The sequence below is a fragment of the Globicephala melas genome, chromosome 17 (assembly GCF_963455315.2).
Source record: "Globicephala melas chromosome 17, mGloMel1.2, whole genome shotgun sequence".
In the NCBI taxonomy this organism is placed as follows: Eukaryota; Metazoa; Chordata; class Mammalia; order Artiodactyla; family Delphinidae; genus Globicephala; species Globicephala melas.
Window position 1 is genome coordinate 17,655,599 of NC_083330.1, and position 144,179 is coordinate 17,799,777.

A 144,179-nucleotide genomic window follows, 5' to 3' on the forward strand; every position below is an offset into this window, starting at 1 on the left:
GAGCCATGATGGCATTTCAGGCTTCTTCTGTCCAGCAGTCCAAGAAATGTCTGGGCATCCTCCTTTCCTCACTGTATAATCACCTGACTAACTAACTGTAGGTAACTTCAGTGAAGAACTGGGAGCATCGTTATAGGGGCTACTTGACATGGTGCTGCAGGTTTCTTCCTCTGGGGGCTGGAACCAGCCTTACGGTCCATGGGTCCTGGGTCTAAATAGTGTTTCTTGTCTGAAAACATGGCAAGTCATGTAATTTTATCGAGCTGACCACATTTTATCAAGCTCAGCCTCCTGTTCACCCATTCTTGCATTTATTTATGACAAATAAAATGTTATATATTTAAGGTGTACAATGTGATGTTCTGATACATTGATATGTATACACTGTGAAATGATTACCACAACCAAACTAATTAACATATCTATAACCTCCCATAGTTACCATTTGTATGTGTGTGTGTGTGTGTGTCTGTGTGTGTGTGTGTGTGAGAGACACTTGAGATTTACACTTAGCAAATTTCAAGTACATAATACATTATTTTTAACTATAGTCACTATGCTGTACATTATTAGGTTTACTCTCGCTTTCATTTAATGATATATAATGAGCAATATTCTCATTGGTTGCTTCTGTTTTACTCCTTTGGGGCTCTATGTTCTAAACATCTCCAGAATTCTCTGAAGTTCAAGCCCCTTCAGCTGCAAATCTAGACCGTTATTACAATAATTAAGACTCCTTAGGATGTAGACAGAAGGGAGTCCATGTACACTGGTGGTGGAAATGTCAATTGGGGCAGCTACTGTGGAAAACAGTATGGAGCTTCCTCAAAAAGCTTAAAATAGAACTACCATATGACCCAGAAATTCCACTCCTGGGTATATATCTCTAATTAGAAAAGATACATGCACCCCAATGTTCACAGCAGCATTATTTACAATAGCCAAGATATGGAAGCAGACTAAGTGTCCATATACAGATGGATGGATAAAGAAGATGTCACACACACACACACACACAAAATGGAATACTACTCAATCATAAAAAAAGAATGAAATTTTGCCATTTGCAACAACATGGATGAATTTGGAGGGTATTATGCTTAGTGAGATAAGTCAGAGAAAGGCAAATACTGTATGCTATCACTTATGAGGAATCTAAATAATAAACTAGTGAATATAACAAAATAAGCAGCAGACTTACAGATAAAGAGAACAAACTAAAGGAGAGAAGGAGGGGGAGGGGCAAGATATGGGTAGGGTATTATTAAGAATAATATGCCAACAAATTGAATAAACTAGGAGAAATGGTTAAATTCCTAGAAACATATAACCTGCCAAGACTTGAATCATGAAGGAATAGAAAATCTGAGCAGATCAATAATGAGTAAGGAGATTGGTTCAGTAACCAAAGTCTCCCAACCAAAAAAAAAAACCTGGGACCAAATGGTTTCTTTGGTGAATTCTACTAAATATTTAAAGAAGAATTAATGCTGATCCTCTCAAACTCTTCCAAAAATTGAAGAGGGAATACTCCCAAACTCAATTTTACGGGGCCGGCATTACCCTGATACTAAAGCCAGATAAGGACACTACAAGATATAAAGCTACAGGCCAACATCACTGATGAATACAGATATAAAAATCCTCAAGAAGGGGCTTCCCTGGTGGCACAGTGGTTAAGAACCTGCCTGCCAATGCAGGGGACACAGGTTCGAGCCCTGGTCCAGGAAGATCCCACATGCCGCGGAGCAACTAAACCTGTGTGCCACAACTACTAAGGCTGTGTGCCACAACTACTGAAGCCTGCACGCCTAGAACCTATGCTCTGCAACGAAAAGCCACTGCAATGAGAAGCCCGCGCACTGCAACGGAGAGTAGCCCCCACTCACCGCAACTAGAGAAAGACCGCGTGCAGCAACAAAGACCCAGCGCAGCAAAAAATAAATAAATAAAAAATAAATAAATTTATTTAAAAAATAAGATAAAAAATAGAACTACCACATGATCCAACAATTCCACTTCTGGGTATATATCCAAAGGAAATTAAATCAGGATCTCAAGGAGATATCTGCACTCCCATGATCACTGTAGCATTATTCACAATCACCAAGACGTGGAAACAACATAAATGTCCCTCTATAGATGAATGGACAAAGAAATTGTGATATATATATATATATATATATATATATATATATATATATATATATATAATGGAATCTTTTCCACCCAAAACAAAAAAGGAAATCTTGCCATTTGCTTCAACAGGGATGGACCTTGAGGGCATTATGCTAAATGAAATAAGTCAGACAGAAAAAAACAAATACTGTATGATATGATATCACTCAAATGTAGAATATAAAAAAGCTGAACTCATAGAAACAGAGAGCAGAATGTTGGTGGTTACTAGGGGCTGGAGGTAGGGGAAATGGGGAGATTTTAGTCAAAGAGTGCAAACTTCCAGTAAGATGAATAAGTTCTGGGGGTCTAATGTACAGCATGATTACTGTTAATAATACCATATTATAGGGAGTTCCCTGGTGGCCTAGTGATTAGGATTCTGGGTTTTCACTGCCGTGGCCCAGGTTCAATCCCTGGTCGGGGAACTGAGATCCCGCAGGCTGTGTGGCTCAGCCAAAAAAAAAAAAAAATATATATATATATATAATATTGAATATATTATATATATTCAATAATTATATATAATATATATTAAAATATATAGAATGTTGCTAAGAGAGTAGAGAGCTCTCTCTCTCTCTGTCTCTCTGTGAGCTCATGAAGACGAGATCATGTGAGCAGAGGACGGCAGCTGCCAACCAGAAGAGGCTTCACAATGAAATCCACTTTGCCAACGCCTTGATCTTAGAGTTCCCAGCCTCCAACACTGTGAGAGACTAATTTCTGTTGTTTCATCCACTCATCTACGGGATTTTGTTATGGCAGCCCAAACTGACCAAGACAGAGGTCAACACAATCTAGTAACAACCAGCCAATTCCATCGTCCTTATATTCATTGTTCTCTCATATTTTCCAAAGGCTTGAACCATTGTACTGTCAAGGCAGTCTCCTCCAATGGAATGAGGTGGAAGTCACCACCTCATTGTCAGGGCGAGTGAGTGACTGGGTCGCAAAACTCCATCTGATCATCTTCTTGACAACACCCAGTGCCAACTCTGTTGATTCGGGTTGTGCAGGAAGCAGACACTGAGTTAGGGGTGTGAGAGGTTTGTTGAGGGGAGGGGGTTGTGTAGTGCTTGAAAGATAAAGACGGATGGGGTTGGGAAAACCAAGCCATGATGCAGATCTGAAACCTGGGAAGGGAAAGGGAGCAGGAAGCAGATTTGGGTAGGGAGAGCACGAGATGCAGAGAGGCAGACCTGACAAAGTCTCACCACCCTAATGGGACGAGCTAGAGCAAGGATTACTTGTTAGAGAAGTCCCACTTTGAGCTGAAGGGGCCAGGCTTCCACATGCTCAGTTACTGGCTGGGGAATGCTTGGGAAAAGGGTGACTTCGGCTCTAAAAACAGAGGCAGATTATCCCTGAAAGGCTACAGTTGGTGGATACCAGCTAACTGCACTGCTTGCACCTGACCAGCAAGTTATTTCACAAAGGGAGATGGGAGCAGTGCACCCCCGTGGTGACACACTCACCTTTTGGTTACTCGAGATACATTTTTTAGAGTGGAATGTGTACATTTCAATAGATCAGAAATTGCCTGGCAATATGTAGAATTTAGTAATTCAAATAGAAACCAAAGGACTGATCATTTTGAACCAGCATAAACTCACCAAAAACAAGTTGCCCCAGAAAACCGGCATCTCCTTCCTTTGATAAAGCTAGACAGAAATATGGCCTGAGTGGTGACAGTTTAATGTGTGACAGAAATGTATTAGATAGTAGTTTAAAGAATACACTGAGCTACAGATACTAAATAGGATTCTGTAAGCTGCTGTCCTTTGCTTGTTTTAAACATCGAAAGAGGTAGAACAAATGCTTCAAGGTGATACTGAAAAGGAGGCAGAGAGTATGTTGCAAGATGGAAAAAGAAAACAAAAAACACAAGGCTCAATAGAATGGCAGGACTAAACAAGATGAAGCCTTACACAAATAAGTAACATACTTTACTTGGGACCAAACAATAATAATAATTAAAAAAAAAAACCTATACAGATATAAGCAAAATGAAAAACATAGCTTTACCAATCAAAATCATGCGTGATGTGGCTGCCCAAAAAAGTGAATTCAGTCACAGGTGTTACTAAAAGCAGTGTCTAAACCAGTGTTTTTCAAATTTGTTCTAAACAGCAAACCCTTTCTCCTAAAGCAAACATATGCAGAACATCAATATGAAATATATTCAAGTGTGTCCCTGAGGTACCTCCAAGGAATTCCTAGAGCTGTGAGAAACAGCTTAAAATTCTCTGACCTAAACCAGAGAGTAAATTCCATTCTCTTTGTCTATCAGAGTATTTGAAGGAGTAAGATCAATTCTGGTTACCACACTTCAAAGCATCCTTGAAAATCTTGACCCTACAAAAGAATGACGAAAGGATATGAAAATGTGTCATGTAAAATACCAGTGTGGGAGATGTTTTCCTGAAAGAGAAATATGTTCTCAAGACATTTGGAAACATCTGGAGAAGGGACTAGGATTAAGTCTATGTGTCTCCAGATGGCAGAACTAGAAAAAAGAGATGAGCAGTGTGTATTAGTTCCTTAGGGCTGCTGTAACAAATGACCACAAACTGGATGGTGTTTATTCTGTCACAGTTTTGGAGCTACAAGTCCAACGTCAGCTGTCAGCAGGATCGTGCTCTCTCCACAGGCCCTAGGGAAGACTCCTTCCCTGCCTCTTCCACCTTCTGGTGGTTCCCGGCAATCCTTGGTGTTCTCCCCGTGTGTGTCTCTGGGTCTTCTCCAATCGTAGAACACCACCACTCATATTGGATTAAGGTCCACCCTACGCCAGTAGGATCTCACCGACTAATTGTATGTGCAACCACTCTATTTCCAAATACAGTCACATGCTGAAGTACTGGGAGTAAAGATTTCAACACAAATCAGTCCAACATGGAGACAGATTTCAGTTCGGAAGAAATAACTTGTTAATAATAAGGTTTATTCAAAAGTGCAATAATTGTCTGAGTTAGGTTAATTCCCATCAGTGAAGGTAGTCAGGAGTGATCGCTTCAAAGACGTTGAGAAATAATTCATTTGGTTAGCTTACTGGACTAGAAAATATTAAATTCCTTTCCAGCTTTTTGACAATAGGCAATAGCTCATGAACTAAGAAAATACCACACTAAATATTTCATTATCATTGTCACCTAAAAACTTCAGCTTGCATCTCCTCTCAGTAATTGACTATATAAGCTACCATACTTGGTGCTATGGGGAATATAAACATATCTCCTCTCCCAAATCTGCTTCTCCTCCTTGTGTTTCGGTGAAGGTCACAGCTCTCTACTCAGTTGTCCAACCCAAGAATATGGGGGGGGGGTTCGTTCGAAGTATAAGCATATTGACTGAGGGCATGAAATTTTGGAGTCAGTCACTCCGGTTTAAATTCAAGCTCTATCACTTTTCAGCTGTGATTCTGAGCAAGTTGATTACAGTTAAATGTGTCTACGTTCTCATACTCTGTTTTAGGCCATCATCATCCTTTATCTTTTACTTGAAAGCCTCATAATTCTGTTTAATTGAGGTAAGATGTTAAATGAACTAAAATTATTTAAAGTGTGCAATGTAGAACAAAAGAAAAAAGTGTGTAATGAGTTTATATACACATACACACATATATATACATACATATGTGTGTATATATATAATTATATACATGCACATCTGTGAAATCAAGATAATCAAGATAAAGAACATATCCATCACCTCCGAAAGTTTATTCATGCCTGTTCCCACTGCTCCATACCCTCTGGCAAACCCTTATCTGATTTATTTTTTTATTGAGGTTTAGCTGATTTACAACAGTATGTAAGTTTCTGGTGTACAACATATTAATTCACAATTTTTAAAGACTATACTCCATTTGTAGGTATTAAAAAATATTGGCCATATTCCCTGTGCCATACAATTTGTAGCTTATTTTATACATAGTAGTATCTTTTAATCCCTTATCCACATCTTGCCCCTTTCCCCTTCCCTCTCCCCACTGGTAACCAATAGTTTGTTCTCTGTATCTGTAAGTCTGTTCTCTTTTGTTATATTCACTAGTCTTATTTTTTAGATTCCACATATAAGTGATAACATACAGTATTTGTGTTACTCTGTCTGACTTATTCCACTTATAAAACCCTCCAAGTCTGTTCATGTTGTTGCAAATGGCAAAATTTCATTCCTTTTTAGGGTGGAGTAGTATCCCATTGTGTATATATATACACCACATCTTCTGCATCCATCCATCCCTCCCCCCACCCTCTCCCCTTTGGTAACCATAAGTTTGTTTTCTATGTCTGTCTATGGGTCTGTTTCTGTTTTGTAAATTTCATTTGTATATTTTAGATTCCATGTAAATGCTATCATATATTTGTCTTCCTCTGTCTTACTTCACTTAGCATGATAACCTCCAGGTCCATCCATGTTGCTGCAAATGGTGTTATTTCATTCTTTTTGATGGCTGAGTAATATTCCATTGTGGTATATGTGTGTGTGTGTGTGTGTGTGTGTGTGTGTGTGTGTGTGTGTGTAAACACTACATATTCTTTATCCAGTCCTCGGTCGATGAACATTTAGGTTGTTTTCATTTCTTGGCTATTGTAAACAGTGGGGTTATGAACACTGGGGTGCACGTATCTTTTTGAATTAGAGTTTTCTCTGGATATATGCCCAGGAGTGGGATTGCTGAATCATATGGTAACTCTATTTTTACTTTTTTAAGGAACCTCCATACTGTTTTCCATAGTGACTGTATCAATTTACATTCCCACCAACGGTGTAGGAGGATTCCCTTTTCTCCACACCCTCTCCAGCATTTTTACTGTTTGTGGACTTTTTAATGATGGCATTCTGACTGGTGTGGGGTGATACCTCATTGTAGTTTTGATTTGCATTTCTCTGGTAATTAGCGATGTTGAGCATCTTCTTTTATCAATTGTTTTCAATAATTTGTGTCATAGTTAAGAAATCTTTGCCAAATTCAAGATGTCAGATTTTCTCGTTTTCTTAAAGCAGTTTCACAGTTTTTACTCTTAATTTAGGTCTATGATTCATCTGGAGTTAATGTTTGTATATGGTATGAGGTGGGATTTTTCTTTTTTGCAAGTGGCTCTTCAAATGTTCTAGTACGACGTGTTGAATATTCTTTTCTTCTAAAAGTGCCCTGGAATCTCTGTTGAAAATCAACTGACCCTACCTTTGGACTCTTCCTTCTGTTCCATTGATGTGTATGTCTATATTTATGCCAATACTTTGCAATCAATTCACGTCAGCATCACCTGTTGTCTGGATTAAGCCTCTTGTTTTCTCTGCCAGTTTTGTGACCTTTCCAAACACACTCCAACCTGTGGCCAAGGTAATTTTTCTGAAGTGCAATCTGTCAGTCACTAATGCCCATAAGATAAAATCAAAACTCTATAACCTGGTCTCTCATGTTCTAGCTCTAGTTTTATCTCTTATTTCTACCATTCCCTCATCCCAATTGAATGCTACAAACACTGTTCTCTCTCACCCTGGGTTTTTGCATTTGCTGTGTGCTTTATCTCATACGCCTGGCAAATACTCTCCACTTCCGCTGGAATTCTCTCCAGACTCCCTTAGTCAGCTTTGATTGCTCCTGGTTTTGTTTTTTTTTTTAGTTAATTTTTATTGGAATATAGTTGATTTACAATGTAAATCATTTGTTTCTGCTGTACATATGTGTATATATATACATATATATTCTTTTAATAGATTCTTTTCCTGTATAGGTCGTTACAAAGTATTGAGTAGAGTTCCTGTGCTATACAGTAGGTTTTTTTTTTTTTTTTTTTTTTTTTTGCGGTACGCAGGCCTCTCACTGCTGTGGCCTCTCCCGTTGCGGAGCACAGACTCCGGACGCGCAGGCTCAGCGGCCATGGCTCACGGACCCAGCTGCTCTGCGGCATGTGGGATCTTCCCGGACCGGGGCACGAACCCGTGTCCCCTGCATCGGCAGGTGGACTCTCAACCACTGCGCCACCAGGGAAGCCCCCAGTAGGTTCTTATTAGTTATCTACTTTGTGATTGGTCCTGCTGTGATGCTCACTCAGCATTCTCTTATTACCCTATGACACCACTGTCCTTCCCTGCCAGATCATAAGCTCCTTGGGACCCAGGAGGCACTCAATATTTGAATGAGTATAAAGTTGAACAAGACAGGTTCTTGTTCTTGAGAAACTCCCAACACAGTGTGGCATGCAGAGCAGTCACTCCCTACCGCATACCTCCAATGCTTTCTAAGTCTGCTGTTTCTGTTTTTTTATCACGATGTCCTGTTTCCCAGATAGTCCTTGTGTACTGATCACTGTATTGAAATAAATCCCTTGGAGGAATAATTTGAGGTCTACGAAGAGAATAGCTTTCTCCAGAGAGGAGTTTCAGTTGCTTCTGATCACCTCCTGAGGACACGGCCGGTCACGGACCTCTTCTTAATCTAGGTCCACAGCCTGACATTCCCCAAACCACTCCAGGGTGCAAGTCTGAATCAGGGCTGTTTCCTCAAGTGACCTTTACTCTGGGAGTGGAATTCTACCGGGTTGTGGCTTTTAGGTTTTTTTTTTTGCTGGAGGACTAGCCCAGCCAGCTGGGCTCCCAGGAAACCGGGCCCGCCCTCTTTAAGTCAGTTTTGATGGGTAGGATGTTGGTATAGTGACTCAGACTCATTTGGGGCATACCCTGGGCTTTGTTTTCTGGGCAAACTTCCCTGTGATATCGCCCACACAATGGCTCAGTTTCCTAATTCTCTCCCAACTGACAAATGCCCTGAGAACAGAGGCATCTCTGAGTGCTAGGCTCATCTCTTTGTTTAGTGGAAACTTTGAAAAATCCATTTCAATCTTACCCTGACTCGTAAAGCCCTCTATCATTTGGCCTTTGGCTTCTGCTCCCCCAGTCTCTGAACCAGACACCTCATCCTCTGGGCTGACCTTCATACAAGTCTTGTCCTAGAGCTTTGAAAGTACTTTGTCACCTTTGTGCTTGCCTAGAACCCATCCACAAAGTTTGTATTTTTCAAGTCATGACAACAGTTTTTGCAAACAACGTGTTCCTCTAATTATCAGAAACTGCCACTTATCTGTACCCCTTCAGGATCGTCACTGTTGTATTATCTATTTCTTATCGCCCTTATCATAGGCCTTTGGAAGATATATGCTTTCTCTCATCTGCCATCCTTCTTGGTATAGGAGAGGTCATCACTAAGTATTTGCTTAATGTCCATTTTTAACCTTAGTGTCAGGTTTACCTTTATTGATCTCAGAGTTCCTTAGATATATTTAGTTTAAAACAATTATATTCTTAATTTGTGAATACATTCAAGCAATTTCCCTCAGAGATAAAGCATTTTATAAAAGAAAGCAAAACCTATTAAGGATGACAAATGACTTACTTTAAAGCAATTTTTTTCAAATTCTCTGGGACAGGAAGGGTAGGGTGTCTTGCTATAACATTTCACACAGATGGTGGTTTGGTTTAGATGTTATGTTTCAAAATTGCTAGTGCCTAAGTTTCTTGAAAAAGCTAGGATAGAAATACAAGCACAATCAGGTTAATTCAACTAACATTTATTAAAAGCTTATGTGGCAACTAAGACCCAACACACCCAAATAAATAAATAAATATTAAAAAAAAAAAGCTTATGTACTGTGTGCCACATGCTGGATACACAAACACAACTGAGACATTATCCCAGTGTAAAGAGTTCCAGATAGAAGACTGGTAGGGGGTAAAGAGGGAAGGACAAAGACGGTAACTTTATAACTACAGCTGAACTGGACCTTGCAGGTAGAAAAGCAGAAAATGAACATTCTAGGAACAGCGGAGAACATCAGCAAAGTACAGGTGGTCTTGTGGCACTGTTGCTTACGGAACAAGGTATGTGGAGGGCTGAAGAGCAGCCACGGAACATCGGGACCAGGCAGTGATGTCATAATGACAAGGGGACTGGAGAAAAGGGGAAGAAATTCCAGAGATGGTTTGAACGTAGGCTCAACAGGACGGAAAAATGTCTGAGAGGACTAGTAAATAGTGTTAGATTCTTCATTTTGATAACTAAGTTGGACAGGAATGCAATTAACTATAACAGAAAAAGACATATGAATGGCCAAGAAGCACATGAAAAGATGCTCAACATCACTATCAGAGAAAGGCAGATCAGAACTACAACGAGGTATCACCTCACACCAGTCAGAATGGCCATCATCAAAAAAATCTATAAATAATAAACGCTGGAGAGGGTGTGGAGAAAAGGGAACCCTCTTGCACTGTTGGTGGGAATGTAAATTGATACAGCCACTATGGAGAACAGTATGGAGGTTCCTTAAAAATCTAAAAACTGAACTACCATATAACCCAGCAATCCCACTACTGGGCATATACCCTGAGAAAACCATAATTCAGAAAGATACATGCACCCCAATGTTCACTGCAGCACTATTTACAATAGCCAGGTCATGGAAGCAACCCAAATGTCCATCAACAGAGGAATGGATAAAGAAGATGTGGCATACACACACACACACACACATATACATACATACATACACACAATGGAATATTACTCAGCCATAAAAGGGAACGAAATTGGGTCATTTGTACAGACGTGGATGGACCTAGAGACTGTCATACAGAGTGAAGTAAGCCAGAAAGAGAAAAACAAATATCGTACATTAACGCATATATGTGGAATCTAGAAAAATGGTACGGATAAACCTATTTGCAAAGCAGAAATAGACACAGATGTAGAGAACAAACGTGTGGACACCAGCGGGGGAAGAGGGGGTGGGATGAATTGCGAGATTGGGATTGACATATATGCGCCGCTGGGTATGAAACAGATAACTAGTGGACCTGCTGTAATGGCATGGGGAACTCTACTCGGTGCTCTGTGGTGACCTGGGTGGGACGGGATATGTGTATACATATGGCTGGTTTACTTCGCTGTACAGCAGGAGCTAGCACAACACTGTAAAGCAACTATACCCCAATAAAAAAAAGTTAAAAAAAACCCACCATATGAAAGATAAAAGAGGGCTTCCCTGGTGGCGCAGTGGTTGAGAGTCCGCCTGCAGATGCAGGGGACACGGGTTCGTGCCCCGGTCCGGGAAGATCCCACATGCCGCGGAGCGGCTGGGCCCGTGAGCCATGGCCGCTGAACCTGTGCGTCTGGAGCCTGTGCTCCGCATCGCGAGAGGCCACAACAGTGAGAGGCCCGCGTACCGCAAAAAAAAAAAAAAAGATAAAAGAAAGAGGCATTTGGGGGGCTGAGAGTGGAGATAAGAAATTTTTCACGTTAAGTTGCCTTTTCTGCAGGATATAGCCAACCACATTAGGGTCTTGCCTGATGATATATATCTACCCACATTAGGTCCTTGATCAACTACACGTATGAGAAGATATTCTCCACCTTACTTCCTTATTTCAGCTTTCCTTATTTGACCCTTTTATTCAGTTCATGTTTAATTTTGCCATGTGTTATGTTAGTATGTAAAGTACTGTGGAATATAGGGAGGGTTTCAACAAAACCACTTACCCACAGTAGCTTAAACCAGTGAAGAAAAGTTATACCTTCTGTCGGAGGTAGAAATTATTTTAAGGATTATAATGAAAGGAGAGAGTGCCATCAAAGTACAAAGAAAGATGAACCCCGCATCTATCTAACCAGCTACTAATCTAGTTGTTTAGGGCTTGCAGAAACAGCTTGTTGGGCTAAGAGAGCTTTACGGTAGTACAGCTGCCCCAGTGAGGAGTACAGCGCTCCTGGGTAAGTAGATCCCCTGTGAAAAGAAAACTTAGAATAGCAGCAGGACATACTGAATCTCTTCCTGCCAGGAATAACTGAGATGTGGAGATATGCCCTTCTGCTTACCTCCTTCTCTCTTCTCATAGCTTCAGGAGTCAGTCATTTATGTAAGCTAGTTGATCTGTTTGTATACTTGGGAAAAGCATGTCCTCATGAATCGTACAACTTGAAGCTCAGGAGCATCAGAGTCATGGTAACTCTGAGCAAGTGCTCCAGTCTCAATTCCATCTTTTCTGAAAATGCCCAGTCTTTTATCAGGACTCAGTTAAAGCATGAAGAACCACTAAAATACACTAGGTTACACTACTAAGCAAAGATCATCTTTAAATAAAAAACCAAGTGGCTTCAGTGACTATCTTCATTCTGTTGTATTCATTTTGGAAATGAACATGTTACTATTTCCATAATCCTTTCAAGATCACAGTCTTTTATAAAGAGGAACTATTATATAAATTTTCACATTATCATAAACTACAAAAAGGTTTAATATCTATCCAATTTAGCATTGAAGTCTACAGAAAAAGAAATCAATGACAACTGCTTTATTATTAAAAGTTACTGAATTCCATAAAGCACACAATGTAGTTTGTATTCAACTAACAAAAGTTCGATACATGTATTTAAAAATATATAATATATTTATCTGTCAACATTTATATTCTATTTAAAAAGCAGTAGCTTTACATATTGTACAACTTGATTTTATAAAATACATACATCCGCCCTATGCAAATCTTCAAGCATGAGCTTCCATTCCTATTAATAAAATGCACAATCTATATTTCTGAATATTCAGAGAAAAATGGTACCAACCAAAAATAACATATCCATTATGACTTGAACATGCACCTAATTCTTGGCTACTAGATAACTGACCTAATAATCTATTCAAATAACTATGTTCCTGGAGCCTGACAATCAGTTTGCATTACGTAAACAATCTGTGATTAACTATGAAGAGACCTGCATTTCCAGGGTTATCTGACACAATCTACCAAGTTCTTTATTCGTCCTGTTTCAGGTTTTTAATTAGAGAGGCAAGATTATTCAGTAATTTGATGCGTCAGGAAATCTGACAAGTGAAGTCACACCTAACAAGCCACAGCCCAGTGAGTTTTGAAACCGTGCTTTTGCCTTTGAGAAAACAGCTGAGAATTACTGTGGGAGCAAACTTTTCTCAAAACCCTGATGGTGTACGTGCCAAGAAATAGAACAAGAACTATTTCTCCTTTCCCAATCAACTGCGCTCAACTTGCAAAACTCGAGTTCTTTAGGTTTGTGAAGACGTACTGTACTGGCTTCTATTCAGACATTCCTTCCACATATTCAAAATGGCTTCAGATATCACAGTTTTATTAACAACAAACTTTTCATAAGAAAGATATTCATGTAATAATTTTGGAGATTCATCCCCAACCATAGGTCCCAATGCTAACATTTGAGAATTAAAGTCACAATAAACACCTCAATTATCAGGACCATAGTCAGAACCAGAATTTCAACTTGAAGGACAGAGATCTGAGTTTGAAGTACATGTTTAGATTCCACGGGCCTCTAATGATAATGATGTATATAAACCTGTCTTTAATTTATGCTGAGAAAGTAAAAGTCTCCCACAAATTATTATTTTTAAAACATAGCTCCAAGTCTCAAAATGGTTTAGAAACTTAAATGGAAAAACACTTTCACCAAAATAAGTAATTGAATTCATTTGGGCAATAATTAGGCTTTGAGAGAGTCACATCCAAAAAGTAAATGAAATTCCCTCAATATCACTATTTAAGAACTAAGTTACAGCTAACAACAGCTTATTTATCAAGTAGTCAATTATTCAACAAATTTAGCCATCTACTGATGGACTAAGATTAGGTATCAGAAATTATTTTATTTGTAGGATAGAATCTTTTTATTAAAATTTTTTTCTGATATAATTTTAATAATCCTCCTTCTCTAGATTTCCTAACCTCAAGAAAGGGAAAGGGAGAGGAAAGGGAAGGAAGGAAAGAAGGGAGGGAAGAGGGGAGAAAATCTGAGAGGTCAGAGGGACACTGAAGACTGATCACTGGTATCTGTGAGGAGGCAGGAAGGAAGAAGAATAAAGGCGGAATAAAAATAAAGACTGTAAAGAGGATTAGGGCCAGGAGGTGCAGATGAAAAGATACCTTGTTCACAGATCTTAATCATGCAAAGGCATTAGCATAACAGAATAGTGCAGTAGCTGATTTTGATAACAATGAATCCTCAGAAAAGACTCATATGGTCAAGCCTCAGCTCTTTTTGAAAATAAACTTATGTACACAATCACAAATCTTAAGCATTCAGCTAAAATATGTACAAAAAACGAAATAAAAGTGAGATTGAGAAATGTAGGCAGCAGTAACCATAAAGGCTTAGAACTAGTGACACTGAATTCTTTATTTAAAAAAATTTTTTCTTAAACACACAGTACCTGCTCTTCTCTTCTATTTTTAGGAAGAAGCTTTAACAAGTTTTTAAATACCTCAATTCTCAAAAACAATAGGCTTTTTAAAAAATAAGAGTTGATTACCAGAAACAAGTAATATGTGGTTACATACCATTTTCATATCATTACTCATTTCAATTCATCTTTGATGCAATCTGGGAACAATTAAGCAGTCGCTAGATACCTGTTTTAGAATCTGAAGAAATGATTATCCACCACAGGAATCTAATGATATATATTTTTGCATATAGTTAAAATTTCTGAAGGGAAAAAGTAGTAAACTATTCTAGTTACTTTATACGAAATATTTATATACCTAGTCAAAACAATAAGTATTAAGATCTTTCTCCAGATGAACTCTATATAAAAGCTATTTTTAGCATTTTCTTCTGGGTTTTTAAAAAAAGCCTTATTTCCCTGCTAGCTAAAAAGGAGGAATTTGTACATTACAAGTAAGTCCTTTAGAGATGAATATTAAATTCCTTAAGAGAACAGCCATAAAATTTATTTTTAAAAATTTATCTTAAAAAACTGAAAACCGTTTCTCTCTTTAAAATCTATGGCATTAATTACCTACTTGACATAATTTTTTTCTTTTTCTTTTTTTTTTTTTGGAAAGGGCACCAAGTTCATGATCTAAACATGCAAAATAAGGAACTGAATGTACTACTGCCGTAACAGAATTTGGCAAACCAGAATGGCCTTAAAATAAATAAATAAATAAATAAAAAAGAAGAGAGTACGTATTGTCCTAAATCTGAAGGTATAATTCTGTAGACCTATGCAGCAGATAGTGCCTCATAGAGGGAATGCAGGGAAGAGGGAAGTATCATGTTCCTATGTACATTTTCTTAGTTATTCTGGCTGACATTCAACAACGCAATACAGAGAAATATTCTTTTTATTATTACAAAGCCGTTAATTGCCCTCTCTTGAGCAATGACTCAGGTAAACATCTTATGCTTTTAATAATGTAACTTATATTTAAAATTAACTTAATTAAATCTAAGTGCACAGGAGTTTTCAATGATTCCTAAATTCAAGGAAGTAACGCATAAGGTGTTACCAGATTGCAAATTTTGAATGGTCTATATTTCAGGATATTTCATCCTATCTTCTTCTCCTTAAACCATAAAATGTACCAAAATTATTTGGTTTTCCTTTGCTTTCCTCTGTGTCATTTTAATTTATTGTACGGTATCTCTATGTAGAGAGAGAGGTATGTTAAAATACTATTATTTGTATTAAAAAACTCAATTGAGGCTATATATGACCTATTAATCTATACGATAGCATTGTTAACCTTTGACCTGGTATATTAATTCCTTTGGTGAATAAATGTCACAGGTCATTTCTTTATAAAAGGATTTTAGTAAGAGGACCAGCAGTATGGAGAGAGACCCTCACCCCACCCCAGAGAATGATCAAGTGAATCAGTAGTTTAGAGCAGTTACGTAAAATATGAAAAATACATAATTTACAGCTGCAATTTTCATATTAAAAAGCAGTTAAAAACTAAGAGTAGTTCAAAGCATTCCAAAAAACATTTTTTTGTCTTGGTTAAATCGGCCAACTAATAAGACTGATAGAGACTACTGTGAGAATTTGTGTACATCTCTAGTCAAGAACAAAAATGCTTTTTAAGTTTAAACACTGGTAGTTGCTAACCAGCAGTATAAACGGTGTCCACAATTTGGTGGCTGACCATAGTTTAAACTTTTTTTTCAAGTTATTTCTACAGCAGACATATTTTAGAAGTCTACCCACCCCTGAGTTCAACAATTATACTTTTAGAGTGTAAAATTATATGCCCTTAATTAACAACATGTACAAAGCTACAAAATGTCATCTATACAGAGATTAAAAACAATTTTTAAAATATTCTTTGCCAATTATTGATTGGATGGTTTTGCTGGGGTACATATTTCAAACCTTTTAGCCAACTGGCTTTCACTTTTAAGCCCAGATTGATCCATTATATTCATTGCAGGATATGTCAAAAAGAGTGCAACAATAGGCATTAGTAAAAATAACATTGTAGTAGAAACAGATTTTGCATATGTGAAAAGGTAATTTATAAAATACATTAATTGCTTTTTAAAAAGAGAACCTAGTTGCAGTATCTTTAACTTACATGGTACTGAGAGTTGGACCTTTCAAACAATTTTTTTTTTCTATAGAAAAATGTTATCTAGCTGTAAGCAGTCTTAAATAACAACAAAACAAAGCAAAACAAAACAAATCCCTCCAGAACAAAACTGTATGGTTGTGTGAAACAAATAAGCAAACATACCATTCTATAGTGTACTTCTGCCTAAATTTTAAAATAAAAATGTCCACACTCTTTTGTTAAAACATTAAGCCTCTGTCAAAAATGTATTTCTTATTTTAGGGTACAGGATTGAAGGACAAGATGATACTTACAAGTAAAGAAAATTTACAAGAAAAAACTTGACAAAAGTTTTTCAATTAAAGTACTGTAACATTCAAACTTGACTTAACATAACAAAAGAAACAAAACTGCAAACAAAAATGTTTATGGATTTTCCAAACACAAATAAATGAAATAGTGTCGAGGCAGCAGGGCTCATGCTGACGGCTAGCGGGAAGTAGCAGAGTGTCATCTGCTGGGGAAAACTGTTAACGTACAAACGACAAGCCCAACTCATGGACTGCAGCAGTTTACTCGTCACTGCCATTTTTCTTACTTCCAAAATAAAGCCCTGATTAAACCATTCATACCCTATATTACTCACACCTTTACTTCAGAGACTGAGGAACTATATACAACAAATGAATTCATTTTCACCATAGGGATAACATATTGTACCTCTCTGCCAATGTCACTTGAAAACTATCCATGTCAAAACAATTTGACAGCAGATATAAACAATTCAATAAATACGCAATGATCTTTCATTACAGTCCTTTAAAGACGCATGTTAATTCATGCTGTTAACCTTAGGTTCACAGTGCATAGAATCCAAATATAAGCAGTTGGGGTGACTTTCAAAGTAATGTTGGATCCCTCACTTTATTTATAATCCCACTCTAACTGATAATGATAAGTTCATTTCATAGGCCCTATCATGCATTAATCATTGGGTGGCAGGAGTTAATGAAAATTTTTCCTGTTACAACGTCCATTGCCGGCAATGAACGTCCCAAAACCGCCAAGGAAGTCATTGTTATTGCACAATACATGAGGACCTGGAACTTTTCCAAAAGCTTAAAAAAATAAAAATAAAAAATGGAATTATATTTGACATTTCCTGACACCTGCATTAATACTGTATGACTAATAAAAGCATGTCAGTTGCCTGGACTGAACCAGCGATCAACATGCGCCCAGAATGCACACGAGTAAAAATGCAGTAAAAGGAAGTAGTCTTCATTGCCTATAGGTCACTTCCAGTCAAAGGTTAAAGTTCAAAGACTGAATGATCAAAGTGCTCATTTTCTCAGTAGGACTATCTTCTGCTAGGAGGATGATAACAGTGGCATCAACAAGTATCATCTTTAAGAAAAGGAGAAAAAAGATAATTAAAATAGTCAAGCATGCATAAGTAAAATCTGCAAGTTAGTCTAATACAGAAATAATTTCAAGTAGCAAGAAGAACATGGTTTACATTTCTGACTTGTCTCCCCCAATCCCTGCAAATAAAAAAGTCCATTTTGTGTTCGAGTATAGAGTATATAGTGACAAGCAAATCAAGCTGTATTCTTTCAGGGAAATGGTAGTTTACACAAATCTTAAAATGATATTATCATCAGTATGTTAGTTCTATCTCAAATAATAAACTGATATATGTTAGCACATATTCACGATTTACCAATCATAAGAGAATTCTTTTACGGGCAACAATTTAAAACTGTAATGAGACAGGAAGTAAACTCCTGACCAACACTGTTATGCTACTTAACACAGAATAATACAAGTTACGTCACTGAAAGAAGGAACTTCACATATGAGCTACAATCTCTAAATCAATCAGTCGTAAATGTTATTAATTTCTCTTCAGAAAATAAATTTTTCAGCAAGTATACATATACACGCAAAGGAGGTCATTTTAAAAAAAACAATCCCACAGGTATAGTAACACCTTCTGATAGCCTCAACACATTTATGTAACACATATAAATTCCGGGGAGTTGATGACTTATTTTACAAAATTTACTCCACAAAACCTATTTGAAGGATTTTGAGGACTGGTTATTCTTCAGAAAGAATCTCTAGAAAGAAGTAAGACTAGTGGCAACTACCCAAAAGTTGTGAAAACTCTCAAGGAGAAAATTCTAAACAACTGGCCAAAATATTTTACACAAACCATCCCATGTTAGGATTGATATATTGCTAATAAAATTCTCATTCATAAAGACTCAATGAGAGCTAAAAAGCAGTAAATCTGATTTCTATGCTGGGCAAATTAGTGAAACATTCTATGATCCTATACGTTAAGGGTAATCTAAAGGGTGAAACAGACTAAATTTTAAAAATAAACTGTATCTAAATCATTAGAATCCTTTAAATAAATAAATAAATAAGAACATCTTTAAGAAGAGAACAAGTAGATAGTTTACAGCCTCTAACTGTCACATTAAAGTATCTCTTTCTTAAATGACTGTGGATCTTGGAATAAAGAGGATATATTTGTCATGGATCAGAGTATGATTAAGAGTATGAGGAGGTTCCTTAAAACATCACTTCTCCAATAGAGTATTTTGTAACACTAGGGTCTCTTGAAATTAATACTAAAACATTTAAATCTCTAAGCTAAAAGATGGCACTAAACTCTACCTAGTATAGTATGTCAAACTACTGGGGATGAAGTTTAGTAACGTACCACATAACAATGTTTACAATAAGAAAAGTGACAGATAAAATCCAACTTAAACATAAAGTTATCTAGCTAACTAGATAGCTTTTATCTCCAAAGACATATCGTCTATGATAGGTGGAACCATAAATGTATCTTTATCAGATTGTTAACTCTGAAAGTTTTTCAGTATAGTAGGCTGTTGTATGAATGTGCTACCAGACACCAAAATGATTAGGAGATCTATGAGAAGCCATTCTCCCAATCCCAACCCCCATCCCCATCTTGGGTCAGATGTTAAAAGAAGTTTAGGACTAACACGATACTACTTGCTTTGCTCTATCTTTGGAGAAATAAGCTTATTAAATAAGTTCTGAAGATGGATTTCAATTATTTCTGACAGCTGGACCCAAAGGGACTACAACATTACATATCCATGATGCCTATATGTAATAAGGAATCTATCAGTAAAAGTTCAGTATGAAGACAGGTTATGAGCCAAACCCATGTCTACCTTTTCCCTAAATAAGATGGGAATCACTAAGAAGCAAAACACTCGTTTGTTAACAGGAGGAACATAGTTTCCCAGCAATATGAAAAGGATTATTGGATACTAGGACTGGCTTCCAAAAAAAAAAGTTGGTAGAGTAAATCTATCTTGGATCAAGACAAATACAGGTCTATAAAAGGTGGTGAAAGAACACAATATGTTTAACCTCTTGGCTAAAGTATTTGTGGCAAAATTATGGCCTGAAAAAAAAAATCTCATAATAAACCACTTAAATTTTTTCTGGAACTACAGAAGAACCTACTAAAATTATACCCTCAAATATAATACATAAAATACCAGTTCCAAAGAGGTGACACCTACCATGGCTAACTTCACTGGGCTTCTGGGAAATGTGAATGAGAGAACTATATTAGAAGGTGGTCATTCAATTTTCCCCAAAGTATAAAAACCATCACATTCTATTGGAAACCATCTCCCTGGATATTCCCAGGGAAAGAAGACTAGAAGAAAAGGAACATAGTAAGAGGTCAGTAGATAGGGATGCTACCTCCAAGAAACACAAAAATAAATCTTTACAGTTAAGTTTGTGTCTCAACAGTTTGGGAATTAAAAGTTTTCTTTCGATAAACTGATTCAAGAAAGATTACACAGTAGACAATAGAGTTGTTATCCCGCAGGAAACAAAGGGCAAAGACTTAGACTAGAGTGAAAGTCTGGACTCAGGAATTTAGAAAGTGGTTTTGTAACCCTAAAAGGTAGTACAAATAAAAAGGTTCAAAACTAACATAGGTAAACCTATGGACAGTTATTAGGCAGGGAGAAAAGGAGTTGGTTAATACTAGTCTGAGACAATTTTGGGTTCCTATCTCCTCATTTTCCTACAAGGAAATGTTCCAGCTGAATGGAACCAGAATGCAGTGTATAGTTTTATAAAAAATATTGCTCTACTCCTCCCCAAATTACCATCTCATCAGTCTACTGGACATAGTATTGAAACATTATGCCAATTTAGTTCTTATAAGCCTAGTTTTTCTGCAGCCCATACTCAGCAGCCGTCTTAAACTATATTGTTCAATTATCTATCACCTTAAGGAAACTGCTTCAGGAACCACAGATCTGTACTCCCAACTGTGAAAAGCAACCATTTATGAAACTAAGTCATATACGTTTAATATTGATCCCAGGAAACTGATGGGTATCATGAATGGACTCTAGCTGGCTATCTCACTGAAGTATTCTTGTGATCTCATAAAAAGATACTTTTCACCTTTTTAAAGAACAATTATGTGTTTTACGATACAGAACTCTGAAGTTCAAGCATTAATTTGTGCACTGAACTGGGTACAGATCTGTTTTCTAAGGAAGATTCTATACCTGGATCATTGGTGAATTCTTCAGCCTTTTGTATGCTGAGATGAGCTGTCTTATTCAAATACCTATTTTGGTTAGGCCTCTTGACTTTAACCCTATTCTCAGCTCAACTGATTTTCAAAGCATATGTACCCCCACCTTAATCAGCAACACAGAATATCTGCATTCCAGTGCAGGAATGACCTTAATTCCTTAGTGAACAGAAACTATAAGAGAGCTCTGGACAACAGGTTGATAGTCAACTTCAAGTAATTAACAACAAGGACTATGTATTCACATACCAATGACTTTTTACACTTTAACAAGTTATTGCGTTCTAGAGAAGAATCTCAAAAGAAATGCAATATACGGTGTGATGTGTACAAAGACAGTAACAGTGGGGTAGCACGGCTGGCCTAATTTTCAAGGTATACTAATAATGTGGAAGATCACAAATTTATGCTCAGAGAGGCTTTCTTTCAAGAATCCAGCAGTGGTATCTGGCAGCTCAATTTTGGTGTGTCAGCTGAGTCCTTCTCTTCTAAAACCAGATCAACTCAACTTCAGATTTGTTGTTCTTCATTAATAATGCCTCCATCCTACATCCTGGAAGCCCCCTCTGAGGTACACAGATGTCACTCACTATCTGAACCAAAACCTCTCTTGCCTCTTTGATTACACCTGACAAACACTCTGACCCATGCTGACCCAAGTATGTCCGTCAGCACCACACAGAGGGGCTGTGGAGCTTGACATGAGGCCTACAATTCTGCTTGGTTTCTAGAAACTGAAATGTTAAGTGTTTCAGTGAGTTCTTCCAACTCCAAGCAAGTCTTTGTTCAGTCTCTGATCTTTTTGTTTAGCATTGCAGGTCACATCAGGACGCTACTCTGATCTTGTAATCCTTTCAGAATTAGATGATGGTAAGAAAATAACCAGAGTCTGTATTTCTTGGTAACTGGCATTAGTTATAAGGAGAACATAATCAATGAAGATCTTCTGGAACTAAAGGAGCTAAGCAGAAAAACATAAGCTGGAACTTCAAAAGTTCCAAAACAAAGCTAATGTGCTTCTGCTTAAATGAGTATGATTACCTTTTTTGGTAAGATTTTCCAAATTCAACTATAACACCAAGGTGGGCTATTTTTGATATTGTTTATAACTGTTATTGTGAAATGTATAAAGGAGAAGACAATATACACTACACAGCTGCAATGCTTTAGCTTTGTAAAGGTAAAGGAAGAGTCCCTGTACCCAGCCATCTGTATGACAGAGCGGGTGCTCCATCATCTCAAAGTATAACGAACACTAACTACCCTTCTTTGATTTCGTATGACACTCACTCATGGAGCAAAACCTTCCATTTAAGGGAGAATGCAGGAGAGGAATGATTCGGGCATATAGGATTCAACCAGGAGCCAAAAACACAGTGAGATAAGAGTAAGGCAATGAACTGAGGAGGTTTTAAACAGGATTATCTGTAAACAAAAAAAATTTATCTGTACCTGGGACAGGAAACTAGAAAAGGATAGTCATGATTCAGTTGAATTACAATCAGGTGCCTTTTTAAAACGGCTAATTTGTATTGAGGGGGATACTTTTAATCTGTTTACTGGGAAAATGAATTCCTATACAAACCCTGTACTATTTTACATTATGTAAGAGGTTAATTTAGTTTGAAAAGCCTCTTTTCTTAGTACTTCTTGGCTAACTTGGGAGATGATCCACCTTTAAACTGTTAAAAGACTTCTACTTTAGTTATAAAAGTATGGCTTTCACAAGCAATAGATAAAAGCCATTAACTATGAAAAATAACTTCTACTATGAAGTATATTTTATTTTAAAGAATTTTTATATTTCCAGTTTTACTATGCAAGTTTTCTTATTCAAAAGCAGGCAATAAGGGACTTCCTTGGTGGTCTAGTGGTTAAAAATCCACCTTCCAATGCAGGGGACGCAGGTTTGATCTCTGGTTGGGGAACTAAGATCCCACATGCTGTGGGGCAACTAAGCCCACACACCACAAATGGAGAGAAGCCCACGTGATGCAATGAAGATCCCGCGCGCCGAAACTAAGACCCGACATAGCCAAAAATAAAAATAAATAAGTAAATAAATATTTTTTAAAAAAAGCAAGCAGTAAGAAATTCTGGAAGTATTCTTAAGTAAAGGCCTTCTGGTAAGTCTTTTTGACTACACAAGGCAGCATTAGAGGGCTTAAGAGATGATTATCTTTTCGAAATTTCCCTACGGAAATTTCCCTAAGAAAGGGAAAAATGGGAATATACTAACAATGGGGTGGGATAGAGTGGCAAAGAGAACTGTACTTTCAAAATATACATATTTTAGGGGCTTCCCTGGTGGCGCAGTGGTTGAGGGTCTGCCTGCCAATGCAGCGGACGTGGGTTCGAGCCCTGGTCTGGGAGGATCCCACATGCCGCAGAGCAACTAGGCCCGTGAGCCACAACTACTGAGCCTGTGCGTCTGGAGCCTGTGCTCCACAACAAGAGAGGCTGCGATAGTGAGAGGCCCGTGCACCATGACGAAGGGTGGCCCCCGCTTGCCACAACTAGAGAAAGCCCTTGCACAGAAACGAAGACCCAACACAGCCATAAATAAATAAATTTAAAAAGAATAACAAGCCAAGCCAAGCTGTAGGATGTTATTAAAAAAAAATACATATTTAAAAAATTCCATCACTCTAAGACAATTTCTTCTCAAGTTTAACAAAAAGACTTAAAAGTGGTTTAAAAACACTGTGGAAAAGACAATTGGGGAATTTTTCTATTATTAGTGAGGTTGGGTCTGAAATAGAATGACTACTATCTTGGCAACTTTGACATTTTAAAAAATGTTTGATTTAGTTGTATCTGTCAACATTCTTGCTTGACTAATCTTAATTTTTGATGAATTTAAGAACTTATTATGCAAAGGTAAAGGGGACTGTGACACTCAAGGCATGTTTTTTCTTTTTGAAAAGGTTCTTTGTAAAGGCACAGAGCGAAGAGACAGCTTAGTATTTAGTCCTAAAAGGCAAGACGATGTGCAAGAATGAGAAGCCAGAAATGTAAACTGAAGGAAATGGCCAATTAATTCAAGTAGGATCTTGTTTAGTTTTAGTGGACCTTCAGTATTCAGAAAGAATTCCCATGGGAAACCTGTCCTTTTATATTTAAGAATCCCTGAAACAGTAGTTATCAAGTGACGAGCTATATCAGAATTATTGGGGATATCTTAAAAAGTGAAACAAAACCAGCATTCTGGTACAGTAATAAAGTTGATCAGATTCCTTAAAGGAGGGAGTAATCAACAAGGCTTTGGTGAAAGAGTTCCCAAGAAGAGTGGAAGGAGTCCTTCCAGGCAAATAGCACACATGGAAACAACAGAGGATAAGGAATAGAGTGCCTATCATAAATAACGTTCCGTGGAACATTTCATGCATCAAACAATTTTGTATTAAAGATGATTTTCCAAGGATGGATTCTCAGAAGTTTAGTAACTGAGACAAAAGGTTCAGTCTTGAACTTCAAGCTTGTTAAATATCGCTGAACTGCTAAATACTGCTGAACTGCTGTTTCCTTAAAGGATTACACTAACTTGCTATACCACCAGCAAATATGAAAACAGTTTTTTGTCTTTTGTTTTGTTTTGTTTTTTGCCATGGGGCATGCAGAGATCTTAGTTCCCTGACCAGAGGTCGAACCCGTGTCCCCTGCAGTAGAAGCACGGAACCTTAACCACTGGACCACGGGGGATGTCCCCTGAAAACACTATTTTAGTCTACCCTTTATTCTCCTCCTCCAACACTGCATTCATTTTATAAAACTCTGCCAATTCAATAAGTTTCAGAATATTAAATCTGTCATTATTTTACTGTGTTGAACTTTTTTGCCCACGTTTGTAATTAATTTATTCTTAAGCAACTATTATAAATGGTCTTTATTTTTAATCAAGCTACGTCTTTCACAATTTTATTTTTTTAACTTTATATCGACTGTGATTTGAGGTTTTTCCGTGCTTTTTTTCTTTTAATTTATTTATTTTATTTATTTAGTTTTGGCTGCGTTGGGTCTTTGTTGCTGCACGCAGGCTTTCTCTAGTTGCAGCGAGCAGGGACTACTCTTTGTTGCGGTGCGCGGGCTTCTCACTGTGGTGGCTTCTCTTGTTCCAGAACACGGGGTCTAGCCGTGCGGGCTTCAGTAGTTTTGGCACACAGGCTCTAGAGCACAGGCTCAGTAGTTGTGGTGCACGGGCTTAGCTGCTCCACGGCATGTGGGATCTTCCAGACCAGGGCTTGAACCCATATCCCCTGCAATGGCAGGCGGATTCTTAACCACTGTGCCACCAGGGAAGCCCTCCATGCTTTTATATGAGATTTAAATTTTCATATATCTAAATGTTTAATTTGTGATTCCTTTTAAGTTCAGAAATTCTTTCTTCCTTCCTCCAGAGTTGATACCTAACTTTTTAAAACATACTTTTTCTATTGTTGTATTTTTTAAATGCTTATTAATTCAATCCAAAGAAATATTTTCTATATGAGGTTAAAAGGATTACTTACTACTAAATAATTTTTCCCCTTCTCATTTATTTGTGACACACTATTTATCACATATTCAAATCTAACATACAGAAAGGCCTAGAAAAGAGTAATTCTAATTAATTAATTTATTCATTTATTTTTGGCTGCATTGGGTCTTTGTTGCTGCGCATAGGCTTCCTCTACTTGTGGCGAGCAAGGGCTACTCTTTGAGGCGGTGCGCGGGCTTCTCACTGAGGTGGCTTCTCTTGTTGCGGACCATGGGCTCTAGGCACGCTGGCTTCAGTAGTTGTGGCATGTGGGCTCAGTAGTTGTGGCTCGCGGGCTCTAGAGCGCAGGCTCAGTAGTTGTGGCATATGGGCTTCACTGCTCTGCGGCATGTGGGATCTTCCCGGACCAGGGCCTGAACCCATGTCTCCTGCGTTGGCAAGTGGATTCTTAACCACTGCGCCACCAGGGAAGCCCGAAAATAGTAATTCTATTTCAATGTCTATTCTTGCATTATTATCTTTTGGTGTTTGGTAGACATATCCTCCTTCATTATCCTTTAATTCAAAATTCAAACTGCTCTTCTCATCTTTCTTCCAAACCTTAAAAGCACCCACTCTATCATTCTACTGAATTACATTGAACCAATAATTTGTAAAGAATATACATTTTTATAATACTTTAAAAATAATTTTTATAAATAATTTTATGGTTTCTCATGAATGTAAACCTTCTGTTCCTAATTTCAAATACCTCTTTGAGGAAGCAGTAGTCAGCTTAGAAAAGATGCTAGCAGCCTTCAATTATTAAGCTACCATTACCCAACAGAAACAATAGAAATTAAATTATTAAACATAATGCATTCATAAAGCTACAATCAGTAGAACCTCAAATGTTTTCAGGAATAACTATTAGAATAGGAAGAGCTTTCTTTAAGTTAACGGGCCATCTCTAACAATGTGATCCTCCACCCTAACAACAGTACCATAACTAAATGAGTACACAAGGCGTCATAACTTCTATATCAAGTAACAGGTTTCCCAATAGGCTAGTTCTGATTTGACTTAATATTATTAAGGACTTCTGTTCTGCAATACAATAGTAGAGCAGAATGTTAAAGCGATTTTAGATTTTACTTGTATGATGGCCATGATTTTATGTGCCCCATTAAAAATCTAGTCTAACTTATCCATAAAATATCTTAAACTATTTTAAAGATTCATCTCCATATTACAAAAGTACAACATCAGTTATATAATCTCTCTTTTTCCCAAGCAAGCATATATATAATCTTTCAAATCAAAATACTGAGAAGTTATCATTCTAAAATAAAACTGCTTACCATGATACCACCATTTTGTTTTCTTTGGATTCTTGTTACATGTTCGAACATAAAAAGAATTATCTGGTGGTCGTCTCTGAAACCAAAAAGAATTTAAATAGATAAGAAGTTGTAAAACAGGAAAACATGAGGGGGAGATAGTTTTAATAAAAGCTCTAGCAAAAATATTACAGAATGCATAAGAAACAAAATAAATGCAGATGTCATAACTGAAAAAATAATATATTCCAGGCAATGTAACCTCTTGACACTGAACTTGTTAAAAAAAAAAAAAAAAGGTGTGCATATGTGGTTTGGGTTAGGTTCCAATGGGATTACTAGACAATGACTATCAACCTAAAGTGGCAGCATTATGTTGTAAAGAATTTTGGTTTCATTTATCTTATCTCCCTAGAAATAATTTAATAATTATTTTGTGAGCTAATCAAAACTCTACCTAACTAGGTTTGTCTGAGAAACCCTAGCAACTTACAATCCTCCACAAGGGATTATTGTTTTCCTGTAAACAAGTATCATCAAGGAGAGACCAAAAGATTCGGTTTCCAAAATGTATGTAAGAGGCAAAGGGGGGAAAAGACACATTAGCATTTCTGCAATACATACGCCCTGACTAGAACAATATTAGAAGCATACGGCAGCTCTGCAAGGAGTTACATCAGAAATAGCTGTAACTACAACTAACAACACTGAAGACAGGTTATGAAAGAATTTTCTTGAAAACTGTTGGATGTTGATCAGACACAAGAAATATGTGCCTCTCTACAAAGATTTGGAAACATGTCAAATTTGTATTAACGCCACTGAGGGCAGGTTAGTAGATAATATGATAGGTCCAACCAAATAGCAATGGTGAACAGGACTACCTAGGTAGCAGGAAGGAAAACTGACAGTCCACTTGGCACTTCCTAAAATTCATGTACATAACTATGATCTAACTCTTATGAGATAATAATAACAGTCATTTAACAGAAAGGAAGAGAAGAACATAAGACACTAAACAACTATACCAAGATTACCCTGTTTATACAGTTAGAGAAAATTCCTGAAAAATTATCATGAAATTATATGTCTACTTTAAAGAATAGATGATCTGCTATTGTTTGTCCTGTAAAGTCATAACCTGTGTTCATGTGGAATAAACTGCTACTACTGTAACAAACAATAAACTCATCTATTTATCAGAACCCAATCTTCAAAAAACAAGTTTCTTTTTGTGAAAAAAGAAACTGGAACGAAAGAGTTATGACTAAAAAATGTCTACAGTTAAATTAAAATTTGTATTCAGGGAGTTGACTACTCTCTGAATACAACGGAAAGTGAAACTCACGGAACCATGTCCACCACAGAATAAAATTCACCTGTTTTAATAGAACAGCTTTCGGCGAATATTTAAAAGACTTTTTAAAACATATTTGGTGCTAGATTCCCCTCAGTGCCAAAACACGTTTCCTCTTCTTCTTAGTAATCTAGTACTTAGCACAGTAACAACAGCACATAGCAGGTACTTAATAATGTCTGAATTTTATCATTTTCCACAAAACTAATGCTGCCAGAATTCTGACTTCTAGATTATCGTTTTGGTTGAATAAATTATAATTACATTTATATTATATAATATAGTTTATCAATAATTTAAATGGAATGATTAGTCTTATACCAACTACGCAAGAAACACTAACAGCAGACAACTAGAATGTGAGGGGAAAGATGAGGGTTAGAAAAGGATGAAGGAGTTAGAGAACGTAATAATTTTCTAGCTTTTAACAGGAAATCATTACCCTTTAAATGTAAACAAAGCTAGTAATCAAAAGGCACATGTAAGGGCTATGCGCAGACACCACTCGTGTTAATCTTAACTTCTCTTATTAAACCCTAGAGTTACTGCCTCATCTTTCTATAGACATTAAGAGAAGCCCCTTGATTGGAAACTGCTCTGTGCCACACCTGCAGGTTCAGAGCCTGTATGTGCGGTGGAGGTGGAGATAGGGAGAGGAGAAAACATGGAAGCAATAAATGAATGAAACTTGTTTCCAAGCCTTTGGGATTAACAAAAGCACAAGTGTGGCCTAAAATGCAGCTCAGAAAAGCTAACAGGGAGGAAACTCAAGTTAACAGGTGATACTAACGTTAGATAACATGTACTCTATTTCATCTATTCTAAGATGTACATTTTTTTCTTAATATTCCTAAATGGGGATACATGTCTTTCAACTAATGGTGTATCACAGTTTAACTGCCAGAAGTTTCATTCTTCCTCTTGTACATAACATTGCATATTAAGGGCTCTTATGCTACAGTTAAAAAATACATATACAATTTAACCCATTATTTCCCATTCTTATTTGAACAAAAAAATTTTCTTTTAAACCTAACACCAGGAAACCTCTTATGGAACTAACACTCCAAGAAACTTACTTTGCAAACAAGTGGCTTAGAGTGTTTCAAAATCTAGATAACCTACCATTTAAAAATGAAATACTATCTAAATGTTTTCTAAATATTAATTTAATAAAAATGACAGTTGAATTTGGAGAAGAAAAAAAACCTGCTAAAATAAATGAATAACCCCACAGCTCCCTAATCTCTAAGGTAAATTCGGTTTTTCCTTTAAAGAGAATACAAAAGGAAACCCCCATGGAGAAGAGATGCTTTAAAACCTCTCAAGCAGGAATGACAAGACACTAACCCTCAAGCAGGAATGACAAGAGGGCCAGAAACACAGAGAGGATTTAGATACTTTAAAAGGCTATTCTAAATTTAACTCACATGGTTTTTCTTTCTGGTCTTTTCCTCCCTTTCTCCATCAGACACAGAATCTGTAGATTAGTAAAGGAGAATAAGAGGAAAAGTCCTGAAAATTCTACTGGTAATCTAGTCCTCCTTCAACCTAGGCTTTATGATAGGAGAGCTCTGGTTCCTGGGAAATCCCCTAAAAGAGACTGATAGGGTGGAAGCCAGCAGAGGGGAGAAGGGAGCCATAATGCTTATTCCTGGGTCTTTCCACTGTGAAATCTAGAAACAATAATTTCTTGTACACTTTTGCCCTGTGCATGCTTACAGAAATAAAATTCAGATTATTTAAGAACATCTGCAGAAATTTCCTGTTTAAGAAATATGAAACAATGTCTGACTTCTATTATCAAATTATTTGCCAATCTATTACTAAAACGTTCCCTATAACTTCATAATAGAAAGCATTAAGTCTCTTCTTCAAATAAATTATATATTAAAATAGCTTCTCTACCCAAACTAAAAGAAGAACTATACCTGGAATAATTCTGAAAAGTCCTACCTTTTCTTTGCAGCTGGAAAGCATGCTAATAATGCTAAGACAAACTGATTGGACTGAGAGCGCTGGGGACCAGTCTTCTGTTAGAATGGATAAACAGATATGACCATTGCTATAAACATGAGGATGAACAGGAATATTTTCACCAGTAAACATGACCTAAGAAAGAACAAAATTCCATTAATACTCAAATATTCTATGTTACCGAAAAATAAAATATTCTCCAGGTAAGTTAATATTTTAAAAACCAAATTAAAAACAAATAAAATCAATGCCAGGAACAAGATAAACAACTGCTTTATTCTTATCAATTCAATAAGTACTGGTTTCACTACTATGAATGACCATGTAGTAGGAAAAGAATCCAGATTACCTATTTTATATTTCAGATATTTTTCACAAATTCCTTTTAAAATTTTCTAAATTACCATGTATTTTTAGACTAGTGAAAGACAACTATATTTACAAGAATGGTTTTTCAAACTACTCATTGTTCTCTGCATACACAAATCAAATACACTAAAATTTCAAACGAAAGTATTCAACTTTAGGACAATATGAATTACATGCCATAGGAACACCACTTCCACCTATAACAATGTTATTACCCAAGGTGTTATATGCAAAAGGAAATGACTGCTACATCTTCCACCTCCTCTAAATTCACACTTGCATTATGATGGGCACAAACTGCCACTTACTAATCAGCAAATATCTATGTGCTTATAGATGAAAAAACAAAGCTTGAATGAATCTCCCAATTACTTGCTGTTTTGTCTCTGCCTTTTCTTTTACTCAGTTCTTCTACGTTTTCCCCTTTCTCCATGTTGCCTCAGCACTGATTTGAAAGGTAGTATTTCCTTCCTTTGCCCTAATAATTCAATGTCTCAATAATACTGTTTCTTAAACATATCTACCTAAGCATCTGAATAGGCAGGAGAGTAAATTCATACATCCTGAGGAATCTGTACGCATAGCCCATAATAGGTCAAAGTAAAAGTCTCATATTTAAGAATGCTTAGATATATGTTAGTTCATAATAAATTATTTATTTTGATATAAAAATTAATCTGTCAATCTTTTAAGTGAATTTTATACTGCAGTATAATATATAATTTTTATTGTTGCTTAGGAGTAATTCCTATTTCCTGATCTGGCCCTTAAAAAAAAAGAAAATCACCTGGAGAGCTGGTTAAAAATACAAATTCAAGAGCCCCACTTTCCCAGATTCTGATTCACTAGGTATGATGGCATTTTTATAAAACTCATCAAATATAAACCAATAGTTCCCAAACTAGGCTTACAGTAAGTATATCTCAGCCCTGCAAATTACCTCATACTCAGATATAGCGGAACCTTAGTAAGGAGAAACCCTACCTTAAGTGATGACAAACTGATGAAATATATTGCTCTAGGACTAAGCCCTCTTTTTTCCTTTATAGAGCAGAAGACAGCCAGTGAAATAAGGGTGGCCAGAATAAGGTATGCCATATTTTAATATGTGATATGCTATGGGAAATTACCATAAGCTAGGTTTTGCTTTTATTTTTAAATTTCTACCTACATATCTGGTTTTATTACAATTTTACAAATATTTACATTAACAAAGCACTCTTTCATAGAAGTAGGAGTTCTCAAATATACTGCTAACATATGGGCCTCATTTCCTTGGCTGAAGCTAATATAAGACAGGAAGAGCAATTTTTTCTCAAAGGAATGACTTCATATACTTGTGTTTCTTTCTTTTTTTTTTCTTTAAATTTTGGTGATCCACCCTCCATTCCCATGAAAAGAGAGCTAAAGTAAAGTTGAAAATTAAAAGTAAAGTCTTAAAACAAGAGATATCAAGTGATTTGTCCTGCCCAATTGTAGAAGACCCCCTGAAAGACTTGGGCACAGCTCTGTTTGAAGTACCATTTATCTCAATTATATCTATCAGAATTAGTGCCTTTTTCAAAAAGTGCTGCTCTGCAAAGGGAAATGACTGCTTAAAGCTCTTGCAGCTCCATGAGTCCATCCACAATTATTTTAAAATTAATTTTTTAATAAATGTGAACTACAGTTTATTATATTATATGCAGTTGATATTCCCACAATGTGTTGTGGATGTCTAGAGTGGGAGTTTACAAATCTCACAGGATATGCATCTGCTTTGGGGTGTTCTTTTTTTTTTTTTTTTTTTTTTTTTTTTTGCGGTACGCGGGCCTCTCACTGTTGTGGCCTCTCCTGTTGCGGAGCACAGGCTCCAGAAGCGCAGGCTCAGCGGCCATGGCTGCCGCTCCACGGCACGTGGGATCCTCCCGGACCGGGGCACGAACCCGTATCCCCTGCATCGGCAGGCGGACTCTCAACCACTGCGCCACCAGGGAAGCCCTGGGGTGTTCATTCTGCCACAAAATGCCATTTGACTAATAGGATATTTTCATGAAGAACACAGCAGTGCCCATTACTCCCTGGCCACAATTATTTTTAAAGGCTATTTCTTTTCCAGTAACGTCTTTTTGAAAACAAGTCATGTAGAACAGTGCTCTGGTACCAAAAAAGTAAGAACTGCCAAGTTATTTCCTTTGGCACAAATGAAGCAATGTATCAACAACCATCAAGGAAAATACACAGACAGCCAACCAAAAGGTTATCACGAGATGCTTTGACTAGCCAATTCACAAAGCAGAAGGAAAGCAGTATTCTTTTTGGAGAGAAATGATTATAAACTAAATCACTCGGTCTGAGAGCCAAGAAGTATGCATGAATCAAAAGTAAAGGAGGAAAAAAAAAAAAAAAAAAGTAAAGGAGGAGAGAAGAGAAAGAAAGGGGATGGGGAGCAGTGGAAGACACCTACGGCACAAGCAGCAGACATCCTATAAGCAGAGAAGAGAGCCAGAAATCAAGGAGAAAGAAACAGTTTTGAAGTTTGAGGGGACTGAAATAAAAATAAATTAGACCTTACTAATACTTAAAATAAATTAGATCTTAATAATGCTTAAAAAAAAAAAAAAAAAGCAGGGGCTTTTAAACCTGCTGCATTCAGGGCAAATTCAACAAGCCTAAAACTTCTAGCAACCAAAAACAGGGGAACTAACTTGTTGTACATGGTACAAGTAACCCCTAGAACCCAACCTGGCAGATAGAGAATTTTAGAAGTTTGTCTAAACATGGACAGGCTCCATCCAGGATTTCCTGAATTCCATTCAGGAATTCAGATGAATTCCTGAAATATAAGAAAAAACTTTTTTCAACAGTTTATTCACGTAAAAGACTGGTAAGTAGTCTGCACAGACAGTTTTGATGCAAACTTTGCTATTCTGGTTCTCTGCATGTGACAGAAGAGTAACCAACGCTGAATTTCTTCAAGACTACACTCTTTTTAAAAAAATAATAAATTTATTTATTTCTTTTTGGCTGTGTTGGGTCTTTGTTGCCGCACGCAGGCTTTCTCTAGTTGCAGCAAGCCAGGGCTATTCTTTGTTGTGGTGTGTGGGCTTCTCATTGAGGTGGCTTCTCTTGTTGCGGAGCACGGGGCTTCAGTAGTTGTGGCACGCGGGCTCAGTAGCTGTGTCTCGTGGGTTCTAGAATGCAGGCTCAGTAGTTGTGGCGCACGGGCTTAGTTGCTCCACGGCATGTGGGGTCTTCCTAGACCAGGGCTCGAACCCGTGTCCCCTGCATCGGCAGGCAGATTCTTAACCACTGCGCCACCAGGGGAGTCCCAAGACCACACTCTTAACTATCCTTGTTTATTTAATATGCAGTACAAGCCAGAGGAGGGAATGCACATTTCACGTTTTTTAATACAGCCAAGTAGGCTCTGAAAACTTAAAAGACTTTAAGCTGTTTCCAGAGTTCAAAAACCTTTCTGGGGGGAATCGCAAATAGCTGATAAACTATCTAAAACAGATATGACAATATAACTGAGTACGATGAATTTGAAACCAAAGGGAATAATTTTGCTAATTAATTTTTTAAACAATTTATTCAGATTCAAAGTAGTCACATAGATTGAACAGCGACCGGAGACTGCACACATTCCCCACTGCATAAACCATACTGAGTAAAATGGAATTACAGGTTTTTAATAACAAGCTATTAAATGGAAAAAAAGTCACAATTTTAGAAAGGATGTTAAATCTAATGCATGTGAACCACATCTGAAGTTCTGAGTCTGCATTAGAAGAAGTCCTCATGTGTCTGTGAATTTCCAAATATCCCCCACCAGTGTGGCTCAAATTCAGGAGCAGGTGAGATGGGAGAAAGAACTCTGCTCAGGATCCCTATGATTTTGGAGGTAAGTTCGCACATCCCACATCCAACCTAAAATTTTAAGCAAGCCAACCTCTGGGTAACCTTTGGGTACTAAAAAATCTAAACTGAAAGCCACCAACAGTAACAATATAAAGGATGGATATTAGCTAACTGTTTCTAACGTGAAATTCATGGTAATCACACCTGAGGGCTTCCAAAGCCTTCAGGCTCAATACTGTATGACCTCACAGTATTGAGATCTTACCACAATGAAGGCATACTAATGTGTTCAGACTAGTGCTCTGGAAGTGATGAGAAAGTCAGACACCTAATATGGTGTATCAAGCTAGGTGAAAATACAATATACACAGAATGAGCAATACAAAACAGGCTATAATTATAAAGCCAATCTACAATATAGATACCAAGGTTTCTACAGGGACAATATGAGGGGATGTTTTCTCTGATTAAAATTGTCAGTAGATGACAATATTTAAAGGGCAACTATAAAAACTGAACATACAAGCAGAGAGTTTAATAAACTAAATCAAATATCTAATTATGAACAATATATATGACATAGGTAGTCTAGCATAAATGAATGATAAATATTTGACAAAAGTGACTGGGGATAAGAATTTTAGCACAGTTTTCAATTCAGTTCTCCCCTTTTAGTCATCTAATATGTATCAGCAGCATGAATATTGATAGCTTTCCCAAATCAGGGAGAATCAGACCACGAGCAAAAGGATGAGGACACTATGAATATAAGTTCTGGATCTCTGCAACGAGGGAATTTGAAGCAACACAACAAAAGGGTTCGTGTTCAAGGGGCATGAATAGGAGGGGGAATAGGAGTGAGGGGAAAGTGATTACTCTTTTGCCCCAGTGTTTCTAAAGCTTTATGATCAAGGCAAGTATATTTTTAGCATCTTTAAAGTAAGTCCAACATATTGCCACCTTCCACAACCTCCACTGCTACCCTTCTGGTACAAATCACCATCACCTCTCAGCCGGATCACTGCAATAGGGGTACCCTTGTGCCTCCAGAAGTCAATGTGCCACATAACAGCCAAGTTTCTCCTTTTAACTTTAAGCAGGAGCATGTCGTTCCTCTGCTCAGCATCTTCAAGGGCTTCCTACCTCATTGAGAGTAAAAGTCAAAATTCTTACGATGGGCTATAAATGTCCTATCCAATTTCTGATGGACCTTCCAGCCCCAATTCTCTCTCTGACCTAGGCCCTACTCTCCTCTTCTTGATTATACAACACTCCAGGGACCCACCTGGCATGCTCCAGATTCAGGACCATTGCATTTTGTCTTCACCTGCCCTTTCTCTCACCCCTTTGATGTGGCTTATGCACTCACCTCTTTCAGATCTCTGCCCCAATGTCACCTTCTCATGAAATCTTTCCTGATCACTCTACCCAATGCTGCAACACCCTGACTCCTCTTTTCTACGTTTTTTCACCATCTTCCATACTTTATATATTTTGCTTTTTGTTTACTGTCCTTCTCTTTCTACAAGAATGCAAATTCCACATAAGGAGGGTTTTTGGAGGGCCACTTTGTTCACCACAGAATTGCCAGCACCTAGGAAAGTGTTTGTCTTATGATACATGCTCAGTAAATACTTACAGAATGAATGAATAAATGTCTATCTCTCCAAATACTAAACAGATTATCGGCTTTTTAAAGTCAGGCCCAATTCCTTTTTAATTTCTGTGCTCTCTGCCATCTCTAAAGTACACAGTTCATGCTCAATACATGTTAAATTAACCAACCATTTACCTGTATCCTAGCATAAGGAAACAGAATACACTATATAGAAAGAATTTTATTTTCTGTATGGCTGTTGGTAAGTGCACATTACTAGAAAACAGTGATGAAAAGGTACTTCATCTCTGCTCCCATTTTAACTGAGGAAGTTTTTTGTTCCTGCTATTGTTTCTTTTAAAGCAAATGATTGGGCCAAACACCGTGTTTTACATAGGTAGCCTTTTCACTGTAAAGTGAGATACATGTGAAATTAATTATAACTAGTAGAAGAAAATAACACAGCCTATAAATTTTATGTATAGTCTTACAGATCTCATTTACAGGCAAAGATCTCACTGACACAAAAGTAATAATTTCACAATGAGATGTTTATTCTACGGATATGTCCTCAAATTCTACTCTTGTAAGTAGTGGTAAATTTAGTACTGCTTATTGCATAGGAAAATGAAAGACTAATTACCTAACAAGAGCCAATGCTTCCACATCTGAACAAATAAAATCTTTGGGGAATGGGGAATTTTACTGCCCTTATCCAGAGCAATGCAATGGACCTTTGGAAAGTTTTAGTTATCAGAAAAATCTTGAAATCTATATGTACATCAAGCTTTGATTACTGGACATGTTATAATTATTTTATAATCATACAGATGATGTGATTAATAGAATTTTAAAATAATTTAAAAGTATTACTGGACTCAGAGTGGTCTGTTATTTTCTCAATCATGGATATTAGAATATTTTATATATATATAAATATAAATTAACTGATGTTAAAAGGGAATCTTCATATTCCAAAAGATTGGGAACAACCGCCCTAGGGTTTCCACATCATTCTACGTGTAATCTTTTACTTTCAGAGATAACATTACTTAATGGTTACATTAACAAAGTATGACGCAAGTATTACTACACAGTAGAAGGCATGGAGGTAATGTGTGGCTAAAATGCTTCAGGTCAGACTCAACCATAAAGGGACTGGACTGCTAAGCTTGATTTGACTCCACAGGAAATAAGAACCATCACAGGATTTACCAAGAAGGGTGGGGATGGTGGTGATGGATGTATGTGTGAAAACCAATGAGGTAACTGCACCTTCAAATAAACCTAACAGCACTGTGAAAGGACGGCTAGGAGTGGAAACAACTAGAGGCTATTTTGTAATAGTCCAGATAAAAGCTGAACACTTGGACCACACAGCGCTGACGATAAGGTAAGAAAAATGGTGGACTGCCTTAAGTCTGTGAAAGGATCTGAAAAACTGCATTTAAGAGTGAGGGAAAGGAAATAAATTTAACATGAGAAGATAGGTAAAAGAAACCCAAGAAAAAATTCTTTTTTATTTTATTTTGTTATTAGAAAAAACTGAGTTTAGCTGTGTTAAATTTGGACATCTGGAGGTGTTCAAGTAGAGATGTCCAACAAGGGTGTGAAATTAAACCTCAGAAAGAGATTGTACACAGAGTTGGAGATCTGGGAGTCAGTGGCTTAAGATGGTTAAAGACTTTAAAAAGTGAGAAGAAAAAGGGAGCGCTGAATAAAGAACCTGGAGGACGGGACTTCCCTGGTGGTCCGGTGGTTAAGAATCCGCCTTCCAACGCAGGGGACACGGGTTCGATCCCTGGTTGGGAACTAAGATCCCACATGCTGTGGGGCAACTAAGTCCACGTGCCGCAGCTACTGAGTCCACACTCGTCACAACTAGAGAGAAGGCCACATGCTGCAACGAAGAGCCCACATGCCACAACTAAGACCCGACGTAGCCAAAGATAAATAATTAATTAATTTTTAAAATAATAATAATGTCAAAAAAAAAAGAACCTGGAGGACACCAAAATCAGACCAGCAAGCAGGAGTAAAACCAGGGAAGGAGGATAAAAGGAATATGAGATAAGATGATAGAATTTATTACAATGGTTCTTACGGAAAAATTAAAGATGGAATTCAACTGATGGTTAAGTTTGATATTTGATTTAGAATTAAAAACTGAGAGTTTAGAGAACACTTTTCACTTGGTTTCATGTTTACAGAAATATTATTTCCCTCTGATGAAAAATTTGTGAGTTCCCAGAGTAAGCCTTCTCCAATAGTCCCCTAGGCAAAGTTTCTGAGCTGGTGAGTGTATTCTTCCCTCACATACCTTCAACGAACTTAGGTTGAAGGTGACAAGTGGATACCTCACTGGTTCAAGCAATAACAGTAAGATGATGCTGATAAGCTGAAAGCCAACAACAGAAAATGAAGATCATTTTCTGGAAAGAAGGAATACATCTGCTTTGGTTTTTGATTACAGTCTACACATGGTTATTATAGAAGCCTAGAGGTCATGACAATACATACGTCTTTGCCTTATTTTTATGATAAAGATAAAAAGGAGCCCCCAACCTCTTAATTTTCTGCTCACATGGAAACTTTAGAACTCAAGGAGTCCGTTTCCATTTAATTCTATGCCTTAAAACAATCATCTCTTTATTTATAGCACAATACAATAACTGACTTCCATCTATACTCTTACATGGCTAAGAGAATTGATTAAGCTGTTTGGTATATTCTATTTAAAGTAGCAATGAAATATGATTTTCCTCAAAAATAGAGTATTTTAGCACCTCACATGTTGAATTTCAAGTTATTTGGGAAATTTCACTATCCACAACACCTCATTACCTAGCAATGCTACACAGAGTTGGGCACCTGTCTTATCATTTTGCTACTAGTAATTCATTACCCATCTTACCAAGCCAGAAATCTGGAATTCATCCTAGAGTCTCCTTTTCTCTAACCTCCAAGGATTAATCATTCACCACAGTTAAGCAGCTCTCAAAATTTTTTCTCTACCCCCATTATCCCTTGTCCAAGTTTTAAGACATTAACTGAATTGACTCTGCCTCAAATTATAATGATCAGATTTGGGGCTGAGGTCTAGATATTTAACATCTTGTAATAATATATTCTGCCCGTGCAATACTAAAAGGCTGCAAAGACAGCATGCCAATGCGAAATCAAAGACGTGCTCCTTCCCAAAAAGCACCTGCCTCTTAACGATGTCATTCTATCATCATCTTATCTAGGAAGACGTGCCTCCAGTTATTCCAAATGCTAAGTTCTCCCACAACCCATGGGCCTGTGTTAGATTTCCATCCCTTTTTTCTGCTTAACATGAATGGATAAGAAACAGTCTTAAGTTTTCAGAAGCACAAAAGCAGCAAAGCCCTAATCTCAATAAGGTAGAATGTTCATAAGATCTTGATTATATTATAAATAAGATAAAGGAACAAATCTATTCACATAATTATAATGAATTTCTTTTATAAGTTTTTACTTAGTCAAAAATCGCTTATTTAGCATTTTGCTATAATCCAAAAATACAATAAAAATTTAAAAAGCAAAACATTTTGTTACCTGAGGAGAGTCAAAAGGATATCGACTACTAAACTTAAATAGAAGTTGAAATTTTTCCCCTTCATATAAGGTACCTGGTGCACCTTCCATATCTACAATCCACCTAGAATAGAAAAAAAAAAAAATTAAACTTCAGTTATAAAGGATTGGGGTGAGAAGGAGAAAAGAGAACACCGAGTATTCCTCTATGCCAGGCACTGGGACGAGAGTCATTCGTGTATAACAACACACTTCGTCCTCCCAACAATTCCAGGAGTAGGTATTTATACCCCTGGCCCTGTTTCCTTCTCTGACACTCCAGTTAAAGAGCCAGATCACGGTGAGACAGCTAACAAAGGACAGAGCCAAATTTTAACCCAGGTCCGGAAAAAACAACAAAATAAAACCCAGCTTGGGTGTGCTGACACCAAAGCCTGCACTCTTCCTACTCAATTTATGCTACCTTATTTTTTCAGACTATCTTTACAATTACGGAAAAGATTTTATACATAACATCAAACTAATCAATTGCCTTTCTGATATCAATTATTTTAGAAGCTAAGAGAGAAATCAGTATCAGCAATGACTACAGAGGAGTGTAGCTATCAGACCGATTTTCTCATCGGCATTCTAGAGAAGGCTAAACAGGAAAAAGGGAGCTAACTTGACATCGGTACACTTACTCTGATAGCTAGTTAAGGCTCTAGAAGGCCTTCCTTTGTCTCTCATTATGTTTCAATTGTTTAATAAAACCCCAAATAGATTTCTATGGCATCTATGTAAGCTTACTTTGTTTTCATATATAACAATCATGAATATAAATCTGTTTATAATTATATTCTTATAACAAGAACTATCTTTTGTTCTTTAAAAAAAAAAAAGTGCGGGTAGAGGAATAGAGATTATTACGACAAAGATGACGGGGCAGAATTCAGAAGCAAAATGAGTTCCTAATTATATCCATGCCACTTATAATTATTGTATACCTGGTCAATTCCTGTAATCTTATACTTTTCAGGCATAAAAACTTATTATTTTAAATACAGGGAAACAAAAGGAAGATTGAGGATATACTGTTGGGGTTCTGTTGAGCACCTCACATATTATGGACTTAGAAATATGTAAAATAATAAATGTGCCTACTCTCTGAAAGCAATCAGGCTGGAACACATATAAACCCTTAAGAACATGGCCATTCATTTTCACAATGCACGCTAAATACCTTATATGGTAATAAAAGATGCAACCACAGACCCAAGAGGCAATATTTTACAGTAAAATTAGACAGATCTGTCCCTTAATTAGCTGTGGGGCCCTGAGTAAGCTGTTTTACCTCTCCTGTTTTAACTACTGCAACTGTAAAATAGGTATTTTTAAAAATTAACTGCTAGAGTTAAAAAAAAAGTCACCTCGAAGTGTTGTTGGAAAGATACATCACGTTACATATGCAAAAAACCTAGTACATTCCTGACATCAGAACCAGTACACAGTAAATAAAATATAATGCAAAAGCTGCATTAAAAAAACAAAAACAAAAAACCTTTTCTCTTTAAAACTAGGTCCGTCCTCCTAATCAAACGTACAAGCTTTTGCACAGCACAGGAAACCATCAACAAAATGAAAAGACAACCTACAAACTGGGAGAAAATATTTGCAAACAATGCGATGGACGAGGACTTAATTTCCAAAATATACAAACAGCTTATACAACTAAATATCAAAAAAACAAACAACCCAATCAAAAAATAAGCAGAAGACCTAAACAGACATTTCTCCAAAGAAGACATACAGATGGCCAACAGGCACATGAAAAGATGCTCCAAATCGCCAATTATTAGAGGAATACAAATCAAAATTACAATGAGGTATCACCTCACACAAGTCAGAATGGCCATCATCAAAAAGTCTACAAATAATAAATGCTGGAGAGGGTGTGGAGAAAAGGGAACTCTGCTACACTGTTGGTGGGAATGTAAATTGGTGCAGCCGCTAAGGAAAACAGTATGGAGGTTCCTTAAAAAACTAAAAATAGAATTACCATATGATCCAGAAATCTCACTCCTGGGCATATACCCAGACCAAACTATAATTCAAACTATAGTTCATATTTATGAACTATATATGTTCATAGCACTGTTCACAACAGCCAAACATGGAAACAACCTAAATGTCCATTGACAGATGAATGGATAAAGATGTGGTACATATACACAATGGAATACTACTGAGCCATAAAAAACAACGAAATAAGGCCATTTGCAGCAACATGGATGCAACTAGAGATTATCATACTAAGTAAGTCAGAAAGAGAAAGACAAATACCATATGGTATCACTTACATGTGGAATGTAAACTATGGCACAAATGAACCTATCTACAAAACAGAAACAGACTCATAGAGAACAGACTTGTGGTTGCCAAGGGGGAAGGGGGAGAGAGAGGGATGGACTGGGAGTTTGGGGTTGGTAGATGCAAACTATTACATTTAGAATGGATAAACAACAAGGTCCTAATGTATAGCACAGGGAACTACATTCAATATCTTGTGATAAACCATAATGGAAAAGAATATAAAAAAAAGAATGTATATCTGTGTATAACTGAGTCACTCTGCTGTACAGCAGAGATAGGTACAAAATTGTAAATCTACTATACTTCAAAATATATATATATATAAAAAACCAAAACAAAAAGATGTACATATATACAATGGAATATTACTCAGCTACGAAGAAGAATGAAATATTGCCATTTGCAGCAACATGGATGGACCTAAAAATTATCATAGTAAGTGAAGTAAGTCAGACAGAGAAAGACAAATATTATATGATACTTCTCATATGTGGAATCTAAAAAAATAATACAAATCAACTTACTTACGAAACAGAAACAGACTCACAGACATAAGAAACAAACTTATGGTTACCTAAGGGGAAAGGGGAGGGGAAGGGATAAATTAGGAGTATGGGATTAATAGATACACACCACTATATATCAAATAGATAAACAACAAGGATTTACTGTGTACAATAGCACAGGGACCTATATTCAGTATCTTATAACCTATAATGGAAAAGAATCTGAAGCTGTACACCTGAAACTAACACAACATTGTAAATCAACTAAAGTTAAATTTAAAACAAACAAACAGGGACTTCCCTGGTGGTCCAGTGGTTAGGACTCCATGCTTCCACTGCAGGGGGCACAGGTTCGATCCCTGGTCAGGGAAGTAAGATCCCGCATGCCACATGGTGCAGCCAAAAAACAAACCAACAACAACAAAAAAACCTCACCACCAACCAAAAAAAAACCCCACCAAACTAGGTCCTTCCTAGCCATGAACATTCCTTTTTAGCCCCACCGCCCACTCCCACCTACTATGCTGGGACAGTCCAAGAAAAAAATCACAGGACTTCTCGGTGCCCTTTCGTTCTGTTTATAAGGCAATTCTTAGGACACATAATATACCATAAATTGACATGTGACCTATCCAAGCATAGCTCTTAAGGTCTTAAAGACACCTTGCAATATATGGGAGAGATAGGTCAAAGAAGGCATACGTCTCAACATCATGCAGGATAATTTAAAACAACATTTTCCTAATTTAAAAAGTAACATATGTTCACTACAGAAAATTTACATAAGCATAAATAAAACAAAAATCACCCAAAGATAATCACTGTTAAAGTTTTTAGGGTACATTTCATTCTAGTCATTTTGCAGTTTCTATATCAATGGACTCCAAGTCCAGTAGAGCTGCATTAGGTGTACACTTACATTACATTACATTCAAATCATCAATGTTCACAATTCCAGTCACAAGCACACACGCCCCAGAGTAAGGATGATGAGAGAAGTCTCACTTCTTAACCTCCTGTGAATACCCATTGTTCTGTGATTCTAATGTTTAAAACAGGTATTTTTCACATTCATGGCTCCTAATCAAAGAAACAGCCATCTATGCCTCTCTGAAGGAAGAACTAGCTTTGTTGGATATATTAATACAGGATATATACCAATACAGCCTCTCTCAAGGGATGTTCAAGGCAATTATGACTACACAAAATTTCTGCCTTACACGATATGATGGCTGTGGACTGTAACTCAAGGGGTGCCATTTTACTCTACTACACTGAGAAACCATTTCCCAACTTAATTAGTTCTAAGCCAATCTTTCTGTATCTCTGTTCCTTCCTTAGGACAGCGTATAGGTTATTAGGTCAAAGGATATGATACGCATTATTTTTTAAGGTCTACATGCTACCAAACTGTCTTCCAAAAAGCTTAACGTGCTTTCATCATCTTCGTTTACCCATATACCCCATCCCATATAATCCCACTTAAACAACAATTTTTTTTTTCTTTATTTTGGCCACACTGCACGGCTTGCAGGAGTTTAGTTCCCAGACCAGGGACTGAACCTGGGATGTGGTGGTGAGAGTGCCGAGTCCTAACCACTGGACTGTCAGGGAATTCCCCAAGTAATAAATAATTTTTTCAAAATAGGTCAGTAGTTACATCAAAACATTGCTTTTTTGCCCTATCTCTGATTGCTCTGATGTCTATCTTTTGCTTCAGCTTCTGCTGTGGCCTGATTAAAGAAACTAAAGAACTGAATAGGAAAAAGTATATATACAATAGTATTTTAAAATCAGTGTTTATTTCCTGTTAACTATATGCATCTCTTTCAACTAGATTAATATTTGGTTTGGATTTTCCTGGTGGTGCAGTGGTTAAGAATCCACCTGCTAATGCAGGAGACACGGGTTCAAGCCCTGGTCCAGGAAGATCCCACATGCCACGGAGCAACTAAGCCCCGTGCATCACAACTACTCAGCCCACAAGCCACAAGTACTGAAGCCCGCATGTCTGGAGCCCATGCTCTGCAACAAAGATAAGCCACCGCAATGAGAAGCCCGCGCACCGCAACGTAGAGTAGCCCCCACTCACCACAACTAGAGAAAGCCCGCGTGCAGCAACGGAGACCCAATGCAGCCAAAAATAAAATAAATAAACTTATTAAAAAAAAATTTTTGATTTGTAGTTCATCCACTTTGGAGATAATGCTTCAGTGGAAGGGGAGTCCTAAACACTAGACTGCCAGGGAATTCCCAAGATCTAATTTTTATAAGTCTATTTTCATATCCTGGAAGATAGTCCAAAGATAATAAAACTTTTCTGGTTCATTTACAGTAAATTATTTTTAAAAAAAATTCTTGCCTGACAAACATCTCTAAGTGACAGGTTTATTCTGTAGCAAAGATGCTGTTTATTTTGGTAGTTACACTTTCGGCTGCATTGGGTCTTCACTGCTGCGTGAGCAGGGCTACTCTTTGTTGTGGAGCACAGGCTCTAGGCACTCGGGCTTCAGTAGTTGTGGCACGTGGTTTCAGTAGTTGTGGCGCATGGGCTTACTTGCTCCTCGGTATGTGAGATCTTCCCGGACCAGGGCTCGAACCCGTGTCCCCTGCACTGGCAGGCAGATTCTTAACCACGGCACCACCAGGGAAGTCCCAGTAGTTATAATTTGTGGTAGAAATATCTATACAAATATTTCAATTTTAAAAACGTAAGATGGTCCTTTAACTTTTTATAAATCATTGTGTTGTGTAGTTCCTCCCCACCCCCCAAAAAATAAAGGTTGAAAGTGGAAACGATTGGTACCTACTTCCTTGAAAACTATAGGGCTAGCTCTTATAGGATATTCTGAGGCAGGTTAACAAAGGTAAAGAGGAAAAAGATGAAAATGGAGTATAATCCACCTGTTTAATGATATAGAACAAAAAACAGTCACTTGTTTAATCATATAGAACAAATGCTTTACACTCTACATGTGTGCTCCATTTTAAATCCTGTTTGAGATAAATGAAAAGTCAATTGAGAGCCATGAAAAGACATGGAAGAACCTTAAATGAATATTACTAAGTGAAAGAAGCCAGTCTGAAAAGGTTACACACTGTGTGATTCTAACTATATGACACTCTGGAAAAGGGAAAACTATGGAGACAGTAAAAAGATCAGTGGTTGCCAGGCGTTGCTGGGAGGGGACAGAAGGATGAATAGATGAACCACAGAGGATTTTTAGGGCAGTGAAAGTGCTGTGTGACACCATGATGATGATACATGTCGCTATACATTTGTCCAAATCCATAGAATGTATCAAGAGTGAACTGTAATGTAAACTACAGACTTTGAGTGATTATGACATGTCAGTGTAGGATCATCAGTTCTAACAAATGTGCCACTCTGGTGGGGGATGCTGATAAATTAGAGAGGCTATGGCATGTGTGGGAGCAGAGGGTCCATGGGAAATCTCTGTACCTTCCACTCATTTGGCAGTGAATCTAAAACTGCTCAGTCAACTGAGAACCCAGCAACGTCTCAAAGAGATCGTTATAGAGCTAGATACTCTATAGTATCTATAATATGTAGTAATACACACTACATTTTCTTTTTTTTCTTTTTTCTTTTTTTGGCTGTGCTGTACAGCATGGGGGATCTTAGTTCCCAGACCAGGGATCGAACCCATGCCCCCTGCAGTGGAAGCATGGAATTCTAACCACTGGACCACCAGGGAAGTCCCCCATACTACATTTTCAAACATCAGTATATCCATTCAAACATCAACATACCCTTTCTTCATATTCCTGTTCTTAAAGCTTGGCTCCTGTCTTAAGTACTGACTCAAATGTCAAAGTCAAAGGTAACCAAAATCGTTTCTTCTGAAAATAAATATGTCCCTGTTGTGAGAGCTTTGGTCACTTTTGCTCTTTGGACCCAGAATATCAATAAATATTTGAATTGTTCAGTTTGTCCTACAAGTTGGTCTATAGTAAACTTTTTCTTGTTGGCTTCTACTCCTTTTACATTTTTGGAGTTTTTTTTTAAGGAGAGAGTCAATTGCTTAAAAATTTCCCATTTTAGAACATTTACCCTTGTCTAACAGAACTGTTAGATCAAAGGAGTGGTAAGGACAGACCACACTGAGTTGTGAAATCTTAGGATGATACTCTTGAAAACACTTTAAACTAATTCAAATGCTCATTTTTAACAGAGGGGACCCATATTTCTACTCTTCTTGGCACATACCTGGGAAGAGACTTCTGCTCCACTCCCACGGAAGGAGCTAAATTAGAGAATACTTCTATGTCCTCCTTCTACCCTTCATTTTTTCATCCTCATGGAAAAGTTTCTTATTATTAAATGAGAATGCTAAGAGTCTGACATTCATTTAGCTACCCTTCTGTAAAGAAAGCAACTATGTAGTATGTTCAGGGGACAGGGATAGAGATACCTCTTGACTGTCATTGTCTTCAGAGCCTTAAATGTTTTTGAAAAGTCTGATAAATAACCTCATATCAAACTGCTCTATTACAGGTGAAGAACATTTCATAACAAAGTCAGACCAAAGTTTTTAAACGCTGCCTCATTAGCAGGAAACTTTTATAAAATGAAATTGTATATATAAATGCACAGAATAAGATCTGTTTACTGTACTTACCTCTTGGTGGAAGAGAATGGGATGAAATAAGAAAATAATTCTGTATTTTTAAAATGAGTACATATTCATATATTACATTGATAACAAAAGAAAAACGAACAAGTACTTTAAAACTTAAACACTTACTGTGTAATTGAATTCTGAACACTCTTTTCATTTAAAGTCATTCCGGGAGGTGGGTCATTTTGCAAAGCCAACAGTTCTTTCTGTAGTCGTTTCTAGAAAAGAGTATCAATAATAACTTGTACATTTTTTCCTTACAACATAATATACTTGTATTCACACAGTCTGAAATCCTTGATTAAACTTCGTCCAAATGCTCACGCCTTTTCCTTTACAAGCCCCTTACATCTTCTATATATTTTACATGCCTAATTCTCAAATTTTTAATTGCCTGTCCTATAACTCACAATCTATTGTCAAATATTTCTAAATATATTTGTAAACTTAGATGTTGTAAAGTGGTTATGAAGAGCAGCCAGCTACCTATAAAACTTCAAAACTACTCCATTAAAGTTATATGGTTATAAATGCTTAAAAGTTTTAGCAGGGTTTCCTTTACTGCTTTTCAATTATAAAAACCACAGTTCTCCATAACCCTTAAAGAATGCATCATTTCAGACAGACAGGCTTTCGAGAAGAACTATATTAAGTTAAAAAGTCTTTTGAAAAAGTTTAAAATAATTTTAATTTACAATTTACAGCCCCTGTTTATTTTCTTAAAATAGGATCATTCACATATAATTTAATCTTTCAACACCAGAATATAACATACCAGGGCCTGAGATACATAAAGTTATTTTTTCACATACTAGATGCCCCAAAATGGCTATGTATTTGCATTCTTTTTTGTACAGCTTTTATTGTTCAGTTCTTCCCTTGTTATCATCAGTGGACATTCTTTTTCAGTATACAATAATGCAAAACAAAAACCACAGCAGCCCATAATTTACAGGTTTAAAAACAAAATAACCAATGTTATTAGAAGTGCACGTAACATTATAAAAATTCTTAATGAACATCTTTTCTTGGATTAAAGCACACAAGCATGGATTTCTGTTCAGAACTCCAAACAACTCTCTACTTAAAAGTTAGTTTCTGATTTTTCTAGACAATGAAATATTACTATCAATACAGCAATGTTTCTAGATCTTTTCAATTCATAATGCCTTTAAATAAGCCTACCACCATCTAACAACACTACAGAATAGAAAACTCCTCCCTTCTTTGCTGAGAATCAATGGCTCTTTAAATTGCCAAAAGTGAAAACTTTTCCTCAGATGGTGCAATATCATAACTGCTAGTAACATGGAAAATAAGATACCAACTAATTGCAACTTCTGACCTCAGCTGCCTTCTAAAATGCAAAATTACAAATTGAAAATTAGTTTAGAAAAATTTTAATTATCCAAAATATAGAAATAAAGCTGCATAAACAATTTGTTTTGAATAAAGGAGGATTATATTTGTGATAAGTGTCTATGTTAGAAGAGGGTTTTTGATTTATTCTACTTCTGTCAACAAATATGGGTTCTGTGATCAAGTAAATTTTCAGAAACACTGGGCTCAACAACAAAAAGAAAAAAGGATTTTTTTTAAAGCAGGAATTCTCAGAGACTTCTGATATACGAACTTGCACAATGATTCTCTAAGGGGAGGAAGACAACATACAGGCTTCCAAAAGTACTGGAATCCTCTCAGTGTAGGGCATCTTGGAAAAGTCTCCTTTCAATGACTACATTTTGGGAAACACTGCTGTGGAAATTCTCCAGATCTTGAAAACTTTACTAAGACAAGGAAGACAGCCCTTGTTATTGAATTAAGATATAAAGGAAGGTCGATTTGCATAGCTACCAACTGAAACAGGATATAAAGGCAAGTTAAGAAGAATCGTGTTGGTGTAATTATTCCTTGGTCTCCTGAAGATAACGGTGAAGAGCACTGTGGAAAAAGAAAAGTTTTCCCCACCCTGACACTACTTATTATAGGTCCACAAAGAAAGGGGTCTGTGGTATAGCCAAACTCCAAGACAATCTCCAAGTAACTGCCTCCTGGTATTCACATCCTAGTGTAGTTCCCTCCCACACTGTACCAGAGTTGGTGTGTGTAACCGATAGAATACAGCAGAAATGATGGTATATCACTCCCAAGATGAGGTTATGAAAGATTATGATTTACATCTGGGTCATTCTCTCTAGAATCACTTGCCATATTGTGAACAGTCCAATTCAGAGGCCTACGCGGTAAGGTTAGGGCCGCCTGCCAATAACCATGGATGATTTGGAAGAATCTCCAATCTGGAATCTCCAATTCCAGCCAAGATTTCAGATGACCACAGCTGGGGCCAGTATACTGCCTGCAAACTCAAGCCAGAATCCAGCTCTCTGCTTCAAGACCCTTCGAATTACATGGGATTATAAATGCTTGTTCTTTCAAATCACTAAATTTGGGGGTAATGTGTCACACAGCGAAAGATGATTAATACAGAACCTCTGCTCCAACCTCTCCCCATTAGAAGGGGCTATCATCCACTTCGTCATTTCAATTTCAGTATCACAGGTCAGAATCCAAGACATTCACTGGAGCACGTTTTTTAATTGAGGGGTGGAGTCACTACATTAAAAAGACAATTCATGCCAGTCCCTTACTGTCTCTGCTATCAGGCAATAAACTACCTTGCACATCCACATCCTCTGCAATAAAGAGACAGAGCAGGACGAACATTTGGGGGGTTAACGAGTACTTACTAAGCACACTAATAAAACTAATGATTTACCAGTGTACTAATAAAACTTACCGGGAAAAAAAAAAATAAGAGTAGAAGGTCAAACAGTGTGTCTGGCAGGCTCATAGAAACAGGGAATTCACTCTTAGGGATCCTTCCCGGAACAATAATCATTAAAGAGGGCAGGAAGTGTCTTTAAGTAAGCAAACAGGTCCCTCAAGGGTCCTCTGGCTCTTCTAAGAAACTGGTTCTAAGAACCCTGAATATGAACACAGAAGCTAAAAAAGGAGGACTTAAAGAGTTCAATGTAAAAATAAAGGAAAATTCATACTCACTTGAGAATGTGAAAAACTAGCGTAACTGTTTAGAGATAACACCATGTGTTTAGAGATCATACCTTGTAGCATCTATCAACAGAAAGCTATCATCACATGAGGAAGCATTCACCTCCTAACTTTGAAGACAAAGCGTTAGCAAAAGTAGATGAGAAACACGTGCATTAGAACACTAGCAAAAGCAGTGATACCACCAGATTATTAGACCATCAGGGCAACACTGGCTGCTTTCCTAGACAGTGGTGAAAATGAGAGCCTAGAATTGAGATAACTGGAAAATAACGTGCAGAAGGTAACTAAGTAAAGAAGCAGAACTACTTACAAACTACTGGGAGCTAAGGGGGCTGAAAAATTAACAGTTCCAAAGGTTCATAGCCAAATACTACCCTGTCTGTCCCTAAATCGGAGAGGTATGGGAAAATTAATTACATATATTACAAACGTACCATGGTTCTCTGAATCTTAGACAATCAATCATAAGATGCACTATTATTTTATGTAATACTAGGAAAGGAAAGCTGCTACCAATTAAACAATTACACACCACTGATTAGACATAGCTTGATTTCAGATATGTTAAAGTAGGGGAAAAATTGTGCATTAAAAAATGTATGATATATGTTATTAATAAAAGTGTGATTTTCCTGGGGACTTCCCTGGTGGCACAGTGGTTAAGACTCCGCGCTCCCAATGCAGGGGGCCCAGGTTCGATCCCTGGTCAGGGAACTAGATCCCACATGCATGCCACAACTAAGAGTTCGCATGCCACAACTAAGGAGCTGGCGAGCTGCAACTAAGGAGCCTGCCTGTTGCAACTAAGACCTGATGCAACCAAATAAACAAATAAAATAAATATTTTTTTTAAAAAGTGGCTAGAGTAGATAACCCACTTAAAAAAAAAAAGCTTGATTTTCCTAACTCTTTAAGTACTAGAACCACCTGAAAAATAAAAATTAATTTTCTGAGTAAATTTAATATGCCTAAAATGATTGTTCTCTCAATATTTAACACGTACCCGGCGATACATGATCTCAATCAATAAATATGCACTTTATTCCCAGACTGTGTACAGCAGTACATCTGTCTTCCAAGACAAAAAGGCCAGGCCCAGAATCTAAATGTTTTAAAGCATCCCAAATCTAGAGTAAACCTAAAAATTCTATCTAGCCCTCATCTTGCATTGGCTCAAGTCTGGAAAACGCACAGGAATTTGAGCTCTTCTAAGAGATCCAAGTGCGTTTATATACTCAGTAAAAAAGATCCTGATATACCTAAATACCATGAAAAAAAAAGATTTAACACTTTCAGAACTGGCTTGGCTTTTCAGTGGCTCTATAGTCCAGCCAGACCTCCCTTTCTCCTTCCTCATGAATGCAAATGAATCTAAGTGATATGAATCCACTGAAATTTACTACTTTTGGGGGTAAGAAAACCACTGACAAATTTTGCAGTTAACTATTATCAACAAGATGTTGAATGGCATTCCTGTACGTCATCATACGATGGCTGAGAATCTCTAGACTACAACAACATCCTAGGATGTGTGACCCTGCACTTAAGAGTGACACAAGTTCAGTGCCTAAAACTTCTTCCCACTTCAGTACACATGAGGGATTATTCTTGAGATTTCCTCTTCCCTATGACTGGTGCTTACTATAGGGGTTGAGGAGAGTATTTATGTAACATGAAAAGGCTGCCCAGGAGCTTAACGTTTCCTCTTCTCCACTACCACTTCTCCAAGAATCACTAGAGTAGCTGCTTCACAGCAGAGGTCGAGTGTGGGGACACAAAAAGGCCAACAGAATAAAACAGACACATATATTATTACTCTTAGCCTTCTGAGATTTAAAGTCCTCGGAAAGCTCAAGATACAGTTTGGTTTTTTTTGTGGTACGCGGGCCTCTCACTGTTGTGGCCTCTCCCTTTGCGGAGCACAGGCTCCGGATGCGCAGGTTCAGTGGCCACGGCTCACGGGCCCAGCCGCTCCGCGGCATGTGGGATCTTCCCGGACCGGGACACGAACCCGTGTCCCCTGCATCAGCAGGCGGACTCTTAACCACTGCGCCACCAGGGAAGCCCAAGATACAGTTTTTATACAAAAGAGTAAAAGCAATTTAAAGATCACTTTAAAAACTGTAACCACTATGGGAATTCCCTGGCGGTCCAGTGGTTGCACTCCACACTTCCACTGCAGGGGACACAGGTCTGATCCCTGGTCAGGGGACCAAGATCCCGCATGCCGTGTGGGACAGCCAAAAAAGAAAAAAAACAAAAACAAAAACACGTAATCACTATGTTCTAATCAGTCCTGTTCCATTTCCCCCAACTGATAAAATCAATGCCTGTCCCAACATAGACCCATAATGTTAAACCAAGTTTGAACGTGTTGGCATGATCAGGAAATGAGATAAAATGAAGACTAACACTTTTAAATATCCAAAAAATTTTAAATCAACATGGTAAAACTCTGAACTCTAATACAGATCCCTGACATTATGTGTATTGTACATAATTTAGTCTGTTAATAATGATTACTCGCAATTATACTCCAATAAAGATGCAAAAAAAAGGTTTTTTTTAAAAATAATGATTACTCTATTGTGACATCCTCAGACAACAGTGAGGTCTACAAGCCCACATGATCCTTCAGTATATAGTTCTGATAGCTTGATAGCCCCAGTTTTCACTTTTTTAACTGTCATCTGCTCTTTGACTATCAATAACTTGTCATAATATCTAACCTCTAGTCACTGACATTCTCTTTCTTTCTCCTCTTTTCTTTCTCTTTTATTTGCTGTTTCCCCCTCCTTAGCCCCACCATACATTACCAAGCAAAAGGGTTTACTTATTCTGGTGAATATATCACATTATTTTCGTGTAACAAATCCTAACCAATCTTCAGTGCTGGCATTTAACACTGGCTAACACTTATTGATTCATTTGCTCTTAAACCATACTATACTCCCCCACTGAAATTAACCGGAGAAATTAGGTACAATTTTTCCAAGTCCTCATAAAATGAAAAGCACAGCCCAGTAACAGGTCCACAGACCACACTATGTGCAGCACAGTGCTAAAACATGGTGTGTCATCCCAGTGATGCCATCTTTACCTCTTCAGCTTCCGATCATTTTCATCAATGCTCATGCTTATATATTAGTTCAAGTTTTGCTTTTTCAGACAGCTGAGGATGATGGGTATGACTGTATAAAAAAATACTACTACAGTTGTATGACAGAGAACATTAGTGTTTAATGAAGAATACCACGCTCAATGAAATGCTCTTAATAAAAAAAAGAAAAATAGACTAAATATTTTTAAAAAAAATTTTTTTAATTTATTTTAATTTTTGGCTGCATTGGGTCTTCGCTGCTGCACGTGGGCTTTCTCTAGTTGCAGTGAGCGGGGCACAGGCTTCTTTGTTGCGGGGTGCAGGCTTCTCATTGTGGTGGCTTCTCTTGTTGCAGAGCACAGGCTCTAGGCGCACGGGCTTCAGTAGTTGTGGCACACGGGCTTCAGTAGTTGTGGCTCGCAGGCTCTAGAGCGCAGGCTCAGTAGTTGTGGCACATGGGCTTAGTTGCTCCGGGGCACGTGGGATCTTCCCGGACCAGGGCTCAAACCCATGTCCCCTGCATTGGCAGGCGGATTCTTAACCATTGTGCCACCAGGGAAGCCCCTAGACTAAGTATTTTAAATAGCATCCTAGAAAGCTCATTCATATATAAAACAGTTCAGCTTCTAAATAATGTATCTGTGTAAGTATCATCCCACACTAATATATGTTGAAACCAAGCCACAAAATATTTAAATGATACTCTTATGGTTATGAATCAAAACCAGGAGAGAATATATCCCTCTTAGATACTAATAATGGCAGTACATCAATGGACAAACTGACAAGATTCCTGGCCCTGTAAAGCTTAAACTCTAGTGAGGGAAGGGAGTTAATAAATAATAACAAAAACAAGTAAGTGTATGGTATATTAAAATGTGATGAAAAATGGAGCAAGTTAAGGAGTTGGAGAGTTAGGCCTCACATCTTGCAAAATTTTATTTAAAACTGACACTTTGAGAAACTATTCTAAAGGGTAGAAATCCTTATTTAGGGTAGGAAGAAATATAAACAAGAGTGGGGAAAACATTAAAAATGTAGAGCTATACAACAATGATTGCTAATGCAACTGTACATAAAATGTCCAACATGTTTTCTCTAATTTCATCTAACAATCAACTAAAGGTGGAAGGTTAACAATAGGAGGACGTGATAGAAAAAATAATAAGAATACCATATACATTAACATCATTTCACTAATAAATTACTACTTTCCCCCCAACAACATTAAACAATTACAACATTTTTCTTCTTTCAGGGTGAGATGACACGGCACTGAAATGATTTTACCTTATTTTAAAATAAGGTAGAATTTGATTCATGCAAATTAAGAAAAAAATACTTTTTTCCTAAGTATACTTCTATAGCCCTTAATTCTAACATTTATTTATTGAAACTTTTCCCCCTTTTAGGAAATGGAAAGCCTTCAACAAATCAAGGCGTTCATTCTTATTTTAAGCTAACATTTTGGGGAATTCCCCGGTGTCCCAGTGGTTAGGACTCGGCACTTTCACTGCCGGGGGCCTGGCAGTGACCTGGATCAGTGGTTAGGGAACTAAGATCCTACAACCTGCTCAGCATGGCCAAAAGAATAAAAAATTTAAAATTAAACTAACATTTTCAAAAATCAGACTGGGATGCAAAAAAATGACAAGACTAAATGAGTCCTGTCTGTGAAGAGCCCACAGTCTAAAAAGAGAGACAAATATGTAAATAATCTCTACATGCTTTCAGGGTACAGCAGTGTTCAAAAAGAGAGTGATCAAAGGGGAGAAAAACCAGGACCGTGGTATACTGAAAGCTAAAGGAAGAATGCCTTTAAAGACTAAGCAAAATTTTATTTCCAGCACAATGTAGATACTCTGAATAATTCCACAGAAAACAAAAACAAAGCGAACACACGAACTTTGAAATATTCAAAGGATCAGGGTTGGATTTCACTTTGGGGTTTTCTGCGAAACCCAAGGGGGGTACCAAACCCAAGGGGGACAAGACCAAAAATGAGGAATCTCTCGGAAGACCTGCATAAAACTATGACCCCTCAGTGTAATAGTGAATAAGATAAACGGCACAGAAAGAGATAACAATGAAATTTACCTGCTTAGAACTTAGCAATGGGTATAGGAAGGAAAAAACGTCTCCCATGAAATGTCAAAATCTCAAGCAGACACCCACATGGGTCTGAGTCTGAATTCCTGCTGAGAACCTTAGGCAAGAATTTAATCAAGTGGTTAAGGAAGAAATGCCCCAGGCAACTCACAGAAGCAAAAAAAAAAAAAAATCCTGGGGAATATAATTTCTATCCACTGAGGCAACAATTTGTCTTTTCAGAATCTAGAAAAATACTTAAAAAAGTAGTAAGAACCAAATGAGAAATTATTCAGAAGACAATAGCATAAAATACCTGATGCAATAAAAATCTATCTTCCTAGCTGGAAAAGCACCAGATCCCCAATTAATTTACTTAATGTTCTTGTAGCATTTATATAACTGTGAGCAACCTAAGGCAGAGATTATGGTCTACTTATTTTGTAATCCTAGCATTCAAAACTGTGCCTGACAAATGTTTTTCCTCGGTAAATGCTTTTTTAAAAAATTAATAAGGGTCTTCCCTGGTGGCACAGTGGTTGAGAGTCCGCCTGCCGATGCAGGGGACATGGGTTCGTGCCCCGGTCCGGGAAGATCCCACATGCCGCGGAGCGGCTGGGCCCGTGAGCCATGGCCGCTGAGCCTGCGCGTCCGGAGCCTGTGCTCCGCAACGGGAGAGGCCACAACAGTGAGAGGCCCGTGTACCACAAAAAAAAAAAAAAAAAAAAAAAATTAATAAGGATGTTGACTGCTTCACTGTATGCAAAATCCAGAAACAATATATGTGTCTAACAATAATTATACAAATTATGGCATATGGAAATGAGGCTACACAGCCATTAAGAATGATGTGGATCTCTATGTACTAACAACAACAGAAGAATCCCAAAACATACTGAAATGGAAAAAAAAAAAAGCCTCAAAAATACATATAATTCCTTTATATTAAAACAAAAGCAAGAGATTTATAGAAACGTCATATAAACGCACATGGGAGAGACGGAAGCACATCCACCTATTTTATAGTAGTTCCCTCCTAGCAGCATAAATGGAGGAGAAAGAGGACACCCCTGTTTACACTATATACTGTCATATTATGACTCTTTTACAACAAGAATGTAGAAGTATATTCCTTATATAATTAGATTTAAAGGCTCAATGGATGAAGAAAACATATCCACATAAAAACATGAACACAAATGTTCAAAACAGCATTAATCATAACAGAAAAAAATAGAGGCTACCCAAATGTCTATTAACTGATTAACAGGTAAACAAAATCTGTTGTATTCATACAATGGAATGTTATTTGGCCATAAAAAAAAAAAGAATGAAGTACTGATACATGCTGCAACATGGAGTAACCTCAGAAACATTATGGTAAGTAAAAGTGGTGAGTCACAGAAGACCACATATAGGTTGATACCATTTACATGAAATGCCCAGAAGAGGCAAATCTATAGACATAAAAATCAGACTGGTGTCTGCCAGCAGATGGGAAGAAAATGGAGAGTGAATGTTTATGGGTACAAGGTTTTCTTCTGGGGATGATGAAAATTTTCTATTAGATAATGGGGACAGTTGTACAACTGGGTAAATATACTAAAAAAAAAATCACTGATTGTACACTTTAAGTGGATGAATTCTATGGCATGTGAAATGTATCTAAATAAAAAAAAAAAAAAACCTTTTTAAACTCAGTGGATAGGTTAAACACAGGTGAAGAGAGAATTAACACCTAGGAAGATGTCTGAAGAATTTTTCCAGGATATAACAGAGAAACAGAGGTGAAAACATGAGACAAAGAGAATACAAGAGAATAGGAGGCAACATTTGAAGAGATAATGCATGAGAATTCCCCAGAATTGTTCAAGACATCAATCCTCAAGTCCAAGTCCAGGATGAATTCCAAACAGCATAAATAAAAAGAATCCCAAACTCACACATATCACTGTGAAAGTACAGAACACCAACTGAAAAAGAGCTAATTTTAAAACTAGAGATAGAAGATTACCTACAAAGATACGTAAAATTAGAATGATGGTTATCATTTTAAGAGCAATAATTGAAGTCAGATAATACTATGATTTAGAAAACAAGTGGAATTTTATCTTTCATCTAAGTGAAAATAATTGACAATTTTAACTCCTACACCTAGCAAAACTAAATACAGTTTCAAGAACACAGGTGAAAAGAAGGTATTTTCAGATAGAACAGAGTTTACCACCAACAGTGAGCAGCTAAACAATAAATCTTAATTTCCTTCTGGAAAATAATCCTAAATGACAGGTGAAAGATGCAAGAAGACATAGGAAGCAAAAATACGTAAATATGTAAGTAAATCTAAACAATGACTGTATAAAACAACACAGGCTCACAATTCCTTATATAAAAATTCCTGGGGCCAGATGTTTCAAAATTAAGAATTTTCTGGATTTTATAAAAATAATAACAACGCACCCCACCAAACTAAATAGTATTTAGCACTGAAATATGTGAATGTTTATAGCATATGAAATTTTAAAAAACACTACGCAATCTCATACCCACTCATTTCAGGTTTCACAAGAAAAATTTGTAATCAACTTCCAAAAAGTTTTGATTTCTAAGCCATTTTAAATTTATTTATTTTTTCCACTTTATTTTTTTTTAAAGTACTTTTTGTTTTTTTAATTCGGGTATAGTTGTTTTACAAAGTTGTGTTAGTTTCTGCTGTACAGTGGAATTCCCTGTGCTATAGCAGGTTCTCATTAGTTATCTATTTTATACATATTAGTGTATATATGTCAATCCCAATCTCCAATTTCATCCCACCTCCCTCTTCCCCCCTTGGTGTCCGTATGTTTGTTCTCTACCTCTGTCTCTACTTCTGTCTTGCAAACTGGTTCATCTGTACCATTTTTCTAGATTCCACATATATGTGTTAATATATATTTGTTTTTCTCTTTCTGACTTACTTCACTCTGTATGACAGTTTCTAGGTCCATCCACGTCTCTACAAATGACCTGATTTCATTCCTTTTTATGGCTGAGTAATATCCCATTGTATATATGTACCACATCTTCTTTATCCATTCATCTGTCGATTGGCATTTAGCTTGCTTCCATGTCCTGGCTATTGTAAATAGTGCTGCAATGAACACTGGGGTGCATGTGCCTTTTTTTTTTTTTTTTTTTGCGGTACACGGGCCTCTCACTGCTGTGGCCTCTCCTGTTGCGGAGCACAGGCTCCGAATGCGCAGGCTCAGTGGCCATGGCTCACGGGCCCAGCCGCTCTGCGGCATGTGGGATCTTCCCGGAGCGGGGTACGAACCCGTGTCCCCTGCGTCGGCAGGCAGACTTGCAACCACTGCGCCACCAGGGAAGCCCTGCATGTGTCTTTTTGAATTAAGGTTTTCTCTGGGTATATGCCCAGTAGTGGGATTGCTGGGTCATATGCTAAGTCTATTTTTAGTTTTTTGTTTTTTGCAGTACGCAGGCCTCTCACTATCGTGGCCTCTCCCGTTGTGAAGCTCAGGCTCCAGATGCGCAGGCTCAGCGGCCACGGTTCATGGGCCTAGCCGTTCTGCGGCATGTGGGATCTTCCCAGACCGGGTCATGAACCCGTGTCCCCTGCATTGGCAGGCAGACTCCCAACCACTGCGCCACCAGGGAAGCCCCCTATTTTTAGTTTTTTTTAAGGAACCTCCATACTGTTCTCCATAGTGGCTGTATCAATTTACATTCCCACCAACAGTGCAAGAGGGTTCCCTTTTCTCCACACCCTCTCCAGCATTTATTGTTTGTAGATTTTCTGATGATGTTCATTCTAACTGGTGTGAAGTGATACCTCACTGTAGTTTTGATTTGCATTTCTCTAATAATTAGTGATGTTGAGCATCTTTTCATGTGCTTCTTGGCCATCTGTATGTCTTTGGAGAAACGTCTATTTAGGTCTTCCGCCCATTTTTTAATTGGGTTGTTTGGTTTTTTGATATTGAGCTGCATGAGCTGGTATATATTTTGGAGATTAATCCTTTGTCCGTTGATTCATTTGTGAATATTTTCTTCCATTTTGAAGGTTGTCTTTTCATCTTATGGTCTCCTTTGCTGTGCAAAAGCTTTATTATTTATTTATTTGGCTGTGTTGGGTCTTCATTTCTGTGCGAGGGCTTTCTCTAGTTGTGGCAAGTGGGGGCCACTCTTCATCGCAGTGTGCAGGCCTCTCACCATTGCGGCCTCTCTTGTTGCGGAGCACAGGCTCCAGACGCGCAGGCTCAGTAGTTGTGGCTCACGGGTCTAGTTGTTCTGCGGCATGTGGGATCTTCCCAGACCAGGGCTCGAACCCGTGTCCCCTGCATTAGCAGGCAGATTCTCAACCACTGCGCCACCAGGGAAGCCCTGCAAAAGCTTTTTAAATTTTATTAGGTCCCATTTGTTTATTTTTGTTTTTATTTTCATTACTCTAGGAGGTGGGTCAAAAAAGATCTTGCTGTGATTTATGTCAGTGTTCTTCCTATGCTTTTTTTAAAAAAAATATTTATGTACTTATTTATTTGGCTGCGCCAGGTCTTAGTTGCCACGTGCAGGATCTTTAGTTGCAGTATGCGGGCTCTTAGTTGTGGTATGCAGGATCTAGTTCTCCGACCAGGGTTTGAATCTGGGCCCCCTGCACTGGGATCATGGAGTCTTAACCACAGAACCACCAGGGAAGTCCTCTTTCTTTTTTTAAATTGAAGTATAGTTGATGTAAAATATTATATAAGTTACAGGTGCACAATATAGTGATTCACAATTTTTAAAGGTTATACTCCATTTATAGTTATTATAAAATATTGGCTATATTCCCTATGTTGTACAATATAACTTTGTAGCTTTTTTTATACGTAATAGTTTGTGCCTCTTATCTCACCCCTGCCCCCTTTCCTCTCCCCACTGGTAACCACTGATTTGTTCTCTATATCTGTGAGTCTAAGCCTTTTTTTAGATTTTGGATTTGCAATGAAGTATATTAGCCAGAAATGCCTAATGTGTAAGATTAGGGCAATCAACATATAAACTGGTAGGCACGTGATGGGAGTTAAACCCTTCCAAGGTCATTTTATATTTTGAAAAGAGTGCAAACATACTGATAAAACTTTAGATTTTGATAACTATGTATTTAAATTAGCTATCACAATTCCTGCAAATTAATTTTTAAAAAAAGACAAACTGAACAGAAAAATTGGTGAGAAACTAGAACACATGATTGACAGAAAGCATCTTAATGACCAATAAATATAGGAAAAAAGGGTCAGCCTCAGTGGGGAACAGAAAAATGCAAATTAAAGCCATATTACAATAATGACATATATCTACCAAAATGGCTAACATTAAAAACTGACAAGACCAAGTTGACAAGTATATATGTTCAAGAAATGGAAATCTCATACACGGCTGAAGTGTAAATTGGCAAACGATTTGGTGCTACTTTGTAAACCTGAATATAATAAACATATGCTCTGACCCACCAGTTTCATTCTAAGGTATATACCCAACATACATATGTTCGACAAAACACACGTAGAAGAATATTTATAGGAGCATTATTCATGACAGGCCCAAACCAGAAATAACTCAAATGCCTGTCAACAGTAAATTGGGTAGATAATCTGTGATATATTCATACACTGCAATAAAGATGAATTTGTTCTACACAGAACATGGATCCCATAAACTAATGTTGAGCAAAAGAAATCAAACAAAAAACAAAACATTTAAAAAAACCTGTATCATATAATTTCATTTACATAAAGCTCACAAACAGGCAAAAGCAACCTATGGCATTAGCAGTCAAGACAGTGGTTACCTTTGGGAAAAGGAAGCAGTCATCAGGAGTGGTCATAAGACAGGCTCCTGGGGTATTATGAGTATTATTCTATTTCATGTGGTGGTTATAAGGATGCATTCACTTTGTGAATATGTGAACTCTATATTTAGATTTGCGTACTTTTCTGTATATTACACATACTTTAGTAAAAACGTTTATTAAACTGTCCTAAACTTGACTGTGGTGACAGTTGCCCAACTCTGAATAATAAAAGCCATTAGCCTGTATACTTTGAATGATCATGGTATGTGCATTATTTCTTAATAAGACTTAACAAAAACAAAAAATGTTTATTAAACAAAAAAATAAATGAAATTAAAACTAAATACAGAAAATGTTAATTGTTGAATCTTAATAAAGACTAGAGATGTTGTACTTTTTTCTACTTTTCCTCATGATTAAAATTTTCGTAACTAAAAGTATGAAATAAAAACTAGAATGATAACAGCAAAATAAATGCAAAAATAACTACGGTAACCTGTAAAAGAATAGGAGTGTATAAGTTCCAGATGTGGAGAGGTGGAAAAAGCAAAATGAGAAAAAGGAAGAAGAAATCAATCCATACTAAGACACAGATACAAAAAAAGGATAAATGAAAATCATACAAAATGAAAAAAATTCCATTATATCAGTTAGTCAGCAAAAAAATGAAAGTTCTTTAATTAAAAGATAAATGGATGGTGACAATATACAGTTTATGTGATTTTTAAAAGATAAGGGCACCGAAAGGTTCAAAATCAAAGGACAGAAAAGATACCAGGCCAAATAAAGTTGACAAAGTTACACTAATATCAAGTAAAACCGACTTTAAGACCAAAAATACAGAGATTTTAAAAAAACAAACTATATAATGATAAAAGGTTCAGTTCATCAAAAGCATAAAACTTGTATACACCCCGCTAATATGTATAAAATAGATAGCTAATAAGAACCTGCTATGTAAAAAAATAAATTTAAACGATAAAAAAAAACTTGTATATACCCAACTTACCTTTGAAAATAGACAAGCAAAGGAAAATTAACAAATCTACCTTCATAGTAGGAAATTTTATTAAGATTTCTCAAAGTAATGGATAGATCAAGCAGACAAAAAAGCCCGTAAACTATTTGTCAGACTCCCCTGTCTTCCATTCTGCCAACAGAAGGTACTGCGGGGAAAAAAAGTAGAAGAAAAATGCCATTCCCCCTCCCATTTTATTCCTGGTTCTGAAACACCTCCAACAGAAGGTGTCTCCTACTGAAGTCAAGAGCTGGCAGCTGTAGATTCCAGAAAAATCAGCAAAAGTTGAGCTCCTGGGTTCTTGCTGAGTTGCAGGAGTGTGTATGGTTCTACCAAGTAGCAGTAACTTGCACCAGTGCTCCAGCAGCTTAGTAGCAAGTGCAGGCTCTTTGGTTCCAGCCATAGGTAGTAACAACTCCCAGATCCTTAGACAACCTCCCTCTTCCTCTCAAACCCTCTCTACCCTTTTTGCTGCTCTAGTCCTAACCATACCCTTGTAACCTATTACCTGTATGAAATCTCTCTCTGCCTAAAAGTATCTAGAGTATTTACTATTTTCCTACCTGCTCACTGATGAATAGAGCATTTTAAAAATACTGCCACTAACTAGAGAAAAAAATCTTTTCAAGCACTTACAAAGCATTTATAAAAACTGGTGTGAAGCCATAGAGTCTACCTCAACAAATTTCAAAGAACTGTGATACAAATCGCATCCTCTGACCACAATGCAGTAAATTAGAAATCAACAGCAAAAAGAACTGGAAAAAACCCACATACATTTGGAAATTTTAAAACACACCTTCGAACAACTCAATGATCAAAGAAGAAGGAAACTAGAACATATTCAGAAATGAATTATCATGGGAATTCTCTGGCGGTCCAGTGGTTTGAACTCCGTGCTCTCACTGGCAAGGGCCCAGGTTCAATCCCTGGTGGAGGAACTAAGATCCCACAGCCCCACAGCACAGCCAAAAAAAAAAAAAAAAAAAAAAAAAAAAAGGAATTATCACAAAAATATTACCTATCAAAAGGTGTGGAATATAGCTAAAAGTGTACTTAACAAAGTATATATTAAGAATTTTAAATGTTTACTTTAGAGCAATAGCTCTTAAACTTTTTGGTCTCAGGAGCCTTTTACACTTACAAATTTTTGAGTAACCCAAAAAGCTTTTGCTTATAGGGGGAAAATATAGATATACTGCTATTTACTGCGATAGAAATTACAACTGTGAAAATTTAAATGTTGTTAATTTATTTAAAAATAAATTCATCATTTATTAACAGACACTGTTTTATGAAAATAACTGTTTCCAATACAAAATGTATTATATATGAAGACTGGCATTATCACAGCAATCAGATAAGAAAAAGAAACAAAAGAAATCCAAATTGGAAAGGAAGAAGTAAAACCATTACTGTTTAGAGATGACATGATACTAAACATAGAAAACCCTATAGAGAGGCCACCAAAAAAACTATTCAAATTAGTAAGTTAATTTAGTAAAGTTGAAGGATACAAAAGTAATATACAGAAATCTGCTGTTTCTATACATGAACAAGAAACTATCAGAAAGTAAAATTAAGAAAACATTCCCATTTACAATTGTATCAAAAATTAAATACCTAGAAAGAAATCTAACTGAGGAGGTTAAAGACCTTTACTTGGAAAACTATACTGATGAAAGAAAGTGAAGACGACACAAACAAATGTAAAAATACACCATTCTCATGGATTGGAAGCATTAATATTTCTAAAATGACCATACTCCCTAAAGAGATCTACAGATTCAATGCAACCCCTATCAAAATACCAATGTATTTTTCACAGAACTAGAACAAATCTAAAATCTGTATGGAAACACTAAACTCCAAATAGCCAAAACAAACTTGAGAAAGAAAAATAAAGCTGGAGGCAACACACTTGCTGATTTCAACTTATACTACTAGGATACAGGAATCAAAACAATATGGTACTGACACAAAAAAAGACACATAAGTCAACAGAACAGAAAAGAGAGCCCAGAAAGAAACTCACAGTTACATGGTCAATTAATCTGCAACGAAGGATGTAAGAATACACAATGGGGAAAAGACAACCTCTTCAATAAACGGTGTTGGGAAAATTGGACAGCTACATGCAAAAGAATCAAAATGGACTACTATCTCATGCCAGGCACAAAAATAAACTATAAATGGATTAAAGACTTAAATGTAAGACCTGAAACCAAAAGACTTGTAGAATAAAACTTAACGAGTACACTCTTTGACATCAGTCTTAGTAATATTTTGGGGGATGTTGCTGCAGTCAAGGGAAACAAAAGCAAAAAAAAAAAAAATAAGAAATGGGTCTACATCAAACTAAATATGAAGCTTTTGCACAGCAAAGGAAACTGACAACAAAGCAAAAAGGCTGCCTACTGAATGGGAGAAGATATTTGCAAACAATGTTATCTGATAAGGGATTAATATCCAAAATATACAAAGAACTCATACAACTCAACATCAAAAAAACAAACAGCCTGATTTAAAAATGGGCAGAGGGGGACTTCCCTGGTGGCACAGTGGTTAAGAATCCACCTGCCAATGCAGGGGACACAGGTTCGAGCCCTGGTCTAGGAAGATCCCACATGCCGTGGAGCAACTAAGCCCATGCTCCACAACTAACAAGCCTGTGCTCTACAGCCCGTGCTCCACAACAAGAGAAGCCACCGCAATGAGAAGCCCGCACACCACAACAAGAGTAGCTCCCGCTCGCCACAACTAGAGAAAGCCTGCACGCAGCAACAAAGACCCAACACAACCAAAAACTAAATTAATTAATTTTTAAAAAATGAGTAGAGGACCTAAACAGATATTTTTCCAAAAAAGACATACAGATGTCCAACAGACACATTAAAAGATGATCAACATCACTAATCATCAGGGAAATGCAAATCAAAATCACAATGAGATATCACCTCACACCTGTCAGAATGGCTATTATCAAAAAGACAAGAAATAACAAATGTTGGGGAGGGTTTGAAGAAAAGGGAACCCTCATGCAGTGTTGGTGGGAATGTAAATTGGTGCAGCCACTATGGAAAACGGCATGGTGACTCCTCAAAAAACTAAAAATAGAACTATCATATGATCCAGCAACTCCACTTATGGGTATTTTCCCGAAGAAAACAAAAAGAGTAATTTGAAAAGATATATGTATCCTTATGTTCACTGCAGCATTATTTACAATAGCCAAGACATGGAAGCAACCTATGTGTCCATCGAAAAGTGAAAAGATAAAGACGTGGTATATATACACAACAGAATACTACTCAGCCATAAAAAAGAATGAAATCTTGCCATCTGTGACAACATGGATGGACTTCGAGGGTATTATGTAAAGTGAAACAAGTCAGACAGAGGAAGACAAATACTATATGACTTCACTTATATGTGGAATTTAAAAAGCAAAACAAATGAACAGGCAAAAAGAAACAGAAACAGATTCATAGATATAGAGAACAAATAGGTGGCTGCCAGACAGGAGGTGGGTGGGGGAACGAGAAATAGGTGAAGGAGATTAAGAGGTACAAACTTCCAGTTACAAAATAAATGAGTCAGAGCAATGAAATGTACAACATTGGGAATATAGTCAATAATACTGTAATAACTGTATGGTGACAAATGGTAATTAGACTCACCATTATCATTCTGTAGTGTATAGAAATATTAAATGTTGTGCTAACATAGTATTGTAGGTCAATTATACTTCAATAAAAAATAAAATGAGAAGCATAAGCTCTTAAAAATAAAGGTAAACATATGATATACAAACATATGTAAACATACTCTGATCAGGAAAGGCAAAGTTAAGTGAAATATAAAACTCCTTTCAATTATTCATTTTTTTAAAGTAGCTTTATCTTACATTTTTGCTAATTTCTTTTAACATCTGGATTTTTTCAAAAATGACATCTAGATTTGAAAGGCAGAAGGATTAGCCCTGGTAGGCATCAAGATTTCATCATACACACACCATTGTAAAGCAATTATACCCCAATAAAGATGTTAAAAAAAAAAAAAAGATTTCATCATAAACTCAAATATGGACACATACAGGCCAAATGGGACAGACGAGATAACCCAGATGATGCAGACCCACACACACTTGGAAACTTGACTGTTGACCAAATAGGAAAGCTTCTTAGTAAATGGGGCTAAGACAAATTGTGTATTCATTAAAAGAAAAAAAAAGAAGAAATTGGATGCCTAACTCAACCCATAAGGAATTAAAGATTTAAATGTGAAAGACTAAACTGCAAGACTTTTAGAAGACAACAGTTTAGGACAAAATTTTAGAAAAATTTCATGAGCTCACAGTAGAAAAGGATTTCTTAAAACAGAGAAAGTACAAACCAAAAAGGAAAAAGACTGATAAATTCTCTTTGCAGTTCATCAAGACACTGAAAGTGAAAAATCAACTCTTAAACTGAGAAAAGAATTTAGTCATACAAAAGAACTCCTGGGCTTCCCCGGTGGCCCAGTGGTTGAGAGTCCGCCTGCCAATGCAGGGGGCACGAGTTCGTGCCCCGGTCCGGGAAGATCCCACATGCCGCGGAGCGGCTAGGCCCGTGAGCCATGGCCGCTGAGCCTGTGCGTCCAGAGCCTGTGCTCCGCAACGGGAGAGGCCATGACAGTGAGAGGCCCGCGTACTGCCAAAAACAAAACAAAACAAGACAAAAAAACACAAAAAAAGAACTCCTATAAAAATCAATAAAGGATAACCAAACTGAAAAACAGTCAATAGGCATTCCATAGAAGAAACACAAATGGCCCATAAACAAATAAAAACGATATCTGACCTCTTTATCAATCAAGGAAATGTGAAATAGAAATGCAATGAGATGTCTTTCACAAAAATTAAGTCAGACAATACTAAGTAATGGGGAGTATGTGGTATCCCTGGAACTCCGGTACTACCAGCATGAACATAAACTTATTTAACCGCTTTTGACGTTAGCTGGTAAAACTGAACAAAGACATAGTACAACCCCGCAAGTCCATTCCTAGATACATATACATACCCCAGAGAAAATCATGCACATGTGCATCAGGAAAGATGTGTTACAATATTTAAAGCAGCTATGTTCACAATAAATTAGGAGTAAAATAAACCATTATAAAAGACTTTGTAGGGCTTCCCTGGTGGCGCAGTGGTTGAGAGTCTGCCTGCCAACGCAGGGGACACGGGTTCGTGCCCCGGTCCGGGAAGATCCCACATGCTGCGGAGCGGCTGGGCCCGTGAGCCATGGCCGCTGAGCCTGTGCGTCCGGAGCCTGTGCGTCCGGAGCCTGTGCTCCGCAACAGGAGAGGCCACAACAGTGAGAGGCCTGCGTACCGCAAAAAAAAAAAAAAAGACTTTGTAACATGGAATAGTACTTAGTCTAAAAAATGTACTGTTACATCCATCAAGATGGATTAATCTTAAAAGGTTAAACAAGTCAGAAAAAAGTAAAGAAAAATAGGGGATGATAAACAAAATCCAGGAAAGCAATTTACTCTGAGAAGGAATGAGGTACAATTAAAAGAGGTACATAGAGGTGGCTTCAAAAGGAATGGTAACTTTTATCTCTTAAGCTAGATGAATATTAATATTCTTTATTATTTTATTAATATTCCTTAAAATAGTCACTTATGATTTTTAAATTCTTTTTTATGCATCATACCCTTTTTTTTTTAAGGTCACTTCAAAAAGCTTGGTTGTGAAAGGACGGAGAAGAAACTTTAGCATAAGTAAATATTTATGAGACGAATCAAAAAAAAAGAGGAAAGGGGAGTGATAACTGATATGTGAAATATCTGTGAGGAGATGTTTAGGATTAGGGACTGACTTTACAAGGGAATTGTTTTTTCAATGTTAAACGCCATGTTTATAAGGAAAAGATAGAAACCAAACTATTTAAAAATTAACCCCTTAATCTCATCATCCATTGATCTTCTCAGGGTAGTGATTTTTCTTTTTACTAATCTGTAGTTTTCCAACATTTCAACAATGAACATACATAAAAATTTAATAAAATGAATGATAACTGACAACAGTGTGGCAGATGTACTGGAGGAGTTAAGACAGAATGAAGGCCAGGAAGCCATACTGAAAACTACTTAGAAAAATAAAGAGGTGAGACATTACTAGTGAACAATCAAGATACAAAAGACTGGATTCAATAGTAAATGATGGGGGGAGTAAGAAAGAAAAAAATGAGAATGACTCCAGGATGTTAGCTTGAGTAATGGTGGTACTATTAATCTGAAACAAATACAGGAGGAGGACTAGGTAGAGTCAGCCAGTCTCTGTCTATGTGGCGTTGGAGGCAGCTGAGATTTGGACCTGTGGATTCAAGCTTCTCGTGAATATTCAGATAGACAAAAATAACTGAATCAACCAGAGGTGAAGCCTGACCTTCTATTTTATTTTTATTTGTTTATTTATTTATTTGGTTGCGCCAGGTCTTAGCTGCAGCAGGCAGGCTCCTTAGTTGCAGTGTGCATGTAGATCTAGTTCCCTGACCAGGATCGAACCCGGGGGCCCCTGTACTGGGAGCACGGAGTCTTATCTGCTGCGCCACCAGGGAAGTCCCCTGGCCTTTTAAAACTCTAGGCTGGGTATGCTCTCTACCATGAACCTAATGGATCCATCATGTGTACTTTTTAAACTACCTCAGCTCCAGGAGGCAATGAGTTCACAACCTGAACTTCTCAAGCTAGTTCAGAAGTTATCTGTCCAGTGTTTTGGAAATTAACATTCCAAATACAATATCAAACCCAAACTTCTCAAGCTAGTTCAGAAGTTATCTGTCCAGTGTTTTGGAAATTAATGCTCCAAATAAAATATCAAACCCGAATTTCTCAAGCTAGTTCAGAAGTTATCTGTCCGGTGTTTTGGAAATTAATGCTCCAAATAAATTATTTAAGTTACCCAGAAACCTTGACTCTGAATGAAATAAAATACAGTTCTGAGTCTACTGTTCTGCCCTTGTGATCACTACATTTCATGCTATAGGTAAAAAGCAGTAATTAGCACTAAGCCTGATAAGAGTTGAGGTCTCATTTTAGCTAACCTTTTCTGACACTGGAAGAATATTTAAATGCGGTGGGTTTTTTCCTTGTAAAGGTACAATTACAAATTTTTTATTATACCTTCCAGATTTGGTTACGCTGGGCTACATTGAGAGGCTTTAATAAGTATTAATAAAGTTGCTGAAACAACAATGTCATAAAGCATAAAACATGCTATGTAGTGGAAAATGTAGACTACAGCCAGGGTTTGGCACACATCAGGCCTTAAATAAATATGCTGAGTGCAAAGTTTGGTTTGACCTACAAATCAAACTGCAGATCTATCACAAAAGACAAGAATTAGGATTTAGGATAATAGGATCTGTCACTTATTTGTTAAAAATGTAAGTAAAATTCAAGCCTTAGGAATATAAGCGCATGGGAATTCCCAAGCAATCCAACGGTTAGGACTCCACGCTTCCACTGTCAGGGGCCCAGGTTCAATCCCTGGTGGGGGAACTAAGACCCTGCAAGCCACGTGGTGCAGCGCCCCAAAAAAGAAAGAATACAAGTGCTATAAAGGATATATTCAATTGGCAAACTCAACACCTGCTTTCCAGGAGTGTATAATATGTGTGACTTTGGATAAATAATAATCTGTAGCTTAATTTCTACATAATTAAATATCTATCTCAGATTGTTAGAATGAGATGGGTCAGCAAATTTAACAATATTTTGAAATTTTTAAAAATATTTTGAAGCTCATGAAAATATGTATCAACTTCATTTGTTTAGAGGAATTTTTTTTTTTTTAAACCTGGGACCTTGGCAGTGAAAGCAAAGGGTCCTAACCATTGGACTACCAAGGAATTCCCTGGGGTAATATTTTAAATAATAAACTTTGGCTTTCTTTCAGCTCAAATCTATAAACTGTGTCACAAATATTCTCCAAAATTCATTAATGAAAAGCTTCCTTCTAAGTAAAAATGCTAAATATGCAAACTGCCAACTTGTTTCCCTATTTTTAGCCAATAACTAAAAGAAAAATAAATAAAAATCACACCACCCCTAAAGTCAATCTCTGGTCCTTCACTTAACTCCCAGAGAAAGAAAATTCTCTCCCCTTCTTGAAACCCTCCCACCTCTCTCTCTGGATCTCATGCCTTATCAACTCATCCAGGATATTGTTCTCAGGGTTAATAATCTGGTTTCTAATAACTTCATTCTTTCCCAGTCCATAACCCCTTCCCCTCAGTCATCATTTGGGTTTCTCCTAGCTTTAAAACAGTCATCATTTATCTTCTCTGTCCATTCCTTCCTTTCCTTTCACTGTCCAACTCCATGAATTCGGTCAACACCCATTGCCTCTACTTCCCCTCTAATACATTCACTTAAACTTCAATCCCTGCAAGCTTCTCAGAGTTCAAGCCACTTGCTCATTAAACCTACTGGAGGTCTAATTTCACAGACTTATCACTTACAATCTTCCATGTGAAGACCTTTCCCCCTTTGATTCTATTGTACCAAACTTGGCTCTCTTCCTATTTCTGCGATACTAATCACATTTTACTCCCAAGGCCCTCTTTTTGTAGGCACCCCCAGAGCAAAGTTTTCTGGCATTTTTGGTGTGCTCCTTCACAACTTTCAATTCACTATCAAGTATTTTGAGAGCCAGAAAATACCAATTCTATGACTTAGTAACAGCATTCTTGAAAACTTACCCTAAAGAATAACACAAAACTGGGTGTGGGGGGAGAGGGAGCAGCACACATGCAGCTTACAATGGTAAAAAAGTGGAAACAGGAATACTGCTAATTAGATCATGACATACTGTTAGAACAAGTACTGATGCTCAACACTCTATACCAAAAGGCAGCTTCCACAACTTTTATCTTTAAAGTTTTGTGACTTAAAAAGATTTTATAAGGTTCTTCTTAAGCTGTAAAAATAGATGGATCTTAGTTACATAGATTTATCCTTCCTCTAGATTTAGTCTCAAAGGAACACACATCTGGTTACTGTTAGAATACTCTTCTAACAAATATGTATTCTTAAAGATGTACTGCATTTGTACTGCAAATTTTACTATTCCACGTTCAACATTTTTCAGTGAACATAAAACCTGGTTTTGCAATGGCACTCATCTTGGATAAATAAAATTGATACTATAAATAATTTGAGAACATTTTTATTCTGTCAGGCAGATTTATCTGAAAAGTACAAATTACAAATACTTTAAATTAGGGAGGCCACTTCTTGAATTGCAGGTACACCTTAAGTATCATAAACCTACGCAAGTTACCTAACTTCTGGGCCCATTTTTTCATTAAAAAAAAAAAAAGATTAACTTAAATTATCTAAAGTTCTTTTTTTAAAATAAATTTATTTATTTATTTTTGGCTGCATTGGGTCTTTGTCGCTGCGCACGGGCTTTTCTCTAGGTGCGGCGAGCGGGGGCTACTGTCTTCCTTGCAGTGCACGGGCTTCTCATTGCAGTGACTTCTCTTGTTGCAGAGCACAGGCTCTAGGCACGCAGGCCTCAGTAGTTGTGGCACGCAGGCTCAGTAGTTGTGGCTCGCAGGCTTAGTTTCTCCATGGCATGCGGGACCTTCCCGGACCAGGGCTTGAACCCGTGTCCCCTGCATTGGCAGGCGGATTCTTAACCACTGCACCACCAGGGAAGTCCCTCTCTAGAGTTCTTTTAGTTCAAAAATTCCACAACCCAGGTTCTACTTAATTTTCACAAGTTAAAGCTTCCTCCACATACTGTCAGCCTAATTCAGTCATATATACCTATAATTACTTTTCTGTAATTTTACAAGTGATATACATATTCTCATTATGGTTCTAAGCACTTCTCAATATTATCTCATAAATCTTGTATGATATTATAATAACCTCATCTAATGTGAGTAGTGTTTTTTATATATATTCATATCCCTACATAACTATAATGGTTTAAAAATGTTCCAAAAAACTATAAAGCTGTTTTTAGCACAAACTTTTTGTTAACCAAATGAACAAATTACCACTATAAAACCAAATATGTTCATAACTCATGTTATCATTACCTTGTATCTAATCTAAGGCAAATAAATTTCCAGTTTTAATTAAAAATAGTATTGGGGAAAAGCTAGTCAGTATAAAATATTTTCCAGGGCTTCCCTGGTGGCGCAGTGGTTGAGAGTCCGCCTGCCGATGCAGGGGACACAGGTTCGTGCCCCGGTCCGGGAAGATCCCATATGCCGTGGAGCAGCTAAGCCCGTGCGTGCGCTACAACTACTGAGCCTGCACTCTAGAGCCCAGGAGCCACAACTACTGAGCCCACATGCCACAATTACAGAAGCCCATGCGCCTAGAGCCCGTGCTCCACAATAAGAGAAACCACCGCAATGAGAAGCCTACGCATCACAACGAAGAGTAGCCCCCACTCACCACAACTAGAGAAAGCCCGTGTGCAGTAACGAAGACCCAACGTAGCCAAAAATAAATAAATAAAATAATTTATAAAATGAACTACTAACCTTAACATTCCAGGTTAGTTACCTCACAAAACCCAAATATCCATCTAATGAAAAGACAGCTTCGGCAACTTTTTTTGTTACATTCAACTTATATAGCCATTTGTTTTTCCTCAGTATGTGTATGCTCGGTCATGCTATGCTGTGATTTTAGGGATTTCCTCCACCAACATTTTCTCTTGATAATGTAGATGGAAACTTTTATAATACTAGTTAGACTCATTAACTTTAGAAAGTAAGAAAAAAGAATCACATTTAATGCTGACGGGAAGATTTTTTAACATAAGGAATACAGCAATACGCTTAAGAACTGGTGTTTAAGGTAGACAGCAGAATATCTCATGTGTATGTAAGTGACCAAAATAAAACTGATTTTCTTCAGAAGTTTCAATTTGTGTTTTATAAAAGACAATAACAATGTGTTATTAAAAAGCTACACAGGGGCTTCCCTGGTGGCGCAATGGTTAAGAATCTGCCTGCCAATGCAGGGGACATGGGTTCGAGCCCTGGTCCAGGAAGATCCCACATGCCGCAGAGCAACTAAGCCCGTGCGCCACAACTACTGAGCCTGCGCTCTAGAGCCCTCGAGCCACAACTACTGAAGCCCACACGCTTAGAGCCTGTGCTCCGCAACAAGAGTAGCCACCGCAGTGAGAAGCCCACGCACCGCAACGAAGAGTAGCCCCCACTCACCGCAACTAGAGAAAGCTCGCACACGGCAACGAAGACCCAATGCAGCCAAAAATAAATAAATAAATTTATTTAAAATAAATAAGTTTATTTTTTAAAAAAAGCTACACAGTATAAACACCACTATTTTAAATAAAGATCAATTCAAATCTCTAAGTCTTCTTTAAAACAATTTTTGCTTACAAATTACACATTGTCAAAAATAGCAACAGTATGATTCTGAGATTCTCAGAAAGAATACCTTTAGTATGTTTCTTTCACTCTATGCAAACTCAGAAGTCAACAACTTCTTTAACATTAATATGTAAAATCTCTAGAAATACAAGGCCATTAGGATTTAATTTTTTTTTTAAAAACCAACAACTCGTTTTTTTCAGACAGCAACGTAAAACTCAGTTTATTAAAACAATAAAGAGAACATAAAATGTATTTATACCAAGTTTCATTCTAATAAAGAATGAAGAAATATGAAAGTATAAATGATTGACTTATAAAATCACGAGCTTCCCTGGTGGCGCAGTGGTTGGGAGTCCGCCTGCCAATGCAGGGGACACGGGTTCATGCCCAGGTCTGGGAGGATCCCACACGCCATGGAGCGGCTGGGCCCATGAGCCATGGCCGCTGAGCCTGCGTGTCCGGAGCCTGTGCTCCGCAATGGAAGAGGCCACAACAGTGAGAGGCCTGCGTACCGCAAAAAAAAAAAAAAAAAAAAATCAATTTTGGCATCCTACATTGTCAGTTTAAGAAATTATCAATTTACCTTTCAATTGTTTTTTTCAATTACAAAAACAAGGGCTGCTGAATTTTTAAAAATTTAGTCTTAATTTTTGCCAGTTTATGAGGATCTAAAATAAAATAATAAAAAACATTAATGGGGGAGCTCCCTGGTGGCCTAGTGGTTAGGATTCCGGGCTTTCACTGTGGTGGTCCGGGTTCAATCCCACAAGCCAGAAAAAAAAAAAAATTCAATGTATCTTAAATAGAAAAATCTGGTTTCAGTCACAATCAGATACAACAGTCAATTTTAGAATAGGTGCTGAGAAAAAAAGGAAGAAGTAACACCTATTCACACCACTTTTGCTATTCAGGATCACAGATAATCCTTTCCAAGCCATCACCATTAACTTGTCTTAGTTTCCTCTGGTACTTCAATCACTGTCATCAAATTTATGAAAACTAGAGGCTTGCAAGGATTAAGCCAGACATCTATATCCTTGTAAGGGTTGTTTTTTATGCTTTTTGGTAGAAGTATTCCAAATTGACCAATTTCTTCCATTATAATTTAAATTGAAAAAATCTGAAGTAAAGCTCTGTCACTTTGAAAAAACTGTCACTACCACAGATAAAGAACAAAGAGTGCTTGTTGCTCACCACCCAGTTCTACAAGAGTTAAGTAGTAACCCACTGCAGTTGCCCACCAACAGTACAACCTGAGAGGAACTCAGAGTGAAAAACAGGATAAGGAACTCTGAGCTTTGGATAAACAGGCCCTTAAATATAGATGCATATCTCAGGAAGAATTTCAATGATCCCAGATGCTTGTATCTTCCCCATACACAGAAAAGCACTAAAATCATTCACTTGAGATATCTGTTCTCGGTGATTAACAGTAATCTTTTACCAAGATGTATGCTTGACTGCATGTATTTCCTAGCCAAAAATCATATATAAATTGGCTTCTCCCCTGCCTCTTTCAAGCAGTTTCCTCAGAGCTAACTGAGTGGCTATGTCCTGGGCTATAGTCCTCAGTGAGACCCTGAATAAAATTTAAACTCATAACTCTTATGTTTTATGGCTTTAAGTCAATACTATGTTTATGGGTAATAACGCTTATCAGTAAGCCCAGTCTACACTTCACAGACCATCAACAGATGTTCTGTCCTCTGCTACATCTGAAAGAATCAATCACAAACTCCCTATACCAAAACCCCTCCACCCAATAAAACCTCATACCTCCTCCTCCCACATGCACAAACAGATCCACACCCAGACACACCCTAGGAATAAAACATTTAGAAAAGGAATACAATTTCAGGAATGAGAAGTATCCTGAGACACAACATATTTGGACTTAGGGAGAGAGCAATCACATAATTTTAGTCTCAATGAAGCAAGACCTAAAATTATTTGCTGTCAAAATAAGCGTTGTAGACTCGAAGCTTAAGGAAAAAACCTACCATAAGGAAAAAAAAAAAAGAAGACTTCCATTGAAGCATTATGTCCAAAGTGAAAGAATTACAAACCAAATATTAATCTAGTTGAAAGAGATGTATATAATTAACAGGAAATGAACATTAATTTTAAAATACTATATACTTTTTCCTATTCGATTCAATTCTTTAGTTTCTTTAATCGGGCCAGGGCAGAAGCTGAAACAAAAGACAGACATCAAAGGAATCAGAGATAGGGCAAAAAAAGCAATGTTTTGATATCACTTCTGACCTATTTTGAAAAAAGTATTTACTTGAGTTGCTGTTCTATTTATTTACTCAGAAAACACCTGAGTGCTTACTACTAGTAGCACACTGCCCTTAGTGACTTAAAAATCTAATAAAGTACCTTTATAGTAAGTACAGGCAGAAGTGAAAAATCCTATGAAAGAGGTAAAAGGTGCTGTGAGGGCACACAAGGTAAGAAAAAGTGTATACAGCTGTGAGACTGAGGCTAAGTTTGGTGGATTCATGATGCCAGATATAAAGACTTAAAGAACTAATGGGGATTTCGAGTAAAATCTGAATTCAAAAAGTACAGGGACTTCCCTGGTGGCACAGTGGTTGGGAGTCCGCCTGCCAATGCAGGGGACACGGGTTCGACCCCTGGACCGGGAAGATCCCACATGCCGTGGAGCAACTAAGCCCGTGCACCACAACTACTGGGCCTGCGCTCTAGAGCCTGCGTGCCACACCTACTGAGACTTCATGCCACAACCACTAAAGCCCGAGCACCTGGAGCCCATGCTCCGCAACAAGAGAAGCCACCACCATGAGAAGCCCGCACACCCCAACGAAGAGTAGACCCCGCTTGCGGCAACTAGAGAAAGCCTGCGCGCAGCAACGAAGACCCAACACAGCCAAAAGTTTTAAAAAATAAATAAACAAGAAGACAGACAAAGAGTAGAAGGACTAACTAGGTAAGTTAGCTAGATAAGTTTAAAAAAAAATCTCAGAAACAATGAAAAGACAAGACTGAGAACTGTGAAAATACCCAGAATTCAAAGTGGAAGCTCACTATTAAAAAGTGAGTAAAAAGATTAAGTATTCATAACAGGAAAAGGCTACTGACAGAATCTACAAATTTGCAGCAATGTCCAGTTCAGCCTAAAGACAGGAAAGATAGACCCAGGACCCAGAATCATAAACAGCCTGATTCTCAGTGATTTTAACAGACTGACAAAAAGCTCTCAGCATAGGCCTAAAATGGGAGCTGCATGGGGTAACAACAATAACAGCCAAAAGACTAAAAGCAAGACTAACATTCCAAGGGCTATTCACATTTTAATACAGGCCTCCTAAGATTATTTAAAACAATCAAAAACAACCAAACCAAACTAAAACAAAAAAACTCTTAAGACTGAAATTATTCATATTCAACTCCAAAGATTTCTGATATAAAATTTGTAAGTTTGTCTAGGTAGACAACTGGCACAGAAGAATCACTAAGCTCATAACTAAGCCTAGAAGACCACCCAGCAGCAGCATATTAATGTACTTTGTTTACTAATCCTCCTCCACAAAGAACTCTCAGGGCAGATACGTTCTTTGTATAAAGTGGCCACCAAACAAGAGATTTCACAAAAATTGAAAAGGCAGTCAACATTTGCTCTGATATGTACAGAAAATGGATGTTCTTTGATAGAACTGTGATCATGTAAACAGCCAGAAACATAAACATTTTAATAGTCTCAAATTTGGTTTTTAAAAAGATCTCTCCAGAAGTATCAACTTTGAAATGTCTACCATCTCCTGAAACCTAAATCTGGAGATTTATTATATCTTATCCAATTTACATAATTTGCACAGCTAAATTCTCCCATTGTAGCTGAGTTCTCAACTTTGGTTGCAGATCAGACTTAGCAAGGAGCTGAGAAAAATTCCAATACCCAAGATGCTGCCAGACCAATTAATCAATCTCGGGGGATAGCTGTTGTTTTTAAAGCTCACCAGGTGTCTTCAATATAATGCCAACATTGAAAACCACTAACTTGGATTGTGTGGGTAACTCAAGAAAAAAACTGGGGGACGGTACTTATCTACAGTAGAAAATGGAAAAAGGCAAACAAGGAACCTGAATGTAGTAACATTACATTTTGCCAGTTTTAACCTGGCTTCAGTACATTTCAAATCAAAGGTGGACTGAAATTTAAATCAAAATACAGTCAATTCTCATTATTCACAGTAGTTACATTCTGTAAAGTCACAGCAAATACTTAATTAGCAAACAGTGAAACACTGTTCCTAGGGGAAATACAGGGTTAGGTTTCTGTGATCCTCCACTCACATTCATACATTCAACCTTAATTTGTGTGCGTTCCTGTTTGGAGTTCTTAATATATATTGTTTATTCAGTAACACTGAACCCAAGGGCAACAGTACATGCCTGAATGAAGGTTATCTAACACACATATTTTCTACACAAGACACATCAGTCTTCTTGCAACTAGGAACACCGAATAGTACTCCAGTACTATGCTTGGGGGCCACTTTAAACAGTGAAATCACTAAAAGCAACATGTGAAAGGAAGTGGCACTAAACAGATCCAAGAAAGGACACTTGTTTATTGTATGACAGCTGCAAAGTTGCCCTGTTTTACCTGAGCTGCAACATGCACGTCAGCAACTCAAATCTTCCCACTCTGCACATGTGTACAAATCACCACAAAACCACCATGAAATCGATTTTAGGGTTACAAATAAATTTTACAAGTAGGTGGATTCACAAATACAGAATTCATGAATAATGTGGACAGACTGTAGAAATATCAAATCAAGTAGCTCAAACTAACTGTTATAAAGATAGGAATTTGAGGTTTCCAGCAACATAAAGAGCAAAGATGGCACCAATATGCCCAGCTACATAATTTTCTCCACTAAAATCCTTAAATTGGTTTTCCTATTTAAGGAAATATAACAATTTTTCTCATATCAAATCTATATACTAAAAAAACTATATATCAATTTGCTCAATATAGCTTCCTTTCATGCAGTACAAAAGTAATCATTTTATCAACTAGCTCTAATCACAAAACGCAGCAATGATTTAAAGGTACGATGGTTGGACTAGATGACCTCTAAAATGCCCAATGGCTCAATGCTTTTTGCAATTCTATAAACCAAAGTTCGTGTGTCTATTTCAATTATAATAAAAGCCGATATATGAATACATAAATATTCTCAGTAATAGTTTATCAGGATTATAATCACATTTTTTAGTAGTAGGGCTGCAATATAAATTCTTATCTGAAAAAGAGCTAAAAGCTCCACTCACCAAGAGAAATAAGTTGAATCCAGCAGGATATTATCAAACCTGATGGACTCTCATCTTGGACCTATACAACTTCAAAAAGAAAACAACCTGCCATATTAATGCTATAAAAGCTAAATATGCCTCAGACCATATACAAAAGTTAACTCAAAATGAATCAGACATAAATGTAAGAGCTAAAACTATAACACTCTCAGAAAAAGAGAGGTATAATAAAGTATGTCTTCATGACTTTGAATTAAGTAATGATTTCTTAGATATGAAAACAAAAGTACAAATGACCAAAGAATAAACTGGACTCCATCATAATTAAAAATACTTGTGCTTTAAAGGATACCATGAAGAATGTGCAAACACAGCTCACATAGGAGAATATCTACAAATCTCATGTCTGATAAATTCAGAATATATAAAGAACTCTTACAACTCAACAATAAAAGGATAACTTATCTTTTTAAATGGCAAAGGATTTAAATAGACATTTCTCCAAGAAATGTACCAATAAGCACAAGAAAAGATGTCCAACATTAGTCATTAGGGAAATGCAAATCAAAACCACACTGAGATACCACTTCACGCCCACTAAGATGGCTATAATTTTTAAAATGGACAACAAATATTAGCCAGAATATGTAGAAACTGGGACCTCTGCATACTGCTCGTGGGAATGTAAAATAGTGTAGCTGCCACGGAAACATCTGGCAGTTTCTTAAAAAATTAAACATAAGAGTTACCAAATGACTCAGCAATTCCACTCCTAGGTATATACCTAAGACAAGTAAAACATGTCCATACAAAAACATGTTCATAAATACCCATAGCAGCATTATTCAAAAAAAAGAAAAGCAGAAATAATACAAACAGTCAATTAACAGATGGGAACAGGAAACAAACCAAATGTCAATTAACTGACGGATAAACAAACTGTGGTATGTATAACCATAAAATGGACTATTACTCAGCCTAAAAATGAATGAAGTACTGATACAAGCTACAATATAGACGAACCTCAAAAACATTATGCTGAGTGAAAGAAGCCAGTCCCAAAGACCACATATTGTATGATTCCATTTATATGAAATGCCCCAAATAGACACATCTATAAAGATAGAAAACAAATTAGGGATTTCCAAGGGTGGAGGTGGGGACGTGGGGGACAGGATAACATGATACACTGGGAACAGACTGACTGCTAATGGGTATGGGGTTTCTTTTGGGGGTGACTTTGTGAGTATATTCTTTTAGTGACAATGGCTGTGAATGTATTTTGAAAACCACTGAATTTTATACTTTTAAAAAAAGGTTGTTTTATGATATGTGAGTTATATTTCAATTAAAAAAAGAAAAAAATTGGGACTTCCCTGGCGGTCCAGTGGTTGGGACTCTGCTCTTCCACTGCAGGGGGCATGGGTTCCACCCCTGGTCAGGGAACTAAGATCCAGCATGCCATGTGGCGCGGCCAAAAAAAAAATAAAAAAACTGAACATGCCATGTAAAACTGATGTAAGAGGCTCAAAATTTTACTTGGCTAACTCTCAAATTCTGAAGAAGATTGGCAAAGAATACATGCTAATTAGAAATCATACTTCCTCTCTCCTTCCTGTGGTGTGTAAATACAAGGAGAGGCTTCATATAAAGGAAATTTGTTTTTTTCCATTGGTAGCCAACACAGGACCAGGAATCAAAATTTTTTTAAAGTGAGTACTTGATAGAGGTAGTTTAAAATAAGAGGCTTATAGAATTACAAGATATAACTCACAAACAATTCCAAAGGTCTATAACATGAAGTAATTTGTAATTTTACCCCATAGGATGGGTTAAAAAAAAGGTTACACAGATATTAAACGGCAAAGCTAGAATTCAAACCAAGTTTATCTGAATCCAAAAGCTGTGCTTATTCCATTGACATTTACTGAGGCCCTACTACATGCCAGGCACTGGGGTATGTCCAGGAGAAATAGTATATTAATTAACAATATGTTAGGGATATGAAGATGAAATTTAGCAGGGAAAGGGGCACTGCAAGTGCCACAGTGGAAGGACTGTTTTGTACCGGGTGATCAAGGAAGGCTTCTCTGAGAAAACTACATTTGAACAAAGATCTGAGATTAAAAAAAAGGAAGTGAGCCATCAGATATGTGGAGAAGAGCACTCCAAGCAGAGGAAATAACAGGGGCAAAGATAGCAAGGAGGCCCATAAGGCTGTAGAGAAGTGAGGAGGGTGGGGCAATGGTCATTACTAGGGATTTTGGATTATATTTTGAGTACAATAGGGAAGCCACAGTAAGGATGTGAGTGAAGTGACATTTGACTTTTGTTTTGAAAGAATCTGATGAGTTGAGAAAAGACTGTAAGGGAACAAGGGCAGAAGCAGAGAAACCAGTTAGGAAGCTGTTGATTTAATACAGATGACAGATGATGATGATGATGTACATCAGGTAATGATGCAGAAGAGCGGAGAGTTGGATTCTGGATTTATTCTGAAGGTAGAGCTGGATAGAATTTGCTGATGGTTTGACTACGGAGTGGGATGAAACCAAGGTTTCTGACTGAACAACTGGAAGAACGAAGTTGCCATGTACCACATGGGGAATACTATAGAAAGAACAAGTTTGGGAAGGGAAACCAAGAAAGGAGTTTTACAAATGTTTACCTCTCTGTTAATCTACTTTTGTCTTAACCACTTCACTACACTGATTTTTGTGTAACACAACTGTTATGTAGTGAAACAGAACCTGAATCCAGGTCTTTTGATTCCAGATCCTGAGCACGTTTTTCTAATGAAGTTTTACAAAAGCAACTGAATGAAACTACAGTTTTTCTCAGAATAAAGTAACTCAAAGGTATGCACCATTTGTTGGTACTCCAAAAACTGCATTCCCAAATAAAGGCTATCAAACAAAAACATTCTTAAAACACCTGACAAACATGATAATGTATTATGTAGGTAAAATAATGAAGCAGACAATAATATAAAGATGCAATAAAATTCATCTAACAAATGCTCAATTTAGATAAATACTATGCAGAAGTATATTTTCAGAAAAATGCCAGATCACCCCTTTAAAAATTCTCCTTAATAAAGATTATCTTTGAACAGTAAAGATTTGCCATTATAATTTTACTCAGTGCACAAGTATATGCATAAAGAATCTTTGTAAAAATTTTGATAAAGTAACTTTATATTTTAAAGTATAAGGAATATTTTCCTCTCATTTTCTTAACTATAGAAGCTATAAAATATTTTTTAGTAAATGCTAAATTCTTGACTGAAGATTTAAATAATTATCCAAATGATTTCTCAACAATACCAAACTTGTTAATGTTCATTACCTCCAACTTAACAGCATCAGTAGATTTTAGAGCTTGGTTTCCAATTCAGCTTCACTACTCAGTTGCTATGAAATTTTGGGTAAGTCACTTCCCAAGTAAGTGATTACTTATCAAAAGTCACTCTTTCTCTCTAATAGAATGAAATGGGATTATCTGACTTCCCATTTTACAAGGTTGGAATAAGAATCCAGAGAGGAAGAAAATGAAAATACTTTCAAAAACAAAGTTATGGCAAACACATGTATCAAGAAAATAATCAAACTTTGGCGGGAATACACATGTAATTATAAATATGAATTTTGTTATTCCTTTATAGGTATTCAACCTTACTATAAGAAAATTGCTTACTAGATTTCTCTAAGAGGTGGGTCAGAAAGGATCCTGCTGTGATTTATGTCTTAGAGTGTTCTGCCTATGTTTTCCTCTAAGAGTTTTATAGTGTCTGGCCTTACATTTAGGTCTTTAATCCATTTTGAGTTTATTTTTGTATACAGTGTTAGGGAGTGTTCTAATTTCATTCTTTTACATGTAGCTGTCCAGTTTTCCCAGCACCACTTACTGAAGAGGCTGTCTTTTCTCCATTGTATATTCTTGCCTCCTTTATCAAAGATAAGGTGACCGTATGTGCATGGGTTATCTCTGGGCTTTCTATCCTGTTCCACTGATCTATATTTCTATTTCTGTGCCAGTACCATACTGTCTAGATTACTGTAGCTTTGTAGTATAGTCTGAAGTCAGGGAGCCTGATTCCTCCAGCTCCGTTTTCTTTCTCAAGATTGCTTTGGCTATTCGGGATCGTTTGTGTTTCCAAACAAATTGTGAAATTTTTTGGATTTCTCTAAAATAGAACTAAATTAATGCAGAATTTGCTATGTCAAGTAACTGACAAGCATTTACTGTAGTCACTATGTGCACATTTAAGGAACAGTGAGAAAGGATTTTTTTTTCCTATTCTAATAGAATCTATGGCCCAGAGGAGTGGAAGAGACCTAAAAAGTTAAATGAAAGACCCAAACGAACACTTTAGGACAAAAATAGAAGGCATCTTGTAAAGTAGTAATTGATTAATAGCAAAAAGAAAAATACCACAATGACTGCTTTGAGAATTAAGATGATGACCCCAACTTTATGCTTTTGTTCACAATGTAGTCTACTATCTACTTATGTTTCTCATTCACACAGAACACCGTCAATTCTACTCTATGCTGTTCCCCTTTTCCTTCAGCACTTGCTCCAACAGCTCTCTGTCAGCCCCATTCCTAGCCAGAGTACCTAGCCAACCTTCTCAGATACTGTAATTCTAGCTATACACCCCAAGTCTCCAGTGCTCAGTAAGCCTCAGGATTCATGATGACAGTCAGTTTTCTAACTTTTAATTATGCTGTAACCCTTCCTAATGATGTCAACAGTCATATGAAATCTAATTGTCAAGGTAACATGACAACAATAATGTCAGCAAGAGGCCACACTCTACCTCTCTCAATCACTACACCAATTATTTGAGTAAACAGCAATGCAGAGTTGTGAATAATCCAAAATAATTTATTATTTCTAACTCATCTAAGAAAAAACACACATTCATAATCCATCTCCTGTTACTAAATCTCAATCTCCTTCCATCTAGTCAAGTCAACAGTCAATAGTCTGAGACCCAATTAAGTGAGAGAGAGGAAGATAACGCAGAAAATCTGCAAGAGTAATTCAACTGACCATTTCTTTCAATTATATCACTATTTCTGGAATTGACAAATATCAACTACTATACACTGACTTTCTAAGATCTTAAGACATAAGGTAAAAGTAGTTCATTACATCAGTAAATCTAGATGGTTAAATTAGAAAAGTATACCAGGTATACTTAAAAACTTCTAACATAAAGGCTGAATCAAACAGCTAAATTCTAAAATCAGAAATATCCAGGAGGCAATATTAATTATTTTATGAAATGAGCCAATAGGGAAAAAAAAGATTATGTACAAAATGAAAAAAGAAACATAACACAAAAAATACTGTTTTATGGTTTAGCTGAAAACAGAATACCCTAATATTGCTACACTTTTAAGAAATGTTTTGAATCACATAAAACTTCACTTTAATAATGCTTTTGTAGTTTGGGGATAGAAAGTTTGTACCAAATTATCTAAGTCCCGAAAATGCTAAATCTAAAAATTTGTTATCGACAACTTTCCACATAATATTTTAAGAATTCTAGAATCATCAAAATTAAACGTAAATCTATTTCTTTACTCTAACTCCTGCCAATTTTAAGTATCACCATGAACCCACCATTCTCAAAGAATGGTTTCTTAAAACATAATCTAATCATATCTTACTTGGTGATTTGTGACTTTGTTCTAGGAAGAAAAAAGAAAAAGAAAAAAATGGGAAAGAACATCTCAAAGGGCTCATATAAATCTGAAAACCACAATCTTGAACTATATATTGAAGAACAACTCTAGCAAAACTACAGAGCAGAGCTTCCCCAGCATTACAGGTGTACCAGAATACTGATCCTCATCCCCAGTGTTTCACTCTGAACTGCTTGGCCAGGTGCTTCTAGCCTCCAACAATCTCACCCACCCTGGTGTGCAATTCAAAACGTATTTTCTGTGTGTGCCACAGCCTAAAAAAAGGCTGAGAGGCACCGATAGAGTATACTGCAGTAGTTACAACATCAACTTTAAAATACATACTCTCCGAAAAGAATCTAAAAAAGGATATATATAAATGTATAACTGAATCATTGTACTGTACACCTGAAATTAACACACTGTAAATAAACTATACTTCAATAAAATTTTTTTTAAAAAGATAAAACAACAACATACTCTCCAAAGAAGAAATTCAAAGTCTACCTTTACTTGATATCCTGATGATCCTAAAGGCTAATTTGTTTTATTCATTTATTTATTTTTATCAATGTAAGTAATCAAGTCTTATGTTACATTTGTATAATATGCATGTTTTTAAAATACAGTTCCTCTTACAGCTTAAGTAACCTCCTCATCAGCAATAATATCCTGGTGCGGGTTAAGATAAAGAAATCTACTGAAAACTTTTTTAGGTAAGGACATGGTTAGAGCAGCATTCATGTATAGCTTATTTTTTCCTAAGCACTCAAACTAAAATCCAAAAAATATTTCCTAACCTCCTTCCACAATTTTTCTCCATAGCACTATCACCTTCTAATATAATAGCGATTAACTTAAATATTTTGTTCTTATCCATTACCCCTAACCAGACTATTACATTCACAAGGGCAGAAATCTTGCCTGCTTTTGTTCACTGCTGTATCCCCAGCACCTAGATGAATACCAAACACATAGTGGGCCCTCAAAAAACTAACTGATGAGTGAATGAACAAATTTCATAATTTAGCTGTAGTTTTATGTATAATTTATTTGTTTTGAGGAGTTAAATTTTGCCATTAAGATGGTCAGGAAAAAATTTTGTTCTAAGACACAGAATAACCACACAGAAAGTGTTGTGTTTCAAAAAGCTCAGTTTATCTATATTAAAATATCTTTCAAGATACTACCAGAAAAGGATGTGAAGAAAAGGGAACCCTTGTACAATGTTGGTGGGAATGTACACTGGTGCAGCCACTATGAAAAATAGCGTTGAGGGTCCTCAGAAAACAGAAATTAGAACTACTATTTGATCCAGCAATTCCACTCCTGGGTATATATCAGAAGAAAATGAAAACACTAATGTAAAAGATACATGCACTCCAATGTTCAAAGCAGCACTATTTACAATTGTTAAGATATGAAAGCAATCTAAGTATCCATCAACAGATGAACATATAAATAAGATGTTGGCGTGCGCACATGCACACACACACAAACAATGAAATATTACTCAGCTGTAAAAAAGAATGAAACTTTGCCATTTGCAACAACATAGATGGACTTGGAGAGTATTATGCTCAGTGAAATAAAATCAGTCAGAGAAAGAAATACTGTACAGTATCACTTACATGTGGAATCTAAAAAGTAAATCTAGTGAATATAACAAAAAAGAAACAGACTCACAGATATAAAGAACTAGTGGTTAACACTGGAGAGGGAAAGGGAGAGGAGCAAGATAGGGAGACAGGGTTAACACGTACAAACTACTATGTATAAAATAAGCTACAAGGATATATTGTACAGCACAGGGAGTATAGCCAATATTTCCTAATAACTATAAATGGAGTATAATCTTTAAAAATTGTGAATCATTATATTGTATGTCTGAAACATAAACTATTGTATATCAACTATGCTTCGATTAAAAAAATTTTTAATAAAAAAGATACTACCAGAAAATCTGTATCAGGTATTTTTAAAATACAAATAAAAGGAAGAATTTAGTTTTAATTAAAATAGGAAACATCCGTTTTCCATTCCTCTAATCAGAAGACATAAAGGAATAAAGGATGAAAAGACAGTCAGAGGTAGTACTTGGGATGCAGAAAAACGCAGTATTGCACTGCCTAGTATTGTTTCCATTGCTTAAGCCGCCATGTAAAATTCAAGACTGTCAACACTGTTTTGTACCGACTCAAGTTTTTTTCTCTTAAAAACTGAAATCTGTCTTCTCCAGACACTAAAAGTCTAAATCTAATCAGCAAATCAGTTATCCCTATAATCCTCCTGCCAAATATAATCACAAGTATAGTGGATTTTAATCTTTCAATACAAATAATCTTAAATTGGTCATATAGCCGATCTACTGTTCAACTAGTGTTCTACAGTTCCTTTTTTGGCCCAAATGATGAAACTTCTCTAACGTCTCTGGGGAGATTAGGGTAAAGTATAATGTTTCCTGAAATTGTTCTTGTTTTTTCTCTGGATTACTTCATGACATCTCTTCAACTAGGAACGTTATATACAGTTTTCTTTTTCTATTCTGCAGGGAAGTCCAGAGGGAGAAGCAAAAGTAAAAAGAGTCTTGAATGGAGAGGCTGAAAGGGGACAGACAACACAAAAGCACAGAAGTAAATGTGAAGCAAATACGTGCACAGAAGAGGAAGAAGATTCAGAAAAGAGAAGAGATGAAAGAAAAGCACTTTTCTCTCCTAAAAAGAGGAAAAAAGGGACAGGGAAACGTGCTTATTCTTCTAGAAACAAAAGCATAAAATCCTTCCAAGAAAAACGTGGTCTCTTTAAGATGTTGTTAAAACTCTAAAAAGCGCTCAGATGACACTCCAAACGGGAGTTCTGCCTTCTCTTCCTATGTTTTGACAGAGCTAGTCTTCATCTGTAAATTAAATGCAAGCTATAGATAATGCAGAGTTAATCTCTACAAAACTGCAACTGTGGATGCCATCTTTGCCTGAAAAAAAATCAAACTCCTTGGATTTGGTAAAAAGGAGCCTATTAAGTTGGAAAACCAGAAAACCACGCATTGCCAAGTCAGGTAAATACAACACGGGTTAATAAAACACCTCCTACCAAACTAAGGTTCCACCAAAGATCTGGCGAAGAGGGGTAAAAGGCTGTAGCCTAACCGCGACCGCAAGGGTGGGGCACCGTAGGAAATAAAAAGATTTGAGGGCGAGCTATCTATCCCGGGAGCTATGGGGAGCTGGTGACTTGTCTCTCGGGGAGACTGCATATTAGGCGGCAAATGACTTTGATGGGCTAACTGCAGCTTCGGGGAGAGTGAGAAAATGGGCTGCTGGACGTATGTTCGTTGAGAGTGCGGAGGCTGAAAGAGTAAGGTACCCCTGGGGCAAAGGACTAAGAGTCAAAAGGGGAGTCGAGGGGCCGAGCAGGCCAGGGAGGCCGGGCGTGGGAGGCCTGAACAGAGGCCGCGAAACGCCTCTGCAGCCAGCCGCCTTCTCCGGGAACGCCTTTTCAGCTCCCCACACTCAGCCCCTCTCAGGGCCGCCCCTGCCCCGGCGACAACGGCGACAGCAGCTGTTTCCGCCCAGCCGGGGACCGCGGAGGAAAAGACATCCCTGGGGCGGGGGTCAGGCCAGCGGGAGCCGTCCGGGTGAGCTGGAGATGATTCCGAGACCACTGCCCCTGAGCGAACATCAAACTTCGCCCTTTCCTCCCCTTAGCCTTCTTTATCCCCCAACTTCCCGGCCGGCTGGTGTCCGCTTCGACCGACCGAGAAACCCCCTTCTTCTCGCCGCCTCTCACCCCTCCCAACGCCCGGACGCTGGGGAAGGACCGGCTACCGGGGCCGCTCCGGAGCCGGCCCAGGTGCCCAGAGTCCCAGACACCCCCCCGGGCGAAACGCTCGGATCCTCCCTGTGGCTCCGGAGCCCGCCCAGATGCTGCAAACTCCTCTTACCTGCATTGACGCCATGATAGAACCATCCCCCCCCAAAGACCGGCGAGGCCAGAGACGCAGGGGGCGGAGCTGCCGTGCTTGCGTCACGCCGCGGGGGCCCAGCATCCCGGGCGCGGGGGGCGGGGCCTCCAATGCGAAGGGGAGTGCGCGACGGGATTGGCTGGCGCAGTAGGCGTCCGGAGGGGGAGGCGCGGACCCGGCCGCGGTGAATGGCGGTGTCGGTACGTTCGGTCACATCCAGCTCCCCAGCCTCCACTAAGATCCCCACTCGCTACCCCGATCGCTTAGGAAACGCTACTCGGGTTTTGACCCGAGCCACGATTGTTCTCTTTTTTCTGTCTATACCTCGAGATCCTGATGTCCAGATCCGTGGGTTTTGGGGGTTTTTTTCTGTTTTGTTTTGTTTTTCCAACCACAGGTGTATGGTTTACAGATTTTTTCCATTCGGATGCTTTTTCCACATTACCATGCCCACTTTCACAGCTTTGGGGCAAGATAAAACTTGCCACAGGGCTGCTTTCTGGTCTTTACGGACCTGGAAGTCTTCTCATATTCCTAATTTGGGGAAGAGAGACACAGATTTCCTTGCACAACGGGATGAGAATTGAGGGCAGAACAGCCCTTTGATATTTTAAAGGCAAGGGTAGATTTGTGGAACTGAAACTTGCCTGAAGGGGAAGAGAACATTTGGAAGTTTTTCTTTTGTTTGTGTGCAATTTCTGCCCCGTTACCCTAGCCCCTCAGTTTGAAACTTCACGTGTATCAATAATAGTTATAGTGTTACGGCACTGACACTTGGTTAGAGATTTGACCCTAGACATGAAATTGTTTTTAATGTATCAGTGTTACGCTATAATATACACATACCTTCTGTCACATCCAGATTTCTCTTCAGCCTGTTTTGTAGTGGGCAGTTTTGTGGTCGTTTCACCTAGGGATGTATATGAGTAGGGAGAGCTGAGTACACAGAATTTATTCTGGGAGTACACCAGTTCTGCCAACATTTATCAGAAGCCACATAGAACTGAAGATGTTATTGGTTTATAAAAGGAAAATGGAAGCCAAATGCTTGCACTTCCTGTTCTGTTTTTTTTTGTTTGTTTTTTTTTTTAAAATGTAGGTGGCTGATACATGAGTAGAAGGCTTTTAGTTTACCAGAATGAAAGCTTAAAAATCTGTCATTTTATTAACTTGGAGTTCTTTTAAGAAATTTATGTAAGATTTAAATATAAGAGCAATGTAAGATATCATCCTTCCCACTCTTTAGATCATTATGTTCTCTGTGAAATTCTCTAAGGTAAAATGTGTTCAAAAAAGGAAAAAAGATCCTTAAAATACCCTACTTATTCTATGGTATAATACTAAACACCCTATTCTTCATCGCTAGAGAGGAATTTATATTGGTATACTTTTCTTCCTCTTAGACTTCCACCCGATTGCCAGAAATGGGCTGGTTTTCCCTTTGTTGTGCAAAATGACTGTGTCCTTGAGGAATGTTTGCAGGCTTCCAGCAACCAAGGATGATCCAGAAACGTATCAGGTGTCAGCCCAGTTGTGTTGCCTACATTTCAACTGAGTAAAACTCATATCATGAAAGAGGAAAGCTTTTCCAGATATATTTTCTTCTGGAGATCTTTATCCCTATGATCTCAGAAAATTGATCGTTTTACCATCTAAGGTTTACTTTGTTTAAAAGCCAATTCTTCCTAAGGTATGTGTCTTTAGATGACCCCACAAACAAAGCATTATGACATCATCAGAATCAACAACCTGCCATGACAAATACTAATAAGGAAGAAAGGGTTACAGGAATCCTAATACCCCTCACAGTAAAATCAACATCTGGTCCCTTGGATTTTATATGTGTTAAAGAGGATCTTCATAGGAGGGAAAAGTCAGTACCAGTCATATCTTTCCAGGAAATAGTAAATAGTACATAATTACCTCACTACCCTCTTCATTCTTTCATTGATATATAAAAGATCCTCATGTACTCAGGAGCTAAAACAGTCACTTTCAGATGGGGTGGGAGCATATAATTATCTCCAGGAAGCATGAAATGTTTATATCTAAAACAATTGATTATACAGTGTTTGAGGACTAGGCTCACATCTCATTTCTTCAGTTTTTGTTTTGTTTTGTTTGTTTTTTACACATCTCATTTCTTTACAGAGTGGAGCTTCCTATCAGATAGGCAAAAGACAAAATGCCTGACAATTCCAAAAGTAGGAGAGGAAGTGGAGTTCTCATAAACTCTATACGAGGACTTCCCTGGTGGCGCAGTGGTTAAGAATCCGCCTGCCAGTGCAGGGGACACAGGTTCGAGCCCTGGTCCAGGAAGATCCCACATGCAGTGGAGCAACTAAGCCTGTGCGCCACAACTACGGAGCCTGCACCCTAGAGCCCATGAGCCACAACTACTGAGCCCGCACGCCACAACTACTGTAGCCCCCAAGCCTAGAGCCTATGCTCTGCAACAAGAGAAGCTACCGCAATAAGAACCCCACGCAATGCAACGAAGAGTAGCCCCCGTTCGCCACAACTAGAGAAAGCCCCGTGAGCAGCAACAAAGACCCAACATAGCCAAAAAATAAAAACAATAAAAGTTCTCTCTTAAAAAATAAAGATATCTTGGAGACAACTGTTGAAATTTAAGCAGAAAATAGGTATCAGATAATATTAAGGAATAATAGCTGTCTTTGTTAGATTTGATAATGATGTTCATTTTTTAATTTCCATAGCAATTAGAAATGACCATCAGGTTCAAGGAAGTGATTCTCCTTCACCTCACAAACTACCCCCACCTCCATCTCCCTGGAAGAGAAAAACCAGGACGTACCCAAGCTGTGTATGTACCTGAGGTCTTCCCTGCCAAGGAAAAAGCAGAGCCTGTGACACAGGGGACTAAAAGCAGCTGGACTTTCTGGCAGAAAAGAAGAAATATGGGAAACCAAATAGTCTAATTTCTTAAAGGACCCACAAAGGGATCAATGGGCAAATCCTGCAATATTGATAATGTCATGTGATTTATGAATGCTTGAGTTCTAGTGATTCAGTAGACCGGTGAGTTAGGAGCAGTCCTATGAGAATATGCTTGTTGGAGGATGAAGAGGCAGAGCTGACGAGTCCTTACTTGAGTCTGTGTCTCCCCAGAGTGGTTTATTCTTAGTCTCCCACTGGCTGATCTCATCAGAGAAACAGAGGCAGTTTAGCAACCAGCAGCTTGGTTATTGGATTGGAAGAGGCAACAGGCCAGGAATCCAAGGCTTGTATTCTTATCCCAGCTCTGTCATTAGCAAGCTTGGTCAAGGCTCTTAATGTCTCTGGGTTTATTTCCTTATCAATAAAATGAGTAAATCAGACTGTAAAATCTCCAAGTTTTCTTTCCAGATGTCAAATTCCACGCACCTATCAGAGGGAATCAAAATTTGAAATGATGTGTTTAAAATACTATGTTTAGGGCTTCCCTGGTGGCGCAGTGGTTGAGAGTCTGCCTGCCGATGCAGGGGACACGGGTTCATGCCCCGGTCCGGGAAGATCCCACATGCCGCAGGGCAGCTGGGCCCATGAGCCATGGCCGCTGAGCCTGCGCGTCCGGAGAGGCCACAACAGTGAGAGGCCCGTGGACCGCAAAATAAAAAAAAAAAAAAATACTATGTTTAAAAGTCTAAGATAAAATGCAATGGACATGATGTACTATTTTGAGTTTTAAAAAAATCACTTTTATAAGTATAATAAGGAACTTGGTTTCATTGTGATTTTTGTAGAAATACTGGGGTGCTTTAGTTAACAATTTAAAAATGCTAATGTAATCCAACTGAGCTGTAAATGGGATTTCAAAAAGTATCAGGGGAATTCCCTGGCGGTTCAGTGGTTAGGACTCCGTGCTTTCACTGCTTTGGGCCCAGGTTCAATCCCTGGTCGAGGAACTAAGATCCCACACGCCGCAAGGGCGCAGACAAAAAAAAAAAAAGTATCGAAAACTCCAAATTCATGATTTAGAGTGATACTTTAAAAAAAGCATATCTACAAAACAAAAGTATTATTTTTATAATTTTGAATCTAAACTAGTCATTTCATGTGGATCTCCTAAGAAGAGACAATGAAAATTAACAAAATAACAGATGGTTTGTATATGTGACCTATTCTGCGTGACTTACTTTACATGTCAAAAACGATTGATTTATATACATATCTGGTTTGTAGATAAGATTGTGACTCAGGAGAACTTTGTCTTCACTTTCTCAGCTTTCCTTTTCCTCCCTGTCAAGAATTCTTTCACCCAGGTCTGCAGACCTTGAGCACATTCCTTGCTTGCTTCTCCCCTAGACCTCTTAGAAAGTTATCCTTTTGCGGGGAAAGAGGAACCCTTTAAAAACCGAATGAAAACCATGGACCCACTCCACAGAAAAATGCTCATACTCATGAAATTTTGTATTTTAGGGGGTTATCTGACCCTCAGAAGTCCATCCCTTGGCGGAAGTTTGTAAACCTCAAGGTAAGAACACCTCTACTGAAGAGGTGATGATGGATACCCTTTGCCCTTTTCAAAACCTGTCTATCTTTTATGGAGACACAATTTCATAGCACTTGTTTTCTTTTTTTCACTTGTTTATTTTCCGGTCCTTCTGAAAAGCAGTGTGCTATGTGAAAAGCTCTGGATTGGGAACCAGAAGAGTTGATTATTTACCTTGATTCTTCCCAGGGGTGACACTAAACGTACTTAACAACGGATGTGGCACAGGTACCAACTGTGCAGAACAGAAGTTGCTCAGTGCTGGAGCAAGGGCCTAGTTGCTCCCTGCCCCAAGGGCCAGGTACCTGTAGTTAGATCATGGGTAGCTGTGGGGGGGATTCCGAGGCCACAGAAGGAGATTCTTTTCGGGGTCTGCGGGCAGTGGCTATTTACTCACCACTATAAAAGTATTTCAGTGTTTTCTTTTGAGAGTGATAGAAATGTTCTAAAAATTATGGTGATGATTGACCAACTGTATAAATTTACCGAAAATTATTGAGTAATTATTATGGGTGATGTTTATGGTATGTGAATTATACCCTAATAAAGCTGTTTAAAAACAAAGAAGAGCATTTCAATATTTTAACAAAACAGCCATAACAGTAAGTCCCAGCTGGCCTTCAGACTGGCTTTCCCATTAATGATATAAGATCAGAGGCTGCTCAGGTGTCTCCCTGGGTCTAGATTTTTAATCTGTAAAATGGAGAGTCAATGGTTTCTTCAAAGCTTTCCAGATAAATTCTTTTCCTTGTCAAAAAATCCCACAATTGTGTTATCATAATTTATACTGTCCTTCTCTATCTACTTATAAAGCCATCATTGCCCAAACACATATTTACCCTTCCTCTACTGTTTAAGGAGGGATAGCAGCCCTAGTGATTTTGTCCCTGCCAGACAGTTCTTTCTTATCCTATGACTTTACCTCCTGCCTACCTTTCCCATCCTTTGTGTGTGTGTGTGTGTGTGTGTGCGCGTGTGTGCCTCTTTTTCGCCTATCTCCACTTAACACGTATTGGAAAAGGCACTAGACTTGGAATCAGAGGGCTAGACTTTGAATCCCAACTCTGCTACTTCTTAGTTCTGTGACCTGGAGTTGGTCATTTAAATTTCTCTGAACCGGGCTTCTGTGGTGGTGCAGTGGTTGGGAATCCGCCTGCCAATGCAGGGGACGCGGGTTCGAGCCCTGGTCTGGGAAGATCCCACATGCCGCGGAGCAGCTGAGCCCGTGCGCCACAACTGCTGAGCCCATGAGCCTAGAGCCCGTGCTCCACAACGGGAGAAGCCACTGCAATGAGAGGCCCACTCACCACAGGGAGGAGCGGCCCCCGCTCTCCGCAACTGGAGAAAGCCCGTGCGCAGCAGCAAGGACCCAACGCAGCCAAAAATAAAATAAATTAAAAACAAAATAAATTTCTCTGAACCTTAGTTTCATCATCTGTAAAATGGGGATGAAAATGCCAACGTGGTTGGTGGTGGAGTCCAGATGCAATCATAGATGTGAAGGAGCTTGGTGAACGGCACATCACCACATGGATGAGAGGTGATGCCTAGTTATTCTTCTGAAATACTCTGTTCTCTCTGCAGTGGACGGATGAGATGCTGGCTAAGGAGTGGAGTGTATGGCAGTGATTGAGAAATACCCATGTCAAGATCCCCAAATTTCACACCAGTTTGTGAATATAGAAGAGACTGGACACTGTGCTCTGAACTGAAATTGCCATACACAAATACTCAAGGTTGAAACCTTGTATCTCCCGGCCCCACCACTGCCCTTCTCCACATGGCATCCTCCCAGATCTGCCCTTATTAATGACGATCAAGAGAACAGCTACCTTGGATTGAGTATTTATATGTGCCACACAGGCACTGTGAGAGGCACTTGTATTTCCTGTATTATTTAATCTTTAAAACAATTCCCATTTTATAGGCTAGGAAACAGGCTTAGAGAGACTAGGTAGTTTGCCAGAGTCACCCAGCTTCTGAATAGAAGAGTCAGAATCTTACCTTGGAAACTCTAACTCCATTAGTCTACAGATCGAGTTCATTAACTAGTATGCCATATTGTCCTTCCAAACCCATTCTCTTAATGACCCATGTAAGTGAGGTTTTAAAATAAAAGTAACCCTTGGGCTTCCCTGGCGGCGCAGTGGTTGAGAGTCCGCCTGCCGATGCAGGGGACATGGGTTCGTGCCCCGGTCCGGGAAGATCCCACATGCCGCGGAGCGGCTGGGCCCGTGAGCCATGGCCGCTGAGCCTGCGCGTCTGGAGCCTGTGCTCCGCAACGGGAGAGGCCACAACAGTGAGAGGCCCGCGTACCGCAAAAAAAAAAAAAGTAACTTTGCAGTGGAGAAACCTGACGAACACTACTTCAGTCATGTGATCATGGTCAACCTCGGCAATGATAAGTCACGTTGAGTGTATGTACCCTTGATAAGATGTGATGCAAATGACACTTTACCTCTGTGGTCTCCCCCCCACCCCCGAAATCACATAACCCCTGTCTAATCATGAGAAAAAAACATCAGGCAAATCTTAAATAAGGATATTCTACAAAAGACCTGATCAGTACTCCTCAAATCTGTCAATGTCCCAGTACTCCTAAAATCTGTCGATGTCATTGAAATTAAGGACAGTTTGAGAGAAACTGTCACAGCCTAAGTAGGAACCTAAGAAGACAGGATGCTAAATATAATGGGATTTAGGAATAGAAAAAGGAGATTAGGTTAAAATGCAGAAAATCAGACTTAAGTATAGGTTTTAATTATTAATAGTGTATCAATATTTGTTCATTGATTGTAACAAATGAACCATACTAATATAAGATGTTAATATGAGAAATTAAATGAGGAACATAGGGAATTTTTGTACTGTCATCACAATTTTTTTTATTGAGATATAGTTGATGTACAGTATTATATAAGTTACAGGTGTACATTTAAAAAAATGGAAATCTGTTCTTAAATCAAATTTTTAAGAAATACCTTAAATCATTGATGGAAGGAGGTGAGAGACAAGAGGCAGCCAAGATCTGGTCATGGAAGTCTTTGTTGGCTGGCAAGGTTGGACTTTATCTTAGAAACCATTTGGTGGGACTTCCCTGGTGGCGCAGTGGATAGGACTCCACGCTCCCGATGCAGGGGGCCCGGGTTCAATCCCTGGTCAGGGAACTAGATCCCACATGCATGCAGCAACTAAGAGTTCGCATGCCACAACTAAGGAGCCCACATGCCTCAACTAAGGAGCCTGCCTGCCACAACTAAGACCCCACGCAACCAAATAAGTAAATATTAAAAAAAAAAAGAAGAAGAGGAAAGAAATCATTTGGCAAATTAGAGTTATTTTCAGATGGGAGGTGGTGAGGCCAGATTTATATTTTGAAATGACTGTTCTGAACAGATTTGATCAGGTCAGATCAGAAAAGAAAAATCAGAAAAGGAGGCTATTGCAAGGGCCTGACAGATGGAGGATGAGGGCTTGGACTAGGGAACGTAGAAAAAGGACTCTTGAGATATTTAGGAAGGGGAACAGACAGGACTGAGATTTGTTGCATATAGGGGACAAGGAAGGAGTTGAATGCAAGGTTTCTGATTTGAAAGTAAAGGAGTTGGTACAGACAGAAGAAATGAAAATAGAAGGGAAAGAAAAAATGATTCCATTTTGGACATATTTGAGGATTTAAAGTTTCCCATAGGTCATCTGTCATGCCTTTTAAAAATGAAACTTGTAAAATCTATCTCAAATGAATTCACTAGGAAATCCTGGGAACAGAGGCTCAGCTTATGTGGAGGGCCCTTTTTCTGTCAGTCTCTGTGGTGTTCAAGATGGCCTCTAGTCTCCAGACTCATAGCCAACCTACCAGCTCAGTAACCCCAGTGGATTATTCTAACAGCAAAGATCTGGGAGGGGGGTCCAATTGGCTTAGCTCTAATCAGCTTCATCTCTCAACCAAACAGTGATCTGACTGATCAGGCCTGGGCTGTAGCATGGGTGGGAGTGGAGCCAGCCCCACTCAAATCACATGAAATGAGACCTCCCATAAGAAAGAAGCTTCTTACACTAGAGTGAGGGGAGATAAGAGATGCAAGAGAGACAAAAAGTACAGATGTCCACTACTACATCTCAACTGGAATATATTCAGCAGACATTCTACACCACAGGCTTAAGCTGGGAGAGGATAGGGGGGAGCTTTCATTTAAGTGAAGTTTTGGATTATGATGTAATACTAGATGGCCTGAAATTTTTTTTTTTTTTTTCGGTACGCGGGCCTCTCACTGTTGTGGCCTCTCCCGTTGCAGAGCACAGGCTCCGGACGCGCAGGCTCAGCGGCCATGGCTCACGGGCCCGGCCACTCCGCGGCACGTGGGATCTTCCCGGACCGGGGCACGAACCCATGTCCCCTGCATCGGCAGGCGGACTCTCAACCACTGCGCCACCAGGGGAGCCCGTGGCCTGAAATTTTTAATGACTGATAAGAAACTGTTCTTTTTTTTAAAGAAACTGTTCTTCTGACAGAGGGACTGCAGATATTCTGGAACCTTCCTGAGATTTCATCCAAGGCAAGGAAAACCCACGGAGCGGGTTTTAAAGGAAAATGGGCGACAGCACCACATGGAGTCCAGCTCATTCAGTAAAATGATTACATTTGAAACCATGAAAATAAAGAGATCACTCCAAGAGAGAGTTTAGGGGAGAAAAAAACCCATAATGCTGAGGTCAGTGGCTAAAGGAACACCAACATTTAAGAGAAATGTGGGCTAGAAGTCAAAAGGGTCTTGAGGAGGGAGTAAGTAATCAATAATGTAAATTCATTCAAGATTTGTAAAACAAACACACACAAACAAAAACTGAATTGGCAATGTGGAGTACGTCAATGCTCTTCATCAGATTACTTTTTGTTGTAGTGAACTGTGGAGCGAACTGGTAAGTGAAGATAAAGAGGCATCAAAGGCTTGGACTTCCCTGGTGGTGCAGTAGTTAAGAATCTGCCTGCCAACGCAGGGGACACGGGTTCGATCCCTGGTCCAGGAAGATCCCACATGCCGTGGAGCAACTAAGCCTGCGAGTTGCAACTACTGAGCCCTCGTGCCACAACTACTGAAGCCCACGCGCCTAGAGCCCGCACTCCACAACAAAGAGAAGCCACTGCAATGAGAGGCCCGTGCACCGCAACAAAGAGTAGCCCCTGCTCACCGCAGCTAGGGAAAGCCAGTGTGCAGCAACGAAGACCCAACGCAGACAATAAATAAATAAATTTATATATTTTTAAAAAAGAGACATCAAAGGCTTGGAGGAGATGAGAAAAAGGGAGATAAGACTGCACTAGTGACAAATGCAAGGTCAAGAGTAGGGAGTTTTGTTTCTTGTTTGTTTTCAGAAAGTGATTTGAGCATTATCATAAGCTAAAAGGAGTCAGTAGAGGAGGATATTTGAAAATGTTAGGCATTTAAAGAGGGAAGGCTGTGTGGGTCACATACCTTTGGTTTGATGTGGAGAAAGATTCCTATTAGCTTCTTAAATCATAATACGCACAATGAAGACCCAATGCAGCCAAAAACACAGAGAGAGAATCAATGATAGAATTAGAAGATCACTGTTTTACAACCACCAATGTAGTAACTGATTCAGGCAAAGAGCATCAACGGACACAAATTCTATTAGGTGAAACATTGTTGCAAAGTATCAAAGTATCAACCCTCAGATTCCTTGTCAATTTTCACAAAGTATAATCACAAAGTATCAACCCTCAGATTCCTTGTCAATTTTAAAGGGGAAAGCTTATCTTTATTAATAGAGGAATCTGGCAGACAGTGTCTGAACCAAGTGATGAAACCAATGATGAGACAAACTAAAATTATGTGCCTCCTGGTGGGATTCGGTGGTAATATAGCATTATGCATTTAGTATTCTTTGACTAAAATTTTAACCTGAATCTAATCATGAAGGAACAATCAGTCAAATCCAGACTGTGAGACATCCTAGAACACAATTGGCCTGGGCTCTTCAAAAATGTCAGTGTGACCAAAAAAATTAAAAAGTGGAGGATGGCTCTGGAATTAAAGAAAAATAAAAAGACAAAACAATTAAAGGCAATAAATAATCTTCAATAAATGCTAGATTTAAAATTTATTAGAACAGTTTGGGAAATTTTACTGTTATCGAATCAGTTGAATTAACTTGTCCTCACTGTATTGTGTTATGTTGGGGAATAACCTAGTCCTTGGGAGAAATATGTTCAAGTATTTATGGGTGAAGTGTCAGGATTTCTGCAACTTTCAGAAAATTGCAAATTTCACACACACACGTATATGTATTCTATATAATGAGAGAGCTATAGACATATAGAGAAATATATAGATAATTTTTTTTTTTGGGCTGCGCCTCATGACATGCAGGATCTTAGTTCCACCACTAGGGATCAAAACCGTGCCCCCTACAGTGGAAGCGTGGAGTCTTAACCACTGGACTGCCAGGGAAGTCCCATATAGATAATTTTGATAGTTAACTTGATGTGTCAATTCAGCTAGGCTATAGTACCGAGTTATTTAATCAAACACTAATCAAGGTATTGCTGTGACAGTACAGTTGGCTCTCCATATCCGCAGATGTGAAACCTGCAGGTAGAGAGGGCCGACAGTATCCATATTGTGCTATTTTATTTTATTTTATTTTATTTTATTTTTTTATTTTATTATTTTTGGCTGCGTTGGGTCTTTGCTGCTGTGAGTGGGCTTTCTCTAGTTGCGGTGATCGGGAGCTACTCTTCGTTGCGGTGCGTGGGCTTCTCATTGCGGTGGCTTCTCTTGTTGTGGAGCACGGGCTCTAGGCGCACAGGCTTCAGTAATTGCGGCATGTGAGCTCAGTAGTTGTAGCTCTCGGGCTCTAGAGCACAGGCTCTGTAGTTGTGGTGCACGGGCTTAGTTGCTCTGCAGCATGTGGGAACTTCCCAGACCAGGGATCGAACCCGTGTCCCCTGCAGGGACAGGTGGATTCTTAACCACTGTGCCACCAGGGAAGTCCCTGTACTATGCTATTTTATATAAGCAATTTGAGCATTGGAGGATTTTTGTATCCGCAGGGGCTTCTGGGTCATCTGGAGCCAATTTCCTGGGAAAAGGAGGGACAACTGTACTTTGTAGATGAGTACATCTAGAATTCAGTTGACTTTATTTTTTAAAAATATTTGTTTATTTATTTATGTAGGTTGCACCGGGTCTTAGTTGCGGCGCTCGGGATCTTCATTTCAGAATGCAGGATCTTTTAGTTGCAGCATTCAGGATCTAGTTCCCCGACCAGGGATCGAACCCAGGACCCCTGCATTGGGAGCAGCGTGGAGTCTTACCCACTGGACCACCAGGGAAGTCCCGCATGAGACAATTTCTTAAACTAAATCTTGTTTTATATATTTCTATCTATCTACCTATCTATAGAGAGAGGGAAGGAAGGAGAGAAAAAGAACTTTATATCTATATAGAGCTACAGATTGATAGAAAGATAGATATGGATATATCCTATTGGCTTTGTTTCTCTGGAGAATCCTGACTGATAAAATAATAGATATAGATATAGATAAAGCAAATGTGGCAAATGTTAACAACTGCTAAATCTAGGTAAAGGGCATATGGATGTTTATTGTACTATTAACTTTTCTCAACATTTGAAAGTTTTTATCATAAAAATTGATGGAAAGATTAAAAGTGTGTTTTAATGAAAATTTTGAAAAGGTAATACAGCTCAATCAGCACAGAGACATAGCCTAATAAAAATACTGGAATTTAAACATAAAGAGTGGTGATCGTACAGCACAGGGAATACAGTCAATATTTTATAATAACTATAAATGCAGTATAATCTATAAAAATTTTGAATCACAGTGTTTCATGCCTGAAACTAAGATAATATTGTAAGTCAATTATACTTCAAAAAAAAAGAAAAAAGAAAAACTGTAAATATTGCCTTAAAAAAATCAAGAAGAACAAATCAGTTTATCATCAGAATCCTCCACTTTAGTATTAGCAAACAGTGAATTAGTGTCTTAAAAATCCTTGGGGGGCTTCCCTGGTGGCGCAGTGGTTGAGAGTCAGCCTGCCGATGCAGGGGACACGGGTTCGTGCCCCGGTCCGGGGGGATCCCACATGCCGCGGAGCGGCTGGGACCGTGAGCCATGGCCGCTGAGTCTGCGCGTCCGGAGCCTGTGCTCCGCAACGGGAGAGGCCACGACAGTGAGAGGCCTGCGTACCGCAAAAAAAAAAAAAATCCTTGGGTAAGGGAAAATGTGGTCCTAAATTTTAGAATCGTTTAAGCAAAAGCTCATGGAAGTGGGAGCTCAGTAGTTGTGGCTCACGGGCTTAGCTGCTCCACGGCATGTGGGATCTTCCCAGACCAGGGATTGGACCCGTGTCCCCTGCATTGGCAGGCAGATTCTCAACCACTGCGCCATCAGAGAAGCCCTGGTTATCTGTTTTAAATATAGCAGTGTGTACATGTCAATCCCAATCTCCCAATCTATCCCTCCCGCTCCCCGACCCTTTCCCCCTGGTAACTATAAGTTCATTCTCTAAGTCTGTGAGTCCGTTTTTTATTTTTTTTTTAATTTGCCCTGCCTCGCAGTTTGTGGGATCTTTGTTCCCTGACCAGGGGTTGAACCCGGGCCCTCAGCAGTGAAAGTGCGGAGTCCTAACCCCTGATTGCTGGGAATTCCCGTTTCCGGTTTGTAAATAAGTTCATTTGTATCATTTTTTTTTTAGATTCCGCACATAAGCAATATCATATGATATTTGTCTTTGTCTGACTTACTTCACTTAGTATGATAATCTCCAGGTCCATCCATGTTGCTACAAATGGCATTAATTTTATTCTCTTTAATGGCTGAATAATATTCCATTGTATATATGTACTACATCTTCTTTACCCATTCATCTATTGATGAATATTTAGGTTGCTTCCATGTTTTGGCTATCATAAACAGCGCTGCAATGAACATTGGGGTGCATGTATCCTTTCAATGTTTTTCTCTGGATATTTGCCCAGGAGTGGGATTACTGGATCATATGGTAGCGCTATTTTTACTTTCTTAAGGAACCTCCATATTGTTCTCCATAGTGGTTGTACCAATTTACATTCCCACAAAGAGTGTAGGAGGGTTCCCTTTCTCCATACCCTCTCCAGCATTTATTGTCTGTAGACTTTTTGATGATGGCCATTCTGACTGGTGTGAGGTGATATCTCATGGTAGTTTGATTTGCATTTATCTAACAATTAGCGATGTTGAGCATCTTTTCACGTACCTCTTTGCCATCTGTATGTCCTCTTTGGAGAAATGCCTACTTAGGTCTTCCGTGCATTTTTTAAAATTAATTTTTATTAGAGTATAGTTGCTTCTACCTATTTTTTGATTGGGTTGTTTTTTTGATATTGAGCCACATGAGCTATTTGTAAATTTTGTAGATTAATCCCTTGTTGGTTGCATCATTTGCAAATATTTTCTCCCATTCTGTGGGTTGTCTTTCCGTCTTGTTTATTGGTTTCCTTTGCTGTGCAAAAGCTTTTCAGTTAATTAGGTCTCATTCATTTATTTGTTTTTATTGCTTTTCAGTTTAATTAGGTCTCATTCATTTATTTTTGTTTTTATTGCCATTACTCTAGGAGATGCATTGAAAAAGATATTGCTGTGATTTATGTCAAAGAGTGTTTGCTGCCTATGTTTTCCTCTAAGAGTTTTACAGTACCCGGTCTTACATTTAGGTCTCTAATCCATTTTGAGTTTATTTTTGTGTATAGTGTTAAAGAATGTTCTAATTTCATTTTTTTATGTGTAGCTGTCCAGTTTTCCCAGAACTATATATATATATATATATATATATATATATATATAGAGCCCGCTCCGCTCAGCATGCAGGATCTTAGTACCCCAACCAGGAATCGAACCCTCACCCCCTGCAGTGGAAGTGCGGAGTCTTAACCAGTGGACCACCAGGGGAGTCCCCTCCCAGCACCATTTATTGAAGAGGCTGTCTTTTCTCCATTATATAGTCTTGCCTCCTTTGTCGTAGATTAATTGAGCATCAGGTGCGTGGGTGAGAATATCTAAATAAATGCAATACAACTACACCTCCACTAGAATGGCTAAAATAAAAATATCAATACTGAGTGTTGGTTGGTAAGAATGTGGAGTAACCGGAATTCTCATACACTGCTGGTGAAAGCATAAATTGGTACGACCACCTTAGGAAACCGTTAGCTGAAAACGTATAACACCAAGCATATGCATTCCCTATGAATCTGCAAATTGACTTCTGGCTTTTACACAAAATGTGTATATATGAGCCCTAAAAACCATGTACAAAAAAGTTCATAGCAGTATTTTTTGTAACAGCTCAAAACTGGAGACAACCGAAATGTCCATCAACAGTGGAATGGATAAATAAGCCTATACTGTGTTGCATGTCAATTATATCTCAGTAAAACTGGGAAAAATAAGCACTAGCCCCTCTTTTCTTGAAGAGGAGCAACTGTCTTGCCAATTACTGAATTAAAAAAAAAATCTGGGCTTCCCTGGTGGCGCAGTGGTTGAGAGTCCGCCTGCCGATGCAGGGGACACGGGTTCGTGCCCTGGTCCGGGAAGATCCCACATGCCGCGGAGCGGCCGGGCCCGTGAGCCATGGCCGCTGAGCCTGCGCGTCCGGAGCCTGTGCTCGGCAACGGGAGAGGCCACAACAGCGAGAGGCCCGCGTTCCGAAAAAAAAAAAAAAAAAATCTGAGTTCTCTAAATAATATCAGTTTCTTGTCTAGTTCTCTTGTGATCCCCTCAAGCGCTAATTATAAAGTTAAACCTCCAAAAGACCTAAATAAAATAGTGGTGGAAAAAGGAGATGGTGGGAAAAACAGAAAAGGAAAGTAGTTAACACATATAAATATACACAGGGCATAGCAGGGAAGAATATAAAGGAAAGGTTGTAATTGTCATTTCTACAACGGGTAGTAAGGTCAAAGAAGGTTTTTATGATTTTCCTCTTCTATTACTGTTTCCTTTGCCTTCAGCCAGTAAACTTCCTGGCTGGAGTTTTTTACCCAGTAGCGTGACTTAAACTTTTATTCCTGAGGGATCTAAACTCGTGGTGATCTTGTCTTTATGGAGTTGGCAGTAATCTTCCATTAACTTTGATGCTGAATCCTGGGAGTCCCCAGGGATCCATTTGTATTCTTACTCTGAAACAACGGCAGGTGAGGTGAGAACTACCTCTCCCCAGAAGGTATCTCCAGGTATAAGGGAGTCCCTGCTTCTTACCAAAAGATGGTGGCAGATTGATTTAACTGTTGAGGAGGGTCATGAGGGGTTCAATATGATCCCTGTTCAGTTTTTTAGGTTACCACCCTTTTCTCAATCAATATTTTAAATTTTACATGGTAGACATATAACCACCAGACACTAACTGAACTGACATTTTAATTCGGCTTATTGGATCAATCTTCAAGTTTGGTTTTACAATGATCAGAAAGCTATCTGTGGTTAAATAACAGAATACTAGAAATTTCCTAGAATTCTACCGTGCCTTGAAATCTGTGGGATTTGAGGTTGTCCTCTTTCTTTAAGCCATCCAGTACCATTAAAAGCAACCACTCCAGGGAATTCCCTGGTGGTCCAGTGTTTAGGATTCCATGCTACCACTGCAGGGGGTACGGGTTTGATCCCTGGTCAGAGAACTAAGATCCTGCAAGCCACACGCGTGGCCAAAAAAATAAAAAAGAAAAGCAACCATTCCACTTCTCAGGCTATAAATTCACACCGTTAATTCTTTTTTGTTTTCTTTAATTGAAAACAGGGTTTAGTCATTTTAACTGATAATTGGAGTACAGGCTAGTGGTAAGATAAAATCAGAAACTGAGTTTAGTATATTTTGCTTTTGTTCAGAACAAAATATCAACTGATGAGTTTTTAATTTTTCCTGAAATTATTTCCATTAGATTTTTAAAAATTATTTATTAAATTTTTATTGGAGTGTAGTTGATTTACAATGTTGTGTTAGTTTCAGGTGTACAGCAAAGTGAATCAGTTATATACATATACCACTCTTTTTCTTTTAGATTCTTTTCCCATATAGGGCGTTATAGAGTATTGAGTAGAGTTCCCTGTGCTATACAACAGCTTCTTATTAGTTATCTATTTTATATATAGTAGTGTGTATATGTCAGTCCCAATCTCTCAATTTATCCCTCTCCCCCTTATCCCCGGTAACCGTAAATTTGTTTTCTACATCCGTGACTCTACTTCTGTTTTGCAAATAAGTTCATTTTTACTCCTTTTTTTAAGATTCCACATATAAGCGATATCACATGATATTTGTCTTTCTGTGTCTGACTTACTTCACTCAGTATGACAATCCCTAGGTCTATCCATGTTGCTGCAAATGGCTTTATTTTGTTCTTTTTGTGGCTGAGTAATATTCCATTGTATTTATATACCACATCTTCTTTATCCATTCCTCTGCTGATGGACTTTTAGGTTGCTTCCATGTCCTTGCTATTGTTAATAGTGCTGCAATGAACATTGGGTGCATGCATCTTTTTTTTTTTAAATTTTTTTGGAGTACAGTTGCTTTACAATGTTGTGTTAGTTTCTACTGTACAGCAAAGTGAATCAGCTATACATGTATATATATATCCCCTCTTTTTTGGATTTCCTTCCCATTTAGGTCACCACAGAGCACTGAGTAGAGCTCCCTGTGCTATATGGTAGGTCCTCATTAGTTATCTATTTTATACATACTATCAATAGTGTATATATCTCAATCCCAAGCTCCCAATTCATCCCACCCCCACTTTTCCCCTTGGTATCCATACGTTTGTTCTCTATGTCTGTGTCTCTATTTCTCCTTTGTAAATAAGATTGTCTATACTAATTTTTTCAGATTCCACATATATGCATTAATATACGATATTTGTTTTTCTCTTTCTGACTTACTTCACTCTGTATGACAGTCTCTAGGTCCATCTGCATCTCTACAAATGACCCAATTTTGTTTCTTTTTATGGCTGAGTAATATTCCATTGTATACATGTACCACATCTTCTTTATCTATTCCTCTGCTGATGGATATTTAGGTGGCTTCCATATACTGGCTATTGTGAATAGTGCTGCAATGAACATTGGGGTACATGTACCTTTTTGAATTCTGGTTTTCTCTGGATATGTGCCCAGTAATGGGATTGCTGAGTCACATGGTAGATCTATTTTTAGTTTTTTATCCTTTTGTCATAGATTAGGTGACCATATGTGTGTGGGTTTATCTCTAGGCTTCCTATCCTATTCTATTGATCTATATTTCAGTTTTTGTGCCAGTACCATACTGTTTTGATTACTGTAGCTCTGTAGTATAGTCTGAAGTCAGGGAGTCTGATTCCTCCAGCTCCGTTTTTCTTTCTCAATATTGCTTTGGCTATTCTGGGGTCTTTTGTGTTTCACACCATTCATTCTTGATGTCTTCCATCTTATTCTTTCATAGGTGCATTGAAATCATCCAAAGCCCTGTCCTCAACAGGCAAGAAATAACTTGAATAGCTATTTAACTTTCCTGAGCTGTTTGATTTCAGATCCCCATTTATGAATATTGTGGAATTGCCACCACTTTGAGCCCTACCTGGGCAAAGCAATCACAGTTAGATTCCTCCATTTTCTGGAGGGTTTGCTGCCTGCAACCTACCCTTAATATCAATTTCTGTAGGAGTTATAATTCTCAACAGAAAGCCTAGGTAGAAAAGAGAAGGCAATTATTGGAAGGATGTGGAGGGTTCCTTGGTCATGTTCCTGTGCCCTGGCAGTCAGGAGGCAGGGAAGAAGTCTCTGTCTTTTTTTAAAATTTATTATTTATTTGGTTGTGCTGGGTCTTAGTTGCGACAGGTGGGCTTCTTAGTTGTGGCACATGGGCTCCTTAGTTGTGGCATGCAAACTCTTAGTTGTGGCATGCATGTGGTATCTAGTTCCCTGACCAGGGATCGAACCTGGGCTCCCTGCATTGCGAGCACAGAGTCTTAGCCACTGCGCCTCCAGGGAAGTCCCCAAGAAGTCTCTTGATTTCTGTAGCAGGGTGTGGGGATGCCCCCTTCACCTGAATTTAGATAATGGTATTTCCCAAACCCAGGATGGGGATTTCTATGCTGTGCAGCCAAAAGAAAAGAAAAGAAAAGATTCTACAAATGTCCACTACATTTTCTACTTCTCTCTTTTAGATTTAAGAATCTTTCAGTTGAGACTTTTGGGATTTTCCTGTGAGATTCTATATTGCCTGCAGATATTTTTGTCTCCTCTTTTCCAGTATTTATACCTACATAAAAAAAATTTACAGCAATGTCTGGATATTTCCAAGAAATGCTAAATAGTGTATTGATAGCAAGTATTCTCATGTTTTTTTTTTTTTATTTTGAGGTATAGTTGACATGTAACATTATATTATTTTCAGGTGTAAAACAGAATGATTTGATATTTGTGTATATTGCAATATGATCACCACAATAAGTCTAGTTAACATCTGTCACTATACACAGAAAAATCTTTTTTCTTCCGATGAGACGTTTTAAGATTAACTCTCTTAGCAACTTTCAAATGTGTAATATAATATTACTAACTACAGTCACCATGCTGTACATACATCCCCATGACTTATTTTATAATTGGAAGTTTGTATCTTTGTCTATTCTTTTGAGGTACACAGGCCTCTCACTGTTGTGGCCTCTCCCGTTGCGCAGGCTCAGCGGCCATGGCTCATAGGCCCAGCCGCTCTGCGGCTTGTGGGATCTTCCCGTACCGGGGCACGAACCCGTGTCCCCTGCATTGGCAGGCGGACTCCCAACCACTGCGCCACCAGGGAAACCCCGTAAGTTTGTATCTTTTGACCTTCTTCACCCATTTTGCTCACCCATCACCCCCCACCTCTAGCAACCACCAATCTGCTTTCTGTATCTGTGAGCTTGGGTTTTTGTTTTCACATACAAGTGAGATTGTATGGTATTTGTCTTTCTCTGACTTATGTAAGTTAGCGTAATGCTCTCAAGGTCAATCCATATTGTTGCAAATGGCAAGATTTTCTTCTTTTTAAAGGCTGAATAATATTCCATTGTATTTATATACCACAATTTCTTTATCCATTCATTCTTTGGTGGACATAGGTTGTTTTCATATCTTGGCTATTGTAAATAATGCTGCAATGAACAGGGGGGTGGTGCATATATCTTTTTGAGTTAGTGTTTTTGGTTTTGTTTTTGGATAAATACCCAGAAGTGGAATTGCTGGATCATACAGTAGTGGTATTTTTAATTTTTGAAGAACCTCCATACTGTTTTCCATAGTGGCTGCATCATTTTACATTCCCAACAGTGCATGACGGTTCTCTTTTCTCCACATCCTCACCCACACTTGTTAAGTGGTCCTCATTTTCAATGAGAGCCCCTTTGATAAATGTTTTTTGTTAAGTATGATAACTTTAGCTTAATGTTGCTTTAAAATAATAAATGAAACATTCTACTCGTAGTGTATTAGTTTAAAATTAGGAGTGGAAATGATATTTTGCCAAATTATTTTTAAACCTCTATTGAAACGATCCTACATTTTTTTCAGTAAATTTATATCAATAAAATTTCTTACCTTAAACAATCCTTGTTTACTTAGAATAAACCTCATTTAGTTATGGTGTAGTATACATTGACTACAGTCTGGATTTGATTTGCTAGTATTTTATTTAGGATTGTTGTCTCTATATACCTGTGGTATAGGCCTATAGGATTTTCTTTTTTTAAGTCTGTTATCTCAGAATTTGATATCAGTATTATACTAACTTTGTAACAGGAATTTAGAAATTTGCTATCTTTGTGAATCATGCTCCGTGAAGATTAAAAAAAATAGTCTTACGTTTCTTTGGGAGAAATATCTTGACAACTACTTCACTTTCCTTTCATGGTTATTGATGTATTCAGATTTTGTCTTGGTTTAATTTTCATAATTTCTATTTTCCTAGAAAATCACTCAATCACAATTTAAAAATTTGGTATAAATAATAATCTCTTATAATTTAAGAGCTTTTCTCTGTTTTGGGGTATTAACTTTCTCATAACAAATGTTGAGTATTATTTTCTATCTCATCCATATATTTTTGCTTCCTCATTTTTCTCTTGATATGTCCCATGTTTTTCTACTGCTCTGAACCAGCTCTTCTATTTATAAATGTCCTAATTTACTAATTCCTATTTTCTAATTGTTTTTGCTATTTTTGTTAATTCTTTCATCCTGATTTTGTTGGCATTAGTTTCAAACATTTTGAATTTAATGCTTAGTTTGTTTTCTCATTCTCTCATATATAATAAAGGCTATGAATCTGCTTAGGATGGATAGCTGCACCTCATAAAATGTTACTCTATCCTTTCTTTAAAGAGTAGTCTTCAATCATAACTTTCTTCTCTGTGGCTGTTTATTTTTTTATTTTTTTGCAGTACGTGGGCCGCTCACTGTTGTGGCCTCTCCCGTTGCGGAGCACAGGCTCCGGACGTGCAGGCTCGGCGGCTATGACTCATGGGCCCAGCCGCTCCGCGGCATGTGGGATCTTCCCGGACCGGGACACGAACCTGTGTCCCCTGCATCGGCAGGCGGACTCTCAACCACTGTGCCACCAGGGAAGCCCTGTGGCTATTTATTTTGATGTTTAAAAACTTCCAACGGGTACTTTTGAGTATATACCTAGGCCTATACCATGATGGGTCACATGGTTTGACATTTTGAAGAGCCACCAAACTATTTTCTACAGTAGCTGCACCATTTCACATCTCCACCTGCAAGGTTGAGTTGTAATTTTTACACATCCTGGCCAATATGTTAATGTCCATCTTTTTTATTATAGCTATCTACGGGGTGTGAAATATCATATTGTGGTTTTGATTATCATTTCCCTAATGCCTCATGACTTGGGCAAATTTTCAGGTATTGTTCGTCATTTGTACATCTTCTTTGGAGAAATGTTTGTTCAGAGACTGCTATTATTTTTCCTGGGAGAACACCAAGAATCTAGTGCAGCAACAACAATCTTGAACCCAGCTTTCCTGCCTTCGCATTCAGTATTCTCCCCTGCAAATGGCAGACTAGATGATGTGCAGACATCTGCAGTTAGGCTCAGAAAAAGATTTTATTTCAACGTTAGTTAAGACATAAAACTTAAGGATCCAGTGGAATATGATTGAGGTACTGCCTTTCCACACCAATGAGCTTGTTTCAAATCAACATTTACTGAACACCTACCATGTTTAAAGCACCCTGCTAGGGACTGGGAGAGACAATGAGATCAACACCCCCTCACAATATGAAATAATTCCGTTCTTTATTCCTGTTTTCTTACAATCTAACTTTTAGAAGATAAGGCAAAAATTGCCATTAGGAAAAGAAGAAAAACAGTTCCATTTAAGAACAATCACATAACTTAAATTGTGGTTTCATTAGCTCTTGGCTTTTTATGACTTTACTATTGCCATTCCACCAGTCAAAGTAACTTCATAGACTCAGCTCTTTAGGAATGTAAGTTTTCATTGGAGAGTTCCTTCAGTATTTAAGGGCGGAATGGTACTTTATCAGGTAGATCATACTCTTCCCGGTAACAGAAAAACTGTCTTTTTTTGGGGGGGGGGGCGGGGGCGGGGAACATGCAGCCCGGCTTGCGAGATCCCAGTTCCACGTCCACGGATTGAACTTGGGCGCCGCAGTGAAAGTGCAGAGCCCTAACCATTGGACTGCCAGGGAATTCCCCAAACTGTCTGTTAATATGATGTTGCAGAGAAACCAAACTGCTGGAGGCACAAGGTTTAAACCTTGTCTACTCTGAACAAAGTAACACAGATGATGTTTTACACCGTAAGGTAGCAATTTTATAAAAGCCATTTGAATCACAACTCTGATGCAACTTTCTTAAATTTGGTTTTGTGACATGTCATGCTCCTGGCATGACTACTGGCTACATGAGAAAGCTACTCTAACTCCTTTAATTATATATCTTCTTCCTGACCTGGCCTGGCCACTCATCTTTATTCAGTAGGTTTGGATCAAAAACATTCATTGACTGTTGCAAAACATTCAAAGAAAAGCATCTCCCACCACTGAGGCTATTCAAAAGAACATTTATTATAAGCTCTGAAGTCAGTTCCAGAAACATTTTTGAGCAACAATCGCCCTACTAAGGATGATGTTCATTTGGATAGAACTGTTATGTACTTTAAAAGGCATTTATTACTTTATAAGCCCATCTCATGCATTAACTCCCTATCCCAATTCCACCATTTCAATATTCTGTATATTATTTATTTCAGTACTCTTAACAAACATCTTTTCTAGATGTACCATTCATAGGGTGTTTCTAGAATCTAAGCACCATGTTTGTTCAATTTCGAACTATGATCTGGATCTAGAATCTCACCATAAATTAGCTTGTGGCCTTGGATTACCGTAACTTTTTGTCTTGCAGCCTCATTAAAACAAAAAACAAATATCAAAAAGGAACATATTGGCTGATTCAAATGGTGGCTGTAAGAAACTAAGGAAACATGCATTTTCAAAAACAGCTGAGTGAAATTATGGAAAAACAAAAATTTTCTTTCATGGTCTGAAGAAAATGTACTTTACAATTCAAAATTATACTTGAGATGGATGCAGATCCTTGAAGTTTTCTAGAGCAGAAATGACACTATACTGATTCAAAAGGAAAATATATTTGATAAGTTTGCATCAACATTTAATACGCCTATAGTTAAAATTCTACTGATGTATTTAAAAAATCCTAACAGTTGATCTGGGCCAGTTGGTATGCACAGGCAGAATTAATCACAAGCTTTACTTCATGATGTAAAAGGCGGCTCAAATTAAAATATTTTAGACAATTCTGGTTGAATAAAAAAACATGAAATTTGAATTTTTCTTATAAGCTGTCATCTTATACATGCTTCTCTAAATAATGAAGCAATAGATGCTATCACAAATAAGGGTGTTAGCATATAAATATATACCTAAATAAATATAACATTTTTGTATTAAAAATGATGCTAAGCATCTAGTACTATAAAGAGGGGGAAACAAGCCTAATACTGATGCAACTGTGTCCTATATTAGAATAATAACATAAACACAAAACTTATAGAACAATATGGTGATTAAGACCATGAGTTCTATCTCAAAGCAACATTAAAATTTTCCCAGTTTCAAAGCTTTTGCACAGCAAAGGAAACCATAAACAAAACCAAAAGACAACCCTCAGAATGGGAGAAAATATTTGCAAATGAAGCAACTGACAAAGGATTAATCTCCAAAATTTATAAGCAGCTCATGCAGCTCAATAACAAAAAAACAAACAACCCAATCCAAAAATGGGCAGAAGACCTTAGACATTTCTCCAAAGAAGATATACAGACTGCCAACAAACACATGAAAGAATGCTCAACTTCATTAATCATTAGAGAAATGCAAATCAAAACTACAATGAGATATCATCTCACACTGGTCAGAATGGCCATCATCAAAAAATCTAGAAACAATAAATGCTGGAGAGGGTGTGGAGAAAAGGGAACACTCTTGCACTGCTGGTGGGAATGTGAATTGGTACAGCCACTATGGAGAACAGTATGGAGGTTCCTTAAAAAACTACAAATAGAACTACCATATGACCCAGCAATCCCACTACTGGGCATATACCCTGAGAAACCCATAATTCAAAGAGTCATGTACCAAAATGTTCATTGCAGCTCTATGTACAATAGCCTGGAGATGGAAACAACCTAAGTGTCCATCATCGGATGAATGGATAAAGAAGATGTGGCACATATATACAATGGAATATTACTCAGCCATAAAAAGAAACGAAATTGAGCTATTTGTAATGAGGTGGATGGACCTAGAGTCTGTCATACAGTGTGAAGTCAGAAAGAGAAAGACAAATACCGTATGCTAACACATATATATGGAATTTAAGAAAAAAAAATGTCACGAAGAACCTAGGGGTAAGACAGGAATAAAGACACAGACCTACTAGAGAATGGACTTGAGGATATGGGGAGGGGGAAGGGTGAGCTGTGACAAAGCGCGAGAGAGGCATGGACATATATACGCTACCAAACGTAAAATAGATAGCTAGTGGGAAGCAGCCGCATAGCACAGGGAGATCAGCTTGGTGCTTTGTGACCACCTAGAGGGGTGGGATAGGGAGGGTGGGAGGGAGGGAGATGCAAGAGGGAAGAGATATGGGAACATACGTATAACTGATTCACTTTGTTATAAAGCAGAAACTAACACACCATTGTAAAGCAATTATACTCCAATAAAGATGTAAAAAAAAATAATAATTTTCCCAGTTTAAGAAACATACAGTGTGTGTGTATAGGGAGGGGGGCCGGTGGGCAACTAAGGGAATGTGGAGAAAGGAAACTGAATATTCTATAGGGCATTAAAACAAAAGTCTTCTGTTTTCAGATAAAGAAATATGGAGTAAATAAAGAAAATACATATGTACCTAATTCAGGATAAATACTATATTAGAGCATAAATGAAAACTGAGTTTGGGGTTGACCTGGCATTGCATATACTGGTATGAAAACTGCACATAACTTTCCCTTTGTATCATAAAGTTAATGATGACCATCACTAAAATTGAATTTTCTTTATATAGCAGGCAATAGAAAACAAATATCTAAATTAATCTAGTTAATGTATTTAGTACTGCTGTGTAATATTTAATGCTTAATCAAAAGTAGCAAAAGCTGAAATTTATAGACTGTTACTTAAAAGATGCAGCAAGAAAGGCATTTTTTCTCATTTATAATTCTTCTAATCTGATCATCTGTAATGTTACAATCTTAGATTTAAGCAATATCCACAATCTTGTTCGTTCATTAAAAATGTGGTAAACACCACCCTATTGATGTGTAGTCTCCTTAATTTCCTGGAAGTGAAATGAAGAACCAGTCACCTGTTCAAGATAACTTGGCTTATTAGCACAAGATTTTATACTTTTTAACTCTTAGTTTGGTGCTGTGATATACCAAAATACTTCTAGACTAATAAATATTTGTTTAAACCAACAAACCATTAGGTGTGATATATAATATTTAAGAGTTTCTTATTATAGCCTAACAGGAATATAAAGACTTAGCACAAATATGACTAGCCTGGAATTAAATGAGATTTATATATTGCAAATAAAACACTATATATAAAATCAACTGCATCTATTGATTTCCAGATCTTATGTGTTTTACCAAACTTAGATATAACTAAGCAGAAGCTCAACTTAGCACTGCTAAGTCTAAATACAACCGAGCTTTGTTAATTTGTATGAATTTTCCTCTACACAGATAGGAATTACTAGCTTTAAACACTCTTCAATCTTTAACAGCAACTTTATATAATTTCTCAGAATACCTGTACCATTTTGAAAGAATAATTGATAAGTTTAGCAAAACGACCCACAGCTAAGATGACAGCTCCATATATAGCAAGATGTCTCTAAATGTATTTCTCTTTTAACATGAGCTGAATTTACTTATAGTAGATTGTATTCCTCAATATTAACAGCTCTTCAAAAGGAGACTTATCTGCCAGTAATAATTGCATGAAAGATAAGCAGTCTAAAAAGCATAAAATAATCTAGACAATACAAAAATGAAATAGTAACTGAATAAAACAAAGGATTTTGTGGTACTATTTTCTGTGCAGAAAAAGTATTGGGTAGATTTGCACATAATTCAAAAAGTAAACTAATCACCAAGTGTCAGAAAACTATTTAAGGTCTCAATACTATATAAAATCATCTCTTAAACTGAACCAAATAAAAATTCCTGCTATTCAATCATATGGCAAGATGTCCTGAAGCCAATAGTTTCATACATCCTCAGAAAAAGAGAAAATTAAGGCTAAAAAGATCAAACACCAAGTGTTCATCAAACCTTTCAGTCAATAGTCTTTATTAACATGCAAGTATCATTTGCCGCAAGCTATACAGTTTTTCCTAATCTTTCAGTTCTATTTCAATATTTTGAACTTAAGGTAACTTCTGGACCTAACATATAAAGTAACCTACTAAAATGGGTCAAAGTTAAACTGTATTCTAGCTATCACCTTGACCTTTAAGATCACAACTTAGGTTTATAATTGGCATTATTTGTCACCAAGTAGCAGAATATAATTCTAGTACTTGGTAATTCTATACTAAAATATGTAACAGTATGTCTTAAGATGTTACTGAAATATATGCAACTAACATTTATATTTAATTGCTTTCAATAACAATGTTAGGTCTTCTAAGAGGAAAAATTACTTTTATTGATCTTGTTTATGGTCTTTGCAGGTTCCAGAAAAACTGGTCCATATTGAACCAGTCTTAAAGAAGTAAGCTGAAGACTTAAATTTATAGACCCTATAATAACAGTTTTGTTTTACTACTAAGATAGAGACAATAATAAACCCAACTCTAGTGCTTCTTTTTCCACGACTAAGCAGAGACGCTCTATTATAGTTCTTCAAACTTTTTTTGTCTTAGTGTAAAAGTTGAATGACCTCTTCTATAAGTTTGAGTTCAGTAGAAGACCCAGATTATGGATATCATATCTAGTGGGACATACTTTAATTAACAGAAGATAATTAATATATCAAAGTGCATTATTAGATTTGCACTGCATCTCTCCACGTTTTTCTTATAATATTTCAGTTGAATGGAGGAAGACTGGAATTGTCAGAGAAGCCTTGTTCTTAGGATCTAGATGAAAAAGTTCATAGTGAGTCTTTTAAAACATATTTAAATAATGAGAAGTGTAATCACAACAAGGGACTATGTAAGAATGAATACTGCAAAGGAAACTTTATACAATGGATTGGCCAAAATGCACAATGCACATGAAACTGAAGTCATGTAGTTTACTTGTTGACCATGTGGCTAAAGTTCAAAAAGTCTCTGCTCCAAAAGCTGTACCTAGTAATCTTCCAAAATTGATTTTAAATAAAGTTCTTAAATTGTAGCAATAAACAAAAAGACAAGATACACTTAAACAATACTGCAGTTTATCAAAAGACACATAAGAAATTTCAACTCTCATGTCTTTGACAGTTATAAAAATCAATATTTTGGCTAAGTTATAAACATGTTTATAATGCAATTATATGCAATTGCATAACCCTAGTAATGCTAATGACAGCTGTAAGATCAGAATAGGTTTTTAAAAAAACACTAAAAACATAAAAATATGTAGCCCCATTATTTACCTGTAGAACGTGTTGAATTTATGCCTAAATTTCAGCATTTACTATATCACCACTGCTCTAATTTTAAAAATCACATCCAAAGGATAAGGCAAAACCACCTACGAATTGGCATATTTGTTTATTTCTCAATTTGTGAAAATGTCCTTAATTTGTTGATGTAGCAAACAAATTTCAACTCTGATTGCTATGCAAAAGAACAAGATAATCTGCTTTGCAATGAACTTTAAAGTTCAATTGCACACAGGCAACATGCTATATATGAAAAAATTACTAACTGAACTACAGGTATTAAATACTGAAAAAAGTTAACAGTTTATTATAATTTATTTTATTTAACAATCTAGGAAGTTTGCAGCCATCAGCAGTTCCAGTGCAATTTCAGGTGCAATTGGAAATTCAGGAATCTCCGTGGAGCTGTTAGTGTAGCGAACCTTGTAGGTAAAATACATGCATACTTTTGATAGCACATGTGAAGGGATCTCTCTAAAATTGACTTCATTAGTTTCGTTCTCAGCAAATTGACCTGGAAAAGAAAAGGAATTTGTTCGTGATACATGGGCTGACCTGTGTTCCTCCAAAATTCATATGTTTAAGTCCTAACCCCCAATACTTGAATGTGACTATGTTTGGAGATAGGTAATTAAGGCCCTAATCCAATATGACTGGCATCCCTATCAGAATAGGAGATGAGGCTGCAGACACACAGAGGTAAGACAACAGTGGGAAGACACAGGAAGAAGACAGTCATCTACAAGGCAAGGAGAGAGACCTCAGAAGAAACCAACTCTGTCAACACCTTGATCTCTAATTTCCACCCTCCAAAACTGTGAGAAAATAAATTTCTGTTTAAACCATCCAGTCAATGGTACTTTGTTATGGCAGCCCTAGCAAAACTAATATAATGCAAAAAGGATAAACCCAACTAGCATCAAATGAAATATGTAGATTTCTGAGTAGAAACATAAAAAAAATCTTTATTAAAACGACTCAGTCTAGGGAATTAAGTACTTATAGACCAGCAAGAGCTCTGTGCTATGTTGTCATGTAAATATAAATGATAAGTGAAAACACTATCCTTAAAGAATCTTTTCAAGAGACTAAATGCATTGTTTTCCCCTTTAGTTTTTAAAAATACGGTCATGTTAATGAGCTCTCATAAGCTACTTCCTCCCTTTGTTTAATAACAGTTCATACACTGTTTTTAGTGATCTCCCAATTTCTTTAGCTCTATGATTTCTTTACTATTGGGATAAAATATTTTCTTGGCAGTCTAGCACTAGCACTGTGCACTGAATATAAAAGGCAGAAAAATGTACTTTCTGAGAATGTAGTATTTTAAAAGTTTTCTAGTAATTGTCTATTGGTTGGGGGTAGGATGGGATGCGCAGAAAGGAAAGAAGGATTCAGCAGATAATTCATAGCAATGAGGTAAATTTTTGTTTGCCAATAACGAAAACTCTCTTTCTTAAATGTATGTATGAAATATTACCAATAGGCACTTATTAAGCCTTTGACACTAGACAAACATTAGTGTTTTCTTTAGGTGAAATTCGTATAACAGGTGGGAATATAAATTGGTATAGCCACTATGGAGAACAGTATGGAGGTTCCTTAAAAAACTAAAAATAGAGTTAGCATATGATCTAGCAGTCCCACTCCTGGGCGTATATCCAGAAAAGACGAAAACTCTAATTCGAAAACATACATGCACCCTTATGTTCACAGCAGCACTACTTACAATAGCCAAGACATGGAAGCAACCTAAACGTCCACTGACAGATGAATGGATAAAGAAGATGTGGTACATATATATATATTGGACTACTACTCAGCCAAAAGAAAAGAAAATAATGCCATTTGCAGCAACATGGATGGACTGAGACACTGTCATACTGAGTGACATCAGACACATAAAGACAAATATCAGATGATACCGCTTACAAGTGGAATCTAAAAAAAAAGGGTACAAGTGAACTTATTTACAAAACAAGTAGAGTCACGGATGTAGAAAACAAACTTATGGTTACTGGGTGGGAAAGAGGGGGTGGAATGAATTGAGAGATTGGGACTGACATATATACACTGCTATGTATAAAATAGGTAACTAATGAGAACCTACTGTAGAGCACAGGGAACTCTACTCAATGCTCTGTGGTGACCTAAACGGGAAGGAAACTAAAAAAGAGTGGATATATGTATACGTATGACTGACTCACTTTGCTGTACAGCAAGAAACTAACACAACATTGTAAAGCAACTGTGCTCCAATAAAAATTAATAATAATAGAAAAAAGAAATTCATATAAAAGTCACCAACTTAAGATGTGCAATTCAGTGTACATTCACAATGCCGAGCAACCATCCTCTCCATCTGGTTCCAAAACATCTTCGCCACCCCAAATAAAACCCACACCGCAGCCCCTGGAAAACACTAACCTGCTTTCTTTCTCTATGTTTTTGGGGGTTTTTTTTGCCACATTGCGCGGCTTGCATGATCTCAGTTCCCTGACCAGGAACTGAACCCAGGCCACAGTGGTGAAAGCACCGAATCCTTAATCACTAGACCACCAGGGAACTCCCCTCTACTTTCTGTCTCTATGGATTTATCTATTCTGGATATTTCATACAAATGGAAGTATACAACAATGTGTGTCTGGCTTCTTTCACTCAGCATAATGTTTTAAGGTGCATCCACCTTGTAGCATGCATCAGTAATTCATTCCTTTTCATGCAAGCATTAGTTTGATGCCGAAAGTTTGAAGCTTCAAAGATAAAACTCTTGTTTTTAAATTAAAGGAGATCAGACTTTGTAAAAGTCCTTTAATCTCAATTTTTAGTTAAAATTTTGTTGGCATCGGGATTTTTCCCCTAAAGTACATCCTAGTTCTGTCCAGTAGAAAAGTCTAAAAGCACTTCAACCCAGGAGCAATGAGTATTGCTAGCACCCACAGTGGGGTATCTAAGTACCATTTTCCATTAAAAAATCAAACCGAACCCCCCCCCCCAAACCCCAGGGCTCTTTAATGAATGGCTGTTTTTAGGATTGAGGAATAATGTACAAAATGAACCTGAGAAATTTTTTTATTACAGAAAGTAGTATAGCTATTCAAGGCTAATAAAACTGTGTCAAAAGGACACAGGAGCCAACCTGATCTGCTCCTTCTGGCATAAAAACGGAGCCGTTTGAGCATCAGTAAGAATGACTGCACCTAACTGAAAAATATCCAATAAAAAGTATATATGCAAAAAAACAAACAAAACAAACACTCTTTACTGTTGGAGGATGCTGGAGAACCAATTCTTTACTCTGAAAAATTGCACGTAAAGGGGAAAAAAAAAATCAAGCATTTATCTTTTCTTTCCCGTACAGACTATATTTCAGCATAACCAAATAGTTCTTCTTTATAGGAGAGTTCTAACTAATAAATGCAGAAGAAATTACAGAATTAGAAAATCTCTGTTTTATAATTCCAAATGAAGTAAATCTCAGCAATAATCACAGTGAATGCTAAAACTAAATATTATATGAAAGTCTGGGGAATTGCTCATGGACAAATCAGCTTGATAACTCTGGAACCCACTGATCAGTCTTGACATTGCTAAAAGACGTGATACAATAGGACTACAAGAGTTCCACCTATAAAGTATTCTTGCTAGAAAGATAAACTGGATTCTGTTCAAGGCTCTAGAGTTCTAATTATGAATTTACAAGATGAAACATGATTAAGTATAACCTGGATGTGGACATTATACAAATAACTTTGTTTCTAGTAAAATTGATAAGTCTGGAAAAAAAAGCAGGGGGGAGGTTGCAGGGGGACTATCATAGATTTTGCAAGTGAAATAACCTAATGTCAGGAATTTGCTTGAAATACTCTTTTAAAAAAAGTTAGGATAATAGACAAAACAAAACTGGCAAAATGTTGACAACTATTGAAGCTAGTTGATGGGTACAGGAAGGTGTGTTATGCTATTCTCTCCAAGTCTGTGTATGTTCTAAAATCTCCATAGTAAAAAATATAGAAAAGGGATTGCAAAGGATCCGAAATAGCCAAAACAATTTTGAAAAACAAAAACAAAGTTGGGGGCCTCACACTTCCCAATTTCAAAACTTACTACAAAGCTACAGAAATCAAAACAGCGTGATACTGGTATAACCACAGATACATAAATCAATGGAAAATCGAGAGCCCAAAAATAAACCTACATACCTATGGTCAACTGATTATCAACAGGGATGCCAAGACCATTCAGTATGGTCTCTCTGACAAATAGTAATGGGATGTCCACATGCAAAAGAATGAAGCTGATTCACACTATATGCAAAAATTAACTTAAAATCAAGAACCTAAATGTAAGTGCTTAAAACACAACTCCTGTAAGAAAACATAAGGTAAATCTTCATGACATTGAATTTGGCAATGCATTTTTAGACAGGACTCCAAAAATCGGAAACAACAAAAGGGAAAATAAATTGGACTTCATCAAAATAAAAAACTTCTGTGCATCAAAAGATACTATCAAGAAAAAACAGCCTACAGAATGAAGAAAGTATTTGCAAATCATTTATCTCATAAGGTATAAAGAATTTATAAAGAACTCTTAATAAAGTTCAGAATTTATAAAGAACTTATAAAGTGTCCAGAATTTATAAAGAACTCTTAAACTCAACAACAAAAAGACAAGTCAATTAAAAAATGGGCAACAAAATTGAATAGATATGCGTCAAAAGAAAATATACAAATGACCAGCAAGCACAAGCAGATATATTTAACTTCATCAGTCATTAGGGAATTGCTAAGCAAAATTACAATGAGATACCACTTCACACCCACTAAGATGGTTACAATCAGAAAAATGGAAAATAACAAATGTCAGGGAGGATGTGGAGAAACTGGAAGCCTCGTACACGGCTGGCAGGAACGTAAAATGGTTCAGCCACTGTGCAGACAGTTCAGCGTTTCCTCCAAGAGTTAAACACAGAATTACCCTATGCTCCGGAAATTCCAACCCTCAAGAAAAATTTTCTTGAGGTAAAATGGGAACAGTAGATATGTGGGAAGCAATAACTTCTATAGGTAAACTTTACATGTAACCAGGAGCAAAAATCACCAGAGTCCTTCTGTGGTGAACTGACCATGGAAACATAGGAAAATGATCCTTCCTATTACAAAAGAATCAATTAGGTTTTATTGAAACTATGGTAAATAACTGAAAACAGGAAATAGCAGAAGCCACTTTTTTCCCAATGCAACATAACCATGCAGTAATTAATGTTAGAACAGTTACTATCTTTCTTTTAATGTTATGAGTCATTTAATTCAACTTGAAAACACATTCATCAAACATTAAAAAAGTGAGGATATATTAAGAGGAAATAAAGAAATGTACCTACCTGGGCCACTCAACATGGCTTTTATTGTTCCTGATGTTAGCGCGTGTTCTCTTTTTACAATAAATTCATGACCATCCGAAGATATCAATTTGACATACATGGCGTCAGGGCCCTCACAGCCACCATAGGTTTTCTCTTCTCCATCTAAAGTATGTAGTAAGATAATTTTTGAATCACAAAATTTATTAAAAATAAACAGGTTTACCAAGGTTAGTATATGAATAACTCAGAGCAGAAACATTTCTGGAGAGTAATAGCCACCAAGATTTTAAACTTTTTAACTCCTTATTTTATTATTCTCTAAATATTTTCCAATATCAGAATAAACTTTACATTCAAGGATGTTTACTTTATTTATTTTTATTTTTAATTTTTGGCCACATGGCTTCTGGGATGTTAATTCCCCAACCAGGGATTGAAAATGGGCCACAGCAGAGAAAGCGCCAATTCCTAACCACTGGACCACCAGGGAACTCCCAAGGATGTTTACTTTAGATGAAAATTTACCAGTATTTTTCATGGAAGTATTAACAATTTGTGAACACAGCAGCACATTTAAATTTGAAGACTAAAAGAAAATATTCAAATAGTAAAACTTTAATTCTATGACCTGAAATACTCATTTTTAAAGTAAGATGCATGGTGTGTTTATGAATAAATGTTCATATGCCATGTGAGCGCAACTTCTGACAAGCCCCGTATTCTAAAATTTAGGGCCTTCGTTACTCAGCATTTTACTCTTGATCCATAAAAAAACGATCAAAAAATTTTACTGCCCAGTTTAAATTATTGCATGAATATTGAAACAATGACTACAGACAAATAATCAATCTTTAAAAATTCAAAGTAGAGGTGAGGTAGCTACCAGCTATCCTCAATGCCACCATGCCGGCTTCAGCCACAGGAACTGGCTCAACGTAACTTTCTGAGGGAGTATGTATTTTTATACAACCCTTTAAGATCTTTTCTCACACGTATAACTTTACAATTTTGTACCGACAGAATTTTAATTTTTATGGTACCAATACCTGAAAGAAAATATCTTAAGGCTTATTCTAAAAACTTAGGAAGACTTAGCAAGGAGAAGTACAGAGGATGAAGCTGAAGTACTGTTCAGTTACAAACATCCATTTACTCATTCATTTGTTATTAATTTAGAAATCCCTAAAACTGAGATTAACAAATATCAAAGTCACTTACGTACTACCACTGCCAAAAACGTTTAACCTGAATCTAATGAGGAGGAAATACTCAGACAAATCTAAATTTAAATGAGTCATGAAAGACCTCACTCCTCACCCAATCCCAAAAGTAGGGAACTGTTTAAAGAACACAAAAGAGATAAATTAATGCAATAAGTAAATCCTTGATTGGACCCTGGATTTAAAAATAATAAACCCACTGTAAAGAACACTATTGAAAAAACTGAAATTCTGAATATGGACTGAATTACGAGATGCATGCTTAAGCATTTAGGTGTGGAGTATTACATGTACAATTAATAAATAGAACAGAAAAAAAAGCTTGTGTGTGTTTTTGTGTGTATATGTGGGTACATAAACACATACAAACGTATACACGCAGGAAAAGCAAATATGACAAAACGTTAACTAGTGAAGGCTATAGTGTATTATTCTTGCAATTTTTCATAATAAAAAGCTGGGGGACTCATAAAGATGCATGTAACTTCTAATTATAGACTATTCAAGAGTACAGATTTTTAGCAGTTTTTGCCAACCTCTGAGAACAAAAATAAAAATTATCAATTATTTAAATTTATACTTCCAGTATTTTTTTTTTTTTTTTGGCAAGAGAAACCACTTTCTATGTATGTTGGGAGAGTTTCTAATTTCCTAAGGTACAATAACTAGCAATCACAAATTAAATTTGGCATAATAATGTTACTGATCTGCTTTTCAGAAATATATAATAAACATAAGCTGCTGATTTAAACAACTAATTTCAGTCTACTCTACTTTCTTACTTGCATTCACTGACTTCAAAGGCCTATCTTTGAGAAGAAAGCTTCAACTAATTGAACTACAAAATGACTTTTATATAACTTACCCATTATGTTCTTATGAAATTCTACTTTGAGTCCACAGGAACTTTAGTAGTTTCCTGAAATATAACAATACTATATTGAGATTAATGCCAGAATAACATGTTTTCCCATTATTTTTTAATACGTCCTTGGTGTTACAAGTGCAAGGACTCTCTCTGCTATGTAAGTTTCCCAGCCACCACAATATGGAACAGTATCAAGTTTCTGAACATCTGAGAGAAGATGATCACCTCCAGGACAGTAAAGTCTAAATACAGATTTTCCCCCCGCCTTTTTAAGGTAACTATTCTGACAACAGTTTAAAAACACATATGTTGTTCCTTAGGAGCTGAACTGAACTTGAAGGAGACACCCTTGGCCTTAATCATCTTTGTATACTATAGCTACTAGATACTGGTAAACATTAAAGCAAGTATCTGCTAAATGAATGACAACATGATAAATCCAAGGATGTGAAGTAGCTTTCCTGTGAATAAAAAAGGTAAGGCTTGCCCTCTTCTTATGTAAGTGTGCACATCTATAATACATTTTACTGTTCCATCCCTTCTGCACAGAGGCTACCAAAGTTCTGAGATGTAACAACGAAGTGTTAAAAAAAAATTTAATTTTTGAGAAATCTTAAATTTCACGAAAGAAATGACTACCAAAGGAAAAGAGCTCATGTTTTCAGTAATTTGTATTTTAACAGCATTTCTTCGAAGGAGGATTTTTTCATCCGAATATTATTTTTTATGTCATTATCAGAAAAACAGTGTATCCTAATTATCCTGTTCTCTAAGAAATTCCTGACCAATAAACCTATGTAATCCCTCACCTTAAAAAACATCATTGATGTATAGAGAAGCTGAATGCTCCAGGTGTTGACAGAGTCAGGGGAAAAATTAAATGTTAGTCTAGAACACTCCCCAAGCATGTAGGGAGGTATTTAAAGTACCATGTCTAATGTGAGAGAAAGGCAGCGGGGCAATGTAACGTTTTTACCAACCATTTGAGGGCCTAATGAGTGTAAACGTTGCATTAAATGCCTTGCATACATTGTCTTATTTTAAAACAACACTTCCACAGGGGAATTATCATTCCCATTTTAGAGATGAGAAAACATGAGGAGGCTGCTACCTGCTCAAGGCTTCTACAGCTTAAGTGGCAACATGAGAATTTAAACCTGGGTAGGTTTGCTTTAGAGCCCACGCTCCCTTCCATTATTCCATACCACCATGGTAACAAATTCTGGCTCCTGTTAAAACTTCTTTTCCACTACTGCTGAGAGGTGCTGATAAAAATCCTTAGATAGTTATCTAAAATTTAAAAACAGTACTCTGTCATTTTTTGGTCAAAGTAGTAAGCAATTAAAAAATTTATCAGTCATTATTATTTTCTTCTGTTCATACTGCTTTGTACTCCTTCTAAAACACAAAAAAAGGAAAACATGCTAGAAAAGCTAGAAGAAGAAGAATTTCAAGTGCCAACTTTTCTCTGGAAAATCTCCAGAGCAAAACACCCAGGTTGTTTACTTAACCAGCAGTAGCTAAGCAACCATGAAAAGTCACACCTGAGAAGCCCTTTGGGTAGCAACAGTTTTTCTACAGACTTCTTAACATAGTAAATCAATTCCATCATTTACAAAAGGGTCAAGGTTGCGGGAGGAGGGAGCTCCCCATCACTAACAAAGAAAGAGTAAATCAACACTAACAATTAGGAGTAAACACTGATTCCTATGTGGAAGTTAAAAGTATTTGAAATATGATTAAATTAGGACTTAACCCACAAATAACCTATACAAATCTAAGTTTGGGGCTACAAAATCTCAGTGTGAACATCTGAACATCTACTCCACAACCGAATTAGGTATATATGAATTAGGTAGGTAAGAGGAAGTGGTTGAACAGTGGGTTGAGAATAGTTCCAGGCAGAAGACATGAACAAAGGCTTGATGTCATTGTGCTTTTAGAGTGTTATACAGAAACATTACTTTTTTATAGTTTTCTATTTTTTAGATTTTTATTATCTAACAAATACTTAGAAATTCTAGCCTAGGGCCTACACTGAAATCAGTTTTTATCCTAGTATCTTTGAACACCAAAAAGATCTTTAAACAGCCCATCCCTTTTCTGATTTGAAATGTTACCCTTATCATATACTATATTACTACATGGATTTCTAGACTGTATTCTGTTCCATCAATCTGTTTATACCTGACCAATATCCCCACTGTTTTAATTACAATAGTGTGATAAACATGTTTTTGCTAAGGAGCTGGGCAAGTCCACATTTTGTTATTACACATTTCTCATTAGGTCTACTTTTAGGTACTTTATAGTTCCCATTATGAATGGGATCTGTTTTCTCGATTATACTTTCTGAAAGGTTATTGCTGGTGTTTTAAAGAAAACTTTTTAAATTCGGTAAGTTGAGCTTGTATTCCATGATCTTCACAAACTCTTATTAGTTCTAATAGTTTTTCAGCTGACTTGCTTGGATTAGCTAAGTAGATGAGAGCAACAGCTGCAAATCTATTCTTTGTATCTTTTTGCTTTTTTACATTGGTTATTTACCTGGAAAAAATAAGGTTAGATGTCTAACCGACATCACTCACAAAAACACACTACAGTTTAAAGAACCAAATGTAAAAAAACCCCACTGAACTCTAGAAAAATAGCAGAAGAAAAAATACAAATAGCTCATAGACCTGTATAAAAATGTTTGACCCCAATGGTAATAAGAAAACTAAAACATTAAAACTTGCTAAGAACCAAGTTTTGGAGGGAAGGGGAAATAGGTGATACTAAACAAAAATAGTATATTTATACTTTTGAAATATTATGGGGCAGTGAAAAGGAAAAGTTAAACCTATATATATAATAACATGGAAATACCAAGATAAACTGTTAATTTTTTAAAAAGCAGATTAGAATGATAGGTACAGGTTGATGTCATTTAAGTAAAATGAGGGATTTCTCACCTATTAACCTCATGTTTTCTGCTGGAAAAAAAAAATATAAAAATAACCCTGAATAGCCAAAACAATTTTGAGAAAGAAGAACAGAGCTGAAGGTACCATGCTCCCTGATTTCAAACCACTACTACAAGCTACAGTAATCAAGACAGTATGTAAAAAACAGTCACATAGATCAATAGAACAGAACAGAGAGCCCAGAAATAAGCCCACACTTATATGATCAATTAATCTATGACAAAAGAGCCAAGAATATTCAGTGGGAAAAAAGACAGCCTCTTCAATAAATGGTGTTGGGAAAACTGGACAGCTACTGCAAAAGAATCAAACTGAACTACTGTCTCATACTATATATAAAAATAAACTCAAATACTTAAATGTAAGACCTGAAATCATAAAACTCCTAGAAGAAAACATAGTGCGTTCTCTGACATTGGTCTTAGCAGTATTTTTTGGGATATGCCTCCTCAGGCAAGGGAAACAAAAGCAAAGATGAACAAATGGGACTACATCAAACTAAGTAAAAAACTTCTGCACAGCAAACAAAACCATCAACATAATTAAAATGCCACCTACTGAATGGGAGAAGATGTTTGCAAACAATCTGTCTGATAAGGGGTTAATACCCAAAATATATAAAGAACTCATGCAACTCAATATCAAAAAAACCCCAAACAACCCCAATTAAAAAATGAGCAGATGGGCTTCCCTGGTGGCGCAGTGGTTGAGAGTCCGCCTGCCGATGCAGGGGACACGGGTTCGTGCCCCGGTCCGGGAAGATCCCACATGCCGCGGAGCGGCTGGGTCCGTGAGCCATGGCCGCTGAGCCTGCGCATCCGGTGCCTGTGCTCCGCAATGGGAGAGGCCACAGCAGTGAGAGGCCCGCGTATCGCAAAAAAAAAAAAGTGCAGAGGACCTAAATAGACATTTTTCCAAAGAAGACACACAACACACAGACAGCCAACAAATACATGAAAAGATACTCAACATCATTAATCACCAGGGAAATGCAAATTGAAACCACAACGAGATGCCACCTCAGACCTGTCAGAATGGCTATCATCATTTTTGGCAAGGATGTGGAGAAAAGGGAACCCTCACGCAGTGCTGGTGGGACTGTAAATAGGTGCAGTCACTATGGAAAACAGCATGGAAGCACTACCATGGATCCAGCATTCCACTTCTGTGTATTTTTTCTAAAGACAACAAGAACACTAATTCAAAAAGATACACACACCCCTACATTCACTGTAGCATTATTTACAATAGTCAAGATATGGAAGCAACCTAAGTGCCCATCGATAGATGAATGGATAAAGATATGATACATACACACATACATGCTACAAGATTACTCATATAATGGAATATTACTCAGCCATAAAAAAGAATGAAATCTTGCCATTTGTGACAACATGGGTATTATACTAAGTGAAACAAGTCAGACAGTGAAAGACAAAAACTGCATGATTTCACTTATATGTGGAATCTAAAAACCAAAATGAATGAACAGACACAACAAAACAGAACCACAGACTCACAGATACAGGAGAACAAACCAGTGACTGCCACGGGGGAGGGGGTGGGGGAATGAGTGAAGTAGGCAAGGGAGATTAAGAGGTACAAACTGCCAGTTAGGAGTCCTGAGTCATGGGGATGAAATCTACAGCGTGGGGAATATAGTCAATAATATTGTAATATCTCTGTATAGTGACAGATGGCACCAGACTTATTGTGGTGATCATTTTGTAATGTATAGAAATATAGAATCACTATGCTGTGCACCTGGAACTAATGTAGTGCTGTGCGTCAATTATACTTCAATTTTCAAAAAAAAATCATAAAAATACGTGTTTGAAAGTACAAATAACTAGGAAACTATGATTTAAAACTGATTTTTAAAAAGAAACAAGTATGCAGAACTAAGCCACTCATGAAGGAAACAATCGTCAGTCAGCCTGATGACTTATTCTTAACAATATGTAAGAATATGATTAATTTGGAAAACAAAGTAAATTACATTAACCAAAAATTATCTAATGTTTAGGTCTATTTGAAGAGGCAAGAAGAGCGGCTTTGGCCATTAATACAAATTGACAGAAGTTACACAATTCCAGTTTGTAACAAGACATCAGAATATCTTGCCTAGAATGTGCTTAAAGTGTCGCTGAATTTATTTATCTCAGGATGAGATAAAATTCTCATTCTGGCTTATTCAACTTATAACAATGCTCCTATAGTACTTAACTCTTGTGCAGGCAGTTTTAATACTTTTGGCAAAGTAACTCAGTGTCGTTAGAAGTCCATATTTGAATTTCTACTCTGCACATTTCTATCTTGAGACCCAGATAGGTTAAATGATAAGACTTCTGTTTCTTCATCTCCCAAATGAGGAAATTGGACTCAACTGTGCCTAAAGTCCCTTCCAGCTCTACCATTTCATGACTGAACCCATGTGAAATTCACCCTCCCTCTACAACAAACTGCCCATAACTCCCAATTTCCCACTTTATTAAGCAAGAGTCACTCCCACACAGCACACAACTCAAGAGCTCTAGAGTGCTGTGTGTTCCCACTGAGGCTGTCTTGTCTGCCTTACCCTGTAACCTACCTAATCTCCCTCTTAGACAATGATCTCTGAACTCCTTTGTTTTGGTCTAAAAAGTATGAACAAGTACTTCACTATATAGTGTGTACCTAATTATAGATTCTACACACAATAAAATAATTAAAAAGAACCTTTAAATGATGGGCTGAAAGTAAACAAATATAAACCCAACCCTGACCTTGCTTCATCCCACTGTGAAGAGTTCACGAAGACTGGCACCATGCGTGCCTCGCAGCCCTTACACCCTTAACTCCCTGCCCTCTCCTCTGACGTAGCTACCCACCCAAATCCCAACCCTGGCCAAACCCGATTCTCCACCGAGCTCAGGCCTCAACCAAAGACTGAATTGGCTGAAGAAAAGTCACAACCATTGTGACTGGTCTCAATTTTAAATTTATGCCCACACACTTTAAACAGATACTTGGTGTCGGACTGATCCTCCTACCTAGTCAACTGGCTTTCCTACTCTGAGAAAATTCACGGCATCCCCTAAACCTCCAACATACCTCTCCTCCCTACCCTGACAACTTCACTTATTTCACCAGCAAAACAGAAACAAGTCACTTCAACTGCCTTATCTTTCCACCTTCATCCTACCTGCATCTATATACCATATACTTCCTGTTTCAAAAGTTGAGTAAAAATGATCCTTCCTATGCAAGGCCAACCTTTCCAGCTAAGCACAGTGATCCAAGGACTTTGTCCTGCCACAATTCAACATATCAAAATGCTGTAACATCATCACTACCATACACTTCTCTATAACCCATACTGATCAGACTTTTTAGACCTCTAGTCCATTCAAAGTGCTCTTGTCAAATTTCAACTACTTGGTCACTGGGTCAATTTTTTAAATTATTTTATTTATTCATTTAAAAATATTTATTTATTTATTTGGCTGCACGGGGGTCTTAGTTGCGGCATGCATGTGGGATCTAGCTCTGGACCAGGGATCGAACCCGGGCCCCCTGCATTGGAAGCGCGGAGTCTTGACCACTGGACTGCCAGGGAAGTCCCCTCTGGGTTAATTTTTCATCATCATCTTACTCTTAGGGTTTTACAGTTGACTCCGCCCTCTTTTCTGAAACATTTTCTTCCCTTAGCATTACAGATTCCACACCCTCCTGGCCTTTCTGCTTCTGTCACTGTTTGCTCTTCCTCTGACCCGAGTGCTCCCAGACATCTGCCCTCTTCTCCATTAATACTCTTTACTTGATGTCCTCTGGTCCATAGTTTTAAATATCACAAGTAAAATATGACTCCAAGATTACCTCCCTAGCCTGACTTCTCCCCTGAGCAACAGCAGTGGATATCCTACTTGCCTACTGCACATATTCTGAGCGGTATAAAGTCATCCACCTGAGTACACTCTATACAGAACTCCTGCTTTATTGCTCAGAAACCAGTTCACCTGCCCCAGTCTTCCTCATTCCAGTAAACGGTGCTACTGTTCACCCAGATGCTTGGGCAAAACAGGTGACTCCTCCAAATTGTTTTTCGTCCTGGGGCGAAGGTAAGAACCATTTGGCTCCACCTTCAAATTACATTCCAAATCAGACCACTACTCACTAACTTCCAACTCTACATCTCTAGTTCAAGCTACCACATGGCAACTGAACTACCAGCCTCCTTAGGAGCTGGTTTTTCCACTTTCCTCCAACTCTCAGTTTGCCACTCAGCAATCAGTCATCAAAAGCATAAGCCAGGTATCACTCCCCTGCACAAAATCCTCTAATGGCTTCTCATTACAGACAGAACAAGGACTGTAAAGTTCCATCTTATTTACTCCTTGCTAACCACTCTGATCTCATCTCCCATCACTCTTCCTTCATTAACGTCCAGCCATACTGGCCTTCTAAGTATTTTAATAGGTCAAGTTCATTCCTCCCTTAAGGTCTATGCATTTACAGTTACTGCTGTCTGAAAAACTTCCTTCAGATCTTTATTATTTTAGTCTCCAGGCAAAGCATTAACGCCTCAGAGAGGTAGGTCTTCCTTGATCACTTCCTTTCAAAAGCAGACACCACACCCTAGTCCTCTAACTTAATCTAACTCTAATCTAGATACAGTCTCTTCACGTTTATCACCACCTGAAACTGTATTTGCTTACATAATGTATAGCCTCTTTCCTCAAGCTCGGTGAGGGCAGGCCTCATTTAGTACCTAGCATACAAAAGATGTTCAATAAAGAGTTGAGTGAATGGCACTACTGTTTTCTTAATCACCAAGGCTTGAAATTTTGAGCATCACTGGGTGAGCTTTTTCTGATCTTATTTAATAATGGAACAGTAAACATTTAGGACAGGTTAGCTGAAATGCATTAACACATACCAGTGTAAATACAAAGATTTTCCAGATTATTTTCTAGTACTGAAAAAAATCTACCCAAAAAACCCAAACAAGCAATTTATAAGATATAAATATTACTTTGGAACTTGATATATAGAACTGACTATAACTTCTGACTACAAACTACTGACTATATTACAGAATTACCATAATGTAATGAAACTAGTATCTTCCATTTGAAATAAATTTATATCCATATATATTTTTTGGAATGGTAGATAGTTATTAGGTAAATCTCACACTTAAGAAAAAAAAGGACAGTCATTTAAAAATTAAGTATGAAGCCAAAATCATCACTGGCAATAAGCACTTAATACCCACGATGACAGGGACCATAGTTGTCTCCTTGCCACTGTATCTCCAAAATGAATGAATCCACGTGTGAACAGTGATATTTCAACATCATGAAGTATGCCACAATTATAATGTCAACGAGATCCGAGACGTATCATTTTAGTCCACTAAGCAAAAAAGGAAACTAGTTGGGGATCAGAAAGCAAATCTGGCAGTTTGAAAATGAGGTTTTAAAACTCTAAAGGATTGCGGTTGTTTTCCACACTGAAGGCGATGCAGAGTGGAAATGCTCGCACTAATAATTCAAACTCCATAGCTGTATTAAAGAGGTTCCATAAGAGAAACTTAATGGCCACTGTACTTGACACTAGATACCTCCTTTCAGATGAGACTGGGAGGCAGATGCACGGCAGCCCCAAAACACCAAGTCGGGCAGAGATCACCCAACAAGTTGGTAAACTTCTCGGGGTCCCGCAACTGGGAAGAGCGAAGGCCCTCTTCTATAACTAGGGGCTGACCCCAAGGAAAGAACGAATCTGAGTGCACCCGGGGAAAGCAAAAAGGGAAAGAGACAGGGCTGCCATGCTCCTAACTCCACCCTGCCCGCGTTTAACCCCGAGGAGGCCCAGTCTCACCGGCCGCCGCCCCTCCTTCCACCCTTTTCCAAGCCCACCGAGCGGCGCCAGGAAAGGTCCCGCCGCCCTCCTCTCCCCTCCCCCAAACCAAGAGCCGAAGAGGCCAGGGAAGGTTAAGAGCTTCCGTTCCTTCCCCGCCCAAATGGGAAGGGGTGGGAAGTGGGATGGCGAGCGCGCCCACTAGGAGCCTCCCCCGTCCCCCACGCAGGCCCGGAGCTCCGTTCCCACCCCAGACCGAGACTCACTCGTCAGCCACGCAGCAACCACAGCCACCGCACCGGGTCCACGCGCACCGCCACAGCCCCTACACCAGGGCCGCCCCCCCACCCCCAGCTGCTTGCCGCCGTGGGTTCCGGGGCAGTTGGAGGAATCACTTCCGCTGGGTCACGGACGCTTTCTACGCGCGGGAGATTAGTACCTAGTGAGGCGGGGACTCCCTGAGTCCGTCGCCCGCCAGCGTCTACAGGAAGTGCGCAGCGTCACCTCCCTTCTCCCACATGCCAAGCCTAAAAGGACGGTAGTCCCTGGAAAGTCTCAACCAATCCTATTCTGGGTCTTTTGATTCCCAGCATGCAGCGCCAATCCTGATCTGATTTCCGCGGGGACTGCATCCTCAAAGAGGTGCTGGGGGTCGGGGGGCTGGGGGGTGGGGGCCGAGGCAGCATTGCATCCTGGGATTTGTAGTTTATCTGGCGGGTAGTGTCGGTTTGGTTGAGGCAGCACTGCAACCTGGGACTTGTAGTTTCTCACGCTGAATGTTAAGAACCTTGTAATTTTGGAGGTTGTTCCTGCCGCTCGTTTGGGGGTACGCGTAGAGGTCGGAGACTATCTGCAGAGGAAAGATTGGATAGTGGGAGTGCGGTTGCTATGCTAACAAGATCGTGCTCTTTATGAAGCAGCTTGTCTTTTGTGAAAAGTTGCAGAGCTTGTTGAAGAGCATCCCAACAGCTCGCGAAATCGCTGGCCTCATTTCCTCTCTTCCCGGTACCTTTCAGTGTTTACTGAAAACTAACCACGCCCCCCACCCCCACTCTGAGGCCTTTCCCCCACCTCCTGCCCCCTCCCAGCCACAGGGTTGCTCAGCTTCTGGATTCTGAAATCACTCACCGAAAGTCCTGCCACCAGTAGTCAGTTCTGACACCATCTTTGTCACTCCACGCCCCCTTTGCCCCTCCTTCCTCTCCTCTCTCTCCCGGTCTCTCCCCGGCGCGCTTCCCCCCAACCCCCATCCACCTATCATTTTTACAAATCTTACCTCCACTTAAGATGGGGTTATGTCCTGATAAGCCCAGTGGAATTTGAAAATGTCGTAAGTCGAAAATGCATTTAATAGACCTAACATAATTTAGCCTAGCTTATCTTAGAATGTGCTGAGAATGCTTACATTAGCCTGCAGTTGGGCAGAAGTCGTCCAATGGAAAGCTTATTTTATAATAAAGTGTTGATTATCTTAGGTAATTTATTGATTACTTGTACTGAAAGTGAAAGACACAATGGTTGTATAAGTGTATTGGTTGTTTACCCTCCTGTTTGGGTGGCTGATTAGGAGCTTCAACACCGGGGAGAGAGTTTCATACTGCATATTGGTAGCCCAGGAAAAGATTAAAATTTCAAATTGTGTATGGTTTCTACTGAATGCATATAGCTTTGACACCATCGTATAGTCAAGAAATTGTAAGTCGAACTATTGTAAATCAGAGCCGTCTTTGCTCTCTTTCCCTTGGTGAAATTTAGGCACCCTTCCAGGAAGGGTGAAACAGCTAAATAAAGTTCACCCTCTGTTTACCGGACTGTGGCATGAAAGGAATGTAGGGCCAAGACTCTCACCATTGCAAGTTGCTCAACTCCTACTGTTGTGTAATGATGTCCGCAAAGGGAAAACAGATACAGGCGATCCAAAGTTTGTTGACCTAATTAGTGACTTTTGCCTGCAAGACTTTTTTAGTTCATTTGGCAGATAAAAGGTGTTGCAAAAGCAATACCGGACAGACCGTCCTGGGTAAATTTTTCAAAGCCTTTGCAAAAATTATTAAACAAAGTTTTTTGGTTATAATAGCTCAGAGTAGAATTTGGTGGGGAGGAGAGGCAATGGGGTGAGAAGAGAAGGATGTAGGCCCATTTTCAATTATACTTTTCCTCCTCTACTTCAGAAGTGTTGTTTTCTCCAAAACTTTCCCTTTTCCTCATTGCATTATCACATTCTATAAGGGTCACTCTGTTAGTTACCTAGAGAATGATAGAATTTTCCAGGTGAGGATACTGAGGCCAGCTAATGCCAGATTTAGGGCTAATCTAGTCTAGGACTGTTTTTTAAAAAACACAAAATTTTACTTAAAAATTTTATTTATTATGTAATCAATATAATATATGCTTATAAAATGCAGAAATAATCAATATAATATATGCTTATAAAAATGCAGAAATTGCAGATAAATTTGGTTTTTTAATACACTTTTACATAGATTATACAGTGTATATATATGGTTATTTATACTATTTATTTTCCAACTTAACAAACCTCAATAACCCACACTTCTGTAACCAAAATCTCAACAAGCATCATTTTTATTGTCAGTATATACTTACATTGTCTAAATGTACCATGACTCACTTAAGTATTTCCTTAAATGTTGGACATTGACCATATTTCCATTTTTAAATCACTTCATGTAATACTGTGTTCAGTATCTGCAGAAATCTTTGACCATGTTTCTATTTCTTTAGAATATGAACATTTTAAAAGATCTTGATAATCTGTTGACAAATTCTTTTCCCCGAAGATTCTCGTAATTTATTTTCAAAACTAGTAATGTATAAAGAAGCATTTAGGGTCCTTATCAAAATACTAGCTTTACCACAATTTTTCTTTTCTTTTTTCCATCACACCATTCTGCCCTTTAGCTCATGTTAAAGGAGGGGAAAGGGGGCTGGTGGATGGGGAGGAAAGACAGCCAAAAAACAAACAAAAAATACATACAATAATGGTGGTCATACATTCTACAAGTGATAGCCATTTTCAATTTTTCCATCACCCTCCATCTTTAAAGGGACCCTCTCAGATGATATGAATGGGGAATCAAGGCTTATTTTGTAAACAGCCTTAGTATCATTCTAAAATCCCACTCAAATAGTATATATTCAAAAATTGTCTCTAAACTACTAGAATCGGGAAATCTTTCTTTCTTTTTTTTTTTTTAAAGATGTTGGGGGTAGGAGTTTATTAATTTATTTTTGCTGTGTTGGGTCTTCGTTTCTGTGCGAGGGCTTTCTCTAGTTGTAGCAAGCGGGGGCCACTTTTCATCGCGGTGCGCGGGCCTCTCACTATTGCGTCCTCTCTTGTTGCGGAGCACAGGCTCCAGACGCGCAGGCTCAGTAGTTGTGGCTCACGGACCTAGTTGCTCCGCGGCATGTGGGATCTTCCCAGACCAGGGCTCGAACCCGTGTCCCCTGCATTAGCAGGCAGATTCTCAACCACTGCATCACCAGGGAAGCCGAAGAATTGGGAAATCTTTTTAACCATGAATGACACTTTCATATAATTCTATAGCACAGAATTTTCAGAATATCATCTCATTTTAGCTACTTAGAAACCTTGAGTAGACCAAATATTATTATTTCCATTTGCTTACAGTTTCTGTAGGAAGAAACTAAGCTTAACAGAAGATAAAAATTCAGGTTCTCTCAATATATATATATATTTTTTTTAAAATTAATTTTTGACTGCATTGAGTCTTTGTTGCTGTGCAGGTTTTCTCTAGTTACTGAGATCGGGGGCTACTGTTCATTGCGGTGCGTGGGCTTCTCACTGCGGTGGCTTCTCTTGTTGTGGAGCAGGGGCTGTAGACGTGCGGGCTCAGTAGCTGTAGCTCGCGGGCTCTACAGCACAGGCTCAGTAGTTGTGGTGCACGGGCTCAGTTACTCCACGGCATGTGGGATCCTCCCGGACCTGGGCTCGAAACCCGTGTCCCCTGCATTGGCAGGCCGATTCTTAACCACTGCGCCACCAGGGAAGTCCCTCAATGTATTGTTGAAGTAATCATACAAAGAGGCCATTAGACTGAGATGGCTCTGCTGCCTTGGTAGTTTAGTGAGCAACCCAAAAGCTAAGCCAGATTCAATTCTTATAAATACCTCAAGGTATTTACAACCAATCACAAACAACCAATCACAAACAACCAATCACGAACAGCCAACTAGATTTTCTCAAATAATGCAACAGCATAAGCTATAAGCAGGGACTTCCCTGGCGGTCTAGTGGTTAATACTCCACGCTTCCACTGCAGGGGGCATGGGTTAGATCCCTGGTTGCGGAACTAAGATCCTACATGCCTCACAGTGTGGCATAAGCTATAACCAATCAAATAATTTCCTTGCTTTGCATGTGCATCTTCTCCATAAAAACCTTGCCCCTAGCTCCTGTCAGTGGAATGCTCCTGACCATTTCCAGATTTGGTGCTATCCGATTTGAATAAATTTTTGCTCAAATAAACTCAAAAATTTTAGCATGCCTCAGTTTATCTTTTTAAAGCTATTAAAGAAAAACACTGTATGAACAGAAAAATTTACATACATATCAGTACAATAATGGTTAATTGATATTGTTTGTAATATGAATTACACTAAAACAAGAGTTTTTGAAAGGTAAGTGGAATATAACTTTAAAAAGGGAAGTTACAAAGCAAAGACATGGAAACAATCTAAATGTCCATCGACAGATGAATGGATAAAGATGTGGTATATATATATGTGTGTGTGTGTATATATATGTGTATATATATATATGTATATATACAGTGAAATATTACTCAGCCATAAAAAAGAATGAAATAATGTCATTTGCAGCAACATGGATGCAACTAGAGATTATCATACTAAGCGAATGAGTCAGAAAAAGACATATGATATCACTTATATGTGCAATCTAAAATATGGCACAAATGAACCTATCTACAAAACAGAAACAGACTCACAGAGAACAGGTGAGAAGCATTTTGCAGCATTTTGTAAATTGGTATATGTCAATTATATTTAAGCATTATATTTTAGCTTATTTTTAGGTGTTTCCCTCACTATGTAAGCATTGTGGATTTCCAGTTTTCTTCAGTATCTTTGTATCTTCTGCTTCCAACTTAGTCCTGGTAGTTGGCGAGGCGCTCAAGATCTCTTTAACAAATAATGAACGATTGTGTAAACGGATGAGAGTGATTTCCGAAGACAAATTTGACAAGTATCAACATTATATGAACGAGTTCCACTCATTTTCTACCAACCTATTGGTTGGATTAAATTACTATTCATTTTTGTTCAAACGTGCACTGTATTATTTCTCTGTGCCAACAGGTTAGAAACATTTTCCGCAGAGAAAATGGTGTTTTGGGCACAGAAAATGATGCCCACGAGAATGAAAGATTTAACCCTGCTTCCAGGCTTTGTCCTTCGCACGTGTCTCTCCCCTCTGTCCTTCCACACGGTGGTAAAGAGCGCCAGACTCGGACGAGGGGAAGCAGCGCGCAGGATGGCCGTTTGCTGGTCCTGGCAGCGAGGGTCAGGTCGGATTCAGATCTCAGCCCACAAGGAACGCGTGTGCCTGGGCAGGTTGCCGGCGGGCCGTCCATTCTGCGCACGCGCAGGCGGCCTGTGCGGCCCGCGGACCTGGCGGCGGCGCCGAGTGCGCGGCTCGTTTCTGCCGCGGTCTGGTGAGGAGCTGCGCCTCGGCGTGCTCGGCTGCCGCCGCAGTGCAGTCGCCGTTTCTGGTCACGCGCGGGATGCTGCTTCTGGCGTTGGGCGGCCCGTGGGCGGCCGGACTGCGGCTTGGTGGGAAGAGGACGGCACCGTGGGCAGCCACTGCGCTCCGAGGCCCTAGGGCGGCCGTCTGGCGGGCGGCCTCCTGCAGAGGCTCCTCGGGGCGGGGCGGCGGCGGGAGCGCGGGGCTGTCGGCAGCCGCGACGCTTCTGCCGTGTCGGTTGCGAGCGCAGGTCGGCGGTCAGAGGGCTCGCGGACCCGAGTAAGGGTGGGGGTGGGAGTAGCACCGGGCCTGGGGAGCCCGGCTCTCCCATAGCTTCTCCCCGGCCTGCACGGCGGCTCTCGTGCTGAGGGAGCCCCGTGCTATGGGGCTGGTAGGAGTGGCCGGCCTCGGCCTGGGCAACAGGCCGGTGCTCCCGGGGTTCGCAGGCCCCGCGAGTCCAGCAGTGTCCCTTGGAAAGTGCCTATTTTCTGGGCGGTTCCAGTCACTTTACAGAGATGGTTGCAAATCCATTGGGCTTGTGAGGACTCTTTTTTTTTTTCTGTCCTTGAGCGCAAGCTCGGAAGGGTTAATTTGCAGCGAAATTTAGATGCTCCACGTGAAGACTGAACTGAAAGAACTCGGGAAACCTGATTTTGAGTTTGTTCTGCTTTTTATTAGGTGGCTCTATTTTTGGGAATTCCTTTGCTCCCTGGAAAAATGGGATGGAGACGTTAATCCTTCTCATTTTAATCTGAATAAATTGTCTCCTAATCCTGCCCTGTAAAATATTAGGATTAGCAAACATGGTTGAAACTTGGGAGGAAAGGCCAACGCGGGAATTGGAATCTCATTAAATTTCAGCATAAAGGGATTAGGCATGTCTTTTACATCTTGAAGAGTGTGTGTTGTGAAAGTCATTTTCAGAGGTTCGGGCAACTCTTTTGTTCCTGTGAAATTTGATGTAGGAGTTCAAGTAAAATATTTTCCTTGCGAGGAGCAAGGGATGGATACGAGACCCTTGGGGAAAGAGTTATTATTATTATTTTTTTAAATACTAGCTATAGTATAAATATTTAAGAAGTATTAAAAGCAGTCTGGACTTTAAACTTTCTGAATTTGCAGTATTTTACTTACATAATTAAACTTAATTTTTTAAAAAAGCTAATGCATTTAAATCTTTGACAGTTGGCCAAAAGTGATGTGGAGTAGGAGAAACTATTCCACTAACTTTTTACTTGTTTAAGGTCACACTTTAAAATGCTTCTAGCTGGGATTCAAACTTAGGTCTTCAAACTCCCAATTCAGTGTCTACTTGTGAGTGGAATTAAGGAAAGCCATTGTGTTACTCAGTTTGCTTTCTTTAGCTTTGTAGATGATTTGGAAGAATTCCTTACATCACCCCATGTGATAAGTTTTCTTTTTATTATATTTTACAAAATAAACTTAAAAAATTTAAAAGTTTATCATGTACTCACATTATAATGGTCTCTTTCAATAGATACCTGTTTCTTGGGAAAGATGTGTTCGATGTTTACACACACAGCTTGAAAAATCAGAAGATGGAAGGCTGATTTATACTGGGAATCTGGCCCGAACAGTATTTGGTGGGTAATCAGAAGTGAGGATATTTCCTTTTTTCCCCGCCTTTTACTTATAAAAAAAGGTTCTTAGCATATGATAACTAATTATTTTAGCACTTCGTAATTGCAAGACAGAAGGAAAAATTATAATTTTTTTCTTGTGGTGTGTTGATAAAAGATTTAGAGGTTAAGACCTTTGCATTTTTAGGAGATTTTTAAAAGGTTTTTGTAGACTCTTATGATTTTGTGATCTTATGGCTGGGCACTAAAGATTCCATCCTTTGGTCACCTCTTGGGATGTTTAGCAACAAAATAAAACAGAACAAAAAGTGTAAGTAATGTTTGAATATGCAAAGGAAAAAAATATGGGCGAATACCTCTTAGGAGTAGTTATTTTGGGTAAGTAGACATTTACAGTATATGTTTCTAGATTTTGCAGTTAAAATGAGCAGTAATACTTTTATAATTCAAAGATATATTAATTTTACATTTTTTAGGTCATCTTAGAATTTTCAGCAAACATATTTACTTAGTGGTTTTCTAGGTAGTAGGGAGTTATCGTGGAGAAGGAAAGGGCAGTGTATTAGATAGCTACAAGTTTAAAGCTCTTTCCTTAGGTCATAATTCAGTATTTAGTATGGAATATTTTAGTAGGGAAAGTTAGAAGAACTTAGGTTTGTGATTTGTTCAAGTTCCTGAGGTTGTATTTCATTTTATTAATCTTAAAAAAAAAAGTATAACCTGAAATACCTGGAGGATTATTTTATAGCCAAGTTGGCCACAAGATTTCTGTGCCCCATTTGCATGTGTGTTTTTGATCATGCTGGTGTTAACCAGTTGTCTGAAATTTAATCTGGAAGTCTGTAAGTTCTCAAGAGTGTGACATTAAAATAAAGTATGTTTAAAATACAATTTTAGCTATTTAAAACTTTCTGGGAATAAGGAGTGATTATAATCACTATTGAGTGGAGTTCTGAAGTTACTGGAATAATCAGTTTTGGATGGTAGAAATTTCTTCAGAAGTCACAACATGAGTGGGCCACTGAGCCTGTGTCTCATCTCTGGATTGAGCCTGGGATCCCTAGACTGATGCCCTTGAGATGTGTTCACCGTGACCCCCGTGGTACCCTTCTTTCTGAATACAGACACCGTTCCTTCAAATGAAGGGAAGCCTTAATCCATTTTTTTCATGTTCCCACTTGACTCAGTTCTGAAGAGAAGAGAATATAAATAGGAATTAATTTTAGTGTGGGTACAATATAATATTTGTGGAAGAGCAGAGCTACGCATGATATTCAAAGTTCTAGAACTGTAACCTGTAGAAGAATTTATTGTTTGAGTTCCTTCAATATTATAGTAATAGAAAGTCACTATACTTATCAGGGATTAATATTTTTTCTGTGTAAAACTGAGTGAGAGACATTAACGTAGCGGTACCATTTAAACTACCAAATTGGGTCCTAATTTAAAGATATTTGAAGGGACTTTTAGTTGATGGTTCTTGTTAATTCAGCAACAGAAAATTACGGATGTCATAGTATTCTCTTTTTAAGATGAGTAGAATTTGAACATGAAGATGTTGTGAAAGAAGGGCATCCCAGGCACGGAAGTAGTATGAGCAAAGGCATGAGAATATGTTTAGAAAATAGCAATTGCTTCAATCCAGGCATAATAAAGTATATGTATGTATTAGTTTCCTAGGGCTCTTACAATACATTTCCACAGGCTTGGTGGATTAAAACAACAAAAATTTATTCTCACAGTTCTGAAGGCTAGAAGTCTGAAATCAAGGTGTTGGCATTCCGTGCTGTCTGAAGGCTCTAGGAAAGAGCTTGTCCTTGTCTCTTCCAGCTTCTTGTGGCTCCCAGCAATCCTTCATGTTTCCTTGGCTTGTAGCTGCATAACTCCAGTCTCTGCCTCCTACTTCGCACGGCGCTCTCTGTGTCTCTGCTTGTCTTGTTCTGTCCTTTTAAGGATACTCTCATTGGATGTAGGACCCACCGTAATCCAGTATGATCTCATCTCAACTTTTAATTGTCTGCAAAGACCCTATTTTCAAATAAGGTCATGTTCTGAAGTTCTAAGTGGATGTGAAGTTTGAGGGGACACTGTTCAACCTACTATAGTGTGAAAGAGTAATGGGGAAAACAGGTAGTTGGAAGGGCTAAGGAGGCTTTTATATAGAAGGCAACTTGGTCCCCATTGAGTCCCATGTGTACCAGTGTCATGGCATCTACCTGTGGGGGGAAGGAATTATTTTAAAATTACTAATGCAAGATAATTAAGGCTTCAAGCAAGAGTGATGTATGAGAGTGTCTGCTTTGTTATAGCCTCACCAACAGAGTATGATGTCATATTTTCAGTTTTTGCCAGTTTGGGGGAAAAACGGTATCTCACTGTGTTTTTATTTTTTTATTTTTTTTAACATCTTTATTGGAGTATAATTGCTTTACAATGGTGTGTTAGTTTCTGCTTTATAACAAAGTGAATCAGTTATACATATACATATGTTCCCATATCTCTTCCCTCTTGCGTCTCCCTCCCTCCCAGCCTTCACTGTGGTTTTAATTGAATGTTTCTTATGATTGAGGCTTAGCATCATTTCATCTGTTGAAAGGCCGTGTGCATTTTTGTTTCATTGAACTGTCTGCTTATATTTCTGGCATGTTTGTTTATTGGGTTGTTGATCTTTTCTTCTCGTATACTAGAAACCTTTTGTGTATTGGGGATATTAACCCTTTGTCATATAAGCTGCAAATATTTTTCTCATTTGTCTCTTTGTTTACGGTATTTATGTCCATGTACATTTTTAAAAGATGATCAGATTTATCAACTTTCCCCTTGATTGCCTCTGTATTTTCAGTCATAATTAGAAAAGTTTACCTATTCTCAGATTATAAAGGACTTCACGGGTATTTTCTTCTTATATCTCTCTTATTTTATACACTTAAATCTCTGGATTATTTGGAGTTTTCCTGGTATATGGTATGAGGGATCGATTGAATTTTCTCTGAATCTGGTTGTCCTAGCACCATTTATTTTAGATTGTATCTTTGTTCTATACTAAATTTCTCTATGCAGTTAGGTTTGTGTCTAGATTTCCCGTTTTTTTCCATTGATCTGTTTATGTACTGAGCCACTACCACACTGTTTTAATTATACAATCTTATGTTTTAGTATCTAACCCTCCCCCCTTTTTTTCTTCCTTTGTTTTTCCAAAATAACTTTATAATCAACCCTTCTAGGATCTCAACTTGCCTGTTTTCCAAACAGATGGTATTTGATCATGTTAAAATTGTACATTCAAGCTAAGAAAATTTACATTTTAAGTTATGTATTTATTTACTGTGGTAAAATAGACATAAAGTAAAAGTTACCATTTTGACCATTTTTAAGTATACAGTTCAGAAGTCACTGATTTTTTAATCTTTCTAACGTGATAAGTAAAAATATCTCCCTATTTTAACTTGAATGTTTTTCCTTGGTAAAGAAGTTGATTACCTTTCCCATATGTTTCTTAACCACTGGTGGTGTTTTTTGTTTGCTTGTTTTTCGATTTGCTGTTTTAATGCTGGGCACTTAGCCTGAAAAAGCCCCATATTGGAACGTTTTATGTTAGATCTGTGGAAGTGCTTGTTAATAGAGAGCTTTATTTGATTATCTGCTGACTGAATTAACTTTTATAGTATTCATAAAGATTTTTGAGTAATAGTAAACCTTTTATTGGGAGCTGAGATAGAAGCCAGTTAACCCTAAAGCGGACTTCCCAGCTGGAGAGGCAGCGCACTGTAATGGCCAACAGCCTGGACCCTAGAGTCAGATTGCCTGGGTTTAAATCCCAACACAGCTACTTGGTAGCTATGTGACATTGAGCAAGTACCTCGTATTTTCTCATCTTTTAAATGGGAGTGATGATGATGATAATTATACATCAGTCTCATAGGGTTTTTTTCTAGATTTCATGAATGAAATTTGTAAAGTGCTTAAAATAGAGCCTGGAATATAATAAGCACTATATAGGTGTTTTGGTTTTGTTGTTTTGATGATGATATTGTAGGGAGAAAGGTGGAAGAATTAATTGGATAGGTTGATTCTTTTATAAAAGTTAAAAATGTTAATCTTCTCCCATTTTTTTTCTTATTTAGGTGT

General features: G+C 37.8%; 3 protein-coding genes across 5 annotated transcripts in view; 1 reads left to right on the forward strand and 2 right to left on the reverse strand.

Moving 5' to 3' along the window:
- Positions 1 to 11,522: 11,522 nt before the first annotated feature.
- On the reverse strand, positions 11,523 to 88,749 carry UBE2W (ubiquitin conjugating enzyme E2 W). Its single transcript, XM_030859549.3, has 6 exons — positions 88,645 to 88,749; positions 47,315 to 47,406; positions 39,709 to 39,811; positions 30,300 to 30,455; positions 27,008 to 27,083; positions 11,523 to 17,976 (listed from the first exon to the last, which is right to left on the reverse strand). The coding sequence occupies exons 1-6, from the start codon at positions 88,747 to 88,749 to the stop codon at positions 17,963 to 17,965; spliced, it is 546 nt and encodes a 181-aa protein (XP_030715409.1). The 3' UTR covers positions 11,523 to 17,962.
- Positions 88,750 to 115,104: 26,355 nt separating this feature from the next.
- ELOC (elongin C) lies at positions 115,105 to 133,876 on the reverse strand. Of its 3 annotated transcripts, none has more exons than XM_060287034.2 (4): positions 133,833 to 133,876; positions 123,889 to 123,942; positions 121,822 to 121,965; positions 115,105 to 116,949 (listed from the first exon to the last, which is right to left on the reverse strand). In XM_060287034.2, the coding sequence occupies exons 2-4, from the start codon at positions 123,890 to 123,892 to the stop codon at positions 116,759 to 116,761; spliced, it is 339 nt and encodes a 112-aa protein (XP_060143017.1). In that variant the 5' UTR covers positions 123,893 to 123,942; positions 133,833 to 133,876; the 3' UTR covers positions 115,105 to 116,758. The 3 variants fall into 3 exon arrangements, with proteins under 3 accessions (XP_060143017.1, XP_060143018.1, XP_030715404.1); XM_060287035.2 differs by lacking the exon at positions 133,833 to 133,876 and adding an exon at positions 133,144 to 133,228; XM_030859544.2 differs by lacking the exon at positions 133,833 to 133,876 and adding an exon at positions 132,971 to 133,121.
- Positions 133,877 to 138,344: 4,468 nt separating this feature from the next.
- TMEM70 (transmembrane protein 70) overlaps positions 138,345 to 144,179 on the forward strand; it is a 6,901-nt gene continuing 1,066 nt past the window's right edge. The window contains exons 1-3 of the mRNA XM_030859541.3: positions 138,345 to 138,700; positions 139,949 to 140,054; positions 144,176 to 144,179. The exon at positions 144,176 to 144,179 is cut by the window's right edge and continues 1,066 nt beyond it. Coding sequence (XP_030715401.1) covers positions 138,491 to 138,700; positions 139,949 to 140,054; positions 144,176 to 144,179 — 320 coding nt within the window. The 5' untranslated portion in view covers positions 138,345 to 138,490. The remainder of the gene's footprint in view (positions 138,701 to 139,948; positions 140,055 to 144,175) is intronic.

Bases quoted from the DNA above. Each gene is read 5' to 3' on its own strand.
- UBE2W (XM_030859549.3), bottom strand. From the start codon at position 88,749: ATGCTGGGCCCCCGCGGCGTGACGCAAGCACGGCAGCTCCGCCCCCTG. The intron at 39,812-47,314 runs GTAAGTGTTTAA...TTTCTATTCTAG, and splicing joins GTTCAGAATTCAATTACACA to GTGGATTGTAGATATGGAAG. The intron at 27,084-30,299 runs GTAGGACTTTTC...TTTTGGTTTCAG, and splicing joins TTTCCAGCTGCAAAGAAAAG to AGACGACCACCAGATAATTC.
- ELOC (XM_060287034.2), bottom strand. The intron at 116,950-121,821 runs GTAGGTACATTT...TTTCTTTTCCAG, and splicing joins AGCCATGTTGAGTGGCCCAG to GTCAATTTGCTGAGAACGAA.